This window comes from Abramis brama (assembly GCF_963993115.1).
Source record: "Abramis brama genome assembly, chromosome: 6".
NCBI lineage: Eukaryota > Metazoa > Chordata > Actinopteri > Cypriniformes > Leuciscidae > Abramis > Abramis brama.
Window position 1 is genome coordinate 27629654 of NC_139968.1, and position 144179 is coordinate 27773832.

At 37.2% G+C, this 144179-nt stretch overlaps 7 protein-coding genes, 1 long non-coding RNA gene and 1 pseudogene across 11 annotated transcripts; 1 reads left to right on the forward strand and 8 right to left on the reverse strand.

Annotated features, from left to right (window-relative positions):
• Window positions 1-11638: 11638 nt before the first annotated feature.
• On the reverse strand, window positions 11639-15166 carry LOC311085673 (uncharacterized protein). The gene is made up of 5 exons (XM_084118252.1): window positions 15000-15166; window positions 14405-14734; window positions 13431-13745; window positions 12208-12329; window positions 11639-12121 (listed from the first exon to the last, which is right to left on the reverse strand). The coding sequence occupies exons 1-5, from the start codon at window positions 15046-15048 to the stop codon at window positions 12056-12058; spliced, it is 882 nt and encodes a 293-aa protein (XP_083974378.1). The 5' UTR covers window positions 15049-15166; the 3' UTR covers window positions 11639-12055.
• Window positions 15167-28905: 13739 nt separating this feature from the next.
• Window positions 28906-36102, reverse strand: LOC311085686 (uncharacterized protein). 3 transcript variants are annotated; one of them, XM_084118269.1, is made up of 7 exons: window positions 35676-36102; window positions 35371-35423; window positions 32479-32814; window positions 31595-31912; window positions 31359-31475; window positions 30589-30668; window positions 28906-30460 (listed from the first exon to the last, which is right to left on the reverse strand). In XM_084118269.1, exons 3-7 carry the CDS (start codon window positions 32597-32599, stop codon window positions 30371-30373), a joined length of 726 nt encoding a protein of 241 aa, XP_083974395.1. In that variant the 5' UTR covers window positions 32600-32814; window positions 35371-35423; window positions 35676-36102; the 3' UTR covers window positions 28906-30370. The 3 variants fall into 3 exon arrangements, with proteins under 3 accessions (XP_083974395.1, XP_083974393.1, XP_083974394.1); XM_084118267.1 differs by lacking the exon at window positions 35371-35423; XM_084118268.1 differs by lacking the exon at window positions 35676-36102 and having other exon boundaries at window positions 35371-35615.
• Window positions 36103-43996: 7894 nt separating this feature from the next.
• LOC311085884 (uncharacterized protein) lies at window positions 43997-102425 on the reverse strand (the record flags this gene model as incomplete). The annotated part of the gene is made up of 5 exons (XM_084118504.1): window positions 43997-44332; window positions 92458-92574; window positions 92687-92989; window positions 97505-97828; window positions 102311-102425. 5 exons carry the CDS (start codon window positions 102423-102425, stop codon window positions 44280-44282), a joined length of 912 nt encoding a protein of 303 aa, XP_083974630.1. The 3' UTR covers window positions 43997-44279.
• LOC311085168 (CD48 antigen-like) lies at window positions 44904-66503 on the reverse strand (annotated as a pseudogene). The gene is made up of 4 exons: window positions 66407-66503; window positions 63779-64108; window positions 45161-45457; window positions 44904-44950 (listed from the first exon to the last, which is right to left on the reverse strand). The product of its transcript is annotated as a CD48 antigen-like (transcript).
• LOC311085169 (uncharacterized protein) lies at window positions 65049-83922 on the reverse strand (the record flags this gene model as incomplete). The annotated part of the gene is made up of 6 exons (XM_084117604.1): window positions 65049-66697; window positions 67240-67307; window positions 67395-67508; window positions 73051-73347; window positions 73639-73977; window positions 83904-83922. The coding sequence occupies 6 exons, from the start codon at window positions 83920-83922 to the stop codon at window positions 66647-66649; spliced, it is 888 nt and encodes a 295-aa protein (XP_083973730.1). The 3' UTR covers window positions 65049-66646.
• A 7286-nt stretch (window positions 102426-109711) lies between the features above and the next one.
• Window positions 109712-119831, reverse strand: LOC311085885 (CD48 antigen-like; the record flags this gene model as incomplete). The annotated part of the gene is made up of 4 exons (XM_084118505.1): window positions 119780-119831; window positions 110397-110735; window positions 109952-110236; window positions 109712-109785 (listed from the first exon to the last, which is right to left on the reverse strand). Exons 2-4 carry the CDS (start codon window positions 110689-110691, stop codon window positions 109712-109714), a joined length of 654 nt encoding a protein of 217 aa, XP_083974631.1. The 5' UTR covers window positions 110692-110735; window positions 119780-119831.
• An 805-nt stretch (window positions 119832-120636) lies between these two features.
• LOC311085708 lies at window positions 120637-122017 on the forward strand. The gene is made up of 4 exons (XR_014606913.1): window positions 120637-120737; window positions 121279-121332; window positions 121483-121561; window positions 121948-122017. It is a non-coding gene; the product is annotated as an uncharacterized lncRNA (long non-coding RNA).
• A 7168-nt stretch (window positions 122018-129185) lies between these two features.
• Window positions 129186-131471, reverse strand: LOC311085691 (uncharacterized protein). Its single transcript, XM_084118276.1, has 4 exons — window positions 131385-131471; window positions 130891-131217; window positions 130056-130199; window positions 129186-129796 (listed from the first exon to the last, which is right to left on the reverse strand). The coding sequence occupies exons 1-4, from the start codon at window positions 131425-131427 to the stop codon at window positions 129744-129746; spliced, it is 567 nt and encodes a 188-aa protein (XP_083974402.1). The 5' UTR covers window positions 131428-131471; the 3' UTR covers window positions 129186-129743.
• A 3093-nt stretch (window positions 131472-134564) lies between these two features.
• LOC311085656 (SLAM family member 9-like) lies at window positions 134565-139949 on the reverse strand. Its single transcript, XM_084118221.1, has 7 exons — window positions 139747-139949; window positions 138822-138899; window positions 137831-138169; window positions 137384-137671; window positions 136229-136348; window positions 136047-136114; window positions 134565-135834 (listed from the first exon to the last, which is right to left on the reverse strand). The coding sequence occupies exons 1-7, from the start codon at window positions 139790-139792 to the stop codon at window positions 135781-135783; spliced, it is 993 nt and encodes a 330-aa protein (XP_083974347.1). The 5' UTR covers window positions 139793-139949; the 3' UTR covers window positions 134565-135780.
• Window positions 139950-144179: the final 4230 nt, after the last annotated feature.

Consider the following 144179-nt stretch of genomic DNA (forward strand, 5'->3'; position numbering starts at 1 on the left):
AGAGGAATGTTGGTTGATGTCAAGTGATTTTGAAATATGACATCTTCAAGCTACTCCCCTTCACCTTTACCAGTGAATATGTTCATATTCGTTTTGTTCATCTTACATTTTTATTGTTAGTTTGAATTACATTAATTTGACAGACAGCATTCGCTAATGTTGACCAAGCTAGCGCCAACGTAACCAGAGCTGCCAACTCTCACGCATTCACGTGATAACTAACTTCCCGAAAAAACTACACAAACATATAAAACAAACTTCTAGCGAAATACTAACAGCATCTTACTTACCAATCCAAAAGAAATGTTGCAAGTTCGGAGTCGAACCTAATTTCTTTCATGTCCATTAGTTGTCTCCAGCGATGGAAAGCAGTGCCAATGTTTACTCTGGTTCTGTTCCTTTTTTTTATCAGATTTTTATTTGCATGGCTAACATTACCACAAAACTGAGTAGCCTAACAGACGCGGCTACAACACTATATCTGCCACGCAATTTCGTCTAGCCTAACGTTACATCTGACAATTTTGGGTTCAAACACGCCCTGCACACCACACATACTGAACAGTGTTAAAGGGATAGTTCACTTTGAAATTAAATTTTGGTATGTTTTAGCTTACCTGAAGGGCATCCAAGATGTAGGTGTCTTTTTTTCCTCAGTAGTTTCAATTTTGATATTTTAGGTCAAACCGTTCTTGTCTGTCAGTCATATAATGCAGGTCTATGGTCACTGTCTCAAAGAGCATGCACAAGTCCAAATTAAAACAATTCCCCATCGTCCAAATGAAACAATTCCCCATCGTAAGTACACTTTGATGGCCTAAGACACGAAACGAGCGGTGTGTGTGAGAAAACGAACCGTATTTATATAGTTTTTGCCTCTTGAACAAAGCCGCGTCCAACTGATCTGACGGCGCGGGCGGGTATAGATATATACACTGATGTCGCCTTGGCTAATGAACTGCAATAGCGAAGGCGACATCTAGTGTTTCTATATCTATATCCGCCCGCGTGCGGGTATAGAAACGCTAGCACTAGATGTCGGCTTCGCTATTGCAGTTCATTAGCCAAGGCGACATCAGTGTATATATCTATACCCGCCCGCGCCGTCAGATCAGTTGGACGCGGCTTTGTTCAAGAGGCAAAAACTATATAAATACGGTTCGTTTTCTCACACACACCGCTCGTTTCGTGTCTTAGGCCATCAAAGTGTACTTACGATGGGGAATTGTTTCATTTGGACGATGGGGAATTGTTTTAATTTGGACTTGTGCATGCTGTTTTGAGACAGTGACCGCAGACCTGCATTATATGACTGACAGACAAGAACGGTTTGACCTAAAATATCAAAATTGAAACTACTGAGGAAAAAAAGACACCTACATCTTGGATGCCCTTCAGGTAAGCTAAAACATACCAAAATTTAATTTCAAAGTGAACTATCCCTTTAAATTTGAAAAATACTGTTCGATATAACTGCTTGGTTTGTTACCGCAGTTATCTGCGTGCTTCCTCGGCGATGAAGTTCCACATTTGCGGCTATCCAACACGAAAATGCATGCAGCAAAGCCTTTCACAATATTGTTTTCTTCACATAACTGTACTTGACTTTTGATGACGTGTTGTCGACAACTTTACAATTTCCACTAGCTATTCTTTTCTTCAACTCCTCAGCATCCATCTCGATGACTGCAAGCAGATCGCACGCGCGGTTATGATGAATTTTTAAAAGTGAAAGTAGTAGCCTAGGTAACGTTATATCCTGGTAGGGCGTGGCGCGTGGGCACAAATAAACTGATGTGGATTTTAAATTATTTTATCAACTTGAAATACAGGAATATACAGGAGTAGATGTACCTAAAAATATGCATATATTTTTACGTTTGCATGTGATTGTTTTAAACCCGTGTTTATACCCGTGTTTCCCCCGTGTCCGACCCAACCCGCACCGTATCCGACACAGTTGGATAGTTTTTACCTGTTTGAGCAAAATTTGCGGGTCACCCGTGCAGGACTATACTGTACTTTCCACACGATTGACATCAGGTTCAAGTACGACCACAAGCCGTGCGAGTTATTCGTGTATTGCAGTTTGGCTGGTGGTTATGTTGCCGCCCCGCATACCGCCTCCCATGGCCGAAACTGGTATTATGACACCTGTCGGGCCGTGGCTAGTAATTTAGCATGCTAATTCAGGTTGATATCTCTGCAGCACTATAACTTGTCATTTTTTTAATGACATCATCGCCCTTATTTCTTCTCATTCTTTTGATGTGTGTAGCTCATTTTTTGGATATTTTTACCTCAATTCTTACACATGGCACCTTTAAATCTGTAAATTTCGTCTCTTTTACCCTGTCGCTATCAATCATGTTCGTCTCCTCTCTTTTTCTCACATACATGTGCGCAGGGTCTTTCCCAATCACGCAGTTGCGTCGTGACCTGTCAATCATGTTCAGCTGGGGGCGGAACTATTGCTCCTGATTGGCTGATTTTTTTTCCTAAAGGGATATTACACTACACTATTTTAATAAAAGTTATTTTAACCCTGTATTGTCACTGGGTTACATAGTGATGTTGACAAAATGTTATGTGTTTATATTAAGATGCTTTTCTCTTACATTTATTCAGCAATAATGTGTTAAACTTCAGAGAGCAGTGTGAGTAATATTAATTTATAATTAATCATCATTTTTAATATTTAACTTACAGATAATAATCAGCTATTTTATTAATTCATATATTATTATTTTTTGTAGATTAAATTATTTCTACAATAATCTCTTGCTAGATTTTATATCTAAATTCATGCTGATCATTCACATGGCTGCGGAAAAAAAAAACATATAGTTATCATATAGTCCATCGTATGCACACTCCAGAATCTTGCCAGAAGAAATAGGTCATCCAGGTACTTTTTGTCTTCTCTTTAATGAGTACTGTGAATTCTGACATACTTATTTGTCGCACACTGTTTTTCGCCTATACTTCAGAAAAGTCTGCGATTTCGGACGCAGCCATTTACTGTGCCCCACTGAAAAAAAATTCTTCCCAACCCAGACTCCTCTTTTCCATTAGCACTTGACTGAATCCCGTTGATGTTATCCCAATATAAAAAATTAAATAAAAATCCCTGCTGATTTTCCTGCCTGTAGTCTGTACTCTTCTAGACAATGTTTGAAATAAATACAGATACTGGAGAAAAGGAAATGAAAAAGAAATAGTCAAACCATTTTTAAGAACAGATTATAGAATGCCTTTGGGGTTTTATTTGAATATTTGAATTTGATTTTTCATGAGATTTTCAGGGACACAACACCAAGTTTTGAGAATGACTCGGTTATCATTTTGTTAGCACTCCATTGGCAAAACCCACCTCTTTTTCCTCTTCACATTTTTGTTAAAAAAAAAAAAACACATCACAATACAATGGCCAACCTGTCGTCTGTGTACACAGTGCAAATGGTATGTGGGGGAAGGGTGTTTCTCAGAACTGTGGAGCATCTAAAATTTCAGCTCAAATGTACACTCACCTAAAGGATTATTAGGAACACCTGTTCAATTTCTCATTAATGCAATTATCTAATCAACCAATCACATGGCAGTTGCTTCAATGCATTTAGGGGTGTGGTCCTGGTCAAGACAATCTCCTGAACTCCAAACTGAATGTCAGAATGGGAAAGAAAGGTGATTTAAACAATTTTGAGCGTGGCATGGCTGTTGGTGCCAGACGGGCCGGTCTGAGTATTTCACAATCTGCTCAGTTACTGGGATTTTCACGCACAACCATAGGGTTTACAAAGAATGGTGTGAAAAGGGAAAAACATCCAGTATGCGGCAGTCCTGTGGGCGAAAATGTCTTGTTGATGCTAGAGGTCAGAGGAGAATGGGCCGACTGATTCAAGCTGATAGAAGAGCAACTTTGACTGAAATAACCACTCGTTACAACCGAGGTATGCAGCAAAGCATTTGTGAAGCCACAACACGCACAACCTTGAGGCGGATGGGCTACAACAGCAGAAGACCCCACCGGGTACCACTCATCTCCACTACAAATAGGAAAAAGAGGCTACAATTTGCACGAGCTCACCAAAATTGGACAGTTGAAGACTGGAAAAATGTTGCCTGGTCTGATGAGTCTCGATTTCTGTTGAGACATTCAGATGGTAGAGTGAGAATTTGTCACAAAGCTCGAATCATTTCAAATTGGTTTCTTGAACATGACAATGAGTTCACTGTACTAAAATAGCACCCACAGTCACCAGATCTCAACCCAATAGAGCATCTTTGGGATGTGGTGGAACGGGAGCTTCGTGCCCTGGATGTGCATCCCACAAATCTCCATCAACTGCAAGATGCTATTCTATCAATATGGGCCAACATTTCTAAAGAATGCTTTCAGCACCTTGTTGAATCAATGCCACGTAGAATTAAGGCAGTTCTGAAGGCGAAAGGGGGTCAAACACAGTGTTAGTATGGTGTTCCTAATAATCCTTTAGGTGAGTGTACATCACGCATGAGAGAATGAAGTCTTTTCGTGTTAATATCAGATAAATGCATAAAGGGAAGTTTCACAGACCTTAGCCAGGGAGAACCATATATGAATTTAAACAATTAAACAAATCTGTGAGGGAAGGATGAGGCTCGAACAATCTCTTTTTATAAAGCTGACTCAGTGGACCAAAGTGAAGATAAAAGTGATGGGAAAGGAATGGGAAAATATCTGTGACTCGTTTGATTATTTTATTCACAATGAAAATGGGGATGTTGTGTATTCACTCATATCATTTATGGAATCATAACAAACTCTTTTCAATATACAATTCACAAGTTCACACTTACATACAATTAGAGGGGGTAAAGTTTAATTTATGATTTAAGTTAAGATTGGTTGATTACCTGAACGTGCTCCTCCTGAACTTTGTTACATAAAACTTCATAAGGGGAATTTTTCTCTTTTTTTATGAGGTTAAGTGCTCACGGAAGAGATGGGTTTTCAGCTTCTTTTGAATGTTGCCAGGGATTCTGCATTCCGGATGAGGGTGGGGAGATCATTCCACCAGCATGGAACTGTGAATGAGAAGGTTCTGTAAAGTGATTTTGTGGCTTTCTGTAAGCTCGATGGTGTTTTAAGCCCCCAATGGCTCCTTAGAGGCAGCTAACCCTACCCTCAACCTTAAACCTACCCATCCCCTCGCTGCCTGGAAGGCGCCGTTAGGGGCATAAAACACCAAACACCTTTCTGCAATGGAACCACGAGACCAGAGAGACTAAACGTCGACTGTAGACGAGACCCAGGAGAAGTCGATTGTAGACGAGACCCAGAGAGACTGTAGGTCGACTGTAGACGTTCAGGGGCGTCGATTGAAGACGAGACACAGGTAGACTTAGGTCAGGTACGAAATAGAGAGAAATCTACCACAAAGGTTATATGTGGTTGAGAAAACAAACCACACATTTTACACTCACACAGTCGTGCTTAACTTCACATCTACACAACAGAGTAAAACACATACACTGAGCTCAGAGAGCAAGTCTGGACGTTCAAAAAACAATATGATTAGCTCTTGTTGAAGCCTTGTTGAAATCTACTGAGAACTTGTCACATCCACTAATTAGTTTCCACCAGCAGAGGTCAGTATCACCATAGATATCATATATAAACGCTAGATGCCTTATGGCGCAGTCACTTCCGGCATCATCGTTCGGCCATCTTGTGACAGTGCTCTGTGCATTAAGGTGAATGATCAGCACGCACACAAATCCTCTTATCTCGCTGAAATCTTGACGGATTTACAAACGGTTTGGTTTCTTACAAACGTTATTAACGTGGCTATAATTCCGAATGCTTGAAAATGTATGTTATAATTTTTCATATGTATGCAGTGTATGTATGCAGTTTCATAACTACATCTCTGACGTTTATAACAAACCAAACCGTTTGAAAATCGGTAGAAAAATGAGCAAGTTATGGTTATTTAAAAGTACATGCACCATTGAAGTAGTGAGCGAGTACACTGTCGCAAGATGGCCGCCACGTGCGGACGTCGACCTCCATTGGCCAGCAGTGCGCACGAGACATCTAGCCTTTATATATGATATCTATGAGTATCACAACTGTAATGAAACTGTTGTGACACTGACCTCTGCTGGTGGAAATTAATTAGTGGATGTGACAAGTTCTCAGTAGATTTCAACAAGGCTTCAACAAGAGCTAATCATATTCATTGATTCATTTTCAGCTCTTTATTACTCTTCCCTCCAACGTAAAAAGTCACAATAACGTAATCAGTACAGAAAGAATGTTTCAGAATAAGAATTATTTCCTGTCAAATAAATAAACACCCCTTATAGGCTATATGAAAAAAAGTACAAAAGAACACAGAGCTGCTAATGTGAATATTAATTAAATTAGTTGTCAGAAGACGCATAAAAAATTCTTTTTTCAATACATCCCAGTACTGCATTTATTACTTCATATAATTAGAGCGCTTCTTCAAGAGATTCAGATTAAGCAAAAACTTTTTTTTTATAATTTCCTCATGTTAGTTCACTGATCGATTTAGTCTACTGTAGTTTACATACATAATAAAATCCCTATTAAGAAAAATAACTTGACATGAATCAACATGCCACATTCATATATACTTCTTGGAATGAAGCATTCAGTAGGCTAAGTAATGAATATAAATTCATATCAATGTCAGGACTGATTTAACCATTATAACCAGCCAAACCCATTAACACATGGATTCCTCAAACAGTCAGCAGGAGCCATTAGCACAATGATTAAACACATTTAATACTGAATTCAATGGGTCTCATATTTATTGCATGGTTTCTGAGTGAATTTTTCTAACACTCTTTCCCATTTCTCACTTTGTATTTGTATTTCAAATACAATCCACATCCTGTGAAACCTAAAGCTTCAAGCACACTATCAAGTTATTCGAGAAACAACAGAATCCAATCAATGAAGTTTCCAGGAATCAGCTTACATGCACTTCATTGAAGATGACACTGTGTTTACCTCAACCTCTATATCTGGGTTTACTTTGGCATAAAGATTAAAGAGACAAACATAATCAGTACTGCAGAGAGAATGTTTAATAATGTTTGTTCAGTAAATAGACAAGCCACTTTTACAGCTTAAAAAAATCAAGTACACAAGAATAAACCTGCTCGATGCAAAAAAGGTAACAAGGCAGCCATCATCTTCAGTGCATTACTAAAATTATACACTTAAACAATCTGAATAAAGCTAAAACTCAAATCATCAGTCACATTCATTCACCTGAACTGGGTTTGTCGCATTAAAATGACTCCTAAATATTGTTTTATGGTGCTTAATTTAACCCCTTGTTTGGGTCTTAAATATAGACACCTTCTACCTTATTTTGTTTATTCTCAGGTTAGGTAAAGTCAGTCGAATTCGTTCTAAACAATAAGTATATAAATTTCCATACTTACAATTCAGTCGAAAGACTGCTCCGTGGTTTAGTTCAGCTCAATATTTGGTAAAACAGAGACTTAAGGCAGGCGAGCTTCTTAATTTCAATTAAATGTATTTTTTATTAAATACAGGTTAACTAGTTTACATAAAAGGTACTAATATATAAAATAAAAATAAAAGTAAATCAAAACTAAATAATTTACAAGCTTTCATCTTCATGAGGCACAATGGCAAGGCATCTAACACCGGAGAGGCCGTCCTTGGTGATATCACTGAACATTTATTTAACCATAGCAAAAGTAAATTTCTTACTTATGTACATTTTTCATCTCTATTTTTTGTGTTTATTTAAAATGAGACAAATCTGATTTTATTTTAATCTCCAATATGTTATTTAACAGTTGAGATAGTACTTTAATGCTTCACTAACTAGCAGAAGACACTAGCCGGGTTTAAATCCCAGTTGTGCAGGTGGAGCATGTTGTCACTTGTAATGAGCCCCTATTATAACTATTCTATTCTATTCTATTCTATTCTATTGAAAAAAACACGAGAAAAAGGTGAATAAAGACTGAGAGTCAATGTTCATAATTATTAATTATAATTAGGTTTTGTACTATGCTGTATAGCTGTGTTTTCCGGTGTGTTCATTATCAATCTTAAAAAAAAAAATTAGTATAAAAAAAATGGCATTGTTTTAAATGAAAAAGTTAATAATTGTATTTTATTGACAAAATATTTTAGTTTGTCTTGTTGGCTATATATCTTTTTGATTAGATCAGATAGCATTTTAAGCTGTCATATATGGTCATGCTAATGTACCCCACCTATGGGGCATGTTGTCACATTTCACTTCCATTCTTTTGGGGTATATCAATAAAAAAGTATACACTGTATTAATAAAACAAAACCACATAATTGTACTAGACATGTGGGAAATTAATGTGGGAAAAAATAAATACTCTGAACCATAAGTAGATTTACACAAACAGAGAAAAGCTGTGCCCCGCTCTCCCCTAATTACTAAAAAGACCACAACTGTGCAAAAGCAGCAACTTCATTTACATCACGGATGTACACTGTACAAACTGGATAAAAGGATTGAGGTTTGGTTTGAGGTTGTGTCTTCAGTCTGTTGTAGTGTTTTTTGAGTTTTCAGTTATGGTATTTATAAATATCCATCATTCTAAAATCTTTGGTTTATAAAAAATAACAGTCTAAAACAGGGGTGTCAAACCGGTTCCACGGAGGGCCTAGTGTATGCAGGTTTTCTCTTTTACCTTGAACCAAACTGATTGAGTAGGTCACTAATTGGCTAAGATCTCCCCTCACCTGGTAGTCTAGGTCTTAATTGGGCACTAATTGAAGGGAAAGACCAAAAACCTGCATACACTAGGCCCTCCGTGGAACCGGTTTGACACCCCTGGTCTAAAACTTCAGAATGAGAGAAAGTACATATTATCAGGTTTTAGGAAAGTTCTCCTGATCTAGCTAGAGCTCTGACGGCTTCAACCTTGTGGAAGCTCTCTCTCTCTCTGTGTCTGTGTCTGTGTGTGTGTGTGTCTGTGTGTGTGAGAGAGAGAGAGAGAGAGTGTCTATCCTGGCTCCAGTGAGGTGAACAACAAGCACTCAGAAGAGATGGAATGACCAATTCAGACAAACAGAAGTGTAGAAAGTCTTTTTTCTTCAATTAACTGCATCTCTGACTCCTGGTCTTCATTCATCATATCTGGTCCTCGGGTCAAAACTGCAAAATCCCCAACAAAGGGACAAAATTAGACAACATCAGTGTTGATGCTATATAAGAAAAACTCAAAATGGTGGAAAATCTCTCTGATAACAAATTACAAACAGAAATTCAGCATAGGAGACCACATTTATTTTAAGATGTTCAGAACCTACCTGAAATTACCTAGAAATTAATTTAAAGAACATTGATGACAGCACACAAAACAGAGCCAAAACAGTCTTCAGTCTGTGAATCTACTTTAGTAAGTTAAGTGTTAATTTGTATTAAATTACAAAGCTAAAGTTCATAATGTATATGCACATTACAAAGGGTGCAGAGAAACTGGCACCCAGACGTCACAAGATTTCAAAGCTAAAATATTTTTCAATATTAGCTTCAGACAACATGAACACTTTTTTTGGTTTTGAATGATTTGTAAATGAAAGTTAGAGAAGGTTTTTACCACCAACTGCCAACTTCTGATGTCTTCTCATATGTTGCTTGTGAATTTTTTTACGGCTAGGGGTCGCTAATCTCTTACAATAACAAAGGCGTAGGTTGATGAAGCATAAGGGGAATTATAGAACTTGTCGTCATGCCGATGGATCTAATAATGTTTATGGATGAGTGAAAACATTCATGTTTTTTACATGACTGTGGTATGAAGCAGGGCGCGATTGCTAATGAGAGACAGATATCAGCGCCACATGCGAGTCCCGCGGTTATAAAGGAATGAGGACATTTCGTGACTAATCACGGACGTGGAGCTCTCGGCATCTCGAAAACGGCACGCCAATATTGATCCTCGTTTTAGTTCTCCTTTTGTCCCAAAGTCTGCTTGCCACAGTCCATAATGTTTGAACGAAACAACAACAGCGTGAGCGTGCTGCAAGACGTAACACAGTTGTCCACGTCTCCATGGTTACTATGGCAGTAAAAGCATAATGCAGATATTACGTCATTGACAGGCGACAATGACCAGGGATGAGCCATTATTTAAAATTGGAATTTCTCTGAAATTAAAAATCTTTGGGAACTTTTGGCATATTGTAAGTACACAACTGCAGGAAATATAAAGTGATTTTTGGATATTTTATTACAAAAATCTTACATATTGTACCTTTAACTGTTCATACAACTGACAAAGCCTACCTATAACTGCAAACATCACGCATGTAAAAGCAGGAGTGACAAATGTGATGTCAGCTCACAGTACCTCGCACATCGTTAAAACGATTCAAATATCATCATAGACATATTGCACACCCCTATGTACATAAAGAATGAACTTATAATTGTACTGACATTTACCAATTTTCTTCTTCTTTCTTTTATTTGATTTCTGTCATTCTGATTTTGCATTTGTTTCTGTTTAATTTCAGATTATTTTCCATTGCTCCTCTCAATAACTGCATCAGCCTTTGATCATGCTCTTCAACTGTGTCTCCCCACACCAATAAGTCATCAACGATGTTCACAACACCTTCCAGGCCTTCTATCATTTGGGCTATGGACCTTTGAAAAACCTCTGATGCTGAAGAGATCCGAAGGGTAAGCGAAGAAAGCGATATCGTCCAATGTGTGTGTTCATCGTGCATAATTTGGATAATTTGGAATGCATTTGGCATTCTTGAGACCACCTCTTCAACAGTTAACATTGGATAATGCTCTCGCTGTATCGCTTTATTTAGATCTCTGGGTCCATATGCCCTTTTTTTTTAATGTGACCACAGTCACCATGCTGTTTAGCCACCCCCTAGGGTCAGTTTGCTTTGCAATCACTCCCATCTGTTCCATTTTTTGTAGTTCTTCAATTACTCTTTCTCTGATAGCTACTGGGATGCTCCTTGAAGCATGCACAACTGGTCTGATGTCTTTGTTTATTCGTATGTGGTGTTAACCGGATGAGCAGCCTATTCCTACAAACAGATCATCAAACTCATTGAGAATGTCATTACATATTTTGAGAAAGCATAGCCTATTTGTGCAATATAAAGTTCACTATAATAATCTATACCAAAATATATATAGGCCTATAGGGTTTTCTTATACATCAAATATTTTATGTAATATTATTTGAAATAGGGGTTTTCTTAATAACATGTAAATATCACTGATTCTGTTTCTCTTGACAGTGTGGTCAGGAGGATGCAAAGCATTGTCTGAATGTAACTTGTTTATTTATTAAAGAAATTAAGTCAATAACGTAAATATAGCTTAGAAGAAACACAGGATTTTGAGATATTGAGAAAAAAGTGTAAGAAAAGTGATTTAATAATAAACCCTCAATGCTGAAATATGGTAAATGCTGACAGTTGCTGTAGCACAAGCTCAAGTATCATTTCAGGTCTAGACATGTTTTTACGTTTCGTATGCAGTTCATCACTTCATAGTAACTTACAGGGACATTCACAAAAATGCAAAAACCTATAGACAGATTTTTTTATTTTGGCTTTTTTGGGCTGATTTGTTAATCACAGGTAGAACAGATTTCTTAACTGTTAACCGACAAACTGCCATCTTTTCAGTCTGTTGCTTTTGAACAATTTGTCATTCTAATCTATTTCTTTCCAGTCAGATTTGTGAAAGATTTGCCTCGTGTAATACAATAGGTGTAACTGAAATAGCCAAACCCTGTTAAGCAGAAAGCGGTGTCCTGATTCAGATGAAGTCTTTAAATGAACCACTAGCATTAAATCCAAAATCATCTTTAACTCATCTTAACATAGAGCAGAATCTTTGCTTAGGCTATGATAAGAGAGCAAGCACAGACAGGCATTGAGATTTGATTTGTGAATGATCATGAATGATCCATCAATGCACTGGTGCGGAGCTTTACAGGCAGCGAGACACAACGCACACAGCAACACTGTATCTTACCGTATTCTGTACATGACGTGCACAGAATGTTGTTGTAGCATAATGTATTTCTTCAGTTTCAACTGTTTTGATAATAATCACATTTTAACTTTAAAAATTATACATAAACCTGAAATGGTGATACACAAAAGACTCCAGTAATACTTACCACTTGTGTTGCTTGTTTATGGTTCTTGATGTGCCAGAGCACAATCCCTACAGAAACTGCAATTATGGCCAGCAATAACGATAAAACTACCACTGGTATAGAATATGAACGGTGACTCTGTTCTGTAATGAACAAACAGAAAACAGTATGTAGTTTACATTAGTCCTGCAAGTCTGACTTCAACCTGAGACACAAAACAGCAGATCAGGGAGATAATTGAATATATTACACAACTGGAGAAACTCTTAGCTTGACATGATGGTGACCACCAGCCTTTGTTCTGAAAGTTTTAACACCAGGGCCAGTTGCATAAACTGTTTAAGACTCTTTAAGACTGTTCACACACGTGACTAATTGCTAGTGGTTCATCCTAGAGACACTGTGTTAACATAGTATGTTTATGCAACTGGCCCCAGGTGTTTAAAGGGGTGGTTGATTATGATTTTACTTTTCTAACTTTAGTTAGTGTGTAATGTTGCTGTTTGAGCATAAACAACATCTGCAAAGTTACAATGCTCAAAGTTCAAAGCAAAGGGAGATATTTTAAGAAATCACATTTTTAGGGACTACAACAAACGGCTAGAAGGGACTACACAAGCTTCCTCCCGGGTTAGTGACATCACCAACCCTAAAATTTATATAAACCCCGCCCCCTGAACACGATTTATAGATTATCAAGACAGAATATGCTAATCAATGACTAGAAGATAAATACACATAAGCTACATAAATTCATAAACTAACCATTCAGAAATGTTGTCTACATGTTGTCACTTCTTGAGTCTCTCCATCATTGTCTGAACATAAAAGGCTAAAAGTTTTTGAAATTGTCAGTGTGTGTCTGTGTGAGGTAAAAGGACTGAAGCTGTTGAAGCTCCGCCCCCTGTGCCACAAGCAGCAGCTCATTTGCATTTAAAGGGACAGACACAAAACGGTGCATTTTTGCTCACCCTCAAAAATTGACCATTTTAACATGCTATATAAAAATATCTGTGGGGTATTTTGAGCTAAAACTTCACATACGCACTCTGGGGACATCAAAGACTTATTTTGCATCTTGTGAAAAGGGCATTATACCACCCCTTTAAAGTAATGTAAAACATAATATGAAACGTATACTCAAATATACAGATATTGTGTTGGGGTTATAGCTCACAAAGATGAACCTACAAAATATTCCAATCAATACATTTCAGAAGACTGTAATATCAGCGTTGACATACCTTCACATGTGTGACAGAGTTGCGTGATGTCCAGATGTGTGGTCTGGTTTCTGATGGGATTGTTGATCACACAGCTGTAAGTGTTTTTATCCTGATATTCCACCTCCAGAGGTAGAGAGAGACTGATGCTGAGATCAGACACACTGATGCTGGACAATACACTGATTCCTTTGTACCAGGAGAGAGTCACATCACTCACATTCAACACTGAACACACCAGTGAACATCTGGACTCTGATGATCTTGATGAGGATGATGATGATGATGATGAACAGTTTGAAGAGTAACTGGAAATGACAAGAATGGGTAGAGGAGCTGGAAAACATGAAATAACATGAAGTCAAGTCACGTCACCTTCGTTTATATTGCGCTTTTAACAATATAGATTGTTTCAAAGCAGCTTTACAGTGATAATAGGAAATTAAAGTAACAGAGATTGTTTGGCTTTACAGCAGCTCTTGGATAAAGTTATTGTCCAGCTAGAGTTAGTTTTGATTGATTCACTTCCGTTGTAAAGATCATTAGTTATTAACTTAGGGCCGCTGACACGACACCTTTTTTCCCTAAAACAGAAAACGTTTAATGTGTTCTGGCCGTTCACTTCACGACAGCAGTGTTGGGTGGCTCGAGAACACAAACTGTGAAATAGGTTCCAAAAGGTGCAAGTTTTGAAAGATTTTGAAAAACTTTATGAATGCTTTATAGCCTATCAGTATTATTATCAAAAATCAATAACAAAAATAACATGATGCAGATGTTTTCTTGCAATAAGGCTAATCAAAAAGAAACCAAAAATGTAAATTAAAGGCTGAAAAAAAAGAGAGAAAAAAAAAGAGAAATGCCTGCATCTAAACTAAAATACAGATTGATCATTTGAACAACAACAATCTTTTTGGCTGCAATTTTGGGCATTTGAATTATCATTTATAATATCAGAAATTATAGCATTTGTGATATGATTTACGTTTACTCACCATAGACAGAAACATAGAATCTCTTCAGTGTTTTTCTACTGCTGACGACGGTCAGTTCATAAAGTCCAGTGTGTTCAGATCTGATGTTTCTGATGGTCAGAGATCCAGTTTGATTGTCCATCTGGAGTTTGTCTCTGAATCTCCCATCATTACTGACAAATATATAGTTAATTTGGTCTTTTCTAATGATTTCAGCTATTAGAGTGTTTTGAGGTCCAAACGTCCACACTATCTGATCACCTCTCTGTACTTGAACATCAGTGTTTAGAGTGACAGAATCTCCCTCAGTCACTGACACTGACTTCACTTCATCAGTTTCACCAAACACACCTGAAACAGATTCAAACAAATGAATTTTCTTTGTCATAACAAACAAATAAATAAAGTAGGAAGGCATGTAGGCTATTGTATTTTATTAAATTAAGTTGAAAAGTTAAATTCGATGTTCCTACCTGAAACCAAAACAAGAACAAGTTGAATGAAAACGCATTTAGAAAGTAGAAAGGTATTTGCATGTGTAGCCTATCTATACTACATTTGTTGTTGGGCTGTTCCAGTCCTGCCCGCGTTGCATGAGAGATTAAATCCGACTTACCATTTGTGATCAGAATGCATAGACAGATGAAAGCAGTGTTTAAAATCATATTCCTTAAAAGATGTCCGATCGATTTCTGATAAATAAAGTCCTCATAGCGCTGCTAAAAAAGTTTTTTTTTCTCTAATGGATAAACAAAGAACTGCTCAAAACTTCGTGTTTTTCTGTGTCTGTCTGCTGCTCGTGCTCACAGAGGAAGACGAGATGACGTATGACTCTATCATTGCCTGCATCAGTAGCCTACAGCGCTTATAGAGATTTTTATGTGAATTATTTGTTCTTATTTTAGAACCACTTCATTTCACCATAACATATTTCGCGTATCTAAAGTTTTTGAGTATGCACTTTATTTATTAAAGTCCCCCTATAGTCAATTTTATCTCTTAAAACTCATCTTTGACCATCAAAATTACATATTTGAAGTATATTTTCATGTGAAGAGAATATTTTCTTCATGCCTTAAATAACTTGAATTACTCTACAATCTTGCTTATTTTAGTAAATGGGGATTCATGAATATGCATATTGGTCCCTGCCTCCACTCTATCACACCAGTTGAGATTACCTGATCCACTGGGTCAACTAATCTCTACACAATGGAGAGTGGAAATATTGATTTAATTCATATAGCCTATAGGCCTATGCTTGAACCAGAAACTGATTCAGAAGAAGAAGAGGAAGAGCACATGAAATTTCACATGAGTTGTCTTAAAGCATATTAAAACGACATAAACATATAAACAACATCAAAAAGTCTTTAAAAACAAAAATGATAAAAAAAAAAGATGTAATCAATATTGACACCTCTTTTCACTATTCACACTTCTAGAGATTTTTTGACACATTGGGTTCTGGTAGCCCACTATTTCCTGTCGAGTAATGTACAAACACAAAGTGTTATCTGTGTTAATCAGATACCAGTGGTGTGTGATTAATGCTGAATATCATTCAAATAAATGGTTTCAGGCCTGCCCATATTTCCATGCAAACATGGATATCATCATAATGTACAGTTATGATATAAAAAGGAAACATAGAAGGTCAAAATAAGAGGAAAGTATGCTATTCTGAACCAGGATATCTGTACTCATACTGACACCTGATGATCTAGGCTGAGCATGTACTGAATCTTTAACATCATTCATATATTTTGTGACATTGATACAACTGACCTGAAAATCTTAAATTATGCAGAAAAAGAGAAAGGTTCAAAACTTTAAAATAAATAATTACATATAGTAACGTTTTCTACTCATACTTATGTGTAGGTCATGAGCTTGAGAACCGAAGTGGCCAAATGCCCTAATGCAGAAACACCAACCACACACATCCTATAATAGACAAGCTTTCATTTAACTGCTGTGCATTTACCAAAAACAAAACAAAACCACATGGGTTCAGTGCATGCGAATCCCCCTGTCCTATAAACCAGACCACAGAAGATCTCGCTCTGACTCTGACACTGAGTGTGTCACAGTGCATGAAGAGCCTCATGTTGATTCCACTCAGAGTTAAAATAGACCATCTGAGGCCTTGAGCGAGTCACTGCATCTGCAGATTATCCTTATATCTCACTGAAAGAACATGTTTCTCCAGTTGTAAGAGCAATGAACTTTAAATGCATATCGTGGGAATGATTAGAAAAGGTGGTGAGGCAAATCAATCCCTTAGGGAACATTCAAATTTCATTCAGCCCTTGAGAAATCTTCTGTTCAAAAACTGTCTTTAATTATAAGCAATTTGATTACAAAATGAAATAATCTCGAGTGAATCAAGCTCAAGGACAGTTACTGCATTTCAGCAGCAAAATTACTGTTTTTTTTAGTCATAACATTACTTCAAAGTCGTCCTGTCATAAACCTCCATTTTCAGATTAAAAAGTTGTGGGACTATTTACTGTAAATTAAACTCCAAACTGTTAAGTCAGCTTCAGATAATAGCAGGTTACCATGTGGGCTTGTGCATCAACTGCTTAGATGTCAGTTTTTTTTTTTTTTTGGGGGGGGGGGGGGGGGGTTCTATTGACGCTTGGTTATTTGAACTCTCTACACGTCTTGATTTTTTTTACACTGCCTTTGTACACCACAACTTTCAAAACGACATATTAACCATTTTATCATGATGCAAAAGCAGTTCTCTTTTTTCTCTCTCTGTCTTTCCCGTAATGCATTAGCTTGATGGCAGCTCTTATTTCACTCAGATGATTCTCTAATGCTCTTCACAGACGATCACAGGGCTTCATTACTTCCTGCTGACTGGACTTCTCGTCTCTTAACATGATAGTTGAAGTTCCCCATTTTTTATTTGAGTTCGCTAAAATCTTTTCATGACTGACAGTTTGAATAAAAACCACAGCGTACTCTTCAGGAGTTGTTAAATCAAAGAAATGGCTTCATTTGTTAAAATGAATGAGAAAGCATGTTTAGGCCTATATCAAATTCTAGTGAGTCAAACATACACACTCTGCATGTACACTCTTCAGCTCTGAGAAATTCATGCACTCCCTCCCTCTATTTCAGTTTCTACATCTCTCCATCTCCCACTCACAAACCACATCCTGACTGTAACGGAACAGCTGCGGTGATGAAATACTGGCTGTATGTATACTGGCCTAATCCTCCGGTCAGAGAAGACGCAGCAACTTCTTTCCTTTAGATGAATTTATTGGTCTTTTACAACTCTACAGGGCACTGTAATATGTGTATGTGTGGTTTGTGATGCCTGCAGAAAATAACAACAGTAAAACAATATTAATACTAATTAAAGTTCAGTGGCATCAATGGTAATAATGATAAAATAACATGAATTACAACAGATATGAACAGTGTGTAATACTGCAAATCGCCACTAGGGGTCAGTGTAGGATCATTAAGCAACACCACAGCTTCGCGCCACGGGTAGGTCACGTGACAAAGCTAAACTGAGAAAGCCCTGACAACTACCGATCAGTAATTTGACACATTAACGTCAAAATATTAACGGCCTCAATAAACAAAGCTACACAGCTAAATAAGGAATAAAATGTGGGGTAATTAACTACATGTCAGGCCGTCTGTTTCACGGGGCTCAGCAACACACGCTAAATAGGAAGTTAACAAATAAACATATTACCCCGGTAATATTAATAATTCACGCCACCTTCAAATATATAAACAACATCTACTCATCACGTAACTTACATCATCACCGACGCACACTGTTGTACAAAGTAATAATGAAGACCACGGACTGTCGGTGGAAGGCCAACTATTGACTACACAGGAAAATTTCCCCGAACACACTGCGCATGCGCAAACAGTCCCTCAGACTCTGTATGAAGCAGCTTGCTGTGACGTGACCTCCTCACAGCAGGGAATTCACAACAGCCGCCCCCACATTCATGTATGAATGTGTAGAAGAAGTACAAGTCCCTGCTGTTGTTAAAGGTCCCTGTTGCACACGTGGTCCTCTGGCATTTTGGGGAGAGGTACTAACTTGGTAACCGGACGAGTGTAAACTGCCCCCTTGATTTTGACATCCGCTGAACGAACTGTCCCATCTCCACTGGGATGAAGTTTAATGACCTTTCCTATGGGCCAAAGTGCCCTAGGAAGCTGGGAATCTACTACCATAACCACTTGGTCTGCATTGAGGTCAACAGTAGGGATCCTCCACTTCTGGCGGCGCTGAAGGTCAGGAAGGTACCGGCGGGTGAATTGGCTCCAGAACCGGTCTGCCAGGATTTGGCTATGTCTCCAACGGCGGTGGCCTAGAAGATCACTGGAACCATATGCAGCCTGTGGAAGCGATGCGTCGTGCCGCCCCATCAGCAGCAAGTTAGGCGTTATAGGATCGGGGTCAGCCAGGTCGGAAGAGGAGTATCCCAAAGGCTTTGAATTAAGTATGCCCTCTACTTCCACGAGGACAGTCGCCAACACCTCCTCTGATACGACTTGATCCCGCAACACGACTTGGAGGGAAGCTTTCACTGACCTTACTTCCCTCTCCCATGCGCCACCGAAATGGGGTGAAAGAGGAGGATTGAATTTGAATGTTATGCTTTGGTCGGCCAACTGTTGCTTCAATGTGGGATCGAGATCTTCCAGTGATTCTTTGAGCTCTCTGTCTCCCCCCCGGAAGTTGGTACCTCGGTCACATAAGATCTCGTATGGCTTGCCTCGTCTTGAGATGAATCGGCGCAAGGCCAGTAAGAACGAGTCTGTATCCATGTGTGGCAACAGATCCAGGTGGACACATCTTGAAGTAAGACATTTAAATATAATGCCCCACCGTTTCTCGTGCCTTCTTCCGATTTTCACTGTATAAGGCCCAAAACAGTCGACTCCAGTGGACCAGAACGGGGGTTTGTTGATCCGGAGCCGCGCAGCAGGCAGATCGGCCATCATTGGTGTTACTGGTTTGCTCCGCCACAAACAGCATTCTGCACAGTGTTTCTGGTGTTTCTTAATTACCTGTCGACCACGTAAGATCCAGTAATTTCTCCGGATCTCTGCAAAAGTTCTCTCAGTACCAGCGTGGTGCAGACGGTTGTCGTAATCCTTCACCAACAGCTGTGTGATAGGATGATCAGGGCTAATTACAACAGGGTGAAGACTGCCTTCAATCAGATTCTCTGCTTTGCGTAGTCGACCACCAACCCGAATGAGGCCTAATGCTTGGTCGTATTCAGGGCTTAGAGCACTTAAACGGCTGCCTGAATGGACTGGTTTGCCCTGTTTAAGTGACTTTAATTCTTCCGGGAAACTATCGGATTGTATCCTTCTTAGCAGAGTAGTCTCCATCTCAATACGGTCGACGGCAGACATAGCTGGAGCAGCCGCCCCATGAAGGAACTGATATGTAGCCTGCAGTAGTTCAGTCCATGTATCATATTTAGCAGGATCGGGCTCATCACTGCTGATAGTAGACATGTGGCCACAGAAGGTCTGAGCTCTCAACTCATCTGGTTCCTCTATGTGCACTGAGGGGTTCACTGGCCAGTGATCTGAGGACTGATACAAGAATGAAGGCCCCTGACTCCAACAGTTTGGCTGGGACAATTCAAGAAGAGTCTTCCCGTGAGTGATATCATCAGCGGGGTTCAAGTCCGTGTTAATGTATCTCCATGACCCGGGCTTGGTAAGGTCAAGTATTTCAGTAACTCTTGTACCAACGAATACTTTGTACTGGTTGGACTCTGACTGTATCCAGCTCAGTACAGTTGTTGAATCTGACCACAGCACTACGGATTGGATGGACAAAGTCAGTTCGGTCTGGAGCACTTTGGCCAGCTGGGCTCCAGTGAGTGCAGCACATAATTCCAGTCGCGGTATCGTCTGTTGTCGTTTAGGTGCAACCCGCGACCTGGCCATAATGAATGACACAGTGATGCGTCCCTCTGGATCCTCCACTCGCAGGTAGGCGACTGATCCGTACGCCTTCTCCGAGGCATCACAAAAAATGTGAATCTGCCTCACTGATGAATCATTGTCAGCAGCTTCTGGAACATAACAACGGGGAAGAACTATGTTCTGCAATTGAGGGAGCTCACCTTCCCAGGCCTGCCACACTGGAAGTAACTCATCTGCAATAGGCTCGTCCCACTGTCTTTCTGTAGCCCACAAAGCCTGAACCAGGACTTTAGCACGGGTAGTGAAGGGGATTATGTATCCGAGCGGGTCGTATTGTGAGGCAAGTACCCTATATACATTTCTCATGGTGGGCTGTTTAGGCGTCCCAGGCTGACATTTATAACCCAGTGTGTCTGTCATGCAATGCCAAACCAGGCCGAGAGTGGACTCCCTCGGGTCATCTCCTTCAGCGGTTAGCCAGAGCTCAGATGTTGTTGATCGTGCCTCAGTTGGGAGGTGAGAGATTACCTCTGTTCTGTTGGATGCCCACTGCCTTATTTCAAATCCACCCTTCGCTAGGAGGGCTCTCAAGCGGTCAAGAAGATCCTTTGCCTGCTGTGGCGTGCGGAGCGATTTCAGGCAGTTATCCACATAGAACGAGGTAATTACCGTCTCCAGCAGGTCTTCGTTGCCGCTCTGGTGATCACGAACGTGACGCTGCACAGCGTATATGGCGCAGCACGGACTGCAAACCGTGCCAAATGGCAGGACACGCCACTCATAGATATCAGGTGACCTGTCTCTATCCATGTCGCGCCAGAGGAAGCGGAGGAGTGGGCAGTCCTCAGGAAGGAGTCTGATCTGATGGAACATTGCACGTATGTCTCCGCTGATAGCGACGGCATGTTCTCGAAACCTGAGCAGAACTCCTAATAGTGACGGTCCAAGGGAAGGCCCTGGTAGCAGGTCATCATTTAGAGCACTCTCCTGGTAGCGAAAGGAGCAGTTAAATACCACCCTTGCCTTTCCGTTATGATGTACTAAGTGGTGTGGAATGTACCAGGATTCAGCAGAGCGATTGGCCTCCTCACTGGTGATCCGCTCAGCATATCCCGCCTCCACTAGCTTGTGTATTTCCTGGTTGTAAACTTTAGCAAACTCAGGATTGGTAGATAGACGGCGTTCTGTAGAGCGAAGGAGGGGCATCACAGCAACAGGTGATGCGCAGGGCAGAGCTACTTTCCTCTTCCGAAGGAGGGGCGTTGCGTATCTTAAGACACCATCCACTATTACAGTGGTGCTCTTCTCATCAAGCATGGTGAGAGCTGCCTGGTCTTGCTTGGATCGCGTCACCTCCCTCTCGCTTTTATATGGCAAAATGTCAAGCTGCCACAAGCGTTGAACATCTTTGTGTAGGTTGGAGCAAGGTGTGTCAACTGACAGGTGAAGGAAGGAACTCTCACCGGGTGGATATTGAAGAAAGTTAGTGGGTCCTTGCACTGCCCAGCCGAGTCGGGTGCAGACTGCTACTGGTGCTCTTATCGGTCCTGCACGTACTGAGTGGATCGGAGTTATTAAATGAGGATGGTCAGATCCAATCAGTAGCATTGGCTGCACCTTAGTGAATGTGTGTAGGGGGACTCCTTTCAGGTGGTTGTATTTCCTTGCTAATTTGTCACCTGGACATGACTGCTCAGCCAGCTGGAGTTCGGTTGCAGTGAAAGCTTGATTGATAGAGTGATAAGTGCGTGGTTTTGTGTCAGCGGACACCTCAAATGACACTGCCATTCCCTGGAGCTGCAATACATCCTGTCTGATGGTCTTCAATTTGAGTGACTCCACTTCCCCGCTCAACCCAAGGTGTTTGACCGCAGCAGCCAGAATCACAGTGCGCTCAGAGCCGTCATCCAACACTGCATGTGTTTGTAGTGTTCTCTTGCCATGACGGAGCAGCACTGGTACCACTTTTAACATGACACGCCCTGAGTGGCTGGCGTGATCCAGATACACTGCATTTGTTGGGGTACTGACAGTGAGGATGTTTAGCTGCGGGTCTTGGGCCACAACTTCGTGAAGTATCAGCAGGTGTTGTTTGTTGCACATGGAGCAGAGTTTCTTTAAAGTGCAGCTCTCTGGAGAGTGTCCACGCCCACATCTCCAACATTTTCCTTTGTCCTTTATCCAGGTGGCTTTCTCTTCAATAGTAATTCTTTCAAACTCTGCACAGCCATTGAGGTAATGATCCTGGGTGGTCCTACAATACGGACAATAGGGCTTAAAACGCTCCCTCCCTTTGCTTGTGGGCTGATCTTTCTTTGAACCCGACTGGAGGTTGGTCCGTTGTCGCTGTGGAGAGGTCTGCTGATGTTTGACTGTTGTAGAGTCACTGCTGAAGTAAACAGAGGCTGGTTTGACCCACTGTGATTTACTTGCTTTATTCTCTCTCTGTGTGATACGACTGGGATCAGATGTGTTGGATTCTGCTGCACGTCGAGACACCTGGAGCACCTGAACCTTCATATCCAGCCATTCAGCGAGGTCGGGTAAGGTGTATGTCTGGTCGCTCCCACTACGGATGATGCCTCTTTTAATACAGAATTCGGCAAAGCTATCCCTGTAGTTACCAGGCAACTTACCAAGGAGGGTGTCTACGTGGGAGCCGCACTGCAGTTCAGACTGAGCAGGACCGTCCATGCGACTTAGCATCCCCACCAGAGTGTTTACAGCTGAAGAAAAATCTTCGAAAGCCTTTACGTCGCCAGGTTTCACGGGAGGAGAGCTCAATATGGTCTTTAATTCTCCCTGTACCAACTGTCTTGGCTGCCCATATCGATGCTGCAGAGCGTCCATTGCACTGGAGTATGGTGTGGGGTCATGTATGTATCTCTTTGCCATTTGGTAGGCGCTAGGCAGTTTGAGATGATCAAGTAATACTTGGTATTTATAATCTTCAGTCAAATGTCGGTGTGGACCAAGTAAACTATCCAGTCCCCTTTTCAGCATGATGAAATCACTCTCCCTTCCCGAACTGAAGAGAGGCAGTTTGGGCTTTGGAATACCATATGAGGCTGCAATAGCCATTTCTGTCATGGTGAGTGTTGCAGGATTGTTGTAGGGAGAAATGTATCCTGGTGCTGTAGGTGAGGCAGCCCTTTGAGTAAGCTGTGGGTAGTGTGCAGCTGAATGAAGTCCAGACTGGTATAACTGTGATTGAACTTCAGGGAGATATCTGGTCTGTGGAAGTGAATAGGCTGCTCCTAGATCAGTAGGTGGCTGATAAGGAGGGATAGAACGGGATGGTATTCTTATCTCTGGTTGTTTGAGTGAAGCAGGTTGAAATCCAAGCAGTGGTCCAGGTTGAGGAGTGATCTGATGCTGGACATATCGAGGATAAGTCTGCTGTTGTACAGTTGTGAGTAAGGGTTGAGGTACACCTTGAGACTGTGTAGGTGCGTATGTCCGCAGGGCTGCATGCTGGTTTGGCAGATACACTGTCGAGGGTGTCTGTTGAGCTGGTTGGTGCCCTGACTGGACGTGCTGACCAGCATGCTGGACGGGCAGAAAAGGTGAATATGTTCGCTGGGTAAGCGGGGTGTGGTGAGCAGACTGAACTCCAGGCAGTTGTGGAAACTCTGGCACTGGCCCAGTTAGGGTAGCTGAATGGCGAGTAGGCTCACTGAGGTCTAGTGGTTGTGCTGCTACCTGGACGGATGGCTGCAGAGCTCTGGTAGCCTGAGTTGTTGAGCTGAGTTCTCCCTGCTGTATGGGCTGTGCTGTAAGTGGGTAAGGTTCACTGTTGTCTAAGAGCTGACAATAACCTTCATTAGCTGATTTCCAAATCATCCGATGATCCATGAGGGGTGATACTCTGGGCCATATCTCTTCACTGTGGTGAATATGAGGAAGGCTCGAGCTCCGGAGAGGATATGATAATGTGGATGGATGCTGTTGAGGGTGAACTTTACATTTAACACTGTCCATGGCTGACTGTAGTTGTTTCATCTGCCTAGTTATGTCTTTCATGCGGGCTTCCATCCCTTCCAGCATGAGATCTTCTGACCTAGTGTGCAGAATATGGTCTGGAGGCTCTTCCTCTTGCGCTTCTATCATTTGATGTGTGGCATCACGTCTATGCAAATTGCCAGGGTTATCAATGACAAAGTCGCGAAGGTGCCTGGGGAGTTGGTGAGACCGGCTTGGGCGGGACACAACTGAAGGTTGTTCATCTGTTTGGTTGATGGAAGTTGCCATGGCGCAGTTATACACACGATCCGGCTCGAAGGACCACTTGTAACGGAACAGCTGCGGTGATGAAATACTGGCTGTATGTATACTGGCCTAATCCTCCGGTCAGAGAAGACGCAGCAACTTCTTTCCTTTAGATGAATTTATTGGTCTTTTACAACTCTACAGGGCACTGTAATATGTGTATGTGTGGTTTGTGATGCCTGCAGAAAATAACAACAGTAAAACAATATTAATACTAATTAAAGTTCAGTGGCATCAATGGTAATAATGATAAAATAACATGAATTACAACAGATATGAACAGTGTGTAATACTGCAAATCGCCACTAGGGGTCAGTGTAGGATCATTAAGCAACACCACAGCTTCGCGCCACGGGTAGGTCACGTGACAAAGCTAAACTGAGAAAGCCCTGACAACTACCGATCAGTAATTTGACACATTAACGTCAAAATATTAACGGCCTCAATAAACAAAGCTACACAGCTAAATAAGGAATAAAATGTGGGGTAATTAACTACATGTCAGGCCGTCTGTTTCACGGGGCTCAGCAACACACGCTAAATAGGAAGTTAACAAATAAACATATTACCCCGGTAATATTAATAATTCACGCCACCTTCAAATATATAAACAACATCTACTCATCACGTAACTTACATCATCACCGACGCACACTGTTGTACAAAGTAATAATGAAGACCACGGACTGTCGGTGGAAGGCCAACTATTGACTACACAGGAAAATTTCCCCGAACACACTGCGCATGCGCAAACAGTCCCTCAGACTCTGTATGAAGCAGCTTGCTGTGACGTGACCTCCTCACAGCAGGGAATTCACAACACTGACCACACCGTCAAGAGACACAGAATCAGCACGTGACTATACAAATGATATATAATTCAAATGAAAACCCACATTTTAAATGTTACATACAATATTTTAATGTAATTTTTAAAATAATATTTTATGCAATATTTTGTCATATTTACCTAACCCATACTTTAACTCAGACATGTAAGTAGACAATGTCGGATTAACATACTTTGTTGATCCTGGAATAACATTCCTGTCCAAAAATAAGTCCTAACCCTATCCCGATATCTTGCCCTATACCCCAATAACTTATCCCTAAAATCATAAAACTCAGATGAACACCGATGTAGAAGCAGCAAACCCGGATTGTAAGCCTAAACTTGTCATAAACTGCATGTAAACTTGTCCCTCAAATCTGATTGATTGATTGATTGATTGATTGGAATGTTGATCCAGTAACATTGGTGAAATCACGTTCACCAAATTGTCACACACCCAAAAGAAGACAAACAAAAGACATTATGAGCAGTCACAGGTGAAGCAAATATTGTTCATCCTCTCCTAACAAGGCCACATATTAAGATCTGGGTAGATTAGATAGTAAGCAGACAATCAGATCTCGTAATCAACGTTTTGGATGCAGGAGAAAATGGCAGAAATAAAGATCTGAGCAACTTTGACAATCCCTCTGATCATCTGTGGGATGTCCTGGACCAGCAAGTTCGATCCACGGTGGCTCCACCTCGCAACTTACAGGACTTGAAGGATCTGCTGTTAACGTCATGGTGCCAGAAACCACAGGACACCTTCAGGGCTCTTGTAGAGTCCAGGCCTAGAGTCGGCCCTGTTCTAACAGCACGTGGAGGAATAACAGTACATTAGGTGGGCGTATGTTTTGGCTCATTTGTGTGTATATCAAGTCACCTTTATTTATATAGCGCTTTTTACAATACAGATTGTTTCAAAGCAGCTTTACAGTGATAACAGGAAAATAATGCAACAAAGTTTGTTTATACAGGAAAATAGCGTCATAGTTCAGCTTAAGTAAGTTCAGTGATGGTTCATTTTTGTTGTAAAAAGTTATTAATTTTGTTCATTTATATTTATAGCCGCTCTTGATAAAACTGTGATGTCATCGTCCAGCTCAGTTCAGTTCTCATACAGTGGTGTCAATAATATTGCTGAATATTAAATGTCCCCAACTAAGCGAGCCAACAGCCAAAGGCGACAGCGGCAAGGAACCAAAACTCCATCATGTGACAGAATGGAGAAAGAAAACCTTGTGAGAAACCATTGGCAGAGCCAGTTCTCTGGCTAACGAACAAACAATGATTATGAATGAGGCAGCATTACAGCTCAGAAGTCAGATTGGATCAGAACATTCAGAATATTTATTCAATATCAGCCTTCTTCCTACACCCCATGATGCTTTATGCAAATTATGGGTGTAACTTCCGTTAAACTGTAAACAATCATGAAAGATTTGCTCTTTTTTCATATTGTTACAGTTACGCCATAGGCTCGTTAGCAAAAAGGTGGATAGAAATTCAGTTTGGTGAGAAGTAACAAATCCAGTCTCATTTATCTGCTTCCTATCCTTCCACAAGGGCGAGGCTTGTGTATTATTTCTTTCAAATGAATATTTAATGAGAGATTAAATAACATCATTTCATTGTGCCTGCGTTGAATCACCCTTGTCGTGTTTCTTCCCACAGGACAAACCATCAGGTCGGAAAAGTGATATGTGCACACCTGGAGTTTATATACTAGCTGGAATCCATCCACACACACATCAAACATCACCATCTGGGGCCTGTACCATGAAGGTAGCTGAACAAACTCGGGGTTACAGGATTAGTTTTGAGTTGACAAAACCAAACCGATGCAATCAGGCTTTATTGGTACCATGATGCAGCTCATCGACTTTCTCTGTCAACTCAGGCTTTGATCTTAAGCTATGATTACTCCACGCGCGCGTGCACATAAAAGAGTGACGTCGACACTGAACAACCAATCGCAGGTAGAGCGAGAGCGATATATTTTTCCGCGGAGAAGCAAGAGATAATCATTCATAATTACGATGAATTTAAATATGTATTTCAACCTCGAAACAATACGGTCTTTGCCGCCAAAGCAAGAGAAGACTGTTGGAGAAAGATTGCTGATTGTTAATGTGTAAGTTAAACAAATAGCCTACGTTCTATATTTATGTAAAATTATGTATGTTTATATGTATGTGTAGCCTATATGTGTAATATAGCCAATAACCTATTTTTATAATATATAAAAAATGTGCATGTATGTACTAAGAAAGATTAATATTCATTGATTTTTAGATGCAACCCCAACTCCAAATGTTCTTGGCAGCAGATAAAGACAAAATATAAAAAATATAATTCAAAGTGGTTATTTCAAGGAGTTAATTCAAAGAGTATTTACCACAACCTTTTATTACTTTTGTGAACATTTTATCACACTTGTTTGCAGCAAACAGAAATAAAGAATTAAATTCAGAAAACCAGAATACACTGGCGGAGGAGTTGGCTCTGAGTAGGCAATAAGGGACGGCCGATTATGGATGGGATTACAGGTGCTGTACAATCTGACCCTGGTGCTGGCTCCTCTAAGCAAGTAACACTGGGTACGTGTGCAATACATTATACTTTCTTTTAAGTTTTAAATATGGCTGACTGTATGTTCTGCAGGGAAATACAGTGTCACTGTTGAAGCTAGCACACATTCACACACACACACACACACACACACACACACACACACACACACACACACACACACACACACAGTCTCCCACACAGAGGTCAGTATGCAGCACACAGAACACCAAACATAACCTGCTTTACAACAGTTATGCTTTACATTGGCCTACTTTTATTTATTAGGGTGAAGCAAATGATGAAGACACTCTGTCTGTGTGTTCTCAGACAGTTGCTGATGTGAATGCACTGGGCTTTTTATTATGGCAAACATTTGAATGTGTGGCATAAAAAAGGGACTGGCCCTTACACATCTCTTTTACTGTAGGATTTTACACAACCTGCCCCAGAAACTGAGGCCTCTACCTCAATGGGCTTCAGAAGAAATGTGTAAGGATTTAAAACCCTTGAAATAAATTACAGTCAGTCCTGTGTTTGTAGGAAGTAAATGAACTTTTTGTGATTTTGATGAGCCTCCAGAAAACTTGTAATGATCATGTTTGTGGTGGAATTATGTTTCAGGTGGAAACAGACTCAGTCAGGGCCCTGTACAAAAGGAGTCTTGAACTAGACTGCACACTAAAGGAGCTGACTGTGAGCTGAGGAGGCTCCAAACAAAATCAAACAGCTGGATAAAACTGATCTCAGTATGTATATAGTTATATAGTATATATATATATATAGTATAACTTATTTAACCAAGTAACACTTTAGTATGAATATTTATTAATGCAACTTTCTCTTGCTCTCTTTCTCCCTCCCATCCCACAAAACCAATAAAACAGTTTGAGGCCTATCTGCAGTTTCAATGTGCTTTTATTAAGTGTAATATTGTATGGTGATTGCATCTACATCTGTACCAGCTGGGTGGTCAAGTGTGATCGGGTCAGTTTCATCGGGGAGAAGCTGGTTTTGTGTTGTTTCTCGCTCCTTTCTACTGGTGGCTATTGTGCAGAATGGCACATGCAGCCACTATCTGTGATGCCCGCTCTGGTGACTCTGAAGCGCCGAACACAGTTGAAATGTGCCTTTAGGAGGCCAAAGGTCATCTCTATCTTCACTCTGGTTTTACTGAGGGCCACATTGAAGCAGTGCTGTGGCCCTGTCTGAGGGTCATGATAGGGGGTTATTGTGTAGGTTTTTCTATCTCAGTTTAAATGAACAGTGTTTTGTACTGTACCAAATTTAACTTGCTTTCCTCAAAGCGCTGACACAACACAGACTCATGGAAAATTTGTAAGACAAGCACTGGAGCCAGGCCATTTGGCATCCAAACTTGATCATATGTTCATGACCACAAGTCGTCTGCAGATGAAATGTTTAGTAGATCATTGTTATATCTGTTAAAGTTACTATTAATTTAAAGATTCATCTCACAGAAAATAATCATCTAACATATTCACATCATCTCTACCTGAACATTAAGGCTGTGATAGGACTTCCTATTAACATAATCTGCCTCATGTTCCCTAGAGCAGTGGAGATTGGAGCAATAGACTGCATACATGTTGCAATGACTTGGGAATCCTATCATAAGATTATCAGAAGAAGAATAAAAAAGATTCAAAATAATTCTTAACATGTATTATATTGTATAGTACATTTGTGAAATTTGCTTTTTGAGAAAAAAAAAAGTGTTCATGTGATGTCACCCTATCAATATATCTTACCGGCAATTTTATAAAAGCCCTCTTTTAAGGACATGGTCGATAAATGTCCGGGGAACATTATTAATTAAACTTTTAATGTACTCCTGCAGAGCGAGGACCACCTTGCGAATGGTTCGACAAACATATGTTTTCCCCTAGCTTCTGTGCGTCACCGTGCAAGAATGTACCACTTGCAAAAAAAAAAAAAAAAAAAATGCAACGCAATACAATTTGCGGTACAGTAAGTGCATTAATTCGACGTGTTAAATTCTTTATGTGCGGCTCAAGAAGTTCGCAAAGATAAGACATTCCTTCCGCGGAAAATATGTATCTTTCATACAAGTAACTATCAGTTAAGGCAAGGGGATTTTGTCTGGCTAAAAACTCTTTCTCTACGAAGTTCTCTTTATTTCCAAAACATCGCACAAACTGAATCTACAATAAAGAACAAAGTCCAAAGGGCAGAGCAGCTGTCACACAACTCAATGGAGCTTTTGATTGGAGGTTTTAGCTCGGAAAAAAACAGGTGTGACTGGTGGGAAGCACCTAACTCTATTGGGCATTATTTCATTAAACTCTAAACCTCTTCAGGTGCAAAATGATCACATCCAATGGTCAGGTCATCTTACAATGATTATTGTTCATCTTGATGATCTTCTGATAGTTCACAGCTGTCACTGTTCTGTCCACACTCAGTAAGGATATCTATAAAGAAGAAACATTCACCATTACAAACAGATAAACTTCTGTGCTGAAGAAAGTAGGCCTTCAGACCTTCATCTATTCATGAATGTGAAATATTTAAAGTAAAATCAGTATAAGTGTTTGCTGACCTGTGGCAGATCTCTCATCTGAAGACAGTAGATGATCTGTGTGTATTCTGACATGCTTTGCTGTTCTGTGATTGTCAGGTCTGCAAACACAAACACATGAGCGGAAATTACCATTGAGTAATAAAAACACCATCATCTCGCTTTTACAACATTTCAAATCCCTCAGTTCTCGTCATCTCCAAAGAGCCAAGCATTGATCCTGGGTTTATTACGAGCTCTGTCAACTTCTCTTTTTGCCAACAGACTCTCATGTTCGTGTTCGTTTAAAACGGGTGATTCCCCAGAGGTTTGAGATTTAGCGGCTCTATGTCAGCCTTTCTCGCTCATACCATACACACGTCAGAGTGTCCAGAGAAACTTTTCTCGATTTACAGATTTGATGAGATGAGTGACGTATGTATGCAATTTCCAGTGAAAACCATCCTGACAGGTCTATAATATAAACACTTCACCTACCAGAGTAATACAAAACACGTTAAGAAAAGAAAGAAAAGTTAAATAGTGCAGCTTTAACATCAGTATGTTCTGTGGTTTCCTGCCATCTAGTGGAACATGACGACATGACAATAGACAATAGAGTTCACATGACAGTGATGAACTGTCGAGATATTGAGAACTTGTAAAAAAAAAAAATTCTCTTTTCCCACCAAAAATACAAGAATATGCATTTATATAAACAAACCATTTTATGAATTGAATGAATTGTTTTATATTATTTAATGTTATTTATTTCAACATTTTCATATATAAACAGCACGTAGCCTACTTGCCTTTTTGTTGCGCTCGACTGAATTTCCTGGAGCAACATATGAGTATAACAGCAGACGTGAACACCAACAGACACACACTGATTATTATCAGAATAAAATATGAACGATGGCTCTGTTCTGTAATGAACATAGAGAGAAAAACTTTCAGTCTTTCTGTTATGAATTCAGACACAAAAAGTCTATAAATAGAAAATATCAGTCCTACAAACAGATCAGAAATATGAGCGCTGACGTACCTGCACATGTGTGACAGAGTCGACTGATGTTATCCAGATGTGTGGTCTGGTTTCTGATGGGATTGTTGAGCACACAGCTGTAAGTGTTTTTATCCTGATATTCCACCTCCAGAGGTAGAGAGAGACTGATGCTGAGATCAGACACACTGATGCTGGACAATACACTGATTCCTTTGTACCAGGAGAGAGTCACATCACTCACATTCAACACTGAACACACCAGTGAACATCTGGACAATGATGATCTTGATGATGATGATGATGATGATGAAGAACAGTTTGTAGAGTTACTGGAAATGACAAGAATGGGTAGAGGAGCTGGAAAACATGAAAGCACATGAAGTCAAGTCACGTCACCTTCATTTATATAGCGCTTTTAACAATATAGATTGTTTCAAAGCAGCTTTACAGTGATAATAGGAAATTAAAGTAACAGAGATTGTTTGGCTTTACAACAGTTCTACAATAAGTTAGTGTCCAGCTAAAGTTAGTTTTGATTGATTCACTTCCGTTGTAAAGATCATTAGTTATGAACTTAGGGCCGTTTACACAACACCTTTTTTCCCGAAAACAGAAAATGTGTTTTGTTCTGGCCGTTCACTTCACGACAGCAGTGTTTGGTGGATCGAGAACACAAACTGTGAAATAGGTTCCAAAAGGTGCAAGTTTTGAAAGATTTTGAAAAACGTTATGAATGCTTTATATCAGAATTATTATTATCAAAAATCAATAACAAAAATAACATGATGCAGATGTTTTCTTGCAAGGCTAATCAAAAAGAAACCAAAAATGTGAATTAAAGGCTGCAATTTTGGGCATTTGAATTATCATTTATCATATCAGAAATTATAGCATTTGTGATATGATTCATACCGTTTACTCACCATAGACTGTAACATTGAATCTCTTCAGTGTTTTTCTACTGCTGACGACGGTCAGTTCATAAAGTCCAGTGTGTTCAGATCTGATGTTTCTGATGGTCAGAGATCCAGTTTGATTGTCCATCTGGAGTTTGTCTCTGAATCTTCCATCATTACTGACAAATATATAGTTTATTTGGTCTCTTCTAATGATTTCAGCTATTAGAGTGTTTTGAGGTCCAAACGTCCACACTATCTGATCACCTCTCTGTACTTGAACATCAGAGTTTAGAGTGACAGAATCTCCCTCAGTCACTGACACTGACTTCACTTCATCAGTTTCACCAAACACACCTGAAACTATATAAACAGTGTATATATATATATATGTATAAAGAGTGCAGTTTGAAATAAAATAGTTTAACTCAAATTAAACAAGTCAAACACATAGAACATAGTTGAACTCCATAAATACATAAAATTCAATGAAATTCACTTATGGCGCTTTTCCACTGCATGGTACGGTACGGCTCGGTTCGGTACGGCACGCTTTGGCGCTTTTCCACTGCATGGTACGGTACGGCTCGGTTCGGTACGGCACGCTTATGGCGCATTTCCACTGCATGGTACGGTGCGGCTCGGTTCGGTACGGCACGCTTATGGCGCATTTCCACTGCATGGTACGGTACGGTACGGCTCGCTTCGGCTCGCTTTAAATGGTACCACCTCTGTTGAGGTTCCAAGCGTACCGTACCGGTACTAAAATGTGACGTGAAAACACTGAAGATCACTGATTGGTCAGACAGAATCGTCACTACCAGTGTCATTGTATTTGCGACACGAGACCATGCACGAGACAAACCCGCTAGATTTAAATAGCCAGTAGACAACAGCCAACGCTGTAGTGTCTTGCAGTTAAAAAGTTTCTTGTAAACTGTTTCTTGCAGTCAGGGGCGGCGCCGGATAATTTTTAACGCATGTGCTGAGGGCACACACACACATATGTATATATATATATATATATAATAAATGAGAAAAACTTGGCCACAAAATATTTAATATTCAATTATTTTAATGATCACAATTAAAGTTTTAATTTTATTAAATTGAACAAGCGCAAAATTCAGCATTCAATCAAATATTCAAAAAGACTTAATAATAATGTTATTTCTCTCTATAGGCGCGTTTACTACGAATATGGCGATCGTCAACTTCATCTTTGCCAGACACTGACAGAAAACACTATTTTATAAATAAAAATCAGTGCACGCGTCCCCGGATTTACAAACGCACATCTTGCTTGTTGCACGCACATTATGTCGAAATAACGAGATATTATGTTGAAATAACATTATTATTATTAAGTCTTTTTGAATATTTGATTGAATGCTGAATTTTGCGCTTGTTCAATTTAATAAAATTAGGCCTATATATAGCCTATATATATATATATACTATTAATAAATGAGCAAAAATTGGCCACAAATTATTTAATATTCAATTATTTTAATGATCACAATTAAAGTTTTAATTTTATTAAAACGCGTGCACTGATTTTTATTTATAAAATAGTGTTTTCTGTCTGTGCATGGCAAAGATGAAGTTGACGATCGCCATATTCGTAGTAAACGCGCCTATAGAGAGAAATGCACATAATGGATTACATAAGAGAGTAGCCTATTTCTTTTTGTTTTGAATTATTTCGTTTAAAGACATTTCAAGCTTTGTGTATTTGAGGATGAGATGCGCTCCAGTTAACGTACAATGCAAGTGACCGCTCGGGCGCCTCAATGGTTAAATTGTCTATTTTGCATCTTAATTCAATCCAGGCAATTGTTTGATGAAAAAATTATTAAAATTAAGATACAATTTATACAAAACGAAATTCACTTTAAAGAAAACAAGTGAACAAAACTTAATGAAGTGGTCAAAATTATGTCTGACTCGCTCCATGTCTCTCTACTCGTCTCGTGCTGTTCACTTTTCATAATCAACATAGGCAGATGGAAAAAAATAACATAACATTAACATTAAATGCGCTTTTTTAATGGCAGTAGTTTAAAACAGTAGGCTACATTAGGCCTAGACTCTCTATTTGTAAAGATTGCTGCACATTCATTTAATTCTGAATTTTGCACGTGCACAAGTTGAAAGGCATTTGTTCAAATCAAGTTCACGGATAATTGTGCGTGCATTTATTAATCATTATGATACTAAAATCATAAAGTAGGCCTAGGCTATGCTATGTACAAAAAATCAGATGAGCCCAGAATATGAACGCAACGTTTAATTACACGTTAAGAATTTTCCTTCCATATAGTAAACCATTATAAGAACGTTTAATTTAATTTAAAAACATCCACATGCCGAGAATCAAGAGCACCATCCCCTGTGTTGTGCGTTTGAAATGTGGCGCGTTTACGATGATGTCATGGCAGTAGAGGCGGCAACTATAACGATCAGTCCCACCCAGTTTGAAGCGGTACTAACTGCAATGGAAAAGCAACCGAGCTAAAGCGAACCGAACCGTGCCGTACCGAGTCGAGTCGTACCACGCAGTGGAAAAGCGAAGCGAGCCGAACCGTTCCGCGCCGAGTCGAACCGTACCGAGCCGAACCGTGCCGTACCATGCAGTGGAAAAGCGCCATTACAATTTGTGACACACACACACAGACAGAAGACGGCAGCGCTTGACATCATATTCAAAATGTCTCTGAAAGCAACACACTCCTCATAGTGCTGTGGTGTGATGAACAACAGAAGTTCAGGAAATATCCAACTACACACTCCACTTTCTAAAACTCTCAAAGGAAATTGTAAAATCCTTCTAAATCCTGAACAAAGCAGAACACACTGAACAACTGCAAACGTCTAATAAGACACACAAAGGTTTGTCGAGTAAAAGGTTAAACTGACCTAAAAAACAGACCAAAGGTTTTACCGCAGCTGTGAGCGTCAGACCATGAAACCTGAAGCGAAAAAAACAGACAAGACAACAGATACTTTTCTGATTTTAGAGGTTTAAAATAATAAATAATATAATGTGTATTTTAATACAGAAGCGATCTCAAGGATATTCAGTGTGTTTCTGCTTCTCTTGCATGCAAAAAAAAAAAAAAAACCCTTCCTGTGAAATCAAAAGATCTTTAAAGGGATACTCCACTTTTTTCGGAAATAAGCTCATTTTACAAGTCCCCCAGAGTTAAACAGATGAGTTTTACCGTTTTAGAATCCATTCAGCCGAACTCCGGGTCTGACGGTACCACTTTTAGCATAGCTTAGCACAGATCATTGATTCTGATGAGTCCAGTAGCATTTCTTTCAAAATGACCAAAGAGTTTCAATATTTTTCCTATTTAAAACTCGACTCTTCTGTAGTTAAACCGTGTACTAAGATCGACGGAAAATGAAAAGTTGCGATTTTCTAAGCCTATATGGCTAGGAACTACTCTCATTCCAGCGTAATAATCAAGGAACTGTGCGGCTGTACCATGGGTGCAGCAGGCGTAATGATATGACGCAGCGCCTGAAAATAGTCCCCAGCTCGGTAACTTCTTCCAACGTGACCGGGACTTAGTTTGTCTAACCTATTAGACCTATTTTCAGGCGCTGCGTCATATCATTACGCCTGCTGCACCCATGGTACAGCCGCACAGTTCCTTGATTATTACGCCGGAATGAGAGTAGTTCCTAGCCATAGGCTTAGAAAATCGCAACTTTTCATTTTCCGTCGATCTTAGTACACGGTTTAACTACAGAACAGTCAAGTTTTAAATAGGAAAAATATTGAAACTCTTTGGTCATTTTGAAAGAAATGCTACTGGACTCATCAGAATCAATGATCTGTGCTAAGCTATGCTAAAAGTGGTACCGTCAGACCCGGAGTTCGGCTGAATGGATTCTAAAACGGTAAAACTCAACTGTTTAACTCTGGGGGAGTTGTAAAATGAGCATATTTCCGAAAAAAGTGGAGTATCCCTTTAACCCACTGTAGAGTTATTATAGAAACAACAGGATCACACAACCAAAAATAATGTCCGATGCTGGGATTCATAAAAAATTACATACAATGACCTTGAATAGTCTTGCATGCACTATATGAAGGACACTGCGTTTCTCATCTCATCTCATCTCAGTGTATCCAACTTCATAATAAGTTTAGTGGAGACAAACACAATCAGTACAGAGTGAAAGTTTAGAAATGTTGAAATGAAAACCGCATACTGATTACAACACTGTTATAAAGTACAGTACTGTACACTAGTGTTGTCACGATACCAAAATTATTGTTTCGATACCGATACCAAGTCAAGTATTGCGATTTCGATACTTTTTCGATACTTTTCCTGAAAAGGGAGAAACACTCTCAAATATCATTGCTGTGCTTTGTTTTAAAACCGGGACAACAATCTAATCATATAACACACTACTAAATGAACATATGAACAGCAGATATATTAAACATTTGAACAAAATATGAAATATCAAAATATAAAAAATAAATTAGAGCAATGACATTCAAGATAATTTTTTTTTATAAATTTAGCAGCATTATCTCATTTATCACAAGAAACATAATAGCTTTATCTTGATTCTGAACTTTGAATAAAAATATGAACAGCGATTATATTAAACAATGTTTAATATTGGTAACATATGATAAGCCTCATTGGTGATATATTTGACATGTGGGGAGAGAGTTGTGGAAGGCCTATACTTCATGTTAAACAAATACATAGCAGCAAAGACAACGTCGGCAGTGTTGACGGCAAAATAGACTACAGAATAATTCATTCTGTATTGAGAGGTGCAATATTTGAAAATCGATAATATTTTTTTTAAATTACATTTATTGTATTTATGTCAAAACTTTCAAACATCAAAATGTCATTAATATGTATTCGTGTCAAAATGACATAGAAACATCTTTTCCTATTCTATTTTGCCTGGAAACGCTTCCAACACGCTTGCGTGTCGCGTGAAAAATAGGCGGTGGTTCTATTTGTAGCATGCACGCGTTTTCCGCGCGTCTCGAGCTGCGCCCAGACGCCTGTGTCACGCAGGCAGTTAACATGGGAGCCGAAATAAAAACGGACACGACACGCAGCCAGTGTGTCACCGCCTCGCCGGCCTTACAAATCTGGAACGCGGTCATTCTTAGAAGTATCGATACTAATAAATTAAGGAATCGTGACGTTTTTAATTTCTGATTTACTTTTGAAGTATCGGTGCACCGTGCAACAGAGCAAGGTAGGCAACGTATTTCCATATGTCACTCCTCGCATCATCTTTTTCTACGAGTCGTGGACCACTTGTGCTCGCACATGCAGCCATCTCGCTGTAGTGTTTTGTCACATGGCACTGACAGCGGCAGGTTCTTTGCTGCGTGCGTCAGGAAAAAAATCACAGACGTCCATAGGGAGGCGTTTTTTTTTAAGTATCGATACTGATAAATTTAGGTATCGTGACGTTTTTAATTTCCGAGTATCGCGATACTTTTGAAGTATCGGTACACCGTGCAACACTACTGTACACTGAAAACTTTAGTAAAAAAAAAAAAAAAAAAACACTTTAGCATGACATTACTTTAGCCCACTATTTAACATCACTTAATGGCATGGAAGCATTCAGTAGTGAATGTCTCTTTGCAAAATCTTCTTGCCTGGTGATATTACAACGTTTAATGTGTAAATACACACACAGTGTGTGTCATATACACTGACATGACAATAATAAATATAATCTCAGATTACTATTATAAGATATTTTCTTTTAATATATATTCAACAGGCTACTAAATGCATTTTGCTCTCATTACACATACTTCATAAGCGAAATCTTGATGGTTGCATCTACTTTTCTGAGTTTACTTCTTTCTCTTTATCCCTTTTTGTCCTGACTCTTGAAATAAGATAGTATTCTGACCTTTGAATAGTCAGATGAGTCAGAAGATGAACACAAATTCTTCACAGTGATCAGGATGGCAGCATTATATCCGCTTTGAGGTTAGTGGAATCACCGGACAAGTTGGACAATGCTATTTGTGGATAAAGGAATAACAGTTTTATTAAATTATTAATTGGTGAAGCAAATACAAAAAGCATATGGTTAAGTGAAGTACAAGTGTAACGTCATTCTAAGTTTATATAAGTTTATAAGCATTATAGCGATTACTGCAAGATAATAAACTAGTTAAATAGCCTTCACTGTAAAAAAAAAAAGTTGAGAAAACTTAAAAGTTTAAGGCAACCAGCTGCAGGACATTTTTGAGTTTTCTCAACTTACGTGTTTGAGTTATCTCAACTTTTCTAAACTTTTTTCATGGTAAATAGTTGAATAAACTTTAAAAACTGAATTTGTCATACAAAACGTAAGTTTTTTTTTTTTTTTTTTTTACAGTGTATAGATAGGCTATCTGCCTTGCTTGGAACAAGGTGTATTTTTTTTTTTTTTTTTTTTTTGTGGTTACACAAGGCCCTTCAGTTTCAGTCATCTAGAAATACGTTTACACCTCCACAAAACAAGAAAATAATTAAACCAAGGGTGATACATAAACATCTGATATGAAGCAGACACTAGCTGAAACATAATGCAATCATCAATAGGCAATCTAACACGATATAAATTATAATGGAAATAAAAAATTATAAGCACACTAAATTATATAAAAAGAGGGTATTAAATGCATAGTAAAATAATACTTGTTTTGTATTTTTTTTATAATCTCTTTTAATTTAGTAAAATGTAAAACATCTTTAAATCATATTTAATCAACATAAACAGTAACATTAAATCTCTTGTATGAAGTTCCTCTGATGTTGCTGATTATCTGTAGTTTATAAAGTCCGGTGTGTTCAGATCTGATGTTTCTGATGGTCAGAGATCCAGTATGACTATCCCTCTGGAGACTGTATTTGAATTTCACATTACTGTTATGAATATTAATGATCTGAGTGATGATCAGTGACTGGTGTCAGATCTGAAGACGGTAGATGATCTCTGTGTATTCTGACATGCTTTCCTGATCTAAAACACACACACACATGGAGATTTTCAGTGTTTTTAACATTAATATATGATATTCCATCAGGTGACAATTCACACTGATATATATCATCAGATTTGATGAGACGAGTGACGTATGTATGCAGTTTCCTGTGAAAACCATCCTGACAGATCTATAATATAAACACTTCACCTACCAGAGTAATACAAAACACGTTAAGAAAAGAAAGAAAAGTTAAAGCAGGGCTGTGCAGTTTCGGGAATTTCTTCGCTGTATTCTCGCTTTTTGCTCGCAGGTTTCTCTCTAGAGCTCCCCCTACAGCTTCGGAATAGATATTTGACAACACTGTTGTAAAAACTCGTTGGCGACTCTCAGATACTAGAGGCTAGTAGATCAACGACATCAAAGCAGATGGGACATTCTTTAAAACGTCTTCTTCATTCGGGTTCGAACAGCGTGAGGGAGCGCAATAATGACAGAATTTTAGCAGATTTTTTTGCCGTAAAGCAATTCGTTACATCGCGAGACCTGATATCACGCGATACTTCCTGACGCTGAGGCCGCTGGCCCGCCGGCCCAAAGTTGCAAGGGTGGTTTTTCGGCTCACAGGCGCTTGGGGGGTGCGAGAAGACCACCATTCAACCCGAAAAAAGTCATATAACTATTCCAATGACTCCGAAGCTGTTCGGTTAAGGTAAAAAGGTTACTTAGTTCACCTTTAAATAGTGCAGCTTTAACATCAGTATGTTCTGTGGTTTCCTGCCATCTAGTGGAACATGACGACATGACAATAGAGTTCACATGACAGTGATGAACTGTCCAGATATTGAGAACTTGTAATAGTTTTCTGTTTTCCCACCAAAAATACAAGAATGTGCATTTATATAAACAAACCATTTTATGAATTGAATGAAATGTTTTATATTATTTAATGTTATTTATTTAAACATTTTAATATATAAACAAAACGTGTATTAATATGATATTAATATAATGCCATATGGCGAACTTTGTCAGTTGTTGGTAATACTTGCCTTTTTGTTGCGCTCGAATGAATTTCCTGGAGCAACATATGAGTATAACAGCAGACGTGAACACCAACAGACACACACTGATTATTATCAGAATAAAATATGAACGATGGCTCTGTTCTGTAATGAACATAGAGAGAAAAACTTTCAGTCTTTCCGTTATGAATTCAGACACAACAATTCTATAAATAGAAAATATCAGTCCTACAAACAGATCAGAAATGCTGTCGCTGACGTACCTTCACATGGTTGACAGAGTTCACTGATATCCAGATGTGTGGTCTGGTTTCTGATGGGATTGTTGAGCACACAGCTGTATGAATCATCCAGACACTGAATCTCCAGAGGTAGAGAGAGACTGATGCTGAGATCAGACACACTGATGCTGGACAATACACTGATTCCTTTGTACCAGGAGAGAGTCACATGACTCACATTCAACACTGAACACACCAGTGAACATCTGGACACTGATGATGATGATGATGATGAAGAACACTGTGAAAAGTTACTGGTGATGACAGGAATGGGCAGATAAGCTGGAAAACAGAAAAAACAATGATTGTCAAAACAACTCAAATGAAAATAATGCAAAGCATTGTCTTAATGTAACTTGTTTTTTCAAAAGAAATTAAGTCAATAACATAGAACGTATTATAATTGAATGATAATTACATTTATGACTGAACAGTTTACTCACCATACACAGTAACACTAAATCTCTTCAATGAGGTTATTCCACTGATGATGACGGTCAGTTCATAAAGTCCAGTGTGTTCAGATCTGATGTTTCTGATGGTCAGAGATCCAGTGTGATTGTCCATCTGGAGTTTGTCTCTGAATCTTCCATCGTTACTGACAAATATATAGTTTATTTGGTCTCTTCTAATGATTTCAGCTATTCGAGTGTTTTGAGGTCCAAACGTCCACACTATCTGATCACCTCTCTGTACTTGAACATCAGAGTTTAGAGAGACAGAATCTCCCTCAGTCACTGACACTGACTTCACTTCATCTGAATCACCAAACACACCTGAAACTATATAAACAGTAGATTATATATATATATATATATATATATATATATATATATATATATATATATATAAAAAGAGTGCAGTTTGAAATAAAATAGTTTAACTCAAATTAAACAAGTCAAACTATGGAAGCTTGTTACTATGGAAGCTTGTTTTCCGAGATTTAAACTCGCAATTATGACATCTTTTCTCAGAATTGTGAGATATAAACTCAAAATTGTGAGACATAAAGTCCAATTCTAAGGAAAAAAAAGACAGACTTTTTTTTTTTTTTTTTTTTTTACCTCAGAATAGTTTATATCTCACAATTCTGACTTTATAACACGCAATTGCGACTTTATATAATGCAATTCTGACTTTATATCTCCCAATTGCGTATTATAAAGTCAGAATTGCGAGATGTAAACTCAATTGTGAGATAAAAAGTCGCAATTATCTTTTAAAATGTTTTATTCTGTGGCGGAAACAAGCTTCCATATCAAACACAGAACATAGTTCAACTCCATAAATACATAAAGTTAAATGAAATTCACTTACAATTTGTGACACACACACACAGACAGAAGACGGCAGCGCTTGACATCATATTCAAAATGTCTCTGAAAGCAACACACTCCTCATAGTGCTGTGGTGTGATGAACAACAGAAGTTCAGGAAATATCCAACTACACACTCCACTTTCTAAAACTCTCAAAGGAAATTGTAAAATCCTTCTAAATCCTGAACAAAGTAGAACACACTGAACAACTGCAAACGTCTAATAAGACACACAAAGGTTTGTCGAGTAAAAGGTTAAACTGACCTAAAAAACAGACCAAAGGTTTTACCGCAGCTGTGAGCGTCAGAGCATGAAACCTGAAGTAAAAAAACAGACAAGACAACAGATACTTTTCTGATTTTAGAGGTTTAAAATAATAAATAATATAATGTGTATTTTAATACAGAAGCGATCTCAAGGATATTCAGTGTGTTTCTGCTTCTCTTGCATACTAAAAAAACCCTTCCTGTGAAATCAACAGATCTTCAACTCATTGTGAAGTTAACATAGAAACAACAGGATCACACAACCAAAAATAATGTCCAATGCTGGGATTCATATTTTTTTTTTAAATACAATGACCTTGAATAGTCTTACATGCACTATATGAAGGACACAGCTTTACCCACCTCACCTCATCTCATCTCAGTGTGTCCAACTTCATACTTGTAAGTTTAGTGGAGACAAACACAATCAGTACAGAGTGAAAGTTGAAGAAATGTTTATTTCACAGCAAATACACAAAACACAGCATACTGATTACAACACTGTTATAAAGTACAGTACAGTAGCCTACACTGAAAACTTTTGTAAAAAAAAAAAAAAAAAAAAAACTTTTTTATTACATTACACCAGCCCAGCACTATTTAACATCACTTAATGGCATGGAAGCATTCAGTAGAGAATGTCTCTTTGCAAAATATTCTTCCTGGTAATTACATTACAACGTTTAATGTGTAAATACACACACAGTGTGTACCATATACACTGACATGACAATAATAAAGATAATCTCATATTACCATCATGAGATATTTTCCTCAGATCTTCCATCTAATCATCAATGGAGGAATAAGCTTTTGCTCCTCAGGTTGTGCAGTTACAGTTATGTACAGTGCCAGCAAAGACTAACTTGACCATGATCCATGATAACCAGCCAAATCCAGTGTGATATTCTTGTAAATCTCACTCACAGTCAGCAGAGGGAGCCCTTGGCTAATACACATATTCAACAGGCTAAATGCATGTTGCTCTAATTACACATACTTCCTAAGCGAAATCTTGATGGTTGCATCTACTTTTCTGAGTTTACTTCTTTCTCTTTATCCCTTTTTGTCCTGACTCTTGAAATAGGATAGTATTCTGACCTTTGAATAGTCAGATGAGTCAGAAGATGAACACAAATTCTTCACAGTGATCAGGATGGCAGCATTATATCCGCTTTGAGGTTAGTGAAATCACCGGACAAGTTGGACAGTGCTATTTGTGGATAAAGGAATAACAGTTTTATTAAATTATTAATTGGTGAAGCAAATACAAAAAGCATATGGTTAAGTGAAGTACAAGTGTAACGTCATTCTAAGTTTATATAAGTTTATAAGCATTATAGCGATTACTGCAAGATAATAAACTAGTTAAATTGCCTATAGATATCTGCCTTGCTTGGAAGGTGTATATATATATATATATATTTTTTTTTTTTTTGTGGTTACACAAGGCCCTTCAGTTTCAGTCATCTAGAAATACTTTTACACCTCCACAAAACGAGAAAATAATTAAACCAAGGGTGATACATAAACATCTGATATGAAGCACACTAGCTGAAACATAATGCAATCATCAATAGGCAATCAAACATGATATAAATTATAATGGAAATAAAATATTATAAGCACACTAAATTATATAAAAAGAGGGATTAAATGCATAGTAAAATAATACTTGTTTTGTATTTTTTTATAATCTCTTTTAATTTAGTAAAATGTAAAAAATCTTTTAATCATATTTTAATCAACATAAACAGTAACATTAAATCTCTTGTATGAAGTTCCTCTGATGCTGCTGATGATCTGTAGTTTATAAAGTCCGGTGTGTTCAGTTCTGATGTTTCTGATGGTCAGAGATCCAGTATGACTATCCCTCTGGAGACTGTATTTGAATTTCACATTATTGTTATGAATATTAATGATCTGAGTGATGATCAGTGACTGGTGTCAGATCTGAAGACGGTAGATGATCTCTGTGTATTCTGACATGCTTTCCTGATCTAAAACACACACACACACACACACACACACACACACACACACACACACACACACACACACACACACACACGGAGATTTTCAGTGTTTTTAACACTAATATATGATATTCCATCAGGTGACATTTCACACTGATATATATCATCAGATTTGATGAGACGAGTGACGTATGTATGCAATTTCCAGTGAAAACCATCCACAGGTCTATAATATAAACACTTCACCTACCAGAGTAATACAAAACACGTTAAGAAAAGAAAGAAAAGTTAAACAGTGCAGCTTTAGCATCAGTATGTTCTGTGGTTTCCTGCCATCTAGTGGAACATGACGACATGACAATAGACAATAGAGACATGACAGTGATGAACTGTCCAGATATTGAGAACTTGTAATACATTTTTCTGTTTTCCCACCAAAAATACAAGAATATGCATTTATATAAACAAACCATTTTATGAATTGAATGAAATTGAAATGTTTTATATCATTTAAGATTATTTATTTAATCATTTTAATATATAAACAAAACATGTATTAATATGATATTAATATAATGCCATATGGTGAAGTTTGTCAGTTGTTGGTAATACTTGCCTTTTTGTTGCGCTCGACTGAATTTCCTGGAGCAACATATGAGTATAACAGCAGACGTGAACACCAACAGACACACACTGATTATTATCAGAATAAAATATGAACGATGGCTCTGTTCTGTAATGAACATAGAGAGAAAAACTTTCAGTCTTTCCATTATGAATTCAGACATAAAAATTCTATAAATAGAAAATATCAGTCCAACAAACAGATCAGAAATATGAGCGCTGACGTACCTGCACATGTGTGGCAGAGTCAACTGATGTCCAGATGTGTGGTCTGGTTGCTGATGGGATTGTTGATCACACAGCTGTAAGTGTTTTTATCCTGATATTCCACCTCCAGAGGTAGAGAGAGACTGATGCTGAGATCAGACACACTGATGCTGGACAATACACTGATTCCTTTGTACCAGGAGAGAGTCACATCACTCACATTCAACACTGAACACACCAGTGAACATCTTGACTCTGATGATGATGATGAAAAACATTGTTGTGAGGATCCAGTAATGAAGGGAATGGGCAGTGGAGCTGGAAAATATGTATAACAAATAGGCTAAGTATCTGCTTAATATCAGTAATTGGTGTATTCCATTTTTAAAAGAAAGAAAGGACATTGGGTTGTAGTTTACTGACATAAAATCAGTAGTAGACAGGAAATACTTTTATTTATCTGCACTTTGTCAGCAAAAGACAGCTCCAGGGCTCTTTTGTATTTTTCTATCCCAGCACACAGACTGAATCAATAGGTGTAATTTTTCCCCCCAAACGAGTTCAGCGGAAATCCCACCCTGCATCTGATTTCATTGGTTAAGGGTAGAGTGAAGGGTAGGTTTAGGGATCAGTGTTTGGTGTAGGTGTAATCAATCAGTACAGTGATTGACATGACCAATGAAATTAGCTCATTGAAAATGATCAATAGGGAGGTCTTGGATGCCAACGATCCCAGTGCATAATGGGTGTTTATGTTTCCCTACTTTTTGGCAAAAAGAAATGGCTCAGTCCTTTTTCTCTTTTTTCTCTAGTCATGTAGCACCGATTAAAAAAATAAAATCTTTCTACAGCATAGACAGCCGAGTTAAGCCCATCTTGCCAGCAGTGAATTATCCCTTTAATAAAGCGAGGGTGATGCGGACAAAGAAAAAACTGATCTTCACATCCCTAAACTCTTACAAAATAAAAACTTGTCTTACCGTAGACAGTCACATTGAATATCATGTCTGAGTTTCCACGGTCGCTGCGGATCTGTAGTTTATAAAGTCCAGTGTGTTCAGATCTGATGTTTCTGATGGTCAGAGATCCAGTTTGACTGTCCATCTGGAGTCTGTCTCCAAATATCTTATTACTGTCAAACAAATCAATGTTCTGCTTATAGAGTTCAGCTATACGAGTCTCTTGAGGTCCAAACGTCCACAGTATCTGATCATCTCTCTGTATTTCAGTAACATCAGTGTTTAGAGTGACAGAATCTCCCTCAGTCACTGACACTGACTTCACTTCATCTGTCACAAGTCCAAACACACCTGAAACACATTCATTTGCATAAACATCTTTGGCTGAATTCAGAGATCTGGAAAAGTCATCCCATTACAAAGTGTGTTATTTAGCATATTTTCAGTTTAACACTTTAGCAAATAACAATGTGACAGGATATGGTTTCTTTCAGTGTCTGTTTCCACTGTTTATTATTGGCCCATAAACTGCTATATAATGATCTGATGAGTTTTATTAAGTGATTTAAAGTGAACCAATATACAATATAAATCCAATATAAAATGGTATCAGTCAAATAGACAAATTCGTTTTGGATGATTTGTGCTGATGACAACGATTGATTATCGTTGAATCTTGAAAAACTAAAAGAAAAACTAAAACATTTAAATAATCAACCAATTACAGAAACACTTTAATCGAAGAAATAAGTCACAATCAACATCTTACCTTCTACACAAATGAAGAGCGAGATTAAACAGCTCATGTGTGCGAGCATCTTCGAAAAGTGGCTGTTACTGTGGTTTCAGTTCACAAACAGAGCCTGTGCTGAAGATTCAGCCAATGGCCGCTCATACTGTTATGAGGAAGTAGCAGAGTTGACCTAAATGGACTTCACTTCCTTTTTGAAGTCCAAAACACATTGATTTTAGCATCTTGGATGTTTAAATATAGTTCAATGTACCTACAATAGCCTACATGTCTCATCAGGTTACTGATGCTCTTTTTAAACATATAAAAATAAAATATGTATATATATATACTGTATATATGATGATGATGATGATGATGAAGAGCACTGTGAAGAGTCAATGATGACAGGAATGGGCAGACAAGCTGCACATACAGAAAAAAACAATGAATGTTAAAACAACTCAAATGAAAATAATGCAAAGTATTGTCTGAATGTAACTTGTTTTTTTGTTTTGTTTTGTTTTTTAACGAAAGTAAGTCAATAACATAGAAAGCATTATAATTGAATGCTAATTACATTTACAACTGCAGTTTACTCACCATACAGTGTAATATAGAATCTCTTCAGTGTTTTTCTACTGCTGACGACAGTCAGTTTATAAAGTTCAGTGTGTTCAGATCTGATGTTTCTGATGGTCAGAGATCCAGTTTGATTGTCCATCTGGAGTTTGTCTCTGAATCTTCCATCATTATAGTTAATTTGGTACCTTCTAATGATTTCAGCTATTCAAGTGTTTTGAGGTCCAAACAACAGTATAAGATCATCTCTAGATACAGAATCTCCCTCAGTCACTGAAACTGACCTCACTTTATCAGGTTTCCCAAACACACTTGAAAAACAAACTCTCTGAAAGCAACAAACTCCTCATAGTGCTGTGGTGTGATGAACAACAGAAATTCAGGAAATATCCAACTACACACTCCACTTTCTAAAACTCTCAAAGGAAATGGTAAAATCCGGAAGAAAGTAGAACACACTGAACAACTGCAAACGTCTAATAAGACACACAAAGGTTTGTCGAGTAAAAGGTTAAACTGACCTAAAAAACAGACCAAAGGTTTTACCGCAGCTGTGAGCGTCAGAGCATGAAACCTGAAGCGAAAAAAACAGACAAGACAACAGATACTTTTCTGATTTTAGAGGTTTAAAATAATAAATAATATAATGTGTATTTTAATACAGAAGTGAAGTGATCAGGATCTTCAGTGTGTTTCTGCTTCTCTTGCATACAAAAAAAAAAAAAAATGCATAAAAACAAACAAACAAAAAACAAAAACAAATACCTTCCTGTGAAATTACCAGATCTTTAACCCACTGTAGAGTTAACGTAGAAACAACAGGATCACACAACCGAAAATAATGTCTGATTCTGGGATTCATAAAAAATTAAAATACAATGCCCTTGAATAGTCTTGCATGCACTACAGTATATGAAGGACACTGTGTTACCCATCTCACCTCATCTCATCTCATCATCTCTCATCGTATCCAACTTCACACTTATAAATTTAGTGGAGACAAACACAATCAGTACAGAGTGAAAGTTTAGAAATCTTTATTTCACAGCAAATACGCAAAACACAGCATACTGATTACAACACTGTTATAAAGTACAGTACTGTACACTGAAGATTTTTAAAAAAAAAAAAAAATAAATAAAAATAAAAAACATTACATCAGCCCACTATTTAACATCACTTAATGGCATTGACACATTCAGTATTTAATGTCTCTGCACAATCTTCTTCCTGGTGATTACATTACAACGTTTAATATGTAAATACACACACAGTGTGTGTCATATACACTGACATGACAATAATTAAGATAATCTCAGATTATATACCATTTTAAGATTATATACCATTATAAGATATTTTCCTCAGATCTTGTCATCAATGGAGAAATAAGCTTTTGCTCCTCAGGTTGTGCAGTTACAGTTATGTACAGTACCAGCAGAGACTAACTTGACCTTGATCCATGATAACCAGACAAATCCAGTACATGAGGTTCTTGTAAGTCTCACTCACAGTCAGCAGAGGGAGCTCTTGGCTAATACACATATTCAACAGACTACTAATTGCATGTTGCTCTCATTACACATAGGCTACTTCATAAGCACACTTGTTTTAAATACTTCCACACACACTAGCATGACAAAACTTAGTGTATTTACTAGTTGCCATCTCAACACTTTATGGAGAAAAAAATTGCGCCGAAATTCAGAAATCTTGGAAGATATCACTGAACATTTATTTAACCATAGCAAAAGTAAATTTCTTATGTAAATTTTTCATCTCTATTTTTTGTGTTTATTTAAAATGAGACAAATCTGATATTATTTTAATCTCCAATATGTTATATATCAGTTGCTACGGTTCTTTAATGCTTCGCTAACTATCAGAACACACTAGCTGGGTTTATTTCCCAGTTAGGGCATGTTGTCACATTTCACTTCCATTCTTTCGGGGTATATCAATAAAAAGTATACACTGTATTAATAAAACAAAACCACATAATTGTACTAGACATGTTTGAAATTAATGTGGGAAAAAATAAATACTCTGAACCCTAAGTAGATTTACACAAACTGAGAAAAGCAAAAAGTGTAAAGATGTGCCCCGCTCTCCCCTAATTATTAAAAAGACCACAACTTTGAGGTTTGGTTTGAGGTTGTGTCTTCAATCTGTTTAATTTAAGGACCTTTTACTTTGTCACTGCTAAACTGTATTAAACCTCCATCCAGTGTCTTTTTCCATAAAGGGTAATTTGCAGCATAATAGTTTCTCTAATAAAACAGAAACAAATCACAAAGGTGAAGGGGTGGATTTCTGAGCTCCACCTCTACTTTATATGAGTGTTTTCAGATATTTCTAAATATCTATCCTTCTAAAATCAAAGTTAAAGCATTTACTTTTCATTTTTTCACCAAAGAATAAAAAAGAACAGTCTAAAACTTCAGAATGAGAGAAAGTACATATTATCAGGTTTTAGGAAAGTTCTCCTGATCTAGCTAGAGCTCTGACGGCTTCAACCTTGTGGAAGCTGTGTGTGTGTGTGTGTGTGTGTGTGTGTGTGTGTGTGTGTGTGTGTGTGTAAGAGAGAGTGTCTATCCTGGCTCCAGTGAGGTGAACAACACTGAACAAGCACTCAGAAGAGATGGAATGACCAATTCAGACAAACAGAAGTGTAGAAAGTCTTTTTCCTTCAATTAACTGCATCTCTGACTCCTGGTCTTCATTCATCACATCTGGTCCTGGGGTCAAAACTGCAAAATCCCCAACAAAGGGACAAAATTAGACAACAACAGTGTTGATGCTATACAGCTATAAGCAAAACTCAAAATGGTGGAAAATCTCTCTGATAATAACAAATTACAAACAGAAATTCACCATAGGAGACCACTTTTTTTTTTTAAGACAGATTTTCAGCTCCAAAACGGCCATTTTGCCTAGAAATTAATTTAAAGAACATTGATGACAGCACAAAAAAACAAATAAGAACAACTTCCACCCCTTTATCTCACCCAGTGCCAAAACAGTCTTCAGTCTGTGAATCTACTTTAGTAAGTGAAGTGTTACCTTGTATTAAATTACAAAGCTACAAAGTTCATAATATATATGCACATTACAAAGGGTGCAGAGAAACTGGCACCCAGACGTCACAAGATTTCAAAGCTAAAATATTTATCAATATTAGCTTCAGAGAACATGAACACTTTTTTGGTTTTGAATGATTTGTAAATGAAAGTTAGAGAAGGTTTTTTACCACCAACTGCCAACTTCTGATGTCTTCTCACATGTTGCTTGTGATTTGTTTACCGCTAGGGTCGCTAACCTCTTACAATAACAAAGGTGTAGGTTGATGAAGCATAAGCGGAATTATGGATCTAATAATGTTTATGGATGAGTGAAAACATTCATGTTTTTTACAAGACTGTGGTATGAAGCACAAATATCAGCGCCACACGCGAGTCCCGCGGTTATAAGGGAATGAGGACATTTAGAAGATTGTCACGGACGTGGAGCGAAAACGCCATGCCGATATTGATCCTCGTTTTATTTCTCCTTTTGTCCCAAAGTCTGCTTGCCACAGTCCATAATGTTTGAACGAAACAACAACAGCATGAGCATGCCGCTAGACGTAACGCAGATGTCCACATCTGTCACCATTACTATGGCAGTAAAAGCATAATGCAGATATTACGTCATTGACAGGCGACAATGACCAGGGACGAGCCATTATTTAAAATTGGAATTTATCTGAAATCAAAAATCTTTGGGAACTTTTGGGATATTGTAAGTACACAACTGCAGGAAATATATCACACTGTGCAAGTGATTTTTGGATATTTTATTACAAAAATCTTACATATTGTCCCTTTAACTGTTCATACAACTGACAAAGCCTACCTATAACTGCAAACATCACGCATGTAAAAGCAGGAGTGACAAATGCGATCTCAGCTCGCAGTACCTCGCACATCGTTAAAATGATTCAAATATCATCATAGACATATTGCACACCCATATGTACATAAAGAATGAACTTATAATTGAACTGAATTTCCTTCTTCTTTCTTTTATTTGATTTCTGTCATTCTGATTTTGCATTTGTTTCTGTTTAATTTCATATTATTTTCCCTTGCTCCTCTCAATAACTGCATCAGCCTTTGATCATGTTCTTCAACTGTGTCTCCCCACACCAATAAGTCATCAATGATGTTCACAACACCTTCCAGGCCTTCTATCATTGGGCTATGGACCTTCTCTAAAAATCTAAAATCTAAAAAAATCTCTGATGCTGAAGAGATCCGAAGGGTAAGCAAAGAAAGCGATATCGTCCAATGGGTGTGTTCATCGTGCATAATGTGGATAATTTGGAAAGCATCTGGCATGCTTGAGACCACCTCTTCAACAGTTAACATTGGATAATGCTCTCGTTGTATCGCTTTATTGTATCGAGACGAGTCCATATGCACTTTTTTTAATGTGACCACAGTCACTGTTTACCCACCGCATAGGCTCAGCCCATTTGCAATCACTCCAATCTGTTCCATTTTTTGTAGTTCTTCAATTACTCTATCTCTGATAGCTAGGATCCTCCTTGAAGCATGCATAACTGGTCTGATGTCTTTGTTTATTCGTATGTGGTGTTAACCGGATGAGCAGCCTATTCCTACAAACAGATGAGAATGTCACTGAGAATGTCATTACATATTTTGAGAAAGCATAGCCTATTTGTGCAGTTTAAAGTTCACTATAATAATCTATACCAAAATATATATAGGCCTATAGGGTTTTCTTATACATCAAATATTTTATGTAATATTATTTAAAATAGGGGTTTTCATTTTAATAACATGTAATTGTCACTGATTCTGTTTCTCTTGACAGTGTGGTCAGGATGATGCAAAGCATTGTCTGAATGTAACTTGTTTTTTTATTAAAGAAATTAAGTCAATAACGTAAATATAGCTTAGAAGAAACACAGGATTTTGAGATATTGAGAAAATATTATAAGAAAAGTGATTTAATAATAAACCCTCAATGCTGAAATACGGTAAATGCTGACAGTTGTTGTAGCACAAGCTCAAGTATCATTTCAGGTCTTGTCAGAGTTCTGTCACTTCTGTTTGGGTTACATCTTGGGTTGGTGACAGAGCTCTGGCATGCCCGGTTTGTATTGTGTTTGTGTATAGTCTGGTTTGTTGTGAGCACATGGCTTCTCATGTATCTACTTGTGCCATGTGCTCTCCTGTCAATTGTCTAGCCCCTCCCATCTTGTTTCCTGATTATTGATTAATTTGCCCCACCTGCTTTCCTCGTTACCCTCTTTTGTTTGCTTCCCTATTTAGTCTTCCTGTGTTTGCAGTCCTGTGCTGGTTTGTTGTCTAAGTTCCCTTTTGTTTCCGGTTCCTGCCGATGCCTGTCCTGTTTTCCCCCCACGGGGAGTTTTTGTTTGTAGTGTTGTTTTATTTCTTTTGTTAATAAATACCCATTTGTTTTCTGCACTTGAGTCCTCGCTCCTTTCACCAACCCAGTCCGTGACAGGTCTAGACATGTTTTTACGTTTTGTATGCAGTTCATCACTTCATAGTAATTTACAGGGATATTTACAACAATGCAAAAACCTATTGACAATATATATTTTTTTATATTTGGCTTTTTTTCTTTCTTTTTTGGACTGATTTGTTAATCACAGGTTTTTTATCTGTTAAAGGTCCCGTATTATGCCCCTTTTCACAAGATGTAAAATAAGTCTCTGATGTCCCCAGAGTGTGTATGTGAAGTTTTAGCTCAAAATACCCAACAGAATTTTTACAGCATGTTTAAAGTGTCATTTTTTGGGGGCTCAGAAAAACGCAGTTTTAGGGTGTGCCCTTTAAATGCAAATAAGCTGCTGCTGCACCGCACAGGGGGTGGAGCTTCATGAGCTCATGCTCAGTCTCTCAGGACAATTTCATCCCACGGAATGATGATAATATCAGAAACTCTCAGTAACGGTGTTCATTTCGAGTCGGACAATAATGCCTACAGAGTCAAAGTGCTGTATAAAGATGGAACAGGTATAGTTTAGTTGTTTAATTACGGTTATAATAACGTATTTGTCATCTGCTTGTATGTATCCATTATTAATAGCCTACAAGTCTGCTGTTTCGGACCAGGTCTGAATGATGATCAAACTGATGAGTTTAATCAAGTTTATTGTACATCACACAAAAGATGAAGCGTCAGTTTTACTTCAGAAAATCACCGTAAGAGCGGAGTAAACACAGTGAGTTATAAGAAGTGCGCATGCAAGTACATAAACGAATTTCGGTAGAGTTGAGGGAGCATTTTCTTTAAAAACAAAATAATTCCACCTCGTCTTCAGCGGCTGCCTCAGATTTCGGTAGTAAATAGAGAGAAAGCAATGTGGATTAATACATCCAGCCACACAACACCTACAACATTCTCGTCAGTGCAGCAGCTGTGAACTCGATCAGGGCGGGGCTATGTTGAAACGGCCGTGTCTGTCAACACTCGTGGGCGGGGCCTGTGCTTAGTGACGTCACTAAAACAGCATTCTGAATACATACAGTCGGCATCTAGTCATAGTTGGGGGCGTGGCGAGGGTGGAGTCGTCGTGGGGGAAAACACAGCGAACATCGTGTGTATTTGAATGACAAAAATGTGGTATTGTGAGTCATTGATGCCTGCCGACCGGCAACGGTACATTGTAAAATTAACTGCAATAGGTTATGATAGCCCTTATTTAATTAAAAACTGGGTCAATGACCCAACCAAATGGCCGGAGGTTTTGTTTCCAGACCGGTTTATCTACCTGGTTGAATCTCCAGGTAAGACATCGCAGCAGCTGTAACTTTCGTATATGTTGCATACTATAACTCCATAAAACCTTGTCACTTACCAATTGTACGTATGCTCCAAACTATTAATCCTTTTGTAAAACGGTGATCAGTACGAAGTTGCAGAGGGACTGTGCTGACAGTTATCCCTAAAGTCCTCTAGTAACTCACAGACTGCAGTCTACTCTACTCCATAGGTTTACGGCTCGCGTCATGAGCCTTCAGCTGATAACGCTAATGTGAATGAGACATCCCTTATGAAAAACAACTAACGTTATAGGAATCTTGTAGTATTTTGGGACAAAATATTATAGTAATCCTATAGGAATACTATAGTATTTTGGGACATACTATATAGAGGTATTACAGAACATCACATAAGTATTATACACTACTATAGAAATCTTATAGGATTATAGTTCTTTTTCGTAAGGGATGTAGACAAAACTAGCCCACCACTGCCTAATACCAGTTTAACACCCACTACTATATCACACAGGGATCTACTCACACAGTAATCTCAAAAAAGAAAGCTCAAAAGCCATTTTGTCCTCCTTTCCGGTTCTGTGTGTTTATTAGGAAGGATGAAGAACTTCAATTCATAATTTGTTTGTTTATTGGCGGCACAGAAAACGACACAGCAACTCTTCGGCATGATTGTACACTACAGATTTTTTTTTAAAAAAAAAATAAATAAATAAAAATAAAAAACATTACATCAGCCCACTATTTAACATCACTTAATGGCATTGACACATTCAGTATTTAATGTCTCTGCACAATCTTCTTCCTGGTGATTACATTACAACGTTTAATATGTAAATACACACACAGTGTGTGTCATATACACTGACATGACAATAATTAAGATAATCTCAGATTATATACCATTTTAAGATTATATACCATTATAAGATATTTTCCTCAGATCTTGTCATCAATGGAGAAATAAGCTTTTGCTCCTCAGGTTGTGCAGTTACAGTTATGTACAGTACCAGCAGAGACTAACTTGACCTTGATCCATGATAACCAGACAAATCCAGTACATGAGGTTCTTGTAAGTCTCACTCACAGTCAGCAGAGGGAGCTCTTGGCTAATACACATATTCAACAGACTACTAATTGCATGTTGCTCTCATTACACATAGGCTACTTCATAAGCACACTTGTTTTAAATACTTCCACACACACTAGCATGACAAAACTTAGTGTATTTACTAGTTGCCATCTCAACACTTTATGGAGAAAAAAATTGCGCCGAAATTCAGAAATCTTGGAAGATATCACTGAACATTTATTTAACCATAGCAAAAGTAAATTTCTTATGTAAATTTTTCATCTCTATTTTTTGTGTTTATTTAAAATGAGACAAATCTGATATTATTTTAATCTCCAATATGTTATATATCAGTTGCTACGGTTCTTTAATGCTTCGCTAACTATCAGAACACACTAGCTGGGTTTATTTCCCAGTTAGGGCATGTTGTCACATTTCACTTCCATTCTTTCGGGGTATATCAATAAAAAGTATACACTGTATTAATAAAACAAAACCACATAATTGTACTAGACATGTTTGAAATTAATGTGGGAAAAAATAAATACTCTGAACCCTAAGTAGATTTACACAAACTGAGAAAAGCAAAAAGTGTAAAGATGTGCCCCGCTCTCCCCTAATTATTAAAAAGACCACAACTTTGAGGTTTGGTTTGAGGTTGTGTCTTCAATCTGTTTAATTTAAGGACCTTTTACTTTGTCACTGCTAAACTGTATTAAACCTCCATCCAGTGTCTTTTTCCATAAAGGGTAATTTGCAGCATAATAGTTTCTCTAATAAAACAGAAACAAATCACAAAGGTGAAGGGGTGGATTTCTGAGCTCCACCTCTACTTTATATGAGTGTTTTCAGATATTTCTAAATATCTATCCTTCTAAAATCAAAGTTAAAGCATTTACTTTTCATTTTTTCACCAAAGAATAAAAAAGAACAGTCTAAAACTTCAGAATGAGAGAAAGTACATATTATCAGGTTTTAGGAAAGTTCTCCTGATCTAGCTAGAGCTCTGACGGCTTCAACCTTGTGGAAGCTGTGTGTGTGTGTGTGTGTGTGTGTGTGTGTGTGTGTGTGTGTGTAAGAGAGAGTGTCTATCCTGGCTCCAGTGAGGTGAACAACACTGAACAAGCACTCAGAAGAGATGGAATGACCAATTCAGACAAACAGAAGTGTAGAAAGTCTTTTTCCTTCAATTAACTGCATCTCTGACTCCTGGTCTTCATTCATCACATCTGGTCCTGGGGTCAAAACTGCAAAATCCCCAACAAAGGGACAAAATTAGACAACAACAGTGTTGATGCTATACAGCTATAAGCAAAACTCAAAATGGTGGAAAATCTCTCTGATAATAACAAATTACAAACAGAAATTCACCATAGGAGACCACTTTTTTTTTTTAAGACAGATTTTCAGCTCCAAAACGGCCATTTTGCCTAGAAATTAATTTAAAGAACATTGATGACAGCACAAAAAAACAAATAAGAACAACTTCCACCCCTTTATCTCACCCAGTGCCAAAACAGTCTTCAGTCTGTGAATCTACTTTAGTAAGTGAAGTGTTACCTTGTATTAAATTACAAAGCTACAAAGTTCATAATATATATGCACATTACAAAGGGTGCAGAGAAACTGGCACCCAGACGTCACAAGATTTCAAAGCTAAAATATTTATCAATATTAGCTTCAGAGAACATGAACACTTTTTTGGTTTTGAATGATTTGTAAATGAAAGTTAGAGAAGGTTTTTTACCACCAACTGCCAACTTCTGATGTCTTCTCACATGTTGCTTGTGATTTGTTTACCGCTAGGGTCGCTAACCTCTTACAATAACAAAGGTGTAGGTTGATGAAGCATAAGCGGAATTATGGATCTAATAATGTTTATGGATGAGTGAAAACATTCATGTTTTTTACAAGACTGTGGTATGAAGCACAAATATCAGCGCCACACGCGAGTCCCGCGGTTATAAGGGAATGAGGACATTTAGAAGATTGTCACGGACGTGGAGCGAAAACGCCATGCCGATATTGATCCTCGTTTTATTTCTCCTTTTGTCCCAAAGTCTGCTTGCCACAGTCCATAATGTTTGAACGAAACAACAACAGCATGAGCATGCCGCTAGACGTAACGCAGATGTCCACATCTGTCACCATTACTATGGCAGTAAAAGCATAATGCAGATATTACGTCATTGACAGGCGACAATGACCAGGGACGAGCCATTATTTAAAATTGGAATTTATCTGAAATCAAAAATCTTTGGGAACTTTTGGGATATTGTAAGTACACAACTGCAGGAAATATATCACACTGTGCAAGTGATTTTTGGATATTTTATTACAAAAATCTTACATATTGTCCCTTTAACTGTTCATACAACTGACAAAGCCTACCTATAACTGCAAACATCACGCATGTAAAAGCAGGAGTGACAAATGCGATCTCAGCTCGCAGTACCTCGCACATCGTTAAAATGATTCAAATATCATCATAGACATATTGCACACCCATATGTACATAAAGAATGAACTTATAATTGAACTGAATTTCCTTCTTCTTTCTTTTATTTGATTTCTGTCATTCTGATTTTGCATTTGTTTCTGTTTAATTTCATATTATTTTCCCTTGCTCCTCTCAATAACTGCATCAGCCTTTGATCATGTTCTTCAACTGTGTCTCCCCACACCAATAAGTCATCAATGATGTTCACAACACCTTCCAGGCCTTCTATCATTGGGCTATGGACCTTCTCTAAAAATCTAAAATCTAAAAAAATCTCTGATGCTGAAGAGATCCGAAGGGTAAGCAAAGAAAGCGATATCGTCCAATGGGTGTGTTCATCGTGCATAATGTGGATAATTTGGAAAGCATCTGGCATGCTTGAGACCACCTCTTCAACAGTTAACATTGGATAATGCTCTCGTTGTATCGCTTTATTGTATCGAGACGAGTCCATATGCACTTTTTTTAATGTGACCACAGTCACTGTTTACCCACCGCATAGGCTCAGCCCATTTGCAATCACTCCAATCTGTTCCATTTTTTGTAGTTCTTCAATTACTCTATCTCTGATAGCTAGGATCCTCCTTGAAGCATGCATAACTGGTCTGATGTCTTTGTTTATTCGTATGTGGTGTTAACCGGATGAGCAGCCTATTCCTACAAACAGATGAGAATGTCACTGAGAATGTCATTACATATTTTGAGAAAGCATAGCCTATTTGTGCAGTTTAAAGTTCACTATAATAATCTATACCAAAATATATATAGGCCTATAGGGTTTTCTTATACATCAAATATTTTATGTAATATTATTTAAAATAGGGGTTTTCATTTTAATAACATGTAATTGTCACTGATTCTGTTTCTCTTGACAGTGTGGTCAGGATGATGCAAAGCATTGTCTGAATGTAACTTGTTTTTTTATTAAAGAAATTAAGTCAATAACGTAAATATAGCTTAGAAGAAACACAGGATTTTGAGATATTGAGAAAATATTATAAGAAAAGTGATTTAATAATAAACCCTCAATGCTGAAATACGGTAAATGCTGACAGTTGTTGTAGCACAAGCTCAAGTATCATTTCAGGTCTTGTCAGAGTTCTGTCACTTCTGTTTGGGTTACATCTTGGGTTGGTGACAGAGCTCTGGCATGCCCGGTTTGTATTGTGTTTGTGTATAGTCTGGTTTGTTGTGAGCACATGGCTTCTCATGTATCTACTTGTGCCATGTGCTCTCCTGTCAATTGTCTAGCCCCTCCCATCTTGTTTCCTGATTATTGATTAATTTGCCCCACCTGCTTTCCTCGTTACCCTCTTTTGTTTGCTTCCCTATTTAGTCTTCCTGTGTTTGCAGTCCTGTGCTGGTTTGTTGTCTAAGTTCCCTTTTGTTTCCGGTTCCTGCCGATGCCTGTCCTGTTTTCCCCCCACGGGGAGTTTTTGTTTGTAGTGTTGTTTTATTTCTTTTGTTAATAAATACCCATTTGTTTTCTGCACTTGAGTCCTCGCTCCTTTCACCAACCCAGTCCGTGACAGGTCTAGACATGTTTTTACGTTTTGTATGCAGTTCATCACTTCATAGTAATTTACAGGGATATTTACAACAATGCAAAAACCTATTGACAATATATATTTTTTTATATTTGGCTTTTTTTCTTTCTTTTTTGGACTGATTTGTTAATCACAGGTTTTTTATCTGTTAAAGGTCCCGTATTATGCCCCTTTTCACAAGATGTAAAATAAGTCTCTGATGTCCCCAGAGTGTGTATGTGAAGTTTTAGCTCAAAATACCCAACAGAATTTTTACAGCATGTTTAAAGTGTCATTTTTTGGGGGCTCAGAAAAACGCAGTTTTAGGGTGTGCCCTTTAAATGCAAATAAGCTGCTGCTGCACCGCACAGGGGGTGGAGCTTCATGAGCTCATGCTCAGTCTCTCAGGACAATTTCATCCCACGGAATGATGATAATATCAGAAACTCTCAGTAACGGTGTTCATTTCGAGTCGGACAATAATGCCTACAGAGTCAAAGTGCTGTATAAAGATGGAACAGGTATAGTTTAGTTGTTTAATTACGGTTATAATAACGTATTTGTCATCTGCTTGTATGTATCCATTATTAATAGCCTACAAGTCTGCTGTTTCGGACCAGGTCTGAATGATGATCAAACTGATGAGTTTAATCAAGTTTATTGTACATCACACAAAAGATGAAGCGTCAGTTTTACTTCAGAAAATCACCGTAAGAGCGGAGTAAACACAGTGAGTTATAAGAAGTGCGCATGCAAGTACATAAACGAATTTCGGTAGAGTTGAGGGAGCATTTTCTTTAAAAACAAAATAATTCCACCTCGTCTTCAGCGGCTGCCTCAGATTTCGGTAGTAAATAGAGAGAAAGCAATGTGGATTAATACATCCAGCCACACAACACCTACAACATTCTCGTCAGTGCAGCAGCTGTGAACTCGATCAGGGCGGGGCTATGTTGAAACGGCCGTGTCTGTCAACACTCGTGGGCGGGGCCTGTGCTTAGTGACGTCACTAAAACAGCATTCTGAATACATACAGTCGGCATCTAGTCATAGTTGGGGGCGTGGCGAGGGTGGAGTCGTCGTGGGGGAAAACACAGCGAACATCGTGTGTATTTGAATGACAAAAATGTGGTATTGTGAGTCATTGATGCCTGCCGACCGGCAACGGTACATTGTAAAATTAACTGCAATAGGTTATGATAGCCCTTATTTAATTAAAAACTGGGTCAATGACCCAACCAAATGGCCGGAGGTTTTGTTTCCAGACCGGTTTATCTACCTGGTTGAATCTCCAGGTAAGACATCGCAGCAGCTGTAACTTTCGTATATGTTGCATACTATAACTCCATAAAACCTTGTCACTTACCAATTGTACGTATGCTCCAAACTATTAATCCTTTTGTAAAACGGTGATCAGTACGAAGTTGCCGAGGGACTGTGCTGACAGTTATCCCTAAAGTCCTCTAGTAACTCACAGACTGCAGTCTACTCTACTCCATAGGTTTACGGCTCGCGTCATGAGCCTTCAGCTGATAACGCTAATGTGAATGAGACATCCCTTATGAAAAACAACTAACGTTATAGGAATCTTGTAGTATTTTGGGACAAAATATTATAGTAATCCTATAGGAATACTATAGTATTTTGGGACATACTATATAGAGGTATTACAGAACATCACATAAGTATTATACACTACTATAGAAATCTTATAGGATTATAGTTCTTTTTCGTAAGGGATGTAGACAAAACTAGCCCACCACTGCCTAATACCAGTTTAACACCCACTACTATATCACACAGGGATCTACTCACACAGTAATCTCAAAAAAGAAAGCTCAAAAGCCATTTTGTCCTCCTTTCCGGTTCTGTGTGTTTATTAGGAAGGATGAAGAACTTCAATTCATAATTTGTTTGTTTATTGGCGGCACAGAAAACGACACAGCAACTCTTCGGCATGATTGTCCCGTGTATTTCAATGAGCGCCAAGGCAATGTTTTCCCCCACGGGCTAAATTCACATCACGTGACGGGGCGTTCCCGGGGGCGTTCCCAGACCAACCGTCTGTATCTATACAGGTTGTTGGGAGACACTGCTGATGATTTATGGGGATTAATAAAAAAGGAGTGAGTGGATTTTTAATCACAGTATTTTTAACATAGTTAATGCACTGTGAAGTAACATTACCAAACAATTAACAGCTGTATTTTTATAAACTAAGATAAACAAAGATTAATAAATACAGTAACAGAAGTATTGCTCATGGTAAGTTTATGTTATTATTAGATACATTAACTAATGTTAACAATTCAAACCATATCCTAAAGTTACAAACAAATAATTTACTCTAATTTAAATAATACTCTGATGTTTAAATCATTTAAAATGAGAATGTAAGTGTGCTTACCCCATTTTTGTTTGTTAGAAAAAATTATATTAAGATTTTATATCGCAATATATATCGCAGAAAAATAAAATATCGCAATGTCATTTTTTTCCAATATTGTGCAGCCCTAGTTTCAATGAATCACTAGCATTAAATCCAAAATCATCTTAACATAGAGTCGAATCTTTGCTTAGGCTATGATAAGAGAGCAAGCACAGACAGGCACTGAGATATGATTTGTGAATGATCATGAATGATCCATCAATGCACTGGTGCGGAGCTTTACAGGCAGCGAGACACAACGCACACAGCAACACTGTATCTTACCGTATTCTGTACATGACGTGCACAGAATGTTGTTGTAGAATAATGTATTTCTTCAGTTTCAACTGTTTTAATAATCACATTTAACTAATAACAATTAGCCTATACATGAACCTGAAATGGTGATACACAAAAGACTAAATTCAACTGCAGTAATACTTACCACTTGGTGTTGCTTGTTGCAATGTGGTGTTTCTGCAATCCCTCCAGAAACTGCAATTATGGCCAGCAATAACAATAAAATTACCACTAGTATAAAATATGAACGATGACTCTGTTCTGTAATGAGCAAAACAGAAAACAGAATGTAGTTTACATTAGTCCTGCCAGTCTGACTTCAACCTGAGACACAAAACAGCAGATCAGGGAGATAATTTAATATATTACACCACTGGAGAAACACTTAACTATTTAGCTTGACATGATGGTGACCAGCCTTTGTTCAGAGAGTTTTAACACCAGGGGCCGGTTGCATAAACCGCTAAGACTAGTCTTAGTTTTCTTTAAGACTGTTCACAGCTAAAGTATGCTACATAGAACCAGATTGGCCTAATTTGATACTAAAAAGTAAGATTGACTGCCCCTTGACTAACTGCTAGTGGCTCATCCTAGAGACACTGTGTTAACATGTTTATGCAACTGGCCTAAACATGTTAACAAGTGTTTAAAGTAATGTTAAACCTAATATGAAACCCATACTCAAAATATACTGATATTGTGTTGGGGTTATAGCTCACAAAGATGAAAGATTATATACAAAATATTCCAATCAGTACAGTTCAGAAGAATGTAATCTCTGCGTTGACAAACCTTCACATGTGTGACAGAATCGACTGATGTTGTCCAGATGTGTTGTCTGGTTTCTGATGGGATTGTAGATTGTGTTGTTATTCCACTTCCAGAGGTAGAGAGAAACTGATGCTGAGATCAGACACACTGATGCTGGACAATACACTGATTCCTTTGTACCAGGAGAGAGTCACATCACTCACATTCAACACTGAACACACCAGTGAACATCTGGACACTGTTGATCTTGATGATGATGATGATGAACAGTTTGAAGAGTTACTGGAAATGACAAGAATGGGTAGAGGAGCTGGAAAACATGAAATAACATGAAGTCAAGTCAAGTCACCTTCATTTATATAGCGCTTTTAACAATATAGATTGTTTCAAAGCAGCTTTACAGAGATAATAGGAAATTTAAGTAACAGAGATTGTTTGGCTTTACAGCAGCTCTAGGATAAAGTTATTGTCCAGCTAAAGTTAGTTTTGATTGATTTACTTCCATTTTAAAGATCATTAGTTAACTTAGGGCCGCTGACACGACACTGTTTTTACCGAAAACGTTTAATGTGTGTGAAGTGTGTTCACTTCACGACAGCAGTGTTTGGTGGATCGAGAACACAAACTGTGAAATAGGTTCCAAGGGGCAAGTTTTGAATTTTTTTGAAAAACGTTATGAAGGCTTTATATCAGTATTATTATCAAAAATCAATACCAAAAATAACATGATGCAGATATTTTCTTGCAAGGCTGATCAAAAAGAAACCAAAAATGTAAATTAAAGGCTGAAAAAAAAGAGAGAAATGCCTGCATCTAAACTAAAATATATGGTAATCTTATTAATTATTTCATAAATTTGTAGGTAATTTTGGCTGCAATTTTGGGCATTTGAATTATCATTTATCATATCAGAAATTATAGCATTTGTGATATGATTCATATCGTTTACTCACCATAGACAGTAACATTGAATCTCTTCTGTGTTTTTCTACTGCTGATGACGGTCAGTTCATAAAGTCCAGTGTGTTCAGATCTGATGTTTCTGATGGTCAGAGATCCAGTGTGATTGTCCATCTGGAGTCTGTCTCTGAATCTTCCATCATTACTGACAAATATATAGTTCATTTGGTCTCTTCTAATGATTTCAGCTATTCGAGTGTTTTGAGGTCCAAACGTCCACACTATCTGATCACCTCTCTGTACTTGAACATCAGAGTTTAGAGAGACAGAATCTCCCTCAGTCACTGACACTGACTTCACTTCATCAGTTTCACCAAACTCACCTGAAATACATTCAAATAAATTATTGTTTACCAGCTGTACCATATATATATATATATATATATATATATATATATATATATATATATATATATATATATATATATATATATATACAAAGAGTGCAGTTTGAATTAAAATAGTTTAACTCAAATTAAACAAGTCAAACACATCCATAAATACATAAAATTAAATTAAATCCGCACACAATTTGTGACACACACACACACACACACACACACACATAGACAGAAGACGGCAGCGTTTGACATCATATTCAAAATGTCTCTGAAAGCAACAAACTCCTCATAGTGCTGTGGTGTGATGAACAACAGAAGTTCAGGAAATATCCAACTACACACTCCACTTTCTAAAACTCTCAAAGAAAATTGTAAAATCCTTCTAAATCCTGAACAAAGTAGAACACACTGAACAACTGCAGACGTCTAATAAGACACACAAAAGTTTGTCGAGTAAAAGGTTAAACTGACCTAAAAAACAGACCAAAGGTTTTACCGCAGCTGTGAGCGTCAGACCATGAAACCTGAAGTGAAGAAAACAGACAAGACAACAGATACTTTTCTGATTTTAGAGGTTTAAAATAATAAATAATATAATGTGTATTTTAATACAGAAGCGATCTCAAGGATCTGCAGTGTGTTTCTGCTTCTCTTGCATACAAAAGAAAACCCTTCCTGTGAAATCAACAGATCTTTAACCCACTGTAGAGTTAACATTGAAGCAATAGGATCACACAACCGAAAATAATGTCTGATGTTGGGATTCATATATTTTTTAAATACAATGACCTTGAATAGTCTTGCATTCACTATATGAAGGACACTGTGTTACCCACCTCACCTCATCTCATCTCACCTCATCTCAGTGTGTCCAACTTCACACTTATAAGTTTAGTGGAGACAAACACAATCAGTACAGAGTGAAAGTTTAGAAATATTTATTTCATAGCAAATACGCAAAACACAGCATACTGATTACAACACTGTTATAAAGTAAAGTACTGTACACTGAAAACTTTAGTAAAAACAACAACAACAACAACAACAAAAAAACAGATATGCTTGCCTGGTGATTACATTACAACATTTAATGTGTAAATACAGACACAGTGTGTCATATACACTGACATGACAATAATAAAGATAATCTCAGATTACCATTTTAAGATTATATACCATTATAAGATATTTTCCTCAGATCTTCCATCTTGTCATTAATGGAGAAATATGTTTTTGCTCCTTAGGTTGTGCAGTTACAGTTATGTATGTACAGTACCAGCAGAGAATAACTTGACCTTGATCCATGATCCAGTGCATTCTTGTAAGTCTTACTCACAGTCAGCAGAGGGAGCCTTTGGCTACTAGCATGAGAATGTCTAATAGGAAGAGAATTGGCACTCTCTGGTTACTTCCGGTTACTGGACTGGCTGCAGTAACACGTCTCTGTCCATGCGGGGGCGGTCGCAGGCGAGTGCAAAATGAATGGAGGTCTATGGCGCTATTACATCAAAATCCACTTTTCTCAGGATATAATTTTTTGTCTAGTAATTTGAATGTTGTATTCGAAAAGGAGATGCAAAGAAATTACACATTGCTGGGTGTTAGATTTTTTAGAGTCACTTATTTGCTTTAAAAAGTCTTTTAAAGTGTCAATGACGTCATACACATCGTACGACCAGAGATACTGCTTTACGGCAATCCTTCAGTCACTTTGGTGCTTTTGCGCTCTGCACTTTCTTTTCTCTCCAGGCATCGACAACACAGCTGACACAGGTAAACACACACAGCTGAAAGAGGTAAATACGTGTGCTAGAAGAGTTTTTGTTTTGTTTGTTTCTGGTCCCGCTTCGGATGCCACGATGCCATCAAGCGGTATCTCTGGTCGTAATCAGTCCTTCACTGACCAATCAGCGTTCATTAGCAGAATGCTAGCGTGTTATGGGCAACAACAACTCAACCTGTAAGAAATCGAAAGGACATAAGTGCTCGTTCATTCAATTTTCGACCTATAACCCATGTTGAACTTGCAAAACCTACAATCAAATCTGAGATTTCTCAACGGCAATCGGGTGAAAGAGACAAATTTAGCCGTCTAGCCCCATAGACTCCCATTCATTTTGCACTCATGGGCGATCGCCCCCAGTGGAACTCTGGTGGAACTACAACCAAAATTCAGTACAATATGATTTAATAGGGAGTGCGCAGGCTCTCCGTAGACGGGCTCTGCTACTACACTTATTCAACAGGCTACTAAATGCATGTTGTTCTCATTACACATACTTCCTAAGCGAAATCTTGATGGTTGCATCTGCTTTTCTGAATTTACTTCTTTCTCTTTATCCCTTTTGTCTCGACTCTTGGAATATGATAGTATCATGGCTGTATAATAATACTAACAACTAAGCATGCAAACCAGCTCTACTCGTGTCTAGACATGACTGAGTAATGAAGCAGGTGTGCTCCAACATGCTCTGTCTGTCCTTCAATAAGAGAGCTGTACAATAACAGACTGTGTGCTCATCATCTCAAAACAACTGTTGAATACTCTGTCTGATCCCGGATATTTGTCTCCTGTAAGAAAAGAAAGAAATGAAAGGAAGTCAAGAGAGAGAGCTGATACTAATATACATGCTTAATGCAAAAAGATGAAAGAGAAAATTCACAAAATAATATCAGCTATAAAGAAAATGTAGCACAAATGTTCCACAAAGGCTGTTAAAATGGGGAATTAAATATATTAGAGAATTCAATGTATCACTATAAATATAAACCTACATCTAGTCAAATGAGAGTTTCACAATCATGTAAGAACATGCACAGAATACACTGAAGAACTGGACTAAAGCCGAGTCACACGTAATGAACAACCATCAGCTAATCATGAGGGTGATGTGCGAACGCAAACCGTGTTTAAATATGGTTAAAAATGTTGATTACCTAGGCCACAAGCATCAACAAAATAAGAACAATTATTCATGACGTCTGAGAGTTAAATTATGCAACATCATGCATATAAAAAGCAGCCACAAGCAGATATGCAAACAAACAATACTGACTTAGTAGTTTTCTACCAGCAGACAAAGAGATTTAGGTAAATAACAAACGTATCTTACTGTATCTGAAGCTCTGTGTGTGGTAAATGTTGCATCAGTATAACTGACCTCTTCCTCGGTTGTCTGAGCTGTTTAATAATCAATTTAGAAATTAAAAAAAATGTTGGCACTATTTCTGCAAAAAAGATACATGGCAATCATTCGCTAATACTTGCCTTTTTTTCCCACCCGTTTGTTTTTACAGCAACAATACATCAACACAGCCCCAGCTATGACCACTACCAGCAATACAACAATTATCAGCTCTGTGAGAAATAAATGACTGGCTCCTGCAATGCATAAGACAACAACAGCCATTACTGTAAATAAGTTTTTTTTTTTTTTTTAAATAAAATAAAAAATACACAAGGGGGACGAGCAACTCAACTGGATACAGGTGAAAATAATGGGTAACTATGGAAACAAATCAGCGCTAGACACCATGGAAACAAATAGACATAACTAAAACACAGGAAAATCTAACACCGTGTCCTAACTACACGCGACGCGCGATAAAAGGTATCTTTTCCATATTAATCAGAGTGTTTGTCCTAACCAGCCGTGACACGCAACGATTCTATTTAAGAAACGGTTTCTATTTTTCTGCGACATCGCGCTGGAACAACAAACACAAAGTGTAGCATTTATAATCTCAGGTACAGTTTATGTGCTTTATTTAATGTTTAAAGCGTGTAATGTAACTTTGAATATCATTTAGTGCTCCCAGCTTTGTAGTTGTAAAGGCAACAATTGATAATACACCTCAGATCTTGAAATTAAACAAATGGAAACAAGAACGTTCTAACTGTGAACAAACAAGTGAATTATTTGACAAAGATTGTTTTAGTAACTCAGTAGCCTATGTATTTGAATAATGTTTAAATGGTGTAATATTTGTCAATTTGATTATGTAGCCTTATCCATTTTGTTGCGATACATACAGATGGTTGGTCTGGGAACGCCCCGTCACGTGATGTGAATTTAGCCCGTGGGGGAAAACATTGCCTTGGCGCTAATTGAAATACACGGGACAATCATGCCGAAGAGTTGCTGTGTCGTTTTCTGTACCGTCAATAAACAAACAAATTATGAATTGAAGTTCTACATCCTTCCTAATAAACACACAGAACGTTTTTGAGATTACTGTGTGAGTAGATCCCTGTGTGATATAGTAGTGGGTGTTAAACTCGTATCTGGCAGTGGGCCAGATTTGTCTACATCCCTTACGAAAAAGAACTATAGTAATCCTATAAGATTTCTATAGTAGTGTATAATATTTATGTGATGTTCTGTAATACCTCTATAGTACTTCTATAGTATGTCCCAAAATACTATAGTATTCCTATAGTATTCCTATATGATTACTATAATATTTTGTCCCAAAATACAAGATTCCTATAGTTTTTCATAAGGGATGTCTCATTCACATTAGCGTTATCAGCTGAAGGCTCGCTTGATAGGCCAATCGCGAACCTATGGAGTAGTTTGAGGTCTACACTCAATACAGACTGCAGTCTATTACCCCTTTTCCACCAAAAAAGAACTGGTTCGGAACTGGTGCTGGTTAAAAGTTGGTTCAACTTGCGAACCTTCTCAGAACCTGTTTGGTTTTCCACTGACTAGAGAGCCCAGCGAACATCGTCGTTATGTCACTGTGTACGTTGCCATAGGCTACGTCTTAGCTTATAGAAACGCTTGCGCCAACTTCAAGCATAACAATTACAATGGCGGACTACATTGTCTTTCTGCAAATGTTTCTCCTGGCATTGCGATCCTATATTGGGGTCAGAAGAAGACATTTAGAACACATTTGTGCTGCTCGTCTGGATTACTATAGACAGAGGTTACGTTTGAGAAGAAGTTCAACAATCACCCCGCCCCCAGCCCCCGACGTAAGCATGATGTGGTAAAAGAACGGTTCTAGTCCAGCAAAGAGTTGGTGCTGCTTTGGAACCAATTTTCCTGGCCGAGAACTGGTTCTTTGGCTGTCGAAACACAAAGAACTGGTTCGCGAGTAGGCACCAGCTCCGAACCGGCACCAGCACTGCCTTGGTGGAAAAGGGGTATGTGAGTTAGGGATAACTGTCAGCACAGTCCCTCGGCAACTTTGTACTACTGATCACCTTTTTACAAAAGGATTAATAGTTTGGAGTGAAGCATACGTACAATTGGTAAGTGACAAGGTTTTATGGAGTTATAGTATGCAACAGTTTTCAACTGATCTGAACCCGAGTGGTGTTCTGTTATTGGACTTCTGTGCTAGTTACAGCTTGTCCATAACGAACACCATGTTCAAGCATAAGGGTGTCCATCAGTGCACATGGCACCAGGACACCCTAGGCCGGAGGTCGATGATCGACTTTGTGGTCGTTTCATCCGACCTCCGGCCGTATGTCTTGGACACTCGGGTGAAGAGAAGGGCGGAGCTGTCAACTGATCACCACCTGGTGGTGAGTTGGATCTGATGGCAGGGGAGGAAGCTGGACAGACTCGGCAGACCCAAACGTACTGTGAGGGTCTGTTGGGAACGTTTGGCCGAATCTCCTGTCAGAGAGATCTTCAACTCCCACCTCCAGCAGAGCTTTGAACAGATCCCGAGGGAGTCTGGAGATATTGAGTCCGAGTGGACCATGTTCTCCACCTCCATTGTCAATGCGGAGCTGTGGCCGTAAGGTCTCCGGTGCCTGTCGAGGCGGCAATCCCCGAACCCGGTGGTGAACACCGGAAGTAAGGGATGCCGTCAAGCTGAAGAAGGAGTCCTATCGGGCCTGGCTGGCTTGTGGGACTCCTGAGGCAGCTGATGGGTCCCGACGGGCCAAGCGAACTGCAGCCCGGGTGGTTGTGGAGGCAAAAACTCGGGCCTGGGAGGAGTTCGGTAAGGCCATGGAGAAGGACTATCGGTCGGCCTCGAAGAGATTCTGGCAAACCGTCCAGCGCCTCAGGAGGGGGAAGCAGTGCCCTACCAACGCTGTTTACAGTGGAGGTGGGCAGCTGTTGACCTCGACTGGGGATATCACCGGACGGTGGAAGGAATACTTCGAGGATCTCCTCAATCCCGCCGTCACGTCTTCCATTGAGGAAGCAGAGGCTGAGGGCTCGGAGGTGGACTCGTCCATCACCCAAGCTGAAGTCACCGAGGTAGTCAAGAAGCTCCTCGGTGGCAAGGCACCGGGGGTGGATGAGATCCGCCCTGAGTACCTCAAGTCTCTGGATGTTGTGGGGCTGTATTGGCTGACACGCCTCTGCAGCATCGCGTGGCGGTCGGGGACAGTGCCTTTGGACTGGCAGACCGGGGTGGTGGTCCCTCTTTTCAAGAAGGGGGACCGGAGGGTGTGCTCCAACTATAGGGGGATCACACTTCTCAGCCTCCCTGGGAAAGTCTATGCCAGGGTACTGGAGAGGAGAATCCGGCCGATAGTAGAACCTTGGATTCAGGAGGAACAGTGTGGTTTTCGTCCCGGTCGTGGAACACTGGACCAGCTCTATACCCTCTACAAGGTGCTGGAGGGCTCATGGGAGTTTGCCCAACCAATCCACATGTGCTTTGTGGATTTGGAGAAGGCATTCGACTGTGTCCCTCGCGGCATCTTGTGGAGGGTGCTCTGGGAGTATGGGGTTCAGGGCCCTTTGCTAAGGGCTATCCGGTCCCTGTACGACCGGAGCAGGAGCTTGGTTCGCATTGCCGGCAGTAAGTCAGACTTGTTCCCGGTGCATGTTGGACTCCGGCAGGGCTGCCCTTTGTCGCCGGTTCTGTTCATAATTTTTATGGACAGAATTTCTAGGCGCAGCCAGGGGCCGGAGGGGGTCAGGTTTGGGGACCACACGATTTCATCTCTGCTCTTTGCGGATGATGTTGTCGTGCTGGCCTCATCAAACCAGGACCTCCAGCATGCACTGGGATGGTTTGCAGCCGAGTGTGAAGCGGCTGGGATGAGAATCAGCACCTCCAAATCCGAGGCCATGGTTCTCAGTCGGAAAAGGGTGGTTTGCCCGCTTCAGGTTGGTGGAGAGCTCCTGCCTCAAGTGGAGGAGTTCAAGTATCTTGGGGTCTTGTTCACGAGTGAGGGAAGGATGGAACGGGAGATTGACAGGCGGATCGGTGCTCTCGATTTACCGGTCAATCTACGTTCCTACTCTCACCTATGGTCATGAGCTGTGGGTCATGACCGAAAGGACAAGATCCCGGATACAAGCGGCCGAAATGAGCTTTCTCCGCAGGGTGGCTGGGCGATCCCTTAGAGATAGGGTGAGAAGCTCGGTCACTCGGGAGGAGCACAGAGTAGAGCCGCTGCTCCTCCACACCGAGAGGGGTTAGTTGAGGTGGCTCGGGCATCTTTTCCGGATGCCTCCTGGACGCCTTCCCGGGAAGGTGTTCCGGGCATGTTCCACCGGGAGGAGACCCCGGGGAAGACCTAGGACACGCTGGAGAGACTATGTCTCCCGGCTGGCCTGGGAACGCCTCGGTGTCCCCCCGGAAGAGCTGGAGGAAGTGTCTAGGGAGAGGGAAGTCTGGGCATCCCTGCTTAGACTGCTGCCCCCGCGACCCGGTCCCGGATAAGCGGTAGAAGATGGATGGATGCATGGATGGATAGTATGCAACATACGAAAGTTGATTGAGTTATAGGCTAATGTTACCACTACAGCTACCGCGATGTCTTACCTGGAGATTCAACCAGATAACAAAATATGTCTGGAAACGACACCTCTGGCCATTTGGTTGGGTCATTGACCCAGTTTTTAATTAAATAAGGGCAATCATAACCTATTGCAGTTAATTTTGCAATGTACCGTTGCCGGTCGGCAGGCGTCAATGACTCGCAATACGACATTTTTGTCATTCAAATACACATGATGTTCAGTGTTTTCCCCCTCGCCAACTCCACCCTCGCCATTCCAGACCACGCCCCCAACAATGACTAGATGCCGACTGTATTTATTGCCGTCAAGATTACTCTCTGGTGCTATGCACTTGCCGCGAGACTCCGCCCACACGCTGTTCTGATTGGCTGTGGGTTTTGATTGATTTTGACGCATCTCGCAGTCGCGTCTAGTGTGGACAGACAAATTAATTGTCGCTGGAATCTTATCGCATCGCATCTCGTTAGGACACGGTGTAACTTAGAAATGACAGAAATAAGAAAAACTTAAAAATCTCAGCGCAGAAATGATCAAACTTGGTTGTGACAATAAGAATATATCAATAAAATGTATGTTATGTACTGGGGAAAATGCTAGTCAAATGCACCGAACAAGGTATGATTAGAAAATGCTTAAATGTGACCCTGGACCACAAAGCCAGTCACATGGGTAATTTTTTTTTAACATATTTTATATATTTATAGATAATAGAGATAATAGATTTATATCTGAATAAATATAAATCTGAATAAATAAGCTTTCCATTGATGTATGGTTTGTTATTATAGGACAATATTTGATTGAGATACAACTATTTGAAAATCTGGAATCTGAGGGTGCAAAAAAATCGAAACATTGAGAAAATCGTTGTCAAAAAAAGATTCGAGAAAAAGTTGTCCATTATGGTCGCGATTGTGTTGCATTCACTCACAAAAATAAATGTTTTATATATTTACTTTAGGAAATGTACTAAATATCTTCATGGAACATGATCTTTACTTAATATCCTAATGATTTTGGCATAAAAGAAAAAATCTATCATTTTGACCCATGCAATGTATTGTTGGCTATTGCCTCAAATATACCCGTGCAACTTATGACTGGTTTTGTAATCAAGGGTCATAAATGTGTAAATTGCATGTGAATGTGTGCAATGTTAAACTAAGATGCAGAGTTTGTTGAATGTTGACACACCTGGACACGTCCGACAGAGATCAGTGTTGTTGAGGTGTGTAGTTCGGTTGATGAATGAATAAGACACTACACAGCTGTATGAATCATCCAGACACTGAATCTCCAGAGGTAGAGAGAGACTGATGCTGAGATCAGACACACTGATGCTGGACAATACACTGATTCCTTTATACCAGGAGAGAGTCACATCACTCACATTCACAGCTGAACACACCAGTGAACAATTCTGTTCTGATGATCTTTCTGACACTGAAGGTTTTTGTGGAGAATCACTGATGACAGGAACAGTTAAAAGAGCTAAAAAATAAAGGTTTTTTTTTTTTTTAGGAAGAATCGGTCATAAAGATGTCTGTAAAGATTCTCAATAAAAAAATAGCAATGCATCTCTAAAACTTTTTCAACCTTTTTCAACAATTCAGATGCTCTAAAACGAATACTATGAGGCATGAACAATGGCAACTTGACAGAAGTTTTTAGATATACAAAATAATAGACATTTTTCAAATTCTTCTTAAGAATAATTCCTGACATTGACAGCCTTCAATCATCATCATACTAGACCAAAATAAAGAATTTATGATTTCTCACCATAGACAGCAATACTAAAGCTCTTATGTTTGACGGCTCCATTGATGACCTGTAGTTTATAAAGTCCAGAGTGTAATTTGTTGATGTTTGTGATGGTCAGAGATCCTGTCTTCTCATCTATCTTTAATCTGTCTCTGAATCTCTCCTTATCACCACTATCATGTATAGAGATGATCCGTTCAAAGATCTGAGCAATACGAATCTCTGAATTGTGAAATCTAAATGTCCACAGTATCAGATCATCTCTCTGTATTTCAGTAACATTAGTGTGTAAAGTGACAGTATCTCCCTCCATCACTGATATCATCTCAGTTTCATCTGCATAAACACCAGACACACCTGGAACAAAACAATCAGCACAACATAGATTATCACCTCAGATATCTTTTAGAGTTTATTTGGAGAAAGACATAAAACACCACTATAATTTCTTAAACCTAAGAGTTTAAACAAAGTACATAAAAGCTAAAGATAATTTTTTTTTTTTTTTAAAGCATAAAGTTTCATCCGGACATTACTGTCTACACACCAATAAGCGGCACACTAATGAAATATGGGTCTTCTTACCATTTGCTGTTGTTGAGCTGGTATTTGAATGTAGTTGCTGCTGTGTCAACTTTAAAACTGCAAAAGACTTGAAAAGTTTAATGAAAGGGCCAAAGAATTACATATAATGATACAGTGTAAACCCTAATAAGTTGAGACTACTCAAATGATTTGAGGAAAGTTATTCCCTCAGTTCAGATGAGTAATGGGGAAAAACCCAGTTTAATTGAGCTGACCTAATGTGTTCTTTTCATTAAATTAAATTAACTTAACTTAAATGTTTAAGTACAGATAACTTAAAAGGCAAACAAACTAAATTCAAACTTCCCAGTTTATATTCTGTTGTTTACTTGTATTATATAATTTATAGGCTAAATCATTAAAACTTAAAACAACTAAAGTCTTGTTTTTCCCCCTCGACAGCTTTATTAGGGTTACACAACATAGCTGAAATTCTAGAATGTATATTGAAATAACATCATTTTAACATTTAATCAATAAAAAAAATATATAATTACAATACATGCAGTAAAATTAATCAATTGATTCAAAACAATCTGCCATTTAACCCACTATGGTACAATGTTGCCTCCAGGCAGTCTATTTTAGTTTATTTTTAATAAAATGAGACACCCATTTATTGGTCAAACCTATCTCAGGGGAGAAGAACTCAAATACTAATCAATGAAAGTGCAAAAAAGTAGTAAAATGACCCACAGGGTCCATTTTGTGTCTTGTTTCACCACATGTGCACAGATCACATGGCTCAATATTTTCCCTCAATGAAAAGTGCATTTTTCACTATAATTTGCGCCCAGATAATCACCCACAAAAAATATGAGTCACCTTCACTGAGCAAAAATAAGTATTTTCAATAACTTTACATTATATATCATCAAATGTTTTAGAGGACATTACAAAAAAACTGTGGCAACATTGTACCACAATGGAATCGCATAAGGTCATACCAGGGCATACTAGTTTGGAATACAAATATATTTGTCAGAAAGAGTTAGAATTATCTAAATACGTTTGCAATTTTCCAAGATTTTGTAATACACTAGTAGTAATTCACATAATATATCTGCACATATTATGATTTGCACATTTTCTATAAAATTTATGAAAATATTTATTATGCAAAAAACCATAAACTTACCTCCTAAAAGTAATGAGCAAAAAAATAAAGATGTGTAAACCATCTTCTTTAACAGCTCAAACAGTTTGTAAGCAAGAAACTCAACATTATGCAACATAGACGGCAAGTAAAGAGGTTCGCTTTTCTGATGGAAAAGAAAAAAAAGAAGCAGGCTAATACTTCGAGGGACTCAGTTGTGCGCAAATTAAATAATTCAGAGCTGAATAAATTCCGCTTAAAACCGTTGGTAATGTCGTGGCAAAGAGCGCTCATTTAAATGATTACGGACCCTGTATTTTGGCAGACAATTCTTAGGTCAGAGTTACTCCATTCAGCGTAAGATCCGAAATAATAGGTTCTTTTGAGATGCTCTTAGTCTGAAGTCTGCGGTGAGGGGAGGAGTGAAAAAAGTACAAGACGCACCAGTTCTGTCTTCTCACAGTCAGACTTCCATCAAAGGCAGTCAGATATCGCTGCTAATATTGTGTTGCTAATACACTGGATGCAATTTAGGTTCTGTTGCTTTTATATGAAAATAAATATGACAAACAAGACACCAAAAGTATTTAATTACATTCGAAAGATATGTTTGTCAATCATTTTTACTTAAATACAGGCATTATATATATATATATATATATATATATATATATATATATATATATATATATATATATATATATATATATTAGAAATATGACAACAGTCACTTATCATAGCACTGCCAGAGAGTTTGGGAATATTCACACATCATTTATACACATAAAACTGGATATCAGAGTTTTAAAAATCAAACATTTTAAAAGAGATCAATAAATTAAGTTGTTTTTTTTATTTTTATTTTTTTTATACTAAAGCATTAAAGGGTCCCTATTATGGATTTTTGAAAATGACCTTTCATGTAGTGTGTAACATAGCTCAAAGTGAATGAAAACATCCTGCAAAGTTTTAAATCTGAAAGTGCACCGTTTATAAAGTTATTGTCTTTCAAAAGTAAGAGTCGACTCTGAGTCAATGAAATGAATCGTTTTTCAAACAAGTCATAAGCTGTTTTATGAGGCGCCACGTAGGATTTAAATCAAACTTCGCTTATCAATACATACATAACACACGTGCATACACCTATAAATTACTCGCATATAGGCTACATATATACTATTGGATGTTCAAAATACATATATGAAATACACGTGCACACTAATATGAAATCCATACCAATAGCCTACATATTATGTTAGTAATGAATGCACTTGTGAATAACTTGCATATACATATAAACTTGACGCACGCATACACCTATAAATACTCGCATAGAGCGGGGCACAAAGTAACGCTTTTTGTATTTTTTTTTTTTTATGTATTATTATTTTTTTTAGTATTTATTTTTTCCCACATTAATTTCCCACATGTCTACTACAATTATGTGTTTTTCTTTTATTAATACAGTATATACTTTTTTCTTGATATACCCCGAAAGAATGGAAGTGAAATGTGACAACATGCCCCATAGGTGGGGTACATTGTAACATGTCCAGGGGCATATTGTAACATGACCATATGACAGCTTAAAATGTTATCTGATCTAATAAAAAAAAATACAAAACAAACTAAAATATTTTCTAAATAAAATACAATTAAAAAACTTTTTCATATAAAATAATGGCAATTTTTAATAATTAAATATAAACTCATTTTTGAGTTTGGACTACGAACACATGAAAACACAGCTATACAACATAGTTCAAAACAAATAAATAATTAGTCATTTCTGAACATTGACTCTCAGTCTTTATTCACCTTTTTCTCACGTTTTCTCAATAAAATTAATAAAAGTATAGAATATAATAGCATATTTCTAATAGGGGCACATTGTAACGCAGTGTGACAACATGCCCCCGCCTGCACAACTGGGATTTAAACCCTGCTAGTGTCTTCTGCTAGTTAGCGAAGCATTAAATAACTATCTCAACTGTTAAATAACATCTTGGAGATTAAAATAATATCAGATTTGTCTTATTTTAAATAAACACAAAAAATAGAGATGAAAAATTAACTTAAGTAAGAAATTTACTTTTGCTATGGTTTAATAAATGTCTATGGATATCTTCCAAAAAAATAATAATTTTAGCGGATTTTTTTTTTCTATATAGTGTTGATATGGCAACTAGTAAATACTAGGGCTAGGGGAATTAACGCGTTAATCTTTGCGATTAATTTGAAATGTTTAACGCGTTAAAAAAAATAACGCAATTGACGCGGCACTTTTTTTTTTGCCTCGTTTTAATGATTTCCTGTTGCGTCTGCTATTAAAAAGGCCGAAATATGCCGTCCCACCCCTCCATGTTCGGCGGTCAGGTTTCATTCTCGGGCAGCTTTCATGAGCGGGTCTTTTCCACTCGGTATGTGCGTCGCGCTCTGTGCTCCGCGCGCACGCGCGTGTGTGTGTGTATGTGTGTCGGCGCGCTCTGTGCTCCGCGCGCGCGCGCGCGTGCGTGTGTGTGTGTGTGTGTGTGTGTGTGTGTGTGTGTGTCGGCTCGCTCTGTCGTTAATGGCCCAGCAGCGGCGCGCTCTCCGTTCCGTGTGTGTGTATGTATGTGTGTGTGTGTGTGTGTGTGTGTGTGTCGGCGGCTCTGTCGTTAACGGCCCAAAGGCTTCAATCATGTACTAAGCACTGGAAAAGTAAAGTCCACCAAAGTAAATTGTCTCTGAGTCCACTCAAGTAACGTGAAATTTCTCTGTTGACTTCTGTTTGCTGAGCTGGTATAGTCATGCTGGGCAACAATGGTAAAATGACCTGCTCTGATCACATGCTCAGGTAATAATAGCTTTGTAGGACTATATTTTGTTTTAATAATTAATAAAATAATAATAATAATAATAATAATAATAATCTGTTAAATTGATTATGTTGATTGATTATTGAAAAATAATAATATATTGATATATTGATGTTTAATATTTTAATATAGGGCTATTTTCTGTTCCCTTTTTTTCCTGTGTTGTTTAATTAGGTGATTCTAAGTTTAAATATTGATGATTACAAGCTTGGGGGAAGCGCAATTAATTGCAATTAATTACAGAAATTGTGCAATTAATTAGTTATTTTTTTTTTAATCGATTCCCAGCCCTAGTAAATACACAAAGTTTCGTCATCCAAGCATGTGCGGAAGTATTTAAAACAAGCGCGTTACAACTAACCCCGCGTTAGGTTGTGCCCCGCGCTCCCCTACATATAAACTTCCATGCATATACACCTATAAACACTCGCACATACATATACACTCGCTGCACGCAGACACACATAAACACTCACACATACATATAAACTTCCATGCATATACACATATAAACACTCGCACATACATATAAACTCGATGCGGGCATACACATCAATAAAACACTCGCGCGTATACAAAATACAACGTGGATGCATGCTTTAGTTGTGTATATATGTATGCGAGTGATTTCATATGTGGATGTGCGTGAACTTTTCAGTGCAAATGGAAGGCATTTCAGTGTAACCGGAAGCCATTTCAGTGTAAAAGGAAGTAATTTGTGCATACACGGAAGTAACCTGCCTATTTACCGCATTTGGGTCCATGTACGTTTTGATAGTTTGTTTTCCAATTCGAAATGAAATAAGCATAAACGAGAAAACGGCCCCTTTATTCGTTTTTTCGTAAAAAAAAAGAAGAAAAAAAAGCCTAAAGCCTCTTACGTTGTTGATTTATATTTCAAACAACAATTCGACATTTGCTCGCAATGTTTTTCTTACAAAAAAACTCATAATTTTGAAGGACAATTGTCTATTACATACAACACAGATAGAAGGGTGCCAATAAATCTGTGGTGATATACAACACGCTTTAAGTCACACTGTAAAGTGTTTTTAGATATTACATAAAGAATTTACATATACCAAAGACTTTACAAATAAACTGGGTCAGCATACTGTTAATTACAGTTAGTACCATGGGAAGTATAGGGGTGCTGAGCGTGACCCCTGGAGTGGAGCCCATGAATTAATATGGTTGGGGATAAAAGTTCACACAAACAAAACCCAAAAACTGTGGTGTTTTGCCTATAGGCATACATATTACGTGTGTTTGTTTTTATTTATGCTGTATTATAAAATACCCATATTATAACAAATAAATAAAATATATTTGGAAATTGCCCTTTAAAACGAAGGCTCAGTTTGTGGTTCACAATGATTTGATTAAAAACAACAAAAACAATAAAACAAAGACAAAGTCACTTATATTAAACACTTATTTATGTTTTTGTTAACAGAAGTTATCTAGCACCTTTAATTGCCTCCGCTATCGTCCTGTCAATCATCTGTCTCATTCTCACGGGTCGCGGCTATGATTACAGTTTCAGTAAAAATGTATTTCACCATCATCGGTACCCACCCTCAGCCGATTGGCATTACAGTATTTTCAATCACTATCCCGTGTCAAAACGGAGCGTCTAAAAGACAAGTTCTGACTGCTGACTGAACATTGGTCAGTGAGCCTCTCCCGCTCGGCGCTGTCAAGCGCAGATTCACCACACAGATTTAACTCCGCACAGCTAAATGAAACAGGCTGGTGGCAGACTAATAATTAATATTTCTGATGTAAAGATTTCTGTGAAACGCGTAAAGTTGCACAGAAGAAAGCCCAATAGGACCTGCCCTGTACAGTTTAAGAATCTGTAGCCACAGTAGAGGACTATTATTTTGTTGAACAGACCCGAGCGACAACTGATGACGTCACATGCTCAGACTTGCTTGACCAATCGGCGGAAGGGGGCGTGTCAGGCCGCCCACATGTGGAAAACGAATTTTGAAGTAATTTATTCGTTTTTTGCCTGTGAACTAAAAAAAAACGAAAAATCAAGCCGAAATCTCGTTTTTTCGTTCTAAACCCTAACGAATAAAGGGGCCGTTTTCTCGTTTATGCTTATTTCATTTCAAATTGGAAAACAAACTATCAAAACGTACACAGACCCAAATAGGCAGGTTACTTCCGTGTACGCACAAATGACTTCCTTTTACACTGAAATGCCTTCCGTTTGCACTGAAAAGTTCACGCACATCCACATTATGAAATCACTCGCATGTACATATACACAACTAAAGCATGCATCCACGTTTTATTTTGTATGTATGCGCGAGTGTTTTATGGATGTGTATGCGCGCATCGAGTTTATATGTATGTGCGAGTGTTTATATGTGTATATGCATGGGAGTTTGGTCCGTGTACTTTTTGGTCATTTCATTTCCTGTTTGGAATGGAATAACGAGAAATGAAAACCAGCTCGTTTATTCGTTTTTTAGTTTAGTTTAAAAAACGAAAGATGAGATTTTGGCTCGATTTTTCATTTTTCGTTTGTGGTTTACAAATCGGTTTATGGGTTCAATATTTCATTTCCACACGTGGGCGGCGCTGAAACGCCCCTTTCATCTGATTGGTCAAACCGCTCCGCCTTCAGTAAGCTACGAGCTTTTCTTTCTGTCAGGCAGAATAAGAGTCAGTACAAACGCACTTTAATAAAATAATGTCTGAAACCACCACTCACTGTTAACTACGCTCAATATTTGAAGCAGAATATGTTGCTGGTCACGTAATTCGCGCTGCTGCGACTTGCAAGTGTGACTCCATTAATGTGAGCCACAGTAAATGACAGATTATTTTAGCATGATGTATTTCCCATTGATAAATACAGTGCAAATAGTTCAGTATTTCCACTTCCCTTTTATTCAAAGAGACGGAACTATTTGCACTGTATTTATCAATGGGAAATACATCATGATGCTAAAATAATCTGTCATATAGCCTACTTTGGCTCACATTATTGGGGTCGCTTGCAAGTCGCAGCAGCACGAACGTGAACCAGCAACATATTATTGTGCGTAGTTAACAGTGAGTGGTGATTTCAGACATTATTTTATTAAAGTGCATTTGTCAGTGCCGCACTCGTACTGACTCTGCCTGACAGAAAGAAAAGCTCGTTGCTTAGGCTACTGAAGGCGGAGCGTTTTGGCCAATCAGATGAAAGGGGCGTTTCAGCGCCGCCCACATGTGCAAATGAAATATCGAACCCATAATCCGATTTTTAAACTACAAACGAAAAATGAAAAATCGAGCCAAAATCTAATTTTTCGTTTTTTAAACTTAACTAAAAAACGAATAAACGAGCTGGTTTTCATTTCTCGTTATTCCATTCCAAACAGGAAATGAAATGACCAAAAAGTACACGGACCGAGTTTGTATGTATATGTGAGTATTTATAGGTGTAAGCATGTGTCAAGTTTATATGTATATGCAAGTTATTCACAAGTGTATGCATTCATTACTAACATAATATGTATTGGTATGGATTTCATATTAGTGTGCACGTGTATTTCATGTATTTTGAACATCCAATAGTATACATGTATATGCACGTGTGTTATGTATGTATTGATAAGCGAAGTTTGATTTAAATCCTATGTGGCGCCTCATACTGTTTCATTGTGACATCAAGATGAAACATTAGCATATTGCCCGCCCATTTATTGCATGTTAATGACACCAGGGAAAACTTGAACCTCAAACCAGCAGCTGATTCCTGTGGATACTGGATAGCATCATGTCCAGAAGACGCTGTGCTCTACAATGTGAAGGTAAAGCTAGTTTTTTTTCACTGCCCAAGGACGAGCATGTGAAGAATCAGTGGTTAAAAAATTCATCTTTACCATGATATCACAGCAGTATAATCCTAAAGTTTTGCTGTGTTCCCTTTATTTGACTGACGACTGCTTCTCAAATCTCAGAGTTCAATGCAGGATTCACAAACCGTTTTTACTCTTAAAAAAATGGTGTTAAAAAAAAACGTAGTTTTGAGTTTTATATTGTGTACCAACGTTTATTTTACATCAGTCATTCACGCTAGAGCTCGGCTAACATTGTATACATGCACTGTTATTGATACAGTTTCCATGTGTTCACTGCAATATATTAAAAAAAATACTCTGTAAATAAATAGAACAAGTAAATTAGTACAAGTAAAATAATCAGTTTGTTGATGAACATGCACTAGTTAATGCTGATGGTGAGGAATTACAGTTGCAACATCTCATATAATGTACCTCAAAATGAGTAGTGTATCACTGAGAAACGTCCTGCTCGAGCCGTCCTTTCGATGGAGGTTCGGGTTAAATAACTATAGTTCTTCCAGTGTTTCATTATCGGACTCGCACTCGCATTAATATGGTAAAATCAACGTCATTGTTCGTCACTGTGTTTAGTTTACGGTGTAGGACTCGCACTCGCATTAATATGGTAAAATCAACGTCATTGTTCGTCACTGTGTTTAGTTTACGGTGTAGGAAACTACACAACCTCAGGACAAGCAGAGCTGACATTGTTATGGAAATGGGCGGTTTTGTTTTCGACACGCTGCGAACGGTAGGCCAATCACAATAGACTGAGCTGTCTGGCCAATCAGAGCAGAGTATATCGCGGAAAGGAGGGATTTAGAGAGAATGAATGCAAGGGATTTGCTGTAAACTAGCAGTTATTTAACGTTTCATTTGTGTGAACTGAATTCTGAAAGCGATTCCAGTGCTATCGTTCCTCTGTGTTATCATTATACAGTAGTTGTAGGGTTTGGGCTAATCTTTTCCATTTAAAAGGATTTTTTAAAACTACTTTTTTATCATTGTCCTTATAGTTATCATCCTTGATGTGAACGGGTCTTTGGTGTTTATAGTATGAAATGCAGTGAGCTTAATGAACGCAGTTCACACAGAATGCTTTTTTAATCTATGAAACACAAGACGCAGTGCAATGAATTGAAAACATGCAGTTCATTCCACGTGAAAGATGAAGATCATGACCGGCAAAGCCGATTTGGCTCTTATAAACATTGTTGTATTTATATTTTCGACATTAGTTTGCTGCCAGGCTGTTTACTCTGATGTTAAAGTTGAGGGACAAACCGTCCTGTTCTTTAACCCACCAAACCACCCACCCACCCACCCACCCACACACACACACACACACACACACACTCACACACACTCACACACTCACTCTACGGATGTACCCTATACAATCAGTAGCCTTAGGTAAGACCACAGAACATCTCACTTTGACTCAGTAACTTAGTTGGAAAGTGCCACTGTGCATGAAAAGCATCTTTATTTTGATTGCTGCAAACAAAGAAAAAATGTACAGTGTTCAAGAAATGTGCAATACAAAATGCACAAAACTGAGAAATTGCATTGCAGAGTACTGAAACTGACTTTAGATTTGAAAAACACTGAATTTAAGTATATTTATTCCATTTGTGATTACATTTGTGATGTACAGCTGTTTTTGTCCAAACAAAGAAAGTAAATGGGATCCAAACCTTTAACCACTTTTGACTTTAATTGTACAGATTGTACACAGAGTCATTTATGTAAATATCTTCTGAGTAAGAATATTAAGATTCTTATTAAGATTACATGAAAGTAATGTTCATTTTTGAGTGAAATGTACCTGTAAGAGAATGGAAAAAATTGTCTGTGTTGCGAGACTGGCATTTCCTCCATCTCTCACTTTCAAACCACATCCTGTGAGACTCATGTCGAAGTCATGTAATGAAAAACCAAGAAAAACCATCAGATTCTCAAAAATTTTTGTCTTTACAAAAACATATACAACAATAAATTATACCTTAGTTTTTATACTTGCATTAAACAAAATCAAAACAATGAAAACAATAAGTAAAATACAAAAATAGTCAATTTTATAGTGTAGAAGAAAGAGAACCTCTTGTTTTACATGCATTTGACATTTAAATATTGAAATAATAAATAATATAAACCGTTTTGTATTAAAACAGGTTAGGTTATATAAAAATGCCTTGGGAAATATGTTTTAATATATTATGAGTAAGACAGAACAAGCAATAAAATAATCTGAAAATAACAAATAAAATCAAGGTATTTTCTTTGGGCATTTTTATGAAAATATTATTTGTTGGTAGCCTATGCTAAACTCAAAAACATGTTTTCAGGTTTACACAAATGAGCCTTATGCCAAATACTGAATAGACACCATGAATTGATAACTAAACATAAATGGAAACGGCCCGAGGTCAATCCATACTATAAATGCTGAGTTCAGAGTCAAGAAAACCCTCCTCTGCTGTCACTAAAAATGTGCCAAAAAACATGTTTATCAGTCAGTTATTACAGTTATTAAACAGACTGCTGGGAGTGGAGTAAACACAAGGTCAAGTAAACACTTCAGCTAAATCAAATAAAAAACATGCAAATTCAACGACTTTTATGATCTACCTAACATGCAAATACAACGACTTTTATGATCTACTTAAAATTCTGGTTATGCAAAGTTTATGCAAAACGACCATAATTTTATTTTTATTTTTTAAATGCATGTCATAAAAACCTAAATCTACAATCTAAACTTAATCCAAATGCAAATTTGCAACAAAAAAAGTGACTAACTTTTAACTTTAACTTTTTTATTATTATTTTTTATTCATAATGACAAAGGCAATGTGAATGCATGAATACTTCTTCCTCACTCACACTCTGGACTACATTTCCCATGTTCCCAGACATGAAATGTTCAGTTTTCAGATAATAAAATTCACATATTAAAGTGAATTAAATGTAATAATAATAATAATAATTATTATTATAATAATAAGTAGTAGTAAATGGTGGTCTAATTATTTTATGGTTTTATACTGCTTATATGGCAGAAAATATGGTCATGCAATATATGTTATTAGATGGACTTGAACTTCCATAAACCAGTCGAGTAGTGGTCTGGGTTCAAACATTCCAACATGCAAAAGTGCAGCATTCACGTGACGTGACTGGAAAGAAAGCAAAGCTTCATTGATCACGTGTTTCTGAAAACAATACTCATGAGAAATTGCGCTGCGTCTCGATAAGCACGCTTTGAAGCTTCAGTGTCACATAACATCACTATCTCCAGCGTCTCCAGTTCATCTACCTGTGTGTATTATAAGATTACCTTACCGCCATCAAGTCGAGGTATGTGTATCCTTGGTCATCTCCCTCCCCATCAAAATCCCCGATCTCCATCAAACTGCAAAAAGAGTAGGCTAACCAACTGTCAACAGAACATAAGCACCTCAGTTGCACCAATTGGGAACAATTCTAATCTGTTATTAATTCTTTTCATTAAAATATTACTCTTCCGTAGTGAGTGAAAGTTCAAGAGGAGCATATAATCTAATCGTGCCAAGTTCAATTGATTCAAAGTTTCAAAAGCTTTGTTTATCTCGAAGAGTTCAGGAACAGCACATAACGGAATTAAAGTACAACTGAAATCAAAATTGACCCTATTTATTTTGTTAGTGCATATTACTAGTCTTGTGGTGAAAAATGAATCCTTGCAAGTTAATACACATAATTTTTTTTTTGCCGTAGTAATCTTTAATCAAAATCTGAAAAGTTACTTCCGGTCTGGAATGGCGTTCCTTCTCTGATGACGTAGGTTTGACGGCTTGGGTTTGGAAACGCTTAACCACTCCCCTCAAACCGTTAGTCTGCTATGAGCAGAGATGGAGAGGAGGAGCACTAGAGTAAAACCCTGCCCTCTGTTCAATATTCCTTTTCACTGGGAAATACGTCACAACACTGGAGAAAAGTTGTTTGCAACTTCCTGTTCACGCAGACTTTAAAATGATTCACTGTGGCTCGAAACCAGGGGGGCAGCGTTCCGGAAAACATTGAAGCTTCCCCGGGCGCCGCCATTGATTAGCAGACCGTCACCTGCTGTTAGCATTCCATTGACTCCCATTCATTTTGGCGTCACTTTGACAGCGAATGACTATATCTGAGGCGTTTAAAGACGCCATTTGTCCATTATTTATTTCTAAAGAAACACGAAAATGTATAAAAGGCTCCATTACCTTGTATCTTACGTTATGGCCCAGTAGAAGCAGTTTTTGTAAAAATAGGCTAACGATTGCGTCATAACCACGCGACTCTCTGTCGCACAGTAGAGAAATTACTGTATGGACAGGAGGAGAAGCTCGCGGGCAATCGGGGGGATGTGGAGGCAAAATGACAAAATAATTAATCAGAATACTTAGCAAAAGTTTCTCCTGCTCCTAGCTCATGGACACCTCCTACTCACACTCTCCGTCTCTGCAAGTTTCGGAAGGGAATGATTCAGATTTCTCTGGGCACAGCTACTAGAAGACAGAAGGGCTGCTCACATCACATCTGCGTCGTCAAGCTCAGTTTGAGTCTGCGCAGTACACTCAGCCATCAGGAAGTGAGTGCTTCTAATTGACTTCACTTGTCTCCGTTTAAACTTAGTTTGATCATGTTTTGGATGGGACCCAATCACCAGATGAGACCAGAATATATACCAGAATTATTTTATATATATCTATTCTAGGGCTGGGAATCGATTAAAAAAAATTAACTAATTAATTGCACAATTTCTGTAATTAATTGCAATTAATTGCGCTTCCCCCAAGCTTGTAATCATCAATATTTAAACTTAGAATCACCTAATTAAACAACACAGGAAAAAAAGGGAACAGAAAATAGCCCTATATTAAAATATTAAACATCAATATATCAATATATTATTATTTTTCAATAATCAATCAACATAATCAATTTAACAGATTATTATTATTATTATTATTATTATTATTATTTTATTAATTATTAAAACAAAATATAGTCCTACAAAGCTATTATTACCTGAGCATGTGATCAGAGCAGGTCATTTTACCATTGTTGCCCAGCATGACTATACCAGCCCAGCAAACAGAAGTCAACAGAGAAATTTCACGGAGCACAGAGCGCGACGCACATACCGAGTGGAAAAGACCCGCTCATGAAAGCTGCCCGAGAATGAAACCTGACCGCCGAACATGGAGGGGTGGGACGGCATATTTCGGCCTTTTTAATAGCAGACGCAACAGGAAATCATTAAAACGAGGCAAAAAAAAAAGTGCCGCGTCAATTGCGTTATTTTTTTTAACGCGTTAAACATTTCAAATTAATCGCAAAGATTAACGCGTTAATTCCCCTAGCCCTAATCTATTCAAAATATACTGGAACTGTTCACTTTTTCCATATAACTTTCACCCCCAGTTTCACAGACAAGGCTCAAACTAGTCCCAGACTAAAATGCATGTTTAACTGAAAGCAAATTACACTTGCATATCTTAAAATATCAGTGCCATTGTTTCTTTTAAGATTCACAACAGTAATGTTTTTTCTAAGGCATATTTATGAAAGTCCTAATTGCACTAAGGCCTAATCCTGGCATAATCTAAACCCTATCTGTGAAACCGGGCTTCAAAATTGTACATATTAGTTCAGTGGTTCAGTTCAACACTTTGTTCTCTGGCTTTAGATAGGCATAGACAGTGGCATTTAAAAAATAAATTACACCTGCTCCCTAGTTCAGGTATGCTACTGTCTACTACTGCAACATGGCTAAGTGGTTCAACACGGAGTTCATCTCTCTCTTTCTCTCGTGTGTATAAAATAACTAACTTTTTCCCCCTTCTTTTTAAGCTCAATTGCAATAAAGATGGATCCGGGATCTTGGAAGCTTGTTAAAAATAAGGTATTGATTTCATGTTACAACAATTTTGATTTCTTTGCTATCTTTAGTGTATAAATAAAATGTTAGTTTTTCCATTTAGAATTTTTTTTTTTTCCAGGGTGTTCCAGCTTAGTTGGGATCTGTGGACTGCAGTGTATTCATGCTAATGGTAAGTTATTACGGTGGTTTTGTTTCCCCATAACAACATTTATTTTACGGATAACCCAACATCCATAATAATTGTCATCAAAAGACATCAGGCTGATCCCAATGAATTTTGTTTTTCAGGTGTGTGTGTGTTAAGGTTAGTGATGTCACTAGCCTAGAAGGAAGCTTGTGTAGTCCCCACCAGTTGTTTGTTGTAGTCCTTAAAGTGATTTCTGTAAAAAAAAAAATAAAAAAAAAAATAATCTCCCTTTGCTTTGAACTTTGATCGTCGTAACTTATTCATATTGCAGATATTGTTTATGCTCTGACAGCAACATTACTCTAAAGTTTCTCTTTCTTTCTTTCTTTCTTTCTTTCTTTCTTTCTTTCTTTCTTTCTTTCTTTCTTTCTTTCTTTCTTTTCTTTCTTTCTTTCTTTTTATAACATCTGTCTTTCTTTATTTTCTTTCTTTCTTTTTCTAACGTCTGTCTGTCTCTTTTATTTCTTTCTAACTTATCTATCTTTTTCTAACATCTGTCTTTCTTACTAATCTTAAGGTTACAGGGGTTAAACACTATGTGATCTGATTCACAGAATTGTACTTTTATGTGTAATTCTTTAAAGTGAACATTATCTGTACTACTTTTGGAGGAACTGCGATTCCATTGTGTTTGTGTGTGTGTGTGTGTGTGTGTGTGTTGAATGCTCTGTGCAGGTCTTGTGATATGCAGCAGCTAACCCCAAGACGCCTTTCTATGACCTCCGAGGTCATCACCGGACCATCTTGGACTCGGATGACAATGTCGACTTACCCTCCTATCTATCCATAAGTGTAGAATTGTTTTAACTTTGTTCTTTTGCCAATGAGAAGTAGCCAACCTGTATGTACTGATGCCAATCATGCCCTTGGCAATGGTATAACTGGTGTGAGATTTTGTGTACAGTAGAGTCTCTGGCCTGCGACCCTGTGAGAATTTGACGCCTGGCTCTACCGATGAAACTATTCTTCAGTAAATTTTTACTTATTTGATTCATTCTGATTTCAGAACAACAAATATCAAGCCTGTTTTCAAAGTTACAGCTGTTTTATAAAACAAAGACAAGAATGTATTGAAATACTACAAATGTAAAACTGAACTTAAATGATAGCAAAATATGATTTTTAAATAAAGGTCATTGAGAAAATGTTTTTTTTTTTTCTTTTAGACTGGACTTTCATTATTTGTTTAATGAATGTTTATGTACGTTTAATAAATATACAATATTATTATATAGGCATTTATTTATGTATATATTTCATTATTTGACAAACATGTACACAAATTATATTTATACACGTACAAATTCATAATTTCAAGTGTAGCTTAATGTTTGTTTTTTGTACTGTCTATGATCTTCGTTACTTAATTTATGTTTGATAAACCTTTTAAAATCAATTACAAAATAATTACAAGTAGTATTTTATTTAAATAAGTACTAAAATTATATATATACATTGATATAATAATTTATTTGCCTTGCTAAAAGCGGCATCCAGCTCCGACTTCCGGTTATTAACGGCAGCTGACGTCAGCTACCAGCGGCAGCTACTTCCTGCTGCCAGCTGCCGATTTTTCGCTGAACCCCTACTGCGGTTCTATGTATTACTACACAACACCCCAAGCAACCACTCTTAGCAATTTAAAAGTTTGATCTCATTGATATTGTTCATTGAAGCTAGAGGAGACAGGAGAGTATTGTGAGAGATCGAGTAGGCCAAGCGAGTGTACCTGCATTTACAGTAGATATGGCATTTTCTTTCAGGTCAGTCCTATCCACGACTTTCCCGAACTCTGACCTTTCCCGTGATCGCTATGGCAACGTAGAACAAGCCGGTAACGAACTTCCGGTTTACGCTAGCCTGAAGATACCGCTATCAGAGAGCCTCAACAAGCCCAAACAATTTGCTTGGATAATGAGGAGTAGAGCTTAGATCGGGCCCAAAAAATCAAGCCCGACCCTACCTGAGCCCGTTGTGTCCGAGCCCGGCCCGACACATTAACTGTAATTATGAGCCCGAGCCCAATTTAGACCCAATCATTTTTAATACGTGGGCCGTTATAACCAGGGGCGGCGCCAGATAATTTTTTAACGTGTGCTGAGGGTGTGCTATATATATATATATTAATACTTTTAATAAATGAGCAAAAATTGGCCACTTAATATTTAATATTCAATTAATTTAATGATCATAATTAAAGTATTAATTTTATTAAATTGAACAAGCACAGCATTCGGCATTCAATCAAATATTATTAAAGATTTATTATTATTATTAATAGTTATTTCAACACAATATCTCGTTATTTCGACATCATATGTGCCGAGTGTGCGTGCAATAAGCAAGATGTGCATTTGTAAATCCAGTGACACGCGTGCATTGATTTTTATTAATAAACTAGTGTTTTCTATCAGTGTCTGCTGCAAAGATGAAGATGATCATGGTGTTCACTTTTCATAATCAACATAGATGAAAAAAATTACATTATAATATTTGAACAAATATGAAACTAAATGCTCTTATTTAATGTCTACAACAAATATAGTAGGCCAACATACTCTCTATTTGTACAAATTGCTGCACATTCAAGTTAATTCTCGAATTAATTTTCAAATTATTGAAAACAATAAACATACCACTTAAAAATATATATACAGTTGTACTGCAGTTTTTTCTAAGTAGCGTTACAAGAAACACTCTTTCTGCGTAGAGGGTCCGTGTTGGAAACAGCTCCCATTCATAAAATCCTTCAGTTTTCGCGTGTTGTTTGTGCACCTGACACACACGGTTGCTTATCTGTCAGCATTACTACTTGTCAGTAATCAGTTTCACCCGTTTGTACCGCGACGCGAGTATCCCTTGTGTGCAAGCTTCATTAAGCGTTACGCTAAACCGGAACTGAGATACCGGCAACAGGAAGTATCGAGTGTCATGGCGACGCCCATTAAGACTCGCAGGAAAGTTGTGGATATTCATAATAAAAATAAAAAAACAGTTTGAATGTCCGCTGCGATATCTTGTCCTATTGTATTTCCCGTGCCCTAGGAATTTGTCAGTTGCGTCTTGCTTTTCCGTGTTCACAAGTTTGGGTCCTTTTAATGTAAAAGTCTTCTCTACTGGCAGACTCAATCATAAACAGTTTTTGCCGCCATCTAATGGCGAAATAATGTATGTAACATCTGTTGCTGTTTACGGTCAGGGACTATTTTTTTTCCAGCGGAAGGAAGGCTTTTAGTGATTTTACTTCATGGAAGTTGCATAGATATTAGGGTGGTCCTTATCAAGTCAATTTTTTTTTTGTGTACAAAATGTTTGTGTCTTAACCTCTTAAACTGTTCATTTTAACTTCAAAATTGGAAATATGCAAAAATGTTGACAAAAAAAATGATATTTAGAGGTAGCTCAATCATGTGGAAGATTGCCTATGTTAAGCTGTGCGGCGTTATTGTGATATGCAAGTATTAATATTAAATATTAAAAGTTGCTGCAAATGAACTACATTTTATTGAAATCAGAGCAACACTGACATGACAACAATGACAACAATCTCAAAAAAGCACAAAGTTTTCAACAATCCCTCATTTCTGATGCTCAGCAGCCAGTGTGTGTGAGATAGCCATTGTATTATTGAATCAGAGCCACTCCTCTCTCGGCGTGATCATTGACTTTCATTTCATGTATAATTGCCTGTGCCTCCTGATACTTGATTCGGCCAAAGTTCCGGATCAATTTCAAGGAACATAATGTAATTTTTTTAACCAAAAAATGTGCTCTAAACCCAAACAATAACCAAGGTGATCATCAATAGAAATATGTATTGATTCCACCAGGAAAGGTAAATCTGCTAAACCAGGTCATGGATGGATTAATTTGGATTTAGTTTCTACAATAAGTAAACTGAGATATGCATCTAAAATACACATTTAGGAATATATGGAGCATATGGAATATGTGGAGATTTTTTTGGAATTTTACTAGCCAGGTACAATACCAATTCAAATGATCATTTTTTAAGAAAATCATCAAAATCTAAAAAAGAGTTTAAAGCTATTGAGCTACCAGGAATTATTATGTTACTGCCATAAAAATGGGCATGCTGTATTTTCTTATATAAAGGAACAATTTGAAGGTGAACACACACATGGAGATTTTCAGTGTTTTTAACATTAATATATGATATTTCATCAGGTGACATTTCACACTGATATATTTTCTATTCTATAATAAGCATAATTTTCATTTTAGAACTATTACAATTTTTCAAAATTAAATTTAGGCTCTAAGTTGTAAAACTAATTTGCATAAAAAGAGTGGGTTTCCTTTGTCTGTTCACTTAGTAATATAGTGATACTTGCCCTCTGTTTTTTCTCGGTTGCATTTCTTGCAGCAACAGTAAAACACACACGCAGAAATGAACAGCAGAAGCGCACAAACTACTGTTATAATGAATATCAAATGAGATGAAGTCGGTTCTGTAATAAAGAAAGAGAAAATGGTCAATCCTTTTAGTCAGACTTCATACAGACACAATATGAACTGCACATTTATAAAGAAAATATGTTGAAAATGTTGCTGCTGCCGTACCTACACATGTGTGACAGAGTCGACTGATGTCCAGATGTGTGGTCTGGTTTCTGATGGGATTGTTGATCACACAGCTGTAAGTGTTTTTATCCTGATATTCCACCTCCAGAGGTAGAGAGAGACTGATGCTGAGATCACACACACTGATGCTGGACAATACACTGATTCCTTTGTACCAGGAGAGAGTCACATCACTCACATTCAACACTGAACACACCAGTGAACATCTGGACTCTGATGATGATGACGATGATGATGAACAGATTGAAGAGTCTCTGGTGATGACGGGAATGGGAAGAGGAGCTGGAAAACACGAAAGAAGAGATTTATTACAATATATATATATATATATATATATATATATATATATATATATATATATATATATATATATATTCATATTGTTCATATTGTGACAACGCCCTTTCATCACGCGCACAAGGCAGCGCGATACTGCTAATCTGCGTCCCATTCTCTCATCCTCACACACTCCTCTCTTTCTTTCCGTGGGTCTATGGAATTGTCAGTCAGCAGTCAACAAAGCTGACTTCATTCCAGCCTTTGCATCTCATTCTACTCTCAGTATCCTGGGCCTGACTGAGACCTGGATTCAACCAGAAGACTCAGCAACCCCCGCTGCTCTCTCTAGCAATTTCTCCTTTTCTCACTCCCCTCGCCAGTCTGGGAGGGGTGGCGGGACAGGGCTTCTCGTTTCCAACAATTGGAAATACTCAGCGCTCTCTTCTCTATGCAACAACAACTCATTTGAATATCATGCTATCACACTTACAACTCCCAGTAAGATCCATATTGTAGTCATTTATCGCCCCCCAGGTCAGCTGGGTAACTTTGTAGAGGAGCTGGATGTGCTGCTATCCTCTTTCCCTGAGGACGGCACCCCACTTCTAGTCTTCGGTGACTTCAACATTCATCTTGAAAAACCACATGCAACAGACTTCACCTCTCTCCTAGCCTCCTTCGATCTCAAACGACACATCACCACAGGTACTCACAAATCAGGCAACCAACTGGACCTGGTTTACACACGCAACTGCACCACAGACAACATCCTGGTAAGACCTCTCCATGTTTCAGATCATTTCCTCATTACTTTCAGTCTACAACTCACTACCCCTGCACCACCAACCCCACCACCAGTCACCTTCAGGCGAAACCTGCGCTCACTTTCCCCCTCCCATCTTTCCTCTGCCGTGTCATCTTCTCTTCCCCCACCCTCACAATTCTCATCTCTGGATGTGAATACTGCAACGGATACCTTATGCTCCACTCTGACCTCTTCTCTAGACAATATCTGCCCTCTCTCCTCCAGGCCAGCACGCGCTACTCCTTCTAACCCCTGGCTATCTGAGGTTCTTCGTGAACACCGGACCGAACTCAGGGCAGCAGAGAGGAAATGGCGCAAATCAAAAGACTCATCTGACCTGAGTATGTATAAATCTCTCCTCTCGTCCTTTTCTGTTGATGCTCATACTGCAAAATCTTCATACTTCCACAACAAGATCAACAGCTCCTCCAACACACGATTACTCTTCAAGACATTCAACTCTCTCCTCTGTCCACCTCCACCACCTCCCACCTCCTCTTTAACTGCCGACGATTTTGCGAACTTCTTCACCAACAAAACAACAACTATCAGCAGTCAATTCTCAGCTCCACACACACAGGAACCCAGACTGACCCCTTCCACAGCCAATAACCCTCTGTCCTCCTTTTCTCCGCTAACCGAGGAAGAAGTATACTTCTCCTCTCCAGTCATCCTACCACCTGCCCTCTAGACCCCATCCCCTCACACCTTCTACAAGCCATCTCTCCCACACTTCTACCAGCACTCACACACATCATCAACTCATCCCTCCATACTGGCACCTTCCCTACAGCATTCAAGCAGGCTCGGGTAACTCCACTGCTGAAAAAAACAACACTAGACACATCATTTGTAGAGAATTACAGACCTATCTCTCTCCTACCATTCATTGCGAAAACACTTGAAAGAGCTGTTTTCAACCAAGTAACATCCTTCTTGTCTAAACAACCAGCTGGATGTCAACCAATCTGGCTTCAAGAAAGGGCATTCAACTGAGACTGCATTACTGTCGGTCACAGAAGCCCTACGGATTGCAAAAGCTGCTTCCAAATCTTCAGTCCTCATTCTCCTGGATCTGTCTGCTGCCTTCGACACTGTGAACCATCAGATCCTTATGTCCAGCCTCTCATCACTGGGCATCACAGGAACTTCACTCGACTGGTTGAGTCCTATCTCACAGGTAGGTCCTTCAAGGTCGCATGGAGAGGCGAGGTATCCAGAGCACATCAACTGACCACAGGGGTTCCCCAGGGTTCAGTTCTTGGTCCCCTGCTCTTCTCCATCTACACTACATCACTGGGACACATCATACAGGCACACGGTTTTTCCTACCACTGCTATGCTGATGACACACAACTCTTCCTCTCATTTCAACCAGATGATCCCACAGTAGCTGCACGGATCTCAAGCTGTCTGGCGGACATCTCCACATGGATGAAGGAACATCACCTGCAGCTCAACCTGGCAAAGACTGAGCTTCTCGTCCTCCCTGCCAATCCGTCTCTACAGCACGACCTCACTATCCAGCTAGATTCATCATCAATCCCCCCATCAAGGTCGGTCAGAAATCTGGGAGTAATGTTTGATGACCAGCTGACTTTCACAGATCACATTTCAAAGACAGCTCGATCATGCAGGTTTGCGCTGCACAACATCAGGAAGATCAGGCCTTTCCTAACTGAGCACGCAACACAACTCCTCGTCCAGGCCCTGGTCATTTCTAGGCTTGACTACTGCAATGCTCTTCTGGCTGGACTTCCATCATGAGCAACCAAACCTCTACAGATGATCCAGAACGCTGCAGCTCGTCTTGTCTTCAACGAGCCCAAGAGGGCCCACGTCACTCCTCTGTTCATCTCTCTGCACTGGCTACCTCTCGCTGCTCGCTGCTCGCATCAATTTCAAGGCATTGACGCTTGCTTACAGATCTATCACAGGCTCAGCTCCCTCCTACTTTCACTCACTCCTACGAGCCTACATCCCTACCAGACACCTACGATCGATCAACGAGCGACGTCTCGTGGTTCCATCACAGAAAGCCACAAAATCACTTTCCAGAACATTCTCATTCACAGTTCCATGCTGGTGGAACACTCTCCCCATCCTCATCCGGAATGCAGAATCCCTGACAACATTCAAAAAACAGCTGAAAACCCATCTCTTCCGTGAGCACTTAACTTCATAAAAAAATAAAATAAATAAATAAATAAAAACCTTTCCCTCTAAAACCTCACTTATCGTGCTTATGCTACTCTGAATAATGCCTGAACTTCGTATTTTGAGCACTTCTTGCGTTGTTGTTGTTTTTGCCTCTTCATGATGACTCGCTTAATTTGGTCCTAATTTGTAAGTCGCTTTGGATAAAAGCGTCTGCTAAATGACTAAATGTAAAAATGTAAATGTATATATATATACAGTGCAATGCATAAGTGAATACACCCATGCTAAAGTTGACTAAAAAGAGGAATAAAAAATCATATTTTGGAAATTGAACTTAATGCCTTAATTTAAAAAATTAGGAAAAATCCAACCTTTAAGGACACCAATTTTCTTTGTGAATGAATAATGTATCGTAAATAAATAAATGTTCTTCCTTAAAATACACGGTGCATAAGTGAGTACACCCCTATGTTAAATTCCCATAGAGGCAGGCAGATTTTTATTTTTAAGTATTTAAAAAAAAAAAAAATTAGGATACTATGCATCCTGATAAAGTTCCCTTGGCCTTTGGAATTAAAATAGCCCCACATCATCACATAGCCTTCACCATACCTAGAGATTGGCATGGTTTTATTTCAGTTAGCCTAATAGCTGGTTTGATTTGCATTGAGAGATGATCTTATGGAAAGTACCCCATGCCAATCTCTAGGTATGGTGAAGGCTATGTGATGATGTGGGGCTATTTTAATTCCAAAGGCCAAGGGAACTTTATCAGGATGCATAGTATCCTAATTTTTTTTTTTTTTAAATACTTAAAAATAAAAATCTGCCTGCCTCTATGGGAATTTAATATAGGGGTGTACTCACTTATGCACCATGTATTTTAAGGAATAACATTTATTTATTTACGATACATTATTCATTCACAAAGAAAATTGGTGTCCTTAAAGGTTGGATTTTTCCTAATTTTTTTAATTAAGGCATTAAAATTTCCAAAATATGATTTTTTATTCCTCTTTTTAGTCAACTTTAGCATGGGTGTATTCACTTATGCATTGCACTATATATATATATATATATATATATATATATATATATATATGTACAGTATATGTATACAGTATATACATATAATTTATGAAGTATCGGAAGATTTTTAATAATTGCAGACCAATTAATGAAACAAATTTGTACAGATGTGCCACAATAACTTCAACAAGATACTAAAAAAGATAATCGGATGATAATGTTATTTTCAAAGTTATATTGTTTTGTAAAGTTTGGTGAATGTTTCTACCAGAAAAACCCAATAGTAACACAAGGAGGCGAGTTTCCTGATGCATTTCATATTCTCACTTTCTAAAACACTATCACATTAAAATAATTCAATTATTTTTTAATTAAACAATTAAAATACGACAAAATAACATAATTTATTTTGTAGTTCCCTATAACCAATAAATAAAAAGGATCATCGGTCATATTTTACTGTCTTTGCCGTATATTAAACACATCCTTCAGAGAAAAAGTACTATATTATTCAATTTACTCACCATAGACAGTCACACTGTATCTCTTGTATGAAGTTCCTCTGGTGGTGACGGTTAGTTTATAAAGTCCAGAGTGTTCAGATCTGATGTTTCTGATGGTCAGAGATCCAGTTTGACTGTCCATCTGGAGTATTTTCTCAAATATCATATCAGTGTCATCCATATAGATGTTCTGTCTGTGGATTTCAGCAATACGAGTGTCTTTAGGTCCAAACATCCACAGTATCTGATCATCTCTCTGTACTTTAATATCAGTGTTTAGAGTGACAGAATCTCCCTCAGTCACTGACACTGACTTCATTTCATCTGTCTCAACTCCAAACACACCTAAACAAGATATAAAAAATATATAATTATCAGACAGAGACTTTATATAATCTCATTTCCTGTTTAATCATGCACTTCTAAAAGGTAAAACATTTTTATCTCTTGTAAAAATGTATTTGTGTTTAAATAAATGATAGACTACTGCTGATTAAAACTGTTAAGAGTTTCTCACCGCTCAGAACAAACAGAATCAGAACACACAGATGAGAAGACATCGTGACAGAAACAAACGTCCAGCCGAGAGTCAGAAGAACAACTTCCTGATTAAAAAGTTCAGCTACTTCCAAAGTCTAAACTGCTAAATGAAAAGCAAGCTGGTTTTAGTAGTCTCTGTTCTCTGTCTCGCTCTCCAGATAAAGTTCAATGTATTAATTTTCTTCCTCTTAATATTTCAGAAACTCTCACTGTTTATTTCATAAACAAATGTTCCATCACAACATCATTCTGGATTCCTCTTCATCAGAAAACTCTAATTTCATGTTGTTTCTGAGTCTATCAGATTCTCAGAAGGTTGTGTTTGTGAGAATAATGCACGTCTCACACTCTCATGAACACAAACACAGTAACTGAACATCCGGCCAGTTCATTAAACCACAAGCCTTCAGTTCAAACACATTTACTGACCTAAATAACACAAGAGCTGACTCTAAAACATGTGCTGGATCACACACTATAATGATAAATGTCTTTCAAATGTTTCAAATAAGTGATTGAAATACTGATTGGCTGAACATTAAATAACATTCAATTAAATAATTATATATATATATAAAAAAAAACAAAAAAAAAAACATGATGAATCAAAAGTTTATTGATTTAATTTAGTGTCTATGACACATTTCTAGTACAATTATAGTAGGCAGATTCATCTATTGGCAACAAATTACATGATGAACACATTTCATTTCATTATATCAAATGCATTTGACATTTTTATGTTAATTCATTAATCTTGTAACCTAAAAGACCTTGTTAAACTGCATGATGGTTTTGGTGAAATCAGTGTTGAATGAGGAATTATGATCAGTGACTGGTGTCAGATCTGAGATGATCTGTGTGCTTTCTGACAGGCTCTTCTGATCTACACACACACACACACACACACACACACACACACACACACACACACACACACACACACACACACACACACACACACACACACACACACACTACTGCTTTAACATCTACAGAAGAGAATAAACCACATTCATTGAGCTCAGAGAGCAAGAGCGTCAAAAGACATTTGAAGACTGATGGTCATTCATTGCTGTTGTGACACTGACCTCTGCTGGTGGAAGATTTCTAGTGGCTTCAACAAGAGCTAATCATATTCACTGAATAAGTTTCAGCTCTTTTTTACTCTTTGCTCCAATATAAGATGGGAAAATCACAATAACGTAATCAGTACAGAGAGAATGTTTCAGAATAAGAGTTTATTTCCCGTCAAATAAATAAACATACCTAGCCTGGATGCCAGCCGAACTATACATTCATTCACCTGAACTGGGTTTGTCATAATAAATTACTCCTAAACTAGAGATATTTATTCAGATGTTACTGGCGTTATTTTATTTTAAGGATATTGTCTTTTGTAAAGCTCAGGAGTAAAATTATTCAGTCAAAGGCCCCTTTTTTAAACTTGTGATTTTTTTTTTTTTTTGTCCCACAGACAGTTGAATCTCTTCAGTTTCATCTTATATCTGTTATTTAACAGTTTTAACAGTTCTTTAATGCTGATCTAGCCAGCAGAAGACACTAGCAGGGTTTAAATCCCAGTTGTGAAGGTGGGGCATGTTGTCACACTGCATTACAATGAGCCCCTATTAGACATATGCTATTCTATTCTATAGGCCTACTTTTATGAACTCTATTGAGAAACCAGAAAAGGTGAATAAAGACTGTGAGTCAATGTTCAGAAATTATTAATTATTATTATGGTTTTAAATATGCTGTATAGCTGTATTTTCCGGTGTGTTCATGTCAAACTCAAAAATTAGTGTATTTTTAATTATTAAAAAATGCCATTATTTTACATGAAAAAGTTAATAATTGTATTTTATTGACAAATTATTTAAGTTTGTCTTGTATATATATATATATATATATATATATATATATATATATATATATATATATATATATATATATATACTGTATATATCATTTTTTTTATTAGATCAGATAGCATTTTAAGCTGTCATATGGTCATGTTACAATGTACCCCTATGGGGCATGTTGTCACATTTCACTTCCATTCTTTTGGGGTAAATCAAGAGAAACGTATACACTGAACTAAACCACATAATTGTACTAGACGTGTGAAATTAATGCAGGAGAAAAAAAAATACTCTGAAAGTAGGTTTACACAAACTTGTGGTTGTGCCCCGCTCTCTCCTAAAAAAGTTTGTAGTAATCTGCTCAACAATGCTTTCTCTCTTTGGAATTTAGTTCTCCCAATAGTCTTTTCATTATAGTCTTCAACCATTATTTTCTTTTTATTCCCTAGACGTGCTCTTATGTTTTTTAAATAAATAATTTTCGACATAAATAAATAATCTTGTAATTCAAACAATTCGTTTGCATATGTGATCCTTTTTATGTGGCGGTCTGGAACGACCCGCGACACCAGTGTGTTCAGATCTGATGTTTCTGATGGTCAGAAATCCAGTTTGATTGTCTATCTGTAGTTTTCTCTGAATCGGCCATCATTACTGACAAAAGTTACGTTTATTTGGTCCATTTGAATGATTTCATTTGAATGATTTCAGTATTTTGAGGTCCAATTTTCCACACTATCAGGTCACCATAAGTCTGCAGAGTGTCCACGGCTCCACTTGAAGGAGAATCAAGCTGTACATGTGTGCCTCCCAGAGAATGGGGTGTTCCCAGGTTGGAAAAGAGTCAAACTTCTCAGTACAAGCAAGCTTGTCATATCATGCAGGAAAACGACCAGGCATGAACATGTATTTCAGGTCTAGACAAGATTTTATGCTTTTTTGGCAGTTCTTGTGGGATGAAGAAGCTGTTATTGAGTACTCTTTCGCAGATTAACTGAGAATAACTAATAATACATTTGCATTCTACTTCAGTGCTTCATTTCAGGACCCAGATTTTACATGGTTAACAATTCTAAAGTAAAAGTAATACTACTAAAACAAAATCAAATGCTGAAATGGATTAATATTACTATGAGCATCATCAATTATGAACATAAAATGTGCTGAAATGGAAAACTATTTTCAAAACACTTGTCCTTTAGGAGTTTTTTTCCAACTATCTCATGATTAGATTGTTTAGATTAGTTGCATTTAAATATTTGCATACATTGTTTCCCTCAGAAGAGTCAGAGCAATATTTGGTTCATGACCAGACCTATCAGTTGAGAAACACTGCTCTATACTGCAACCAGACAGCAATATAGTGTCGGCCCAGATCCAAAATACCTAATACCTAATTATCTAAAATACCAAATCCTAAAAAAAAAAAAAAAAAAACATTACCACGAAAAATTGTATAAAGACTGCAGCCCATTTAAAATACTCTTCATGAAAGTTACATAAAGTTATTCAATTTCAGTTTCTACATTCCCTATGAAAACATGTGCGTGGTTTATTAAATAATCAATGCTGAATATGATAAATATAACACTGTTGTGCAAAGCAACTATGACTATATATATGTATATATATATATATATATATATCCTTTAAGGACACCTATTTTCTTTGTGAATGAATAATGTATCGTAAATAAATAAATGTTCTTCCTTAAAATACAGGGTGCATAAGTCTGGACACCCCTATGTTAAATTCCCATAGAGGCAGGCAGATTTTTATTTTTAAAGGCCAGTTACTTCATGGATCCAGGATACTATGCATCCTGATAAAGTTCGCTTGGCCTTTGGAATTAAAATAGCCCCACATCATCACATAGCCTTCACCATAACTGCATGTTTTAAGTAATAAAAACATTAATAATCATAAATTATGACCTGTTAATGCATTGACCACGGACAGCCTAAATGGGTCCCGTCAAATAAGCTACGGGTGGGCACTTCCTGTACCTAGAGATTGGCATGGAGTACTTTCCTTAAGATCATCTCTCAATGCAAATCAAACAAGCTTTTAGGCTAAATTAAATAAAACCATGCCATTCAACAGAGGAAAATTAAGGGTCCGAACTTGTTGAGCAGCTGTTACCCCTGTGACACATTACTTTGCTCAATAAAAAACGTACAATTTTGTTCTTCCTGTATAGGCTAAACTGAATATCGAGATCCCCTCCACTGACCACCACTTCAGCCCTATGTACAGACGCTTGTAGAACATGTGGGTACAAATAACATCACTAGTCCTCACATTCATAATTGGGACCAGCAATTGTCCTTTTTCTGGGGACACTATTGAGGATCTAAAAGCAAAGACTCCTTTGGCATGAGTCAAGTGTACCCACTCGTGGCACAAACCAATTGAAGCTTACCTGCTGGCACCTTGACTGGACTTTGGGCCAACAGGTTCACAAAAGACTGATTTTGTATATTGTACAAATGACAGATTTCCAACGCCTGTTTCAAAGAAGCCTCACATTGCTGCATCTTAGAACTTTTTGAATATTGAGACCCAAATTGTTGCTTCAAAAGGTCATGACAGTTTTGAATTGCATTCATACCGATTAAACCAGGAACCAGTTTCTTTCTGACTTTCTGTGTCAAATGTTTCTTTCACCACCAACAGCTCCTGTTTTGGAAGAATTTGGTTAAGGATATTAATATCTAGCTCTAGATAACCCCCATATGGGATATCGAGGCCGTTTGCTGCTTTTAACACCAGCCAACCAAACTCCTTCAGTGAATCTACATCCTTGCCTGCAATGTGCTGTTTAAAAACAACTCTCAGTTACCATGGAAACCATAGAGCCAGTGTCAATCAAACAATTTATTTTAACACCCCGCATCTTCACAACAGTGACTGGACATTGACCCACCAATTGTTTAAAAATGTCCTGGCTAGTTCCTTGAACCATAGAGCCAGGCAACCCCTCGCTTACTGTGTGGCTCTCCACAGCAAGGGGTGTTAGTTTAACGGCCCAGGCTTTTGGGCTTGGGGATTGGATAGGCAGGGTGTCTCTGCTGCCCCCATACTTGACTGGGGTTCACAAGCTGTTGCAGTTTTCCCTTGTTGCCTTTCAGAAATCATATTTCTCAAAAGATGTCCGAACGATTTCTGATAAATAATGTCATCATAGCGCGGTTGATGACGTGTTTTCAAATGAAAAACAACGAACTGTCCTCTACAAAACTTCATGTTTTTCTAAATATGTCTGTCTATGCAGCTCGTGCTCACACAGAGGAAGACGAGATGACGTATGACTATCATTGCCTGCAGTAGGCTACAGCGCCTATATACAGCGTTTATAGTTTATTATTAGAATTATTGATTCACAGTTATTTGTCATTAATTTAGAACTATCTCACCATAAAATGGCTTTCATTACATATTTTGAGAAAGCATAGCCTATTTGTGCAATTTAAAGTTCACTGTAATAATCTCTACCATAATAGGCATATAGGGTTTAATTGTACATAAAATATTTAATGTAATATTATTTGAAACAGCCTAGGGGTTTTAATTTTAATTACATGTAATTGTCACTGATTCTGTTTCTCTTGATTGTGGTCAGGATGTGGTTTGTAAGTGAGAGATGGAGAAACTGAAATAGAGGGAGGGAGTACATGAATTTCTCAGAGCTGAAGTTGCAGAGTTTGTCTGTTTGACTGACTAGTATTTAATATACTAATGATTTCTTATTTATTTTAATTATATGGGCTTTCATACAATGCATTTACAGGTTATCTTGCACTGGTTGTTTATGTTCTTCTCTCCACTTCTACTGTGAATTCAGATTAGAGAGCTGAATTCACACTAATGACACTAATAATAACAGATGATGATGATGATGATGAAGAACAATGTGAAGAGTTACTGGTGATGACAGGAATGGGCAGATAAGCTGGAAAACATACAGAAAAACAATGAATGTCAAAACAACTCAAATGAAAATAATGCAAAGCATTGTCTGAAAGTAACTTGTTTTTTATTAAAGAAATTAAGTCAATAACTTAAAACACAGAATGTATAGAATTGAACGCTAATTACATTTACGACTGAACAGTTTACTCACCATAGACAGTAACACTGAATCTCTTACTGTACTTCTGACAACGGTCAGTTTCATAAAGTCCAGTGTGTTCAGATCTGATGTTTCTGATGGTCAGAGATCCAGTTTGATTGTCCATCTGGAGTTTGTCTCTGAATCTTCCATCATTACTGACAAATATATAGTTTATTTGGTCTCTTCTAATGATTTCAGCTATTCGAGTGTTTTGAGGTCCAAACGTCCAGTTTCAGATCATCTCTCTGTAATAATAATAACTACACACTCCACTTTCTAAAACTGTAAACGTCTAATACGTAAACTTCATGTGAAAAAAACAGATAAGACAACAGATAGCCTACTGCAGGTTTAAAATAATACATAATATAATTTTAATACAGAAGTGAAGTGATCAAGGATCTTAAGTGTGTTTCTTGCATACAAAGAAAAACCTTCCAGTGAAGGTTGCAGCGCGAATACAAGCACTGCTTGTATTCATTAAAATTGAATGCACTTACATGCACTATATGAAGGACACTGCTTTACCCACCTCATCTCATCTCATCTCATCTCAGTGTGTCCACTTATAAGTTTAGTGGAGACAAACACAATCAATACAGAGTGAAAGTTTAGAAATGTTTATTTCACAGCAAATACGCAAAACACAGCATACTGATTACAACACTGTTATAAAGTAAAGTACTGTACACTGAAAACTTTTGTAAAAAGAAAAAGAAAAAGAAATTACATTACATCAGCCCACTATTTAACATCACTTAATGGCATGGAAGCATTCAGTAGTGAATGTCTCTTTGTAAAATCTTCTTGCCTGGTGATATTACAACGTTTAATGTGTAAATACACACACAGTGTGTGTCATATACACTGACATGACAATAATAAAGATAATCTCAGATTACCATTATAAGATAAATGGTGAAATAAGCATTTGATCCTCAGGCTGTGCAGTCAGTACAGCTGATTCAGTGTACAGAACCAGCAGAGACTAACTTGACCTTGATCCATGATAACCAGCCAAATCCAGTGTTTGAGAATCTTGTAAATCTCACTCACAGTCAGCAGAGGGAGCCCTTGGCTAATACACATATTCAACAGACTACTAAATGCCTGTTGCTCTCATTACTACTTACTACTTCTCTTTATCGCTTTTTGTTCTGACTCCTGACTCTTGGAATAGGAGAGTATCACATGGATGGCTGTATAATAATACTAACAACTAAGCACACAAACCAGCTCTATACTCAAGTCTAGACATGCATGACTGAGTTATGCAGCCTGTAAAAAAATTATCATGATTTTAACGGTCAAAGACTGTAAAAATGCTACAGTGAAAAACTGTTAACTGTGATAGATCTAACAGTACATTTAATGTAATTTTACTGTAAAATACCGTTAAATTTACAGTTTTTTTTAACAAGTCATTGTATAATTTACAGTGAAAAAACGTAAATTGACATTCCCACAATTCCCTGCGTGGCACTTTTGATGTATTTTTGATGTACATTTGATGTATTTTTGTTGAAATAACTATGTTTCTTCATAGTTTTCTTAGTTTTTTTCTTTTTTCTAATCAGTTATGACATTAGGGTTTAATGTTACATTTAATGTCGTTAAATTAATGTTTATTGCATTTTTAAAATGTGTTACCATGATGGTGTTTAGTGTTTGTGTGAATGACACTATGCAGCTTCTATACATTAATACTAACTTTGTTGTGTAAGTGTTGCTTGTGATGAGCTTTAATTCATCATGTGATTATCACCACCACTGTGACTGGTCGTTGTCAGTGTATTACTATGGTACAAAAGTTCAATAGATCAGTAAATTAACATTATATCAGATAATTAAATACGGTTCAATACTGTAAATTTAAGTAAAGTATCTAAAATCTTTCTCTGAAATGTATTTTATAGCCTACTATTTGATTTATTTATTCAAAAACAAGGCAAGGATAGGCTACTAAATGATTTTTGTCAATGTAATGTGACGGCACATGCGTATCTCATATTTTCCTAATGTTTTGTATTAAACATGGTATCACGTAGATGAATATGCATATGCAAATGATATGCAGATGAGGTTATGCATATAAAACTAGGCGTTGTAAGCTCCATATGGTTATTTCGGGGTGGAGACGCATGTGAACAATCTTCCTCTGACTGGGATTTAAAAAGGTTCTGGCGTACATACGGTATTATAAATCAGAATATTTTTTTGCCGTATGCCATTTTTTGCCTTTCAGGCGCACGCACACTTTTAGTAAGGATCCTACACACAGTTTTATAAATGAGACCCCTGGAGAGATGCGGCTTAGCTGCACTCACATGCCCTTTGTAGGCGCTTTCGACGATGGGCAGGGGTTATCATGAACATTCTAACTGGTCTCCTTCTATGCAGCCCCATACACAACAAACTGCGATGCACTCTTCCAAGTGCATAAATAAGACGCACATTAACTGCAGTATAAAATCTTAGTACCTGCTTGGATTGAAGCTTTCACTGGATCATTTTTAGCTAAAACTTGTTCTTGCTTTATTTATTATTGTTACATTGTTTAATGCATAAATTCATACACAGTTCATAACTGTGTAAATAACTAAGAATATTAAACACACAAACCAGCTCAACTCAAGTTTAGACAAGATTATACTGTTTTAGGAGTTGGTATGAAGTTGGACAGGATTGAAAAATATATATATATATATATATATATGAATGCATTTTGGTGTTCCCCCTAAGGGGATGGAGAGAGTTTGCTTTCACTTTTGCATTTGCGAGGGGTTCACCTATGGGTATTTCTCACGCCAAACTGTACAGTTTCCCTCCTCTTATCCATGGCCCTGATCAGCCCCCTGTAAGTAAAGAAACACATTTGGAAGTCAGAGAGAGACAAGAGAGACCAGTACTGATACAGCACATGATTTAAGCAGAGAGATGAGGAAAAGAAAAGAAAGAAAAAAAAGTGTGCACAAAGGATGTTAAAATGGGGAATAAAATGTCTAAGAGAATTCAACAAATCAATAACATAGGTTCCAACATCTATTTAAAATCAAAGATGCATGATCATGTAAATACATGCACCATCTGAACACTTTTGGACAAATTTGAAAAACATTTTACAATCTGGTTAAAATAAATCATTTACAGGTTTCAGAAATTTGAAATAACAGGTCTTACCGGATCTAAGGTTGCATTTGCACAATCATTCTTTTCTTCAGTCTTGGCTGTTGAATACAAATCAATTTATAAAATTAACAAAGCTTTTATGAATTTGAAATGGAGGTTATAAGACTTTATCACATTTGAACACTATCAGAACAGGACTGTAAAATTAAGAGCCACCCATAAATGTATCAGCTGTCAGAAATACTTGCCTTTACGTTTTGCTATTTTTTTAAATATACAGCTACAAAACTTCAGCACAACTACAATTTTGACTGCTAGTAGCAGAAATACAGCTGTTATCACCAGTATCCCAAGTACATGTTGGTGGAGTTCTGCAAGAAACAAAGCAAAATCTCAAATCAGTGTAAACAAGTTTCACCACACATCAACAAACATGAAATAATGCAAGATCTAATGGAGTTCTTAAAGCTTAAAATTAGCAGTAATTCATTTCTGAGAAACACTGTTGATATTTGAAATCGACACCCAAATTTAACAGGTATAAAAATGATACTTTTAAACATATTTCACACAAAATTGTTCATTTACATATACCTGACCTGGCTGCCTGATTAAATTGAGTGCTTTCCCCTTTAATTGTTGTGATGTCATGAACCAACATAATTTCCTGTTCTGTCTCCTCTTCCCTTTTGCATGGGAGAGGTCAATTTAATTTGGTTTCTGATCATTTTATTTAAAGGAGTCATAACCTAGTATTACATTGGATACCTACTGCTGTATTATAGTCTTTCAGGCCCTTCTAAAAAAGAAAAGTGGAAAAAAAATAAACACAGACCTACTTTTACCCTTATTTCTGAAGGCATTATTGTCTCGCGAGATCAATGCGATGTTTTGGCTGTCGTGGACGCTCATTTTAATAATGCAAATGAGGGGCGCGTTGATTGGTTGAAGGAAGGAGGGGGGTTGACACGCAGGTAACTTCAGCATCATTACAAACTGACATCATGGCGCAAGTGGTGAATGAACCCGACTCGGCCGCGACCTACGGGATTCAACCCTACATGTTTGAGCCGGACTCTGAACCAGAGCTGGAAAGGGAAGATGTAGAGTTGGATGGACGTCTACATCAAGATGTCTCTGAATGGTAAAGACAATCATTTTGACTGAGACATATATTAACATCGGTAACGAGCTAAAACGTTTGTTGCTATTTTCTCCCACATAGGTTTACCTTTTATTTAATGTCGATTACATTAACGGAGATGTAGTCTACTTATTTTATCAGCTTACAGTGGTTATTGAGATGAGACGTTTACTATCATGTGTTGTTTTTGCCTTGTTTCACATTATTTAGACATTCAATATTTTTCTTCTTTAGACAGGTAACGTGTTGTTTTTCTTTATGTTTATTATTACTTGACTGTTTGTTTTATTTATCTATGTATCGTTATCTATTCTATAAAAAATCAATACAATGATATGTTGTCATAGTTATATAATATACAATAAAGCGCACACACATAACGATACGCCAGTTGAAAGTGTTGCTGGGACAGCGTCATTAAAAATGAATTTCATCCACTGGTCCCTGATAGTTTCGTCCGATTTTGGGAGATAAAACACATTTACATGTTTTTTATGGCAATCAACCACAGAGCAAGTCCGGTGTGCACTCGGTTTCTCCATCTTTCTCGACTGAACTGAATATGAGGGGGAGAGGGGAAGGGAGCAGGGACTTCCTGCTGCGGTGTCCATATATGGTATATCCTACTACCTCATGACGTCAAGAGGGAGCTGAAATCAAAATCTCGTATTTGAGTGCGCGTGCACGCGCGCTGGTTTATTTACCCTGAGGTAAACAAACGCTTCACTTTTAAATATCGGCTTCCCGGCCAGTGTATAATCGTTAGTCGATCATAACATACATTGATTCTCGTGGAAAAGTGAAAATTGCAGGTTATGACTCCTTTAATCTTTATTGTAATTATTGGTTTTATGTCTATACTTGACCTCAATTTACGTGTATAATGTTATTTTACTTACTTGTGTGATTATTTTTTGTCATTTGACCTTTTTTTAATTTTTGTCTCCTGCTAAATATGTGGAAATGAGAGCACATGTTGTGTATCATATTTATTTTATTGAGAACATTAAGGGCAATTCACCCAGAGGCTGCTTATTTGTTCTCTTGCATCTAGTATGTTTTTTTCTTTTTATACTTTTTTCTTGTTTAATGTAAATTTTCTTTACTCGATTTATGTTTTATGCGCCTTTTTTATTTACCCCTTTTGCACTGTAACTGAATGGAAGAGAGAACATTAAGGGAAATTCACTAAGAGGTTGCTTAATTGTTCTTTTGCAACAGAGAGGAGAGGAATAAAAGATCCAGAGAAACTGCCGCTTACTGTCCCGTGTTTAACTACACAAAACACACAACACAGACAACAACCAGTTACACCTGGTGCCGTGACCCGGATGGGAGTGAGGTTTACGGGGGTGAGTGTAACTGTCATAAGCCAGTAAGAGCTGTATGTTTAAACCTCACTCCCCTGATCTCAAGAGGCGCGCTAGCGACCGATGTTAGAAGCTGTGGTCTTTAGCCTCCTTGTTAAGAGCGCCTGCTTCCCACGCCAGAGACCATGGTTTGAATCCCGCTGTGAGCGGGTCAGTAGGACTGGTTACACAAACAAACACACCCCTCCCTTCACTACTCAGCCCCTCAAAATAACAAACATGCCACCAGCTAGCGCATTTGTGTTTCATATGTTTTCATTAAAAGACACTGGTAGTTCAGTGAATGGACTAATAATGCTGACGTACTTGGACACGTGTGACAGAGTCGACTGATATCCAGATGTGTGGTCTGGTGTGTGATGGGGTTGTTGATCACACAGCTGTAAGTGTTTTTATCCTGATATTCCACCTCCAGAGGTAGAGAGAGACTGATGCTGAGATCAGACACACTGATGCTGGACAATACACTGATTCCTTTGTACCAGGAGAGAGTCACATCACTCACATTCAACACTGAACACACCAGTGAACAATTTGATGATGAGGACGATGATGAAGAGTCTCTGATAATGACAGGAACTGTCAGCATACCTTAAAAAAACATGAATAAAAACATATTTCAGGAATAAGCGATTACTGATATTGACGTGTGTAAAGATCTTCAATCATCATAGATCAATAATAAATAAAAGTTAACATCAGATTTGCATTGGATTTAAAATTAAAACCGTGTATTATTCAGTTTACTCACCATAGACAGCAATATTGAAACTCTTGTGTTTGACGGCTCTATTGATGACCTGTAGTTTATAAAGTCCAGAGTGTAATGTGTTGATGTTTGTGATGGTCAGAGATCCTGTCTTCTCATCTATCTGTAATCTGTCTCTGAATCTCTCATTATTACCACTATCATATATAGAGATGATCTGTTTATAGATTTCAGCGATACGAGTTTCTGAATTTTTATGTCTAAATGTCCACAGAATCAGATCATCTTTCTGTATTTCAGTAACTTCAGTGTGTAAAGTGACAGAATCTCCCTCCATCACTGATATCGTCTCAGTTTCATCTGTATAAACACCAGACACACCTGGAACAAAACAGTCAACAAAAATAAATAACAAATTCTTATCTCAGATATATTTCAGTTTAATAATAAAAAAATAATAATAATAAAAAAAACAGTAGAAAAATGTAAATGATTACAAATTCCTATGAGATTGTGTTGGTATTTTACACTATCAGTACACATTGTAACGGATCCTACCGAGGCATTGAATAGTCGATTTAAAAATATGTTTATAAACTTAAATTCATTACTTACCACATAAAAACCATAAGCAAAAATAGATAAATGTGTAAACCATCTTATTTAACAGCTAAAGCAGTTTGGAAGCGTAAAATGCAACATTATACAACAAAATTTGGGGTCTGCCTCAGGTCAGTATCAGCAGAGACTAACTTGACAAACAGCCAAATCCATTATCACAGTGATTCTTTACTAAAAATGCTACTAATGCAGAGTCCCAAACCATTCCTGTTTCCAGTCAAACTGTTTGGACATACTGGAATAGTCTGACTGTATAAGTATATAGGCTACTACAAGAATTGAAGCCATAAAAATGTAACTTACCACCCAAAATCCACAGACAAAAACTGACAAAATTATGAACCATCATATTCATTAATAGCCCAAACAGTCTGGAAGCATAAAACGCATAAAAAACTAAAACTAGCACCACATTGATTGTGGGCTGGTTTCTTCAGCTGTTGACTTTCTCTGTCTGTCTGAGATCAGTGTGTAGAGTGACAGAATCTCCATCACTGACACTGACTTCACTGCGTCAGTATCACCAAACACTCCTGAAGATCATATAAATGTTTTCCAGACAAAATTATGTTATTTATACAGAGAAGATCTAGTAAATAAACTCTGTGTATCCGTAAACACTCTACATATAGTAATAAAAAAGTGCACAAACTATAAAAGTGATTTCTATTTACTCACGGCACAGGCCGAACAGGAACAGAACACACAGATGAGAGGAAATCATTCTGACTTTACTCAACTTCAACAGAAAACTGCTATAAGAGCCCATTTAAACTGTGAGCGGATCTTTCACACACTGATGTTCTCATTATGAGGTTTATGTGGTTGAGAAAACAAAGCACACACTTGACTTTACACTCACACAGACAAACTCGTGTGCTTTAACTTCACTTCTACACAACACAATAAACCACAAACTAACACCGGGCTATAGTTGTAACACACGTGCTTTAAAACTTTCCACACGTGCCAGCATGACAAAACTTAGTGTATTTACTAATTGCCATATCAACACTAGCAAAATTTGAGCCAAAAAACTAAAAATCTTTGGAAGATATCACTGAACATTTCACAAGTTCATTTGCCCATATAATCTTTAAGCTAATAAGGTTAAGCGTACTTGGCTTGCTGTCAGCAGTGGAGGGGCTTGAGGAAGCAGCTTCAACTCCAGCACAGATAGACCTCTCAGTGGGACTACTAATGCTGGGATGAGGAGTATGGCAGCAAGATGCCTGAATTATGATGGTGGAGCTGGGGAGGAGGAGGGACGCTAACAGCTGATGCCAGAGCATGATATGCGGCTGCTTATATGATCTACAGTTCATTGAGAGATTAGATGGGTTCACTCCTCACAAAATTAAGTTTGTGAACTTCACTTATTTAACCATAGCAAAAATTAAAAAGTTCAGTAAATTTCTTACTGAAGTTAATTTTTCATCTCAGTTTTTAGTGTTTTTATACAATGAGACAAATCTGATATTATTTTAATCTTACATCTGTTATTTAACAGTTTTAACAGTTCTTTAATGTTGATCTAACCAGCAGAAGACAGCAGGGTTTAAATCCCAGTTGTGCAGGAGGGGCATGTTGTCACACTGCGTTACAATGAGCCCCTATTAGAAATATGCTATTATATTATATACTTTTATGAATTAGGCTATATTTAAAAACCATGAGAAAAGGTGCATAAAGACTGAGAGTCAATGTTCAGAAATTATTAATTATTATGTTTTGAATGTTGTATAGCTGTGTTTTCTGGTGTGTTCATTGTCAAACTCAAAGTACAATATTTTTAATTTTTTTAAAAAGCCATTATTTTATATGAAAAAGTTAATAATTTTATTTTATTGACAAAATATTTTAGTTTGTCTTGTTGGCTATATATATATATATATATATATATTTTTTTTTATTAGATCAGATTGCATTTTAAGCTGTCATATGGTCATGTTAATGTGCTCCACCTATGGGGCATGTTGTCACATTTCACTTCCATTCTTTCGGGGTAAATCAAGAAAAAAAAAGTATACACTGTATTAATGAAACAAAAATAAATTCTACAAGACATGTGGGAAATTAATGTGGGAAAAAATAAATACTATGAACCTAAGTTGATTTACTCAAACTGATAAAGTCAAAAAGTGTTAGGTTGTGCCCTGCAAGTCTGAACATCCAAAGACATCTGAAGCCTGACGGTCATTACTGATGTGACACTGACCTCTGCTGGTGGAAATGAGTTATTGGATGTGACAAGTTCTCAATAGATTTCACACTGAATTCTATAGTGGCTTCAACAGGAGCTAATAATATTCACTAATTAATTTGCAGCTCATTATTACTCTTCCTGTTTTGTCTAATTCATTGTAGTACAATATTACGGTCTAATCCATGAGATTTAACAAGATTTTTGTTTTTACAACTATTACACTTTCCATGAATAGGTTTACATGCTTATTAACTTCAACTTGAAGGTCAGAAAAAAAATTATTCATACCTGTTTGTGGAATATTATATCCCACCACATTATGTCCAATTAGATAATGTTCAACCTGTCAATCATCTCCATCTGGTTGTTAGTGTAGCATAAGGTATGGGAAATCATAATGACATAATCAGAGAGAATATTTTAGAATAAGAGTATATGTTCTTTAAAATACATAAACAGTAACCCCCCTGTAAAATAATATGATATGTACAATAACAATTGGAGAAAAAATCCGTGCCATGAGATGTTTCAAAAAGTGGTGGGGACATGTCCAACCTGCAGATTACTCCTAGAATAGAATAAAAATAGAATAGAATAGAATAGAATAGAAAGCCTTTAATGTCATTATACTCACATACAATCAAATAAACATAATTCTTCAGAAAAATAATAACTTAACATGAATAAATGTGTCACATTCACATGTTCTTCTTGGAATTAAGCATTCAGTATTGAATGTAAATTTAAATCTATGACAGGACTAATTGGTCATGATAACCAAAAAAAAAAAAAAAAAAACATTCGAACACTGCAGTTTATATCTGATTCTTTCTAATGTTCTTCTCCATTTCTCACTTACAAATAAAAAAACAAAATTCCACATTTATTTCTATAGTGCTTTTCACAATATAGAGCATCTTTCTTGATCTGTTATAGAGTGAGTGATCTGTTATCAGAGGTGACTGTGTCCAAGTAATGTCCATATTTCAGAAATGAACACTTCTAAAACAATAGAGATCATGTGTTTAGCTATATTATTTTGAGCTCATTGAAGCAATTACTACAAGTTGTGATCTATAATGATTACAATATATAGATACATTTTGAACTAGGTGTCATCAAGTCATTGACACACAGTCCACATACTGTGAAACGCAGCTTCAACCACAATATCAATTAATAATCCAATATGGCTGAAAACAATCAAGTTTACATGAATCAGTTAACATGTATTTCATTTCACCGTGTTCAACATCTACATCTGAGGTTTACTTTGGCATAAAGAGACAAACATTGTCAGTGCAGAGAGAATGTTTAATAATATTTCTTCATAAAATAGACAATTGCCATTCCTACAGCCTAAAATATCAAGTATAAAAGAACAAATCTGCTAACAACACTTGAGCTAAAACTCAAATAATCTGTCCATAAATGACCACATTATACAAACATAAATAATGACAGCAGCTGCAAAAACGTTTTGTTAAAAAATGCACTATTTACTGTTTTACATTATGACACCTTTCTTCAGGAAAATAAAAACTTCATATGATTAAAAACGTCACATTCAGAATATTATCACATTAGCTATATCTTGACTGAGGAGTTCACTACTTCACTACGAGGGAGTCATTAACACACACACACAGGACTGAACACATTTAGGGCCCTATTTTAAAGGGATAGTTCACCCAAAAATGAAAATTCTGTCAGTAATTACTCACCCTCATGTTGTTCCAACCGCGTAAGACCTTCGTTCATCTTCGGAACACAAATTAAGATATTTTTGATGAAATCTGAGCCTTGTCTCACTCCTCCATAGGCTGCTAGGTGGCCCAAACTTGCTGGCCCAGAAAAGTTATTAAAGAGATCGTTAATATAGTCCAAGTGGCTACAGTGGCTCAATCTCAAGTTTATAAAGCGACGAGAATACTTTTTGTGCGCAAAAACAAACAAAAATAACGACTTTATTCTACTATTCATTTCCTTCTCTCTGGGCCTCGTAGTGTTTTTGCGCAGCGCGTCTGTGTTGCACGTCATCACGCATCACACACATGACCAGCGTCGGCCAATAGTGAGCCTACGTGGTGACGTGTAACACAGACGCGCTGCGCAAAAACACGAAAACACTACGCGAACCAACTAGAGGTCGAGAGAGAAGGAAATGAATAGTAGAAAAAAGTCGTTATTTTTGTTTGTTTTTGCGCACAAAAAGTATTCTCGTCGCTTGATATACTTAAGATTGAGCCACTGGAGTCACTTGGACTATATTAACGATCTCTTTAATAACTTTTCTGGGCCAGCAAGTTTGGGCCACCTAGCAGCCTATGGAGGAGTGAGACAAGGCTCAGATTTCATCAAAAATATCTTAATTTGTGTTCCGAAGATGAACGGAGGTCTTACGCGGTTGGAACAACATGAGGGTGAGTAATTACTGACAGAATTTTCATTTTTGGGTGAACTATCCATTTAACGATCTGAAACACAACACAAGTATCAAGCACGAAACGCAAGTAACTGTGGGCGGGTCTTGGGCGCTGTTGCTATTATACCGGTGGGATAAATGACTCTTGCGCCCGACGCAAATCTAAAATGAGTTGGTCTGAAGTAGCTTCATTATTCATAGGCGTGGTGTGGGCGTTACATGAAATAAACCAATCAGAGCGATATCTCACATTCCCTTTAAGAGCAGGTGCGCTTGTTCCATGGCAGATTGCTATTATAACGGCGGATTTGCCAGGCGCACGCCAGGAGCGGTTCACAGCCGAGGAGACCGACGTTCTCGTCATGGCCATAAAAGAGAGAGAAGTGATGTTGGGGATGGAGAAACACACCCAAATTAGCTTCGGTTAAACAGGCGTATGATAATTTGGGTAAATGTGTAAGCTAGATGCATGCCTATTTTTTCACATCTTCATGGACACAACAATGATTTCCCTCGTGTGTTCATATTTTTCCTTGTAATAATGTACGATTTGCAAAAATGAACACTGCTGCTTCTGTGTAGATGAGAGAATCAAAGTGTATGTGCGTTGTGCACACGCTACATTGATTATGGCCAAGCATGAGCCCTTAAAATATCATGAATAACATGCGCAACGTGCCACTGACTTTAGACTAGGTTTTTCCTGGTCAGTGGTGGAATTGTTTTCTAAACCTGCAAAATAGCACCAGGGAACGTTTGCCCCGGAACACGCCTCCTCTTTTCGCTGAACCGCCCTGGGGAGCGCAAGTGTATTTCGTAGTTTACCGACGTGCGTCTGTGGAGAGAAAGTCCGCTGTGCGCGATACATGCGTCGTGTACAAAGTCAATTGCGCTGGGTGCAAGATAGGGCCCTTAATCTCATTTTACATTGTTCGTGTCTCTGAAAATCCTTGAAAAAAGTTATGGGTTGTGTGTTCTACAGACATGTGCTGTTTCTTAATAAAGATTAAATTCTTTTAGAAATTGCTTAAAAATGAAATGCTAATAATTCAGTCATCTGTAACAAACAGCAACAATCAGTGCTTTTGTACTTTAACTTTGAGGTTTTGAGCTTTGTTACATAAACCTCAACATGATATATGTCCAGTAATAAACGGATCTGTATGATAATACAGTCTGGATGATCATCTTCTTAAAGCGACTTCTGAATACACCGTCTGATGCCGTCCATCATCAGCCTCCTGTAATGAAATGCACTTTACTGATTTCATTACTCAATTCACAAAACAAAACAAGCAAGCACATTATGAACCATTAAATACAGATTTGTAAAAAAATGGGTATGATGTGTGAGTGTTTAATGATACAACATTATGTTTATAAAAAAACAAGTAGACAAACAAATTAACTGTACTAGATTAGCAATAGCAAGCTTTCATATAAGAGATTTAGTGCAGAGAATAACAATCGTATCTTACCGTATCCTGAGATCTGTGTTTAATGAATGTCCCATCAGTATATTCAACTTCTTCTTCATTATTCTGAGCTGTTTAATGATAATTTATATGTATATATAAAAAAATATAATACTGAAATGTTGGTTACAGGCTTTGTTGGCATTTCTGAGAACTACTTTTACAATAAAATATTAATTTTCCTGTTGTATGTAATACTTGCCGTCTTGTTTTGCTTGTGTGTATTTCCTGCGCCGACAGAAGAACAACACGACTAAAACTGAGACCAGCAACAACAGCAACAACAGCGATACAAGGAGAACTGGAGTTTGGCTGGATTCTACAATGATAAAACACACACAGTCATTAATCTACTGTAAGAGTCTCAACAAAGATGAAAACAGCAGATCTTTACTTTATAAAAGAAAAGAGCAAATTCTCGTCTGTTTGATAAACACTCAACCATCTATCAATACTCAGTCGCTGTATTACTTTCTACAAAACGAAAATTATATTCAAATTAATTTATATAATTTATAGGTAATAATGTAACCGTCAAAGGATGTGCTGGGAAACCCTCTCAAATGGATTAAACTGCACATGCATGTAAAAGGACATAATTAGTCAAAATGCTCAAATGTGTGTGAGAACACACATCTATAAAACATTTGAGAGATAAACGTGACATTATTAACAAGTCCAATTATGGACAATGAATGTGTCCAGTGTGAAAACCCTCTAATACTGACGTACCTTCACATGGTTGGCAGAGTTGTGTGATGTTGTCCAGATGTGTGGTCTGGTTGCTGATGGTATTGTTGATCACACAGCTGTATGAATCATCCAGACACTGAATCTCCAGAGGTAGAGAGAGACTGATGCTGAGATCAGACACACTGATGCTGGACAATACACTGATTCCTTTGTACCAGGAGAGAGTCACATCACTCACATTCAACACTGAACACACCAGTGAACAATTCTGTTCTGATGATCTTTCTGACACTGAAGGTTTTTGTGGAGAATCACTGATGACAGGAACAGTTAAAAGACCTAAGAAACATGAAATATTTTCAACGATCAGAAACGTTTAACTTTGAATCCATAAATAATCATCTAATATAATCTAATAAATGCTCTAATTTAAATATATTTAAACTAATAATAAAAACATTTGAAATGATTCAGCCCATGAGTTCACTCACCATATACAGCAATATTGAAACTCCTGTGTTTGACCCCTTCATTGATGATCAATTTATAAAGTCCAGAGTGTAATGTGTTGATGTTTGTGATGGTCAGAGATCCTGTCTTCTCATCTATCTTTAATCTGTCTCTGAATCTCTCATTATTACCACTATCATATATAGAGATGGTCTGTTTATAGATTTTAGCGATACGAGTCTCTGAATTTTGAAGTCTAAATGTCCACAGTATCTGTTCATCTCTCTGTATTTCAGTAACATTAGTGTGTAAAGTGACAGAATCTCCCTCCATCACTGATATCGTCTCTGTTTCATCTGCATAAACACCAGACACACCTGGAACAAAACAGTCAGCACAACATAGTCACAGCCCAGTTAGCAAATGTCGCCTATTAGACGTTGAATAGACGTAAATCTTCAACGTCTAATTACGACTTTTCAACGTTGAAAACAGGTCGATCTTCAACGTCTTGATGGAATATGTAAAACTCTTTAAATTTATTTGAGATAATAATGAACATGGTTTTGTAGTTTGTTTTTCTCCGTTATTTTAGCTTATACCATGGTCTGGGTGAATACTCGATTCTGATTGCTGATTGGCTGTCCAATAAAAAGTGATAGAGGACACCTAATAAATAAACCGTCAGGCGTAACCAGGGAAACCAAGTTACTGTTTATAAAAACTTTAGATTTTGATTCTAAAACTAATTAAAATAAACTAATGTTTTAAAAATCAAGCATAGCGTTAGTTCTGGCAGGTCACGTTAGTCAAGCTCGCATCAGCTGACCCTCAGCTGATCCACATCTACCTATAGGAATATGTACTTAAAATCTTGAATTAAATATATTTGCAAATTTTCATGTTGGTTCTGTTCTGTTTACCCCAAGGGGGATTATTGCTGCTCTCCCTGCTCTTATCCATGCTAGGCTGCATGGATGCGCAGGGAGTTCTCGCCCAGAACTGAACCATACCGCCAATCCAAACTGTAGGCTAATTGTCAATCATATTTGACGGTAGTGGTCCTGACAGAAATGTGTTATTCGGCAAGTGACCATGGTATAAGCGGGTTAATGCCCTTTGAGGTGTCCATTTTCATGTATTAATGGACTTCGTTGGGCATTATCCTTTACAGGTATAACAGACTTATCCTGTCTTAGATTATAAATTGAAAACATGTGGTATCTTAGATGATCAGTTGAAAACACGTAGTCAAACAGTCCGGCCGAAACTACTTAGTTGAAATCACGTAAACCAGTCCAAGGCGGACCGAATTATTTTCAACCATATTTCAACGGTGAAAGACGGTAATTGTTTACTGGGAGATTATCACCTCAGAGTTTTTTTTTTTAAGAAAGACAGAAAAAAAAACCACTATCATTTCTTAAACCTAAGAGTTTAAACAAAGTACATAAAATCTAAATATACGACAAAAAAAGCATAAAGCTTCATCCTTACATTACTGTCCACACTAATAAGATGCTCCCTAATGAAATAAGATCTTAGATAATCCTACCATTTGCTGTTAAGCTGGTAACAGTGTTTGAATGTAGTTGTTGCTGTGTCAGCTTTAAGGGCCCTATCATACACCTGGCGCAGCGCCAGGCACAACACAAGTGTTTTTTGCTAGTTTAGCCCGACTCAGTTATCTTTTTCACGTCCTGCGCCACATTGTTAGCAAATGCATTTGTGCGCCATGGTCTGAAAATGAGTTTTTATGAATGAATAGCTTGCTCTAACAGTTGCTCTGGTCTTCGTCAACAACACGCTCTTTTGCACCTCCTGTTGGTGAGGTCGACTAACAGCAGATGGAGAGTATGCTCGGTAATCTACTGCTTTTCCTGCAGTTCCTGGATGTCAATGTTGAATTTACTGTCGAATTTGAACCACTGAATTTATGGAAGCGAATTTCCACACTGTAAAAAAGCCAACTTACTGAAAGTTCTCCAAATAAACATAAAACAGTAAAATGAACTGAGAAATTTTTATTGGAAGTGTTCATGCATCATACTAAGTTGATTCAACAAATTCGTTACTGAAATGATGAAAACGTACAATGTTTTGTTGTTCAAACTAAATCGTTTTAGTTTTCATTGAAGTCCGCGTTTTTTGTTAGCGCGTGCGCAGTTTGAACCCTGAACGCATGCGCAGTTTGAGTCTCGGCGGTTAGGTCTCTGTCTGCAGCTGGTGGTGAGAAGCATAGACGGTTGAGAAGTCGGTAGCGAACTGCCTTCAGTTCAGCGTTTCTGCAGAATCACTGGTATGTATTAATAATTTTTATAATCGACTGTATGTTATTTGTCATATATGATGTTTTGTGCTCTTCCCAAACTGATGGCCTGATGTAATTCACCATCGCTGTTACAGGCCGCTGTTACATCACTACCAACTCTGACCAACTAACGTTAATACTGGAAGAGGCCAATGCTGATGTTATCCTGCCTATTCAATCCAGCGTTTCCAAAGAGTCACAGGTATGTATTAACGACACACTGATGGGAATATTGCTATTTGTGTTGTTTACTGTATCGCTTGTTTATACAAGGGGTTTGTTACCACCGGCGCTCTCTGGAAGACTACATTACCCATCACTGCCTAGAACTACAGCAAACTACGGCAGCTCAAATAGCTCAAAATACACAGCACGTTTAGTTGTTTTTTTCTCGTGGTGACTCTCCCTGCATTCCAAATGGCATAATGTTATGTATTTTAAAAATAATATTTTTTATTGTGAATAAAATTTTTATTTTAAACTAATTCATTAATGATTTAAGAAGTAGCCTAATTGATGTGCTATGTTAAACATTTTTGAAGTAGAAATCCGTTTTTAAGTTTAAAACACTGTTAATTACAATTACTAGGTTAGCTGAAAGAAATATTGTTAAAAAAAGGTACAAACTAAGACTTGACTTGGCCTTTAGGGACTTGAACATGTCTGGTATTTATCATTTTTATAATCAACTGTATGTTTTGTCATATCAAATGAGATGTTTGCTCATTATGTATTTACACTAGTTGAGGAGTTCAGAGAGAGATGGCCTGCCACCTGCACTTTTTCTAAAGGATGAGGTAAACCATTTAATAGCAACTGTCAATATTAATTATTATTTTAATTATTATTTCTAAAGATTATTATTAATTATTATTTCTTTAGAACATTTTAGGAATACTTATAGTAGTAAAACTTTGTGGTGATTCCAACTGACTCGTTTTTTACAGATCTCCATGGAGTTTTCGTGTATCTGTAATGTCGACCATGAGAATCTACTTTGAATGAACACATATAGAGAGGAAAATAGTAAGTAAATAACTTTATAATATCAGTTATCAATATCATAAATTTAATTATGACATCAGTCTGTTTTTCATGCAGTTGTCAATTGGGAAACTGTGCATGTTTTATTGACAAATTTTATGATTTTACATTTTACTTTTTTGATTCCACTGTATGTAAAAGAGCAATCTGTACATTCTTTAAAAAAAAATCTTTGTTATGGACCAAGTCATATGAATTTGGAATTACATGAGGAAGAGTAAAATATGACAAAATTATCATTTTTGGGTGTGCTGTATACATTTAACTCCCAAAGCAGATCCCTATGTTAAATTATTAAGAGTTAAGGTCATAGTGCATCTGCAGATTAAAATAAAAAAATATATATTTTTTTTTTCCTTTCTTTTCAGGTGAGTGACATTACCACACGTCAGAAAACAACAGATCTTGAGGGACTGCCACTTTTCCAGCATGAAAACTCTACAAGTTTACCCAGGATGCATCTGGTAAATTACCATTTTCATTTTCATTTCTTGGTCATTTTTTAATCTATTTATGTTTTACATGTATTCAGGTTATTTACACAACAACATAAATAATAATAATAATGTTGTTGTTATTATTTTTAAATTTACACTTCAATTAATACCCTATCTCATGAATTATTCTCCCAGGATACTGATCCTTTAGACCACGGCACCAAAGATGTAGAGATCGGAATCCTTACTGTGGCCGAAGATGCCGCTGTTACATCACTACCAACTCTGACCAACTAATACTGGAAGAGGCCATTGTTCTTGAGGACATTACAGATCTACCAGCAGTATACGCTTGTTCGGACTCATGAATGCACTGAATATGGATTATCCAAAAGAACTGAAGTATACTTTCAAAGTAATTCAGAAGATTTTCATGGATCTTGGAGGTGCCTTCTCTGCAAGACAAAGCCATTTTGCAAATGTCATGGGAAAATTTGTGTGACATTCCTTCACTGGACACTGGTTCTTTTATAGTTAATGACTAAAATAAATACTGCTCTGTCAATGTATTGATTAATGTTAAGTATTAATTGGTTTCAACCTTAGCTTTAAAGGGATAGTTCATCCAAAGATGAAAATTCTGTCATCATTTACTCACCCTCATGTTGTTCGAAACATGAATGAGTTTATTTCTTCTGCTGAACACAAAAGATGATATTGTGAAGAATGTTACTACCAAATATTTGATAGTAGCCATTGACTGCCGCAGTATTTTAAGGCTACTGTCAACTGTTTAGTTACCAGCATTCTTCAGAATATCTTCATTTTAATTTCAATTTCAATTTAAGGGTAAATCAATGATGACTGACTTTTCATTTTTGGGTGAACTGAACCTTCAGGCTGATGTTCTTTAACATGCATTGGTAAGTACCATGCATTGAGTTAACAAATTCAAGACTTGCTACGATAATGTCATTGTTGTGCATCAGACACAAACTGTTTAAATAAAAAAACTTATCTGACTCGTGTTATGGTCTGTCTCTTATTTAATTAAACTATTTAAATAATATATAATAAATCAATATAGGCCTATAAGATAATAGGCCCATTTGTGTTCAGCCAACTAAAAATACCTTGTTCTTTTATTCATTAGCTAAACATGACTATTTATGTTGAAGCAACTTATGATTTTAACGTAATCTTTTTAGTTGCGTGGACTTCAGTCCCTGTTTGTGGAGTTTACTCAAAAAAGAGCTTGCGATAAGTTGCCTTATTTTTTTAAGTTGACCCAACTTTTTTTTTTTACAGTGCAAAGCGAAATAAAATGGACCGAAAATTGCCTATTTAATATTATAGGTTGTATTTTTAAACAGTTTGAATATTTTGGAAGTTAAATATGAAAGGTTAATATGGAAATGTGTTTGAAATGTTTTGAATTGAAATATTCACAGCTTAAATATTCAACCATGCTGAATTTCAGCCCCTAAAAATGCAATCCCTAAAAATACAATGAATTAAAATGCAATCATGGTTAATGTAATGCATTTTTTTTTTTTTCATGTTGTGCAATTCAACAGGCTTTTTTGTTTCAAAAACATTTGGAATTATTTTACTTCCATAGTTGGAGCGTTGCTATTTTGAGGCAACTGAAATAAAAACAAAAACGATCTAAAGTCAATGGCGCAATATTTTTTTGTTATTTAAAGAGCGCGTAAGTAATAGCACAGCAGCACACAAACATGCCAAATATTAAAAATAAAAGGATTACAATGTAAAAGATTAATATTGTGTACATGTAAAAGATATGGTGGAATCCGGCTTGTCCCGTAGGTCTGCTTGCACGCTTTAACCTCGCGCACGAGCAGATCTGTTTCCTCTCTAGAGAACCGTTCAGTCTACCACTTGCAAATTCCGTCATGTAAATTAATAGCGAATCCACCATGGCCTGAGTGCAACTGGCTTTTAAAGGGAATGGGATATTACACTCTGTTTTTTTTGTACATTATGCCCAAAACACACCCATAGGGACAACCCTTTTAGACCATGCGCCGGGAGCGTCAACCATTTTTCCTGTCCTTAAACTAGCAAAAGTGGATTCGGACACGCCATAAGTGCACTTGCGCTGGGCGCTTTAGACCATGCGCTTAGATCGTTAAAATAGGGCCCTAAAATGGCAAAAGACTTTAAAAGTTTAATGAAACGGTCAAAAAAATGACATAAGTAATATAATGATACAATGTAAACCCTAAGAAGTTCAGACTACTCAAATGATTTGAGGAAAGTGATTCCCTCAGTCAGTTCAATTGAGTAATGGGGAAACTGACCGAATGTTGTCTTTTTATTGAATTAACTTAAATGTTTAAGTACAGATAAATTAAAAGGCAAACAGACTAAATTCAAACTTTTGAATTTATATTTTGTTGTTTACATGAATTAAATAATTTATAAATAAAGTTTTTTTTTTCACACCAACAGTATAGGGTTAGACAACATAGCTGAACCTCTGGAATACTGAAATAACGTCATATTAATATTTAATCAATAAAAAATTTAATTGCAATAGGCCTACATGCAGAAAATGTATTCAATTGATTAAAAAAATCTGCCATTTAAAAATGAAATTGACCATTTCAGAACAATTAAAAATCACACTATAATGAACTACAACAGACATGTTTGTCATCTAGGCTACTTTAACTTATCTTTCACCCTTTATAATTGACAAGAATTATCCTATGAGACAAGACATGTGACTATTAGAATTAAAGACATAAACAATAATGCATAGCTTACCTGCTATAAGTAATGAGCAAAAAAATAAGGATGTGTAAACCATCTTCAATAACAGCTCAAACAGTTTGTAAGCAAGAAACTCAACATTATGCAACAATATTGTAGTTGTGTACGTCTTTTCCATAGACGGCAAGAAAATAGTTTCACTTTTCTGATTGAAAAGAAAAAAGCAGCAGGCTAATACTTCGAGGGACTCAACTGTGCGCAAATTAAATAATTCGGAGCGGAATAAATTCCGCTGAAAACCGTTGTTTATTTCGTGACAAAGACCGCTCATTTAAATGATTACGGACCCTGTATTTTGGCAGACAATTCTTAGGTCAGAGTTACTCCATTCCGCGTAAGATTGGGATAGGCGTGTTTGAGAAGCGCTTTGCCTGAAATGCAGACAAGAGTTTGCAGCGAGGGTAATGAAACAAGTCAGGGCCTGCTTTAAGCAAGTGTTGCGCCCTATAACTTAGAATGTCTTGTTTGAACTCGTTGACTGTTGATGTTGCTGTAAATTCTGGAGCGCACAAACCGTTTATAATGATTACTAAACGAAGCATTGCGTGCACCTCACTACTTGATACAGTTCACAAAGACAGACCCACTACATACATAAAAAGAATAGCTCTGTATAGTTCATACATGACAAATTTCAGAAAAAGATAATAAATACATAATAGAATGAATAAAATACGAAAACATAAGAACTATACACTGTAGCGCGCAGTGTTGGGCAAGTTACTTAAAAAATGTAATTAGTTACAGTTACTAGTTACTTCTCACAAAAAGTAACTGAGTTAGTAACTGAGTTACATCATTACAAAAGTAACTAATTACCAGGAAAAGTAACTATTGCGTTACTTAAAAAAAAGTTAAATGAAAAATGGACACTAAATATAATAAATTATTATTATAAAATATTGTACACTAATTCACACTATTCTAATGTTAATTTGGTGTGGGACATTGTGAGAGACACCTATTACCTTAAATATTAAAATGTTATCTTTACTATAGAGGAACAACAAAACAATGGAAGGTTTAGAACTTTTAAAATGTACCAAAAATAAATAAACAGTAATAAAAAATATACATACACATACACTCTTTGTAGTGCAAATTAAAATGATAAAACTCACACACCTTTACAACTGTACAACATACTGTATAGCCTACTTGAAATATTTTCAAGGGGGGAGGGGGGGGGGGGGGGGGCGGGGTTATTTCTATAACCTACAGAGAACGTCACCATCAGAGGTTATTTAAGCCAAATTCTAGTCGTGTTTGCCGCACGTGTCGTGTTCACAACCGGTCAGATGTGTTCTGGGAACGTTCTTTGCAGGTTATTTTGGAGTTTTGTTTCATATGTAAACTAATTAAAACGTTGCAGATGATACCAATATGCTACAGATATTCAAATGCTGAAGTGTGTAATTTCTTTATAAACAAACTATATTATGCTCGAACACATTCGGTCTCTCTCGTGCACTTCCGAGCGCGCTCTCCAACATACACACCGGTCTCTCTCGCGCACTTTCGAGCTCGCTCTCAGACACATCGGTCTCTCTCGCGCACTTCCGAGCGTGCTCTACAACGGTCTCTCTCGCGCACTTTCGAGCTCGCTCACGGACACATCGGTCTCTCTCGCGCACTCTCCAACGGTCTCTCTCGCGCACTTTCAAGGGCGCTCGCGGCGTTTGACTCGCTTTTGTTCGCCTTGCTCTCGCCTTGACTCGCCATGACTGCCGCACATAATTAATTTTAAAGAGTAACGGACAACGCACCATATGGTAACGGTAACGGAGTTAATTTATTTAAAAAGTAATGCGTTACAGTATTAGTTACTGTCAAAAGTAACTGAGTTACAGTAACGCGTTATTAGTAACGCGTTACTGCCCAACACTGGTAGCGCGTCACACACTAATTTGCATAACACCGCCCGCGATATAGTGGGAGACCTCGAGTACCGTAATTATCACAGTATTCACACACACGGATTCCACCTCACTTCTCTCCAAAATGCTCACGTTTTAGCGCTCTTTTTTGGCGCTCTTATGCTACTCTTTAGTAATGCTTAATTGCTTAGGCCTATATTAGGCATTTTGCATGACAGAAAAAGTCCTGTCAAAAATAAAATACCAAATATTATAATCTCTATGGTAATATTGACTTCACATATTTGGATTGCCTCTTGCCTGTCATAACGTCACGAAGTCTCGTCAGAGTCGTAGTCATACAGCAATGCTATTTTTAGTTAATTGAAATAAGACTAGATGTTAAACTGTGGTAGAAATTGCATCCAAACGCCATCTTTCTGGAGCTGAAAAAAGGAAGAGGAGAATGGTTGAGGAAGAAAAACAAGCTCAAAGTAAATGTATGTTCTTCAGGCTTGTCCACAATTCAGAATTGAATTGAGAATGACTCCTTAATTCCAATTCCATTCTTGAATTTGAATTGAATTTGAATTGATGTCAAAAACAGGATCTAGAATTACAATTCGAATTTGAATTAAAGGAAGCAGAATTGCAATTCAACAAAAATTCAAAGAAATTCATATACATATTTTAAGTGAAGTGTTTAACAATGAAGCTTTACAGTATATGTCAGATATGATTGCATTATAAATTATATTAGTTTGTACAGATTACTTTTAAAAGGATATGTTTTCCCCTAGCAATGAATGTTAAAAGCACTAGTCACAGAACAAATAATTAAGTTTGATTTATTGTAATTGTAATTTTGTGGAACATGATGGAACATGACTCCATTTCCCAGAATGCTTTACTTTAACCAAATATTTAAAATGGTTGCTAAATAATTTGAGGTGGACATTTGTTTGAAAGCACAATTTGATGGGCAACACTGGACTTTTTAAGTTTCAGAAGTCCCTTACAACTTCACTCTGCACCTGTTGAGAGAATCTTTAGTGTTGCAGGAAAGATATTCAGACCAGAACGGTGCAGACTCAATGAAAAAACATTTGAGGAGCTATTGAGAATTAGATGCAACAGTGTTGCTCAGTAATTTTTTTTGCATTTGGAATAAATGATAACTGCATTTACAACAACTTTGTGTTTGTGTGATTACTTTGAAATGAAATGAAAATTACATTGGAACAAAACTAATTAAACAACATTGAGGGGGTAATTTATTTCAAGAATTTGATCAATATCTATTTTAGAACAAAATGTATGCAGGGTTGAGGAGTAAATAGTTACGTGAAATGAAATTTCTGTTATTAAATTACAAAATTAATGTAATTGTATTTAGTTGTATTACTGACGTAAAATGTTTAATTCAATTAGTTACTAATCAACTTAAAACGAAATTGCTTTGCATTGATAAAGTTGTCCAAATAAAGTAATCCAAACCACATCTATAATGGGTAACTAATAACAGTAAGCAATAACATTTCCAAAGTAACCTTCCTAACACTGAATGCATGCAAGACTCAATACATTCTTTCTCTTGTGTGACTGTGTGGAATTGCTTTGAATTGCCATGAATTTAATTCCACTTCCTGTCATTCCAATTCAAATTCAATTCAATGTCCTGTGGGGCGGAGTAAATTCAATTCAAATTCCAATTCATGAATTGAATGGAGGCCAATTCTGAAATTCTGAATTTTGCACAAGCCTGATGTTCTTCTGACTTCTATACATAGTGCGTTATTTGTTGCTTTATTATGAGTTTTAATAATAATAATAAATGTAACAATGCCCATGATCATAGACAGACAGACATGGAAAAATTGGGCCACATTCAGCGTGTTAAAGGGATACTCCACTTTAAAATGAAAATCCCTCATGTTGTTTCAAACCTGTATGAATTTCTTTCTTCTGCTGAACAGAAAGGAAGATATTTAGAAGAATGTCACTAACCAGACAGTTTCTGGTCTCATTGACTTCCATAGTAGGAAAAAATATATATGGAAGTCAATGAGACCACAATAAATGTCTGTATAGTTGTTATAGTTATAACCATTGACATTTCAGCACGTTTCTAAACATTAGGCCATTGTTCACTAAAATCAGCCAGACATTTGCAGTTTATTTTATACACGCTCCGAATCACTGGTTCGAAACAAATGATTCACAAACGTTTTGATGCTTTACGAAGCAGTTGGCGTTTCGAAAGCACCAATTTGAAAGGCTAGATGTTAGCAGAGCCGGATTATCCATAAGGGCACTTGGGCCAGTGCCCAGGGGCACCAACCATTCACAACCACTAGGGGGGCACCACATGACACAAGCTTTAAAAATATTTTTAGTAAATTGTTACATTATTAACTTGAAATTCTTGAAAGACCACACATAACTCGTTTATGAACACTAATTTAACAATAATAATAAATGATAAATAAATAAAGATTACATGACCACTATCACTTAACTACATTGAAGCTGCCCAAGCTGCATCTTCTTTCCAACGTGGTTCCGTTTCAGATATGTTAACATTGTGCGCTGTGATTGGTCAGGATCATCCGGGAACTTTAAGGGCATCCAGGCCTTATGTACAAAGAGTGATATATAAACATCTGATATGAAGCAGACACTAGCTGAAACATAATGCAATAATCAATAGGCAATCAAACACAATCAAACACACTTAAAAATTATAAGCACACTAAATTATATAAAAAGAGGGTATTAAATGCATAATAAAATAGCAATACTTGTTTTGTATTTGTCCATTCCTTTAATCTTTTAATTGAGTAAATATGTTAAAAATCGTTAAATCATATTTTAATCAACATAAACAGTAACATTGAATTTCTTGTAGAAGTTCCTCTGATGTTGCTGATGATCTGTATAAAGTCCTGTGTGTTCAGATCTGATGTTTCTGATGGTCAGAGATCCAGTTTGACTGTCCATCTGGAGTCTGTATTTGAATTTCACATTACTGTTATGAATATTAATGATCTGAGTGATGATCAGTGACTGGTGTCAGATCTGAAGACGGTAGATGATCTCTGTGTATTCTGACATGCTTTTCTGATCTACAAACACACACACACACACACATGGAGATTTTCAGTGTTTTTAACATTAATATATGATATTTCATCAGGTGACATTTCACACTGATATATTTTCTATTCTATAATAAGCATACTTTTCATTTTAGAACTATTACAAATTTTCAAAATTAAATTTAGGCTCTAAGTTGTAAAACTAATTTGCATAAAAATAGGGGGTTTTTTTTCTTTCTTTTTTCTTTCTTTTTTTCTTGTAAGGTAGTAATATAGTAATACTTGCCCTCTGTTTTTTCTCGGTTGCATTTCTTGCAGCAACAGTAAAACACACACGCAGAAATGAACAGCAGAAGCAGAAGCAGCGGCACCATCAGAGCACAAACTACTGTTGTAATGGGTATAAACTGAGCTGAAGTCTGTGTCGTTTCTGTAATAAAAAAAGAGAAAATGGTCAATCTTTTCAGTCAGACTTTAGACACAATATGAACTGCACAATTATAAAGAAAATATGTTGAAAATGTTGCTGCTGCCGTACCTACACGTGTGACAGAATATATATATATATGTGTGTGTGTGTGTGTGTGTGTGTATGTTTATATATATATATATATATATATATATATATATATATATATATATATATATATATATATATATATATATACTGTATATATATATTATTGATTAAGTATCTGAAGATTTTTAATAACTGCAGATTCTTCATCTATAATAAATAAAAGATATATGAAAAAAATATACACAGATGTGGCACAATAATTTCAACAAGATACTAAAAAAGATAATTGGATGATAATGTTATTTTCAAAGTTATATTGTTTTGTAAAGTTTGGTGAATGTTTCTACCAGAAAAACCCAATAGTAACACAAGGAGGCGAGTTTCCTGATGCATTTCATATTCTCACTTTCTAAAACACTATCACATTAAAATAATTCAATTATTTTTTTATTAAACAATTAATATACAACATAAAATAACATAATTTATTTTGTAGTTCTCTATAACCAATAAATAATATTGATCATCCTATTTTACTGTCTCTGCCGAACATTAAACACATACTTCAGAGAAAAAGTTCAATATTATTCACTTTACTCACCGTATACATCAACACTGAATCTATTAAATGAAGTTCCTCTGGTGGTGAGGATTCGCATTTTATAAAGTCCAGTGTGTTTAGATCTGATGTTTCTGATTGTCAGAGATCCAGTTTGATTGTCCATTTGGAGTCTTTTCTCAAATATCATATCAGTGTCATATATATAGATGTTCTGTCTGTGAATTTCAGCAATACGAGTCTCTTTATCTCCAAACGTCCACAGTATCTGATCATCTCTCTGTATTTTAATATCAGAGTTTAGAGTGACAGAATCTCCTTCCATCACTGACACTGACTTCATTTCATCTGCCTCAACTCCAAACACACCTAAACAAGATATAAAAAATATATAATTATCAGACAGAGACTTTATATAATATAATTTCCTGTTTAATCATGTACTTCTAAAAGGTAAAACATTTTTTTTTTCTTGTGAAATTGCATTTAAATAAATGCTCTACATTTTCTGATTAAAAGTGTTAAGAGTGTCTCACCGCTCAGAACAAACAGGATCAGAACACACAGATGAGAAGACATTGTGACAGAAACAAACGTCCAGCCGAGAGTCTCTTCAGACACAGAAGAGCAACTTCCTGATTAAAAAGTTATATTTCTTAAGTATAGATTGCTAAATCAAAAGCCAACTGGATTTGTTCTCTATCTGGGCTTTGCTGACTAAGTTCAATGTATTCTTCAACTTCCTCTTAATATTTCAGTAACTCCCACGGTGTATCTCATGAACAAATGTTTCATCACAATGATGAATGTCTTTTTAAACGATTTGAATAAGTGATTGAAATACTGATTGGCTGAACATTAAATAACATTCAATTAAATAGTTATATATATTAAAAAAAACACGAGAAATCAAAGGTTTATTGATTTAATTTTGTGTCTATGACAGTTTTAGGACAATTATAGTAGATTCATCTATAGGCACCATATTACCTGCATTTCAGGTAATCAAATGCATTTTACATTTTAATGTTAATTCATTCATCTTAAACACCTTGTTAAACTGCATGATGGTTTTGGTGAAATCAGTGTTGAATGAGGAATGACTGGTGTCAGATCTGAGATGATCTCTGTTTTCTGACAAGACTTCTCATCTAAAAACTTGACATCAGATGCTGCTTTCTGGCATTTCACACATATTTTAGATTATATAATGAGCATATTTTTCATTTCAAAATTATTCAAATAGTTAATTCAATTTTGGCTCTTAATTTAAAAAAATGTTTTGCATATAAGAGTTATTTTAATGTCCTGTCACATGCAGAAATGAGCAGCGGCACACAAACAGCTGTTATAATGAAATATGAATCCTGTAACATTTCTGTAATTTAGAGAATACACCAGTGAACATCTGGACTCTGATGATCTTCATGATGATGATGATGATGATGATGAAGAGTCTGAATAGTTATTTTAGCATCAGAGTTAGAGTGACAGAATCTCCATCACTGACACTGACTTCATTTCATCTGCATCACAAAACACACATGAAGAATATATAAAAGTTTCCCACACACATAATTATGTTATTTATACAGAGATGATCTATTAAACAAAATCTGTCAGTAAACATTCCACATATACTAATAAACAGTGTAGAAGTGATTTCTATTTACTCACGGCACAGGCCGAACAGGAACAGAACACACAGATGAGAGGAAATCATTCTGACTTTACTCAACTCCAACAGAACACTCTGTTATGACAGAGCAGTGATGGATTTTTAATGAATAAAATAGTAAACTGTATATCAAACTAATCATAATTCTAACATCTAACCTTACTTTTTAGGCCTAACATTCTAACACTTTGAACCAAATGTACTGAAATGCTCTGTTCTTTGCCTATTATGTAAAATTCTGAAGTGCTGACGATGACAAAATAAAAAATATACTGTCTGTATTATGTCATGATATATTGAGTAATAAACTTAACTCTTAACCCTTTACAATGATATTTTTGCTTATGCCAGTGACAGAGGGTAAAGAGGTGGGGGCTTGCTTTACCAATTGAACCAATCATATTGATGGAAGGTTTTGTGAGTTAAGTCATGAGTTAGTCACAATGATTTTATTTGTTGTGTCTGTCTTTATCCTATAAAACCTGTTGTGTTCTTGTTTGCTGGTGGGATTCTCTCTGAAATTTGTCTGAGATCCTATGGGCGTGCTTCTTCTTGGGAGATTCTCTGAGAATAGCTCGAGTACTCTCCAGGCCGTGATTAAAGCATTTAAAGGACATTTGCTGAAATCTGTCTGGTTATTATGGCTGTGCAGCAAGTTAGTTAGGGAACAAGTGAGAGATAGGGGACGTCGATTGTAGACGAGACCCAGATATACTAAACGTCGACTGTAGACGTTAGGGGACGTCGATTGTAGCTGAGACCCAGATATACTAAACGTCGACTGTAGACGTTAGGAGACGTCGATTGTAGTCGAGACCCAGAAAGACTAAACGTCGACTGTAGACAATCAGGGGCGTTGATTGTAGACGAGACACAGGTAGACTGAACGTCGACTGTAGACGTCTGGGGACGTCGATTGTAGATGAGACACAGGCAGACTTAGGTCAGGTACGAAATAGAGAAAAATCTACCACAGAAGTTATATGTGGTTGAGAAAACAAACCACACATTTTACACTCACACAGTCGTGCTTAACTTCACATCTACACAACAGAATAAAACACATACACTGAGCTCGGAGAGCAAGTCTGGACGTCCAAAAAACAGTTGAAAAATTAATCAATGAATATGATTAGCTTTTGTTGAAGCCTTGTTGAAATCTACTGAAAACTTGTCACATCCACTAATTAGTTTCCACCAGCAGAGGTCAGTATCACAACAGTAATGAAACTATTGTGATACTGACCTCTGCTGGTGGAAATCATATTCATTGCTTAATTTCAGGTCTTTATTACTCTTCCCTCCAATGTAAGATGGGGAAAATCACAACAATGTAATCAGTACACAGATAATGTTTCAGAATAAGAGTTTATTTCCTGTCAAATAAATAAACACCCCTTATAGGCTATATGAAAAAAAAGTACAAAATAACACAGAGCTGCTAATGTGAATATTAATTAAATTAGTTGTCAGAAGACGCATAAAAAAATTACAAGAGTAGCTTTTTTCAAAACATAACAGTACTGCATTTATTACTTAATATAATTAGTAAAGCACTTCTTCAAGAGATTCAGATTTAGCAAAAACTTCATTAAAACTCTTACAATTTGAAAAACAGACATTTTTATAATTTTGTCACATTCATATATCCGTCTTGGATTGAAGCATTCAGTAAGTAGTGAATATAAATTCATATCAATGACAGGACTGATTTGACCATTATAACCAGTCAAACCCATTAGCACATGGATTCCTCAAACAGTCAGCAGGAGCGATTAGCACAATGATTAAACACATTCAACACTGAATTCACTGGGTCTACTTTGACGTATTTATGGCATGGTTTCTGAGTGAAATCTCACTTGTTTTGACAAATGCATTTAATAAGGTTAGTCAAATCAACCAAATGTTGACTGACACAAAAAGACTGTAGTATATAATGTATTTTTATTGAGATATTGCTGGGATGTTAAACTTTTCTCATGTGCTTTTTAATTATCTGAATTTTTCTTATACTCTTTCCCATTTCTCATTTTCAAAAAAATCCACATCCTGTGAAACCTAAATCTTCAACCACACTGTCAAGTTATTAGAGAAACAACAGAATCCAGTCTTATACTGGAAACAATGAAGTTTCCATGAATCAACTTACATACATGTCATTGAAGATGACACTGTGTTCACGGTCAACCTCTATATCTGGGTTTACTTTGGCATAAAGATTAAAGAGACAAACATAATCAGTGCAGAGAGAATATTTAATAATGTTTGTTCAGTAGACAAGACAAGCCTGCTCCGCCACTTTTACAGCTTAAAAAAAATCAAGTACACAAGAATAAACCTGCTCGATGCAAACAAGGTAACAAGGCAGCCATCATCTTCAGTGCATTACTAAAATTATACACTTAAACAATCTGAATAAAGCTAAAACTCAAATCATCAGTCACATTAATTCACCTGAACTGGGTTTGTCACATTAAAATGACTCCTAAACTGGAGATATTTATTCAGATGTTAATGGCGTTAAACATTTTCTCAAGAGCTTCATCTGGTGTCCATAAATGATCACATTTTACAGACATAAATAATACTTAATAAGACAGCCATCGCATTTTTTTTTTTTTTAAATAGTGCACTATTTACTGTGATTTACATTACGACACCTTTCTTCAGAAAAATAAAAACTTCATATGAGATTATCATCTTGAACTGATAATTTGCAAATACTGTTAGGCAGAAAAAATAATTTAAAAAAATAATAAGGATCTTGTCTTTAGTATAGAGTAGGGGTTTTAAAATTATTCAGTCAAAGGCCATTTTTTAAAAAAAGTTATGCTTTTTGTCCCACAGACAGTTATGGTTACATGAGCAGAAGCTAACCGAACAATGCTAACCAGCCAAACCTTTTACAACATTAATTCCAGTACATTTCGGCAGAGGGCGCCACTAACACACGCACAGCACTGAACACATTTAGCCTCATTTTACATTTAGTCCCTGAAAATCCCTGAAATAAATGACATATCCTTTTATCGGTTGTGTTCTACAGACATGTGGTCTTAATAAAGAATAAATTATTTTAGAAAATGCTTGAAAATGAAATGCTATAATTCAGTCTCTGTAGCAAACAGAGCTAATCAGTGCATTTAACTTTAACTTTAACTTTGAGGTTTTGAGCTTTGCTACATACTGACATAAACCCTCAACATGATATGTCCAGTAATAAAGGGATCTGTATGATACAGTCTGAATGATCATCTTCTTAAAGCGACTTCTGAATACACCGTCTGATCCCGTCCATCAGCCTCCTGTAATGAAATGCACTTTAATGATTTCATTACTCAATTCACAAAAGAAAACAAGCAAGCACATTATGAACGGTTATACAGATTATTTTAAAATTGTGTATGATGTGTGAATGTTTATACAACATCATGCATGTAAAAACAAGTAGACAAACAAATAAACTGTACTATCTTAGCAAGCTTTCATAAGAGATTTAGTGCATAGAATATCTTACCGTATCCGGAAATCTGTGTTTAATGAATGTTGCATCAGTATATTCAACTTCTTCTTCATTAGTCTGAGCTGTTTCCAAAAACATTTATTTTAGCCTATTGAAATGGTGGTTACAGGCTTTGTTGGCATTTCTGTGAATTACTTTTTCAATAAAATATTAATTTTCTGTTGTGTAATACTTGCCTTCTTGTTTTGCTTGTGTGTATTTCCTGCGGCGACAGAAGAACAACACGACTAAAACTGTGAAGACCAGCAGCAACAACAGCAACAGCGATACAAGGAGAACTGGAGTTTGGCTGGATTCTGTAATGATAAAACACACACAGTCATTAATCTACTGTAAGAGTCTCAACAAAGATGAAAACAGCAGATCTGATGGGAAACATATCTTAGTGAATGCAACTAGGAGTTATTTTGATAATCAGTTAATCTGTACATTATTTGTAATTAACAGGATAAAAATTATTTTCTGTAATGAAAAAAATTAATAATTACAAATCTTGCTCAATGTTCTCCTCCAAATTAAATATACACAATTTCCCAGCTAACAAATTTATGGTACAAACATTGTGTAAACAGTGATTTACAATGTTTCTGAAATGTTAAAATATCCATGTTTTCTTGCAGTGATTAGAATGATATTTAAAAGGTTACATAATGTTAGTACAGCATTCTCCTAACCGTATTGTTACTCACAATATTATAATCTCTGAATGTTAATTGTAATATTCCAAGAAGGTCAACATTAACATTGATCGAGTATAAAATGGATGCTTCGAAAATATTCTCAAAACGTTCTCAAATATTCTCAAAATATTCACAATATATCAAATATTAATAATGTTATACGAACTTTCTATAAATGTTATTTAAATAATGTTTTATCTTAACATTCACATAAACTTTCCAAATTTTAGTGAAAGAGAAGTTGTGGGAACTTTGTTAGCTGGGATGCTATACATTATGTGCTTTAAAAATGCTTACTTTATAAATCAAAAGAGCAAATTCTCGTCTGTTTGATGAACACACTCAACCATCTATCAATACTCACTCGCTGTATCAGGCTTTCTACAAAATGAAAATTATACTCAAATGAATTGATATAATTAATAGATAAGAACATAACCTTCAAAGGATGTTCTGGGAAACCCTCTCAAATGGATTAAACAGCACATGCATGTAAAATGCTCAAATGTGTGTGAGAACACACATCTATAAAACATTTGAGAGATAAACCAGCATGACATTATAACAAGTCCTATTATAAACACTAAATTTAAATCTAAAATGATGCACAATGAATGTGTCCAGTGTGAAAATCCCCTAATACCAACGTACCTTCACATGGTTGACAGAGTTGCATGATGTTGTCCAGATGTGTGGTCTGGTTTCTGATGGGATTGTTGATCACACAGCTGTAAGTGTTGTTATCCTGATATTCCACCTCCAGAGGTAGAGAGAGACTGATGCTGAGATCAGACACACTGATGCTGGACAATACACTGATTCCTTTGTACCAGGAGAGAGTCACATCACTCACATTCAACACTGAACACACCAGTGAACAATTAGATGATGATGAAGATGATGAAGAGTCTCTGATAATGACAGGAACTGTCAGCATTCCTTAAAAAAGACATGAAGAAAAACATCTTTCAGGAACAAGCAATTACTGATATTGACGTGTGTAAAGATCTTCAATCATCATTAGATCAATAATAAATAAAAGTGTAGAGTTACATTTGATTTAAAATTAAAACCCTTTAACTTATTCAGTTTACTCACCATAGACAGCAATATTGAAACTCCTGTGTTTGACCCCTTCATTGATGACCTGTAGTTTATAAAGTCCAGAGTGTAATGTGTTGATGTTTGTGATGGTCAGAGATCCTGTCTTCTCATCTATCTGTAATCTGCCTCTGAATCTCTCATTATTACCACTATCATATATAGAGATGATCTGTTTATAGATTTCAGCAATACGAGTTTCTGAATTTTGAAGTCTAAATATCCACAGTATCAGATCATCTCTCTGTATTTCAGTAACACCAGTGTGTAAAGTGACAGTATCTCCCTCCAGCACTGATATCGTCTCAGTTTCACCTGCATAAACACCAGACACACCTGCAAAACAGTCAGCACAACATAATCACAGATTATCACCTCAGATATCTTATTTATTTGAAGACAGAAAACTAAACTCCATTATAAATTCTTAAACCGAACACAGACAAAAGCCAAAAGTGATTTGTCTACACTATGCGGCGCGGAACGACAAATCCCTGCCAATAAACTGATGTTCTATTTCTGACACACTCTGAGCAATTTCGCTATTTCTGACACAGAGAACAAATAGATAGGCTATGCAACGATCGCTTGTCGCATTCAGTGTAGACAGCCTTTAGCTGTTGCGTGTAGACACGGTTAAACAACACGAAAGGTAGAGCAAACTTCATTCTAAAATGACTGGTTTAACAACGAGTGGCACCAGACTGAAATAAGATCACTTAATGGGACAGTTCAACCAAAAAGAATAATTCTGCCATCATTTATTCACTCTCATGTCGTTCCAAACCTGTATGATTGACTTTCATCAAAGCAAAAAATAAGTTATTCTGTTTTCTTTGTCAATAGTTAAATGTAAGCCAATGCTGTTTAGATCCCAACGTTCTTGTTCCGCAGAAGAACATCATTACGTGAACAACATGAATAAATGATTACGGAATTTCCCTATATTATCTTACTTCCCTATATCAGACTTTATAGGCCTACTTACCATTTACAGTTGGTGGGCTTGATATTTGCATCAAATCAGGGTTCGGCAAGGGAAGTTGCTGCTGTGTCAGCATTACATCTGCAAAAGTTTTAAATGTTGAATGAAACTGACAAAAAATAATAATATATCTAATAATATATAAATAATATTAACAAGAAAATATTTTTCCATTTAAAATAACTTGAAATGTTTGTTTAAACATTTACATTTATTCATTTTACAAACGTTACGTTTATATCCAAAGCAACTTCATTAATTCAATAAAAACATTTTATCAGTTCAACTGAAATATTGATAATAACCATTTGATGTTAGACCTACATTAGAAATCAATCCCCTATTGTTGACCCGAACATGTATATTCTGTCATGATTACACTCTCGTTGTTAAATATTTATTCTCTTTGGTGTTGTATCACTTTTGCTCAATGTAAAAAAGCAGGAAACTACAAAAGCCTAGCCTATACCTTCTTTTGTGTTCCACACACAGGTCATAAAGCAAATGATTAAAATGTACATTTTTTGGGTAAAACCACTTGTGATCAAGTGATCAAATATCCCAAGTTCTCTCTCTCTCTCTCTCTCTCTCTCGCTCTCTCTCTCTCTATATATATATATATATATATATATATATATATATATACATAATTATTATTATTATTTCTAAATATTGTAAATTACACTTGATAATATATGGAAGTAAGATTCCATTGTGTCATTAAAGGCATTTTTTTTGTGTGAACTGGTCCTTTAACATTTCAGGGTCAAAGTTCTTCTTTCAAATCATAATTCAGTTAAGATGAGGAACTTTTAATTCACACTGCATTATTTTAACAAAGAGGCTACACAACACAGTGTCCCAAAGCATTGTTTGCACGGTATAAGTAGGCTACTACAAGAATTGAAGCCATACAAATATAACTTACCACACAAAAGCCAAAGACAAAAACAGACAAATTGATGAACCATCATATTTGTTAATATTCCAAGCAGTCTGGAAGCATGAAACACATCATGTCTGAAAACAATCTAGGTCTGAAAACCACGCAGAAAAAAAAAAAATCTACATCAAAAGGCGCTGTCTCTCTGACGCGAAGCCATTCTCAAATGATTGTGGGCTTATAGTGCAACTGACCGTTTGATGAGTGAATCTCCTCCTCTTTGTGAGCCGGTGTTATACACCAAATAATAAAATACATTAAACTATTCGACTGAATTGGGATACATTTACTGAGTAGTTTTAAACTGCCATATGCTTTTAAATAATTGTCTAGTTTCAGTCCGAAAAATAATTAGGCTAAATAGCCTACCACAGAAAGACTGTTCTGCCTTCGCTTTTATTATTTTGATCATGTAGCCTAATGCGTTTAAGTGCCCATAAATACACTTGCTTATACGAAATCAACATTTGCTTTTTCTTGTATTTTTTTTAGAGTCCTACGTTTTATTCCAGTGTTTCTGCGGAAAGCAGCGTTCTGAAACATCATGTAAATTCGAACACGTTTTCTTACGCCGTTTGAAACGTTCGATGGAGCGTTTTTAACATTAAGGTTTACAGGTGCGTATGTGTCTGGAGGAATACGTGTATCGTGTGCGTATAAACGCGTTAAGATGAAATATCAAAGAGTTTCATATGTAGGCTACATCAAGGTAAATATCACTACATTTTTTCATGAAGTAAATAACAGAATTATGTAGGATGTAAACAGAATATTTTTTGTGTGGCCATTTTTTTTTTAAAGAGATAGAGAGTGAGAGAGTGTGAGTGAGTATTATTGTGCGTGTGTGTAGGCTACATAAAAGACCACCTGTGTGAAAGTACCTTAAAGCTAACAAACCACAAAATGCAATTAAACACATTTACTTTTACACAATTGTTCTCGCTTCACACTTTCAAGGCATTGTTTTCTCACTTGAGGAGGTGGCAGTTGTCGAAGAGTATAGCTTTACTTCTCTTTGCTATAATCATGACATCTGGTTTAAATACATTCATGAGACCTCAGGAGGTGTCTAATGTTCCTCCTGGGCCGTAGAGATAGAAGAAGATGTAAAGTCAATCAATAAATAAGTATGGGGAGCAAGAGTCCAGATGACAAACATTGCTTTAAATTTCCTTAAGCATTTTTGTGTTGTAACCTTTTTTAAAGTTTTTTTTTTAAAAAAAGGTGTATACCTGTTAGATGAATTTAAACAGATACCAGTAATTTTGGAAGAAATTACACAGTTTCAGTTAGTTCTGCATCAAGGTTGATCATCTTGACCTGCAAAACTGATTTGGCTCCAGGCGGTAAAGTGCTGTATTTTACCTCACAACATTAGTTTGCTGTAAGGCTGTTTACTCTGTTGAAGTTTATGGACAAGCCGCCCTTAAACTAAACCCAGCAACGCACCCACACACACGTAAGCGCTTACAGCACACCTACCACAATAATAGCCTTCAGCCAATAGCCTGCATAGACCACAGCACATCTCGCTTTGACTCAGAAGAAACCCAACTGGAAAGTGTGTCAAGGTGCATGAAGAACATCTTTATTCTTTGCAAAAAAAACAACAACAAAAACAAAAACAAAACTGAGGTTCTGAGCAGAATTGGACAAATGCAACAGCAAACACAATTAAATAAAAAAACATCCAACTTTCCAAATGGGCCACATACTTTGCATATGAGCTCAGCACTGCGCTTTGCATGTGCATTTAGGTACTTGCGGTTTTGCCTATGTAAAACATGCTTTTTTATGTGTCGCAGCCATGTGAAAGATCTTAGTTACAAAACTTAGTTCTAACTTTATAGCAGATTATAGAGAGTATTGTAGAAGTCATTTAACCTACAAAAATTAATTGAAGAATTAATAGTATAGCTGATTATTATTTGTTAGTTAAATATTAAAAATGATCACACAGTTCAAATTGAATACTACAGCAAGGATTAATACATTATTGCTGAATTAAGAGAAAAGCATCTTAATACCAGTAACTGGCTCCATGCTGGTATAAACAAATACAATTGTGTCCACATCACTACAAATACACAATTGTTTACAGTAAAATTTGCTGTGTCTAATGCCGAACTCCTAAATCATCCACGTGTTGGCTGTTTCCCTCAGCTCTAGCATAATAACCCTGTGGGTTTATTGCATACAGGCCAAAATCTGCTGAAAAATCATCTTTCAGCCATGCAAGTCTTCTAACACAAGTTCTCATCTGATAAAACAAGACAACAAACTCTCATGGTCTGGAATAACATGTTTCCTGCATGTCATGCAGTTTTTAAGGTCGGCACGATGTACGTCATCAAGGTTTTTATCTGAAGGAGACGAGGAGGCAGGCCCGAGGCATGACAACGAGACGCAGTGTCTCATTCCTCTTCTCAGGGAACCATGGTTACATCCGTAACCTGAGACATTCCCTTTAGAATGGGAACTCTACACTGTAACTGAGATGACACTATGAGGAAGAAATGACCACTCTGCCATGCTGAAGAACTGCCTGCCATAGTTGTGTCTATGCACTAACACAATAAGCATAGCAAAAATGACTCAACTTACCTGCTGGAATCAAAAGCGACCATCATTTAGGCGCACCGTAGGAAACACAGAACTCTCATGTGGCAAAATAACCTTCGGCCATATACCTGCTCTGAAATAACGAAAGCCCCAGCCTTATTCAACCTTCCTCCGTTCCTTGTTTCAGGGCTTGGGGTCATCAAAGGTAAATTAAGTAGGGGAAGATAAATGCCCTACATACTCCATTCACCCAACATCAAGATACAGGCTATTTTGTTTCTCAACCCAGGAATAAGATCATTTATGGTATCAAGGCGGGAGCAAGAGAGAATCTTAGCCGAAAAAAAAAAAACATGCTGGCTAAAAATGAATCTGCCATCCAAAGGCACAAGAAGACACATTTTTTCTTATTTCATGGATCTCGCCCGTTCTCCTCCACTTGTTACCAATGCTTTTCTGCCTCCACAATGCGCACGCAAATACTTTGACGAAACTTTGCCACCTACTCCCAAATGGTCAATTCCATAAAAAAAGCAATTTTGATTGTTCAATTGTCAATTTAGATTTTTATGCCAACTTTAATATAGCATCAACAGTGATGTAAGATAGAAGTCTTTCTCGCTATTTCTGTATATTCATATTTTTTTCTGTAAACATACACTTTAATGCAAAAAGTTTTGGGATGTAAGTCTTTACATGCACATGAACTTTAATGACATCCCATTCTTAATCCATAGGGTTTAATGTGGAGTTGGCCCACCCTTTGGAGCTATAACAGCTTCAACTCTCCTGGGAAGGCTTTCCACAAGTTTTAGGAGTGTATTTATGGGGATTTTTGACCATTCTTCTAGAAGTAGCCTACATATGTGAGGTCAGGCACTGATGTTGGACGAGAAGGCCCGGCTCGCAGTCTCCACTCTAATTCATCCCAAAAGTGTTCTATCGGGTTGAGGTCTGGACTCTGTGCGGGCCAGTCAAGCTCCTCCACACCAAACTCGCTCTTCCATGTCTTTATGGACCTTGCTTTGTGCACTGGTCTGCAGTCATGTTGGAACAGCAAGGGTCCATCCCCAAACTGTTCCCACAAGGTTACGAGCATGAAATTGTCCAAAATGTCTTGGTATGCTGAAGCATTAAGAGTTCCTTTCACTGGAACTAAGGGGTCAAGCCCAACCCCTGAAAAACAACCCCACACCAAACTCCCCCCTCCACCAAACTTTACACTTGACACAATGCAGTCAGGCAAGTACCGTTCGCCTGGCAACCCCCAAACCCAGACTCGTCAATCAGATTGCCAGACAGAGAAGCGTGATTCATCTCTCCAGAGAACACGTCTCCACTGCTCTAGAGTCAAGTGTCGGTGTGCTTTACACCACTGCATCACTCTTTGCTTTGCATTGCACTTGGTGGTGTACAGCTGGTGCACAGCTGCTCGGCCATGGAAACCCATGAAGCTCTCTATGCACTCTTGTTCAGCTAATCTGAAGGCCACACAAAGATTGGAGGTCTGTAGCTAGTGACTGCAGAAGGTTGGCGACTTCTGCGCACGGTGCGCCTCAACATGCACTGACCCTGCTCTGTGATTTTACGTGGTCTACCACTCCGTGGCAGAGTTGCTGTTGTTCCCAATTGCTTCCACTTTGTTATAATACCACTGATAGTTGACCGTGAAATATTTAGTAGTGAGAAAATTTCACAAATTTACTTAATGCACGCTGAATTCACTGAGCTCCTGAGAGCAACCCATTCTATCAAAATTCTTTGTTGAAGCAGTCTATAAGGCATGCAAGATGATTGATTTTATACAACTGTGGCCATGGAACTGATTGGAACACCTGAATTCAATGATTTGGAGG

Excerpts from the sequence above, each read along its gene's own strand:
- LOC311085686 (XM_084118267.1), bottom strand. The coding sequence starts at position 32,599 with ATGGACAATCAAACTGGATCTCTGACCATCAGAAACATCAGATCTGAA. Across the intron at positions 31,476-31,594 it reads ACTCTGTCACACATGTGCAG|AACAGAGCCATCGTTCATAT; the intron begins GTACGTCAGCGC and ends TGTTCATTACAG. Across the intron at positions 30,669-31,358 it reads CAGTCGAGCGCAACAAAAAG|ACCTGACAATCACAGAACAG; the intron begins GCAAGTAGGCTA and ends TTGTGTTTGCAG.
- LOC311085691 (XM_084118276.1), bottom strand. The coding sequence starts at position 131,427 with ATGTCTTCTCATCTGTGTGTTCTGATCCTGTTTGTTCTGAGCG. Across the intron at positions 130,200-130,890 it reads ATTCAGTGTTGATGTATACG|AAACGACACAGACTTCAGCT; the intron begins GTGAGTAAAGTG and ends TTTTTATTACAG. Across the intron at positions 129,797-130,055 it reads CAACCGAGAAAAAACAGAGG|ATCAGAAAAGCATGTCAGAA; the intron begins GCAAGTATTACT and ends GTGTGTTTGTAG.
- LOC311085656 (XM_084118221.1), bottom strand. The coding sequence starts at position 139,792 with ATGATGGTTCATCAATTTGTCTGTTTTTGTCTTTGGCTTTTGTGTG. Across the intron at positions 136,349-137,383 it reads ACTCTGTCAACCATGTGAAG|AATCCAGCCAAACTCCAGTT; the intron begins GTACGTTGGTAT and ends TTATCATTACAG. Across the intron at positions 136,115-136,228 it reads CACACAAGCAAAACAAGAAG|CTCAGACTAATGAAGAAGAA; the intron begins GCAAGTATTACA and ends TTTTGGAAACAG.
- LOC311085673 (XM_084118252.1), bottom strand. The coding sequence starts at position 15,048 with ATGATTTTAAACACTGCTTTCATCTGTCTATGCATTCTGATCACAAAT. Across the intron at positions 12,330-13,430 it reads ACTCTGTCACACATGTGAAG|AACAGAGTCACCGTTCATAT; the intron begins GTATGTCAACGC and ends TGTTCATTACAG. Across the intron at positions 12,122-12,207 it reads ATAAACAAGCAACACAAGTG|TTGAAACTGAAGAAATACAT; the intron begins GTAAGTATTACT and ends TTATCAAAACAG.